General features: G+C 41.8%; 1 protein-coding gene and 1 long non-coding RNA gene across 2 annotated transcripts; one reads left to right on the top strand and one right to left on the bottom strand.

Moving 5' to 3' along the window:
- Positions 1-10,251: 10,251 nt before the first annotated feature.
- On the bottom strand, positions 10,252-65,019 carry DSG2 (desmoglein 2). The gene is made up of 15 exons (XM_056521775.1): positions 64,591-65,019; positions 41,474-41,509; positions 41,130-41,258; positions 36,206-36,367; positions 35,663-35,807; positions 32,637-32,797; positions 31,287-31,424; positions 30,724-30,909; positions 28,263-28,594; positions 19,289-19,431; positions 18,529-18,756; positions 18,056-18,286; positions 17,344-17,465; positions 12,989-13,321; positions 10,252-11,759 (listed from the first exon to the last, which is right to left on the bottom strand). Exons 1-15 carry the CDS (start codon positions 64,639-64,641, stop codon positions 10,815-10,817), a joined length of 3,342 nt encoding a protein of 1,113 aa, XP_056377750.1. The 5' UTR covers positions 64,642-65,019; the 3' UTR covers positions 10,252-10,814.
- Positions 64,569-73,762, top strand: LOC130274029 (uncharacterized). Its single transcript, XR_008844208.1, has 3 exons — positions 64,569-64,687; positions 70,938-71,039; positions 72,944-73,762. It is a non-coding gene; the product is annotated as an uncharacterized LOC130274029 (long non-coding RNA).
- Positions 73,763-102,504: the final 28,742 nt, after the last annotated feature.

Here is a 102,504-nt window from a genome sequence, read left to right as displayed (position 1 = left end):
CTGTCCCTCACAGTAGGTACAGGCAGCATTGTCCTCTACAATAGGTACAGGCAGCATTGTCCCACACAGTAGGTACAGTCAGCAGAGTCCCCCCCCCCCCCCACATTAGTTACAGGCAGCATTGTCCTTCACAGTAGGTATAGTCAGTAGCGTTCCCCCACATTAGGTACAGGCAGCATGGTCCCCCATATTAGGTACAGATGGTATTGTCCTCCACAGTTAGTACAGGCAGCATCCGCGCCTGCACTGCGTGGGGGCAGAGGTCACGTCTCCTCTCTGTGTAGGCTGCAGATGCGGCTCACACAGAGAGGATGCTTTCTGTTGTATGTGTGTGAGCCACGCATACAGAAGAAAGGAGCACTGTCTGCTGGCCGAGCCCTCGGACCGGCCGGTTAGTCTGCCCCTGTGTACCACTGGAAAACATTTTTTTTTTTTTAAATCAACTGGTGTCAGAAAGTTAAAACAGATGTGTATATTACTTCTATTAAAAAATCCCAATCCTTTCAGTACTTTTCAGCTGCTGTATGCTACAGAGGAAGTTATTTTATTTTTGAATTTCCTTTTGGTCAGACAACATGCTCTCTGCTGACACCTCTGTCCATTTTAAGAAATGTCCAGAGTAGGAGAAAATCCCCATAGCAAACCTAGAGGTTTCAGTAGAGATTATGTTGTCAGACAGAAAGGACATTCAAAAAGAAAAGAACTTCCTCTGTAGTATACATCATCTAAAAAGTACTGGAAGGATTTTTTTTTTAACCCCTTAACGACGCAGGACGTATATTTACGTCCTGCGCCGGCTCCCGCGATATGATCGCGGCGATGTGCGGTATTAACCCTTTAGAAGCGGCAGTCAAAGCTGACCGCCGCTTCTAAAGCGAAAGTGAAAGTGACCCGGCTGCTCAGTCGGGCTGTTCGGTGAGGGGGAAAAAACAAAAATGTTAAAATAAAATTGAGTCCTTAAGGCCCAAATGGGATGAGTCCTTAAGGGGTTAAAGGAAATGTGTTATCAGAAAAGTTTGTGTTAAACCTATTTATTTATTTTCTTGGTTTTTTTTCTAATCTTTACATTGTATCAGAGTTTCCTTTCTTCAGTGTTCTCACATGAAAAGATATAACAAAATATTTACAAACATGTGAGGGGTGTAAAACTAAAATATAGTGACACAAGTCCTCCACAAAGACAAAATCATAGAAAAATATGTTATAGCAAAAAATAACAAGCTACATAAGTGGTGACATTCTTCTAAGAACAGGATTTTCTTTGTGGAGAACTTGTGCCACTATATTTTAGATCCTTGCAGTTTTTCTCAAGTGCCAAACCTATCCCCAAAATGTTATAATTAATAAATTATCACCATAGCTATTTATGAGAATTAAGGGAGGGGAGGAAAAAAAACCTGGACACAAGGTAATGCTCCAGTTTTCTGTGGTGGCACTGCAGGGGGAGTTGATCACTTGCTGCGGGGTTCCCCTCCTGATTATCGCTTGGGATTTTTGGGGGCTCCAGTAGTAGAAAACTCTGTGACTAGTAGTAGACGGTTCTAACAAAAAAATGGAATGTCCAAAGCATACATCCTTTTTAACTGCAGAACTTCATAAACCTGGACAGGTATACAAATGTAAAAGGTCACTCATCACAGGACATTGCCATTAAAGTTTATGATCTACATGATAACTTGGCTGTTAATCAAACAAAGGATTATCAGAAGTACACAGTCCTGTTGGTCACTAGAGGCTGATATGGAGAGGGGGAGGCTACATGGACATATATGCCAGACCATGAACTCCCAGACAGGTTCAGAGATCTGTACAGCCTTGTGCAATACTTGGAAAAACTGATGCATTTAAATGGAATATTAATGTTTTTCTTTTTGTCTTACAAATATTATAAATACCTGGACAAAAATCCTATAAAACCATTGAAATAAATCCTATTTACTGAACAGAGTATGAAGTTGGAATATTTTTGTTTTTTTAAATGGTCAGTAAAAGTTCTGCCTGTCTCTCAGGAAGATGTATATATACAACATTAACATCAACACTACTGACTGGGTGAAGTGAATAAAATGTTGTCTTATAGCACCTGCCAATGGGTTGGATATATTATGCAGGAAATGAACAATCTGTATTTAAGATGTGTATTAAAATAGACAAATCTAAGGATCTCATTGACTTTGACAACAACTAAATTGTGATGGACCGACAACTGGGTTAGAGTGTCTCTGGAATGGTAAATTTTATGGGTGTTCCGACCTTCCCAAAGTCATAGAAGAAAGGTCAAATAGTGTACTGGCTATGGTCATGGCTTATTGATGCAGATGAGGTTGCACAGGCCAAGTCCACTTATATTGAGTCTACAGAGTGGTTTTATTCAAGACTTTTCATTCCTATCTAGAACAAGACTTTTTATGTGAATGGGCTGCATTAACTATAGAAGATTACAAAAGGGCGCACTAAAATATTTTTTATTCTCTGTTTCTCATCTTCAATCAATCAGTTTTACCGCAAAACTTTCTGGCGCTATTAGCCTGGTTCGTATGGAGGAAGTGGAAGATGGCTTGATCACCCACAGCAGCCATTCTGAATACCTGATCATGCCTTTTCTACTTAGTAATACAGTACTTTGGGTATCGTCTAACATAAGTAACTACATGAGATATTTCATCATTTACATGATCACAGTGTCTCAGTGTACTTGGATGACCTCCTCATCCTTTCCAAAGATCTTCCTTTCCACCAAACAGCACGTACACATTTCCGGAAAATTGATCAAAACTTGTGCAGAGGAAAAGCTGACCAGTTGCCCAGAGCAACCAATCGCTTTTTTTTTTTTTTTTTTTTTAAAGTCCTCTGAAAATATAATCTAATTGGTCACTGTGGACACCTAGTCAACTTTTCCTCCACCAGTGATGTCCACACTGTGGCCCTCCAGATGTTGCAAAACTGCAACTCCCAGCATGCCAACAGAAAACAGCTGTCTAGGCATGCTGGGAGTTGTAGTTTTGCAACATCTGGAGGGCCACAGTTTGGACATCACTGCTCTACACAGATTTTGCTAAATCTCCCCCATTGTGTTCTAGTGTCTACATAAGAATTTTCTTCATACAAAGTTAGCAAGACTATTTCTAACAATTACAGGCAATTCCATTTACAAAGTTTCTTTTCTTGTCTGGTAGCTCCTTTCACCACTTTCTTGCAAAAAGAGGCCGTTTTAAAAATGTTGGTCTGAAATGGAAGTCAGCATCTTTAGTCCACTGTGATGCTATGCATTTAATGGATGAAAATAGTAGCAAAAATGCCCCTAAATACTGTACGTGAACATAGAGTTAGCCTGCTTTGTGTCTGCACCAGTTCTCGCTCATTTAGGCATACTCAGGAGTCCTCTTGTCTGAAAAATCAGCTAACAAGACACTCCATCCATTTCTCCAAGAAGTCTTCTAAAGCAAAACAGATTAAATTAAAGGGGTACTCTGCCCCGAGACATCTTATCCCCTATCCAAAAGATAGGGGATAAGATGTCTTATATCAGGGGTCCCAGTGGCCACTAGGACCCTCCGTGATCTCCCTGCAGCTCCCGGCGTACGTTTAGAACGCCGGCTGCGGCACCGGAGGTTCATGACGTCACGACCATGCCCCCTCAATGCAAGTCTATGGAAGGGGGCGTAGCCATGATGTCAGCCCCGCATTGCTAATCATCAGGCACAGAGCGTAGTAATCTCTGTGCACCGGATGACTGTAGTGCCGCACTCATTCGGTTTTGACTGGAGTGCCGGGACCCCTGCAATCATACATCTTATCCTCTTTCCTTTGGATAGGGGATAAGATGTCTAGGGGTGGAGTAACCCTTTAATTGTACAACTTTGAACTATTGGCAATAAATTCTGCTCTGGAGGAATGGTAACTTATGCTTGAAGGGGCTTATCACCATCTACACATCATAAAAACCTGGACTGTGTTCTTCATGGGATTCAACTTCTACTTACACATCAGCCGGCAAATACCATAGCACCCGTGTCTTGTTCCACTCCATCTTGCACACATAATGCAGCTGACCTAGTGCTACTTGTACTGGGTTCTTCGTTGGAACCATTCTTAGTTTTCAGGTCACCTGGCAGATTATTTATCATGCATCCCCTTACATGGTAATATTGACCGAGTTAGAGAAAATAATATGTATATTGTATCTGCTGGCCCCACATGTGCCCAAATTAAATCTTCACGTGAGGCTATGTTTAGTCTTCTTCAGCTATTTCCTGTGCCCACACTGCCTTGGAGAGATGGCTCCATACTGATCGATCTGGATATTTCACTAATACACTGTAGGTAGAGATTAACAGGTCTTAGAAGATGGCATATTTAGTTCATCAGCAGGTATTACCACAAACTCTTTAGTTGTCCAAAACATTCTTTAAAAAAATCATTTGTATCCACAACCTTCCTTGCTATCTAGTTGCAGGCTAAGGAGCTCAATGTGTGTTCAGGGGACCTAGTGTTATCTTCTAGATATTTTATTGTATTTCTTCTCTAGCTATCATCTCAAGGTTACAGTAGAAGGGTTTATCGGACTAACCCAATCTCTAGTCTTTTTCCTTTTATTTTTACAAAATCTAAGCTTCATCTGGAAAGAGGTGAATCAGATACTGCAACAGGCTACAATTTCATTTAAAAAAGTCAGCAAATAAGCATTGTGTGCATGATCATTCTATTTCCTCCAGGGACTAAGTTATGTTGACAACCAAAGAGTACCCTTCAGCCGTCATATACCTTACACTTTCAAATTCTAAACATCATCCATTTCGTTGCCATGACATTTGATGTTGCACGTTTTTCCAAATTTCTAAGGGTTTCCAGAACACTCTATACTTTCTCCTGAGTTTCCGGTAATTTACTTTACCTCCAAGATTGTTCAAGGCAAACTCTACTATATAACTGATTGAAAGGGCTACAGTCTTGAGGGGAGAGTGTGGGTACCAGAAAGACATGTCCATGTCCCTTGCTAGATTAAAGAGGTTTTTCAATAATAAAACCAAATTTTCAGCTGTCTAATAAATTACCATATTTTGGTAAATTAAGTAATGTTACCACCTTTTTGTGTTCATGCTTTCCTTCTGTTCCTATTGCTAACTACCTTCATTGTTTTCTTCATTGCCCAACTTCCTGTGTAGTGTACATCATTTAATGGATGCAAAGTAGACCCGAAATTCATAGGTGTAAAAATTTGTGTCTCCCAGAGAAAGTTAAGCAAGTGGCAATGCATACAATGTATTGGCACTCCGTTCTATAGAGGAGCAGGGAGTCCTGTCTGGCAGTGAACAGGTCCCACAGTCCCTGTTCATACATTCTAAGGCACTCTATGCTTCTCTACTTGTTTGAACAGGATATTGTAACCTGCTCCACACACCTGTGCCATGGGTTTAACTGGTTATGGAAACATGTCACAGATATGAGGTGGTGTTTCGTAGTATTTTAAAGCGATGTTGTTTTATATCACAATACACTATGATAAAGCGCATTGAGCATGAAATGCGTTAGAGGTTCATGTATGTTTGCTGTTGGAACTATGATGTCTCTTGAATAAAGCTTCGACATTAAAGATCTTACACCGTGATGCTGGACATTGTTTTACTCTGATTACCTGGTTTGTAGCTGGAGGCAGGACCGGCGGGCCTAGGCGCAGCTTATAGGATCGGGTGGGGGTAAGCTGTTTTCCTGAGTTAAAAAAAAAAAAAATTGGCATTTCAAAACTTTTTTTCATTTTTTATTTTATTATGGATTCAATATTTGCACCATGATCTGTAGTTTTGATAGTATAATTCTGGCAGATGTGGGACTTTGGGATCCCTTTCTATTCCATTTTTTTTGGTAATTGATGTGACAAATAACCCTGCAATTCTGGAATGAGCTACTGTTTTTTGTTAAATGTTGACCTGCGAGATCAACAACATTAAAGTTCAATAGTTCACAGTGGTGCAATTCAGACCCTCTAGACACCTAGGATGTGACAATTGTGCTATTTAAACTGCAGATAGTCACCTTACTCCATCACCTTACCCATGATCTATTAGTATGTCATGGGTGGGAAGGGGATAAGGACCACATCATGAAACATCCTCACTCGTTTCTCAAGTATTGATTTTTATGACCAATTACCTGTTAAGTCCAAATGTCCTTGTGGGGGTCCCTAGAGAAAAACAGGGAAAACTTCACACTGGTTGCAGTGTGAGGTTCCAATATATTAAGGTATGTCATAACATGTAAAAGTGTATGAGGCTCTTCTTTACTTTTTTTTTATACGTCAAATTATATTTTTGAAGACATGGCCTACTTTGATGCCTTTGATGTTGTTGTTGCTAGCTATATTTTGGACAGATTCAAGAATGATCTGTTGCTGTATACAAGAACACATAGGTTTACAACATTCATGTTTTCATATTAAATTCATTACTTCAAATGTAATCTGCTTAACCTTCAAAAAGATTTCAGCACAACAGTCTCAGAGAAGTCAAACATATTGCTTGTTTTTGTCTTTAAATTAACACTATGGCATATATCTTAGAGTATATTGCAAGACACAGATAACATTTTTGACCTAGGCTGTAGTAACAAACAAGATACCAAAGTTCACTACAGATAAGACTTTAATTACAGATAATGTTATTACAAAAGATAAAATAATACACCATACAAGCTAGATTTTCTTCAATGAACAATGATTGTTTCAATTAAATTTGTCCACAAGAGTGGGAAAAAAAAAAGATTAAATAAGATCCATTCTACTATAGTAGAAAACTATAGAAGGAAAATAAACTGACTGCTGATTGTAGATTGAAAAGCTGGTGAAAAATGCCAGCTATGTGTCAAATAATGGTTAGAATTTATTTTTCTCATATGTACACCCTTAAAGCGTTCCTGTCAATAAAAAAAAAAGAAAAGAATTCTAAGTGCTCAGACCCCAACTGATGACGAGAACTAGCAGGGAGAGACGCATGCAAAAGCTTCCAATTCTGTGTCTATGAGACCTGGAAAGGCTCATAGACCCACACTGTAAGTCCATCCAGGTAATGTGACAGAACTGAGGCTTGTTGTCTTGATCGGTCAGGGTCTGAGCACTCAGACCCTAATTGATCAAAATTTTTGATATGTCTCTGACATTTCAAAAGTTTGTTTTTTTATGACAGAAATGCTAAAAATTTTAATTCAAAAGGTCCCTTTTGAATCAAATTTTTTAGCATTTCTGGCATTAAAAGAAACCAAAAAACTTTTGAAATGTAAGAGACATATCAAAAATTTTGATCAATTAGGGACTGAGTGTTCAGACCCTGACCGATCAAGACAACAAGCCTCAGTTATGATAAATGTTATACACTACATATGTTCCAAGGTGAGACGATTTCTCAACCACAAGTCATCTTTAACCAAACAAAAAGTGGTACATAAAAGTTGAACCATAGCTGTTTACAAATAACCACAGAGAACAAAAACATATGCATATTTTTTAAACAAACTTTATTTGTTAACCAAAAAGAGTGGTGCAAAACCAGTGCAAAACATTGTAATTTACATATAAGCATAAAATATAGCCATTTTACAATACTTTGTCATAAAACGCGTAGCTCAAAGCGGTTAAAGGATTACTTCTAAACACTAAGCCTTAAAGTCTAGCAATTTATTTTTTGGTATAACACAAGTACCATTGTATCCATTCTTAATCGTAAGGAAAATAGCTGTGACAGTAATAGTTAACAGTTCCAATATTTGCCATTGTACCAAAGAATAAAGAACCTAGTGTATCAGATAAACATAAAAAGCTCATATAAAAATGCAGGATTTATGCACAGATTCAAGATACTAAAGAAACATACAACTAAAAAGTGCTGTTGAGTACAGAATTATGATATAATGGCTAAGGAGATTTTTACATGACTATTTCCAGATTTTCTTTATTCCTTTATTTAACAACTAAACAGTTTTCAATTCCTTGTTCTATATTACATAACGTGCATATGACTTGTGTTTCTAGGTTACCATGTTGGAATTTTCTCCCAGCCAAATATTTTATTTGGTCAAACAAGCACCAGGGTTGGCTTCTTAGAAAATACTAAGTCAAATGTGCATGCCAGTTGGTTGGATGGTATTTTTAATCTACGCACTTGCAAGTTCCTACTACATGATCCACTAGAACTCTAAGCCAATAAATTGAGTCCATCCTGATATGCCTATAGGAATACGAAAAGCCTTGGGTATTTTGTGAATGGGAGAGACTGATGCTTTTATAGACATTCTGACCCGCAGTTTGTGATTTGATCTGACAGCAAACAGATCATATGCTGTTTATGGTCCGTGCTTTCTATTCCACAAACGACTAAAGTCCTTCCATTGACAGAACTATAAGTTGTCCTCAACACAACCTTTCGAAATAAGAGCTTTACTTTAACTCTGTCAATGCAATATTTACAAAATAAAACACTTCAATGGACATAAACACAAAAGACATATCATAAACATAATTTGTTAAGCCCCCTCCCACTTTTTTTTTTTTTTTTTTTACAAAAATTCTATAAAATTATAGTAGATAGCAAAAAGGAGTTTCCAGTGATTGACAACTCAGGTCATAAATTTACATAATATACATAAAAACATTTCTGTAATTGGTATAGTTACCTTTTACACACAGAAGACTATATTAAAAGAGTACAAAAAAAAAAAAAAAAAACAACTAGTCTTGGAAGAACCGGCTGTAAACATTAAACTAACTTGAGAAATATTTGCTCAATAAGTACTTCACAGAATCTGACTTGAAAATGTTTTAGTATTAGTAAATTCCAGTAAATTTCATCGTAGCTGTGGCAGATTTGGGGCCTTAAACCCCCATTTTCCCTGCCAAAAATTAAAACACCCAAAAACAAGAAAAAATAAAATAACTGGTAACATATAATCTAGTGATTTAAAATGATAAAAATACAGCATGTATACAGCAAAATAAAAAAAAAAACTAGGCAGGAATTACATTGAAACATTCTAAAACTATTTTACAGCAGTATTTTTTGTAAGCAAATCTAAAACATGTTTGCTGTAGTATGCTGTGACAACAGAAAAAATAGAATAAAAGTCAAGGATAAATCACTCTCATGAACACGTTCAACCATGTGTGCAAACAGTCAAAGGTGGACATTTAATGCAACATATCTAAGTAAGCATATAGGTTTTCATTGGATTTAACAGACAGAGAAGACCTCACAATATGTTCTTACCAACTTAAAAGTCTTAAAACATTGTTGAAAAGCAAGTTTTTGTTCCTAAAATTTTTAAAGCTTTTTGGTGATGCTTTTTCCAATTTTCCATTTTGCTATCTATATTTTTTATATTTTAAAATATCCCCAAATCTTGCAGTTTTCATTCTGGCCACTTCCTGTCCTTTACAGATTAATTCCCAGTAGTGCCCTTCTTATTGTCACAAACAGCAGTACAGTGAAATTTGAAACCAGTACAGTATATATAGGTATACACAAAACTGTTGCTTAGAGCTCAGCCTCCTCATTACTGTGGAATGACCTCTGAAAAGGCCACGGGCCACACTGAGGCAAGTGGGACAGCTTCAGTATATTGTTGTTTATGATCAATGGGTCCTGCAGTAAAGCATAGCTCTCCATGCCGTTTAAGGGTAGGGTCACACGGAACGGATCCGCAGCGTTTTAAGTTGCAGATCCGCCGATGATCCGACCCCCTATAGTGTGCCTCCAGCTGTTCCCCCCCCCGTGTCCTGCTCACAGCAGCAATCCACCGCTATGAGTAGCCACATAGTGTACTCAGACATCACCGCCGCATATTAAAGTCAGCAATGGATTTGAAAAGCAGAGAAGCCTCAGTCTTTCCTTTACACATTTAGGCCCCTTTCACACTATAAAAACCTTTCCATTATGAACGACCATTAGGAAATTGGCAGTTATACGGCCGGTACAAAATCACTAACAGCCATTAGAAAATTCCATTATAGTCTGTGGGATTTTTCTAATAGCCATTTTAGCCTGTTATCGCCCGTAATTAATAACGGACGTTATTTTGTGACGGGCGAATGAATGGAAGAAATAGTGCATGCACTAATTCTCCCGTTACTATTGCCCATCACAAAATAATGGCCGTTATTAATAACGGGCGATAAGGGATTAAAATGACTATTAGAAAATCCAATTATAGTCTATGGGATTTTTCTAACGGCTGTTAGTGATTTTGTACCGGCCGTATTACTGCCAATTTCCTAACGGTCGTTAATAATGGAAAGGTTTTTATAGTGTAAAAGGGGCCTTACTCTATTTCTGGCTCTGTATTCAATTATTGCAATTAAAAACCCTGAACATGTGCACACACATCCTCAAACATAGGCCTATTGTGTTGCAATAGAAAATCTAATAACATTGATTTGACTGGATATAATAATTCTGTGACGGAATAGAGGGCAAACAGGAGGGTAAATGCAGCTGCAGTCTCTCTGTCTCCTATTGTGCAGGATTCATGATATGAGGAGAGGAGCAGCAAGGTTGCCATCTGATTGGTTTAAAGTGCATCACACCAAGAAAAACCCAACCAATCAGGGCATGGCAAAACATATTGATAAAGACAAAAAAATGAATGGAAAAAAACTGAAATTATCTAACTTGTGTGTGCGCATGTTTTTCTGCATTAAATTTAATATGCATCCATAGCTGTCTAAGAGGTGGGGGGAAACTGTAATTTTGTATGTCTTTGAATGGTTTAACTAATGTGAAAGCGCTGTAAAAAACAATGTTAACCTAAAACAAAATTATTAATATTTCCCTTTAGGAACGTGTATACTGTACAGTGCTGAATTTTGTCACCCTGCTTGTTGACTTCTCTACATTATTACTTGCTGGGTGTAGATCTTCCACCAAATAACCTCCCTGTTTGAAGTGCGTTTGTCCCTGTACACCACCATCTAAGATGGAAACACTTTCTTTGACTAGGTTTTGTGACCCTGCCACTTCTACTGGAATCACTGTGCTCCCATTCATTGCTGTTATAGGAGTGTAATGCCTCTCGGTCACTACTACATTCTGCCGCATGGACAGATCAGGAATGCTCAAGGATGACTTCAGATTAGAGCCTGGGGCCATAAGCCGCTCTGTTACCAGCATATATTGGGAATCTTGAGGCTCACTCTTGAAGCCAGAAAACCCTCCCTCAGACACCTCAACAATGTTATGAAAACTCCTGGCAGGATGAATAATCCTCTCTGTCACCAATAGATTCTGTTGACGTACTGGCTCAAGAAGTATTCCAGGAGCAGTGGTGTATGATTTTTCAGTCACAAGCATATTACCTCTCATAACCGGTGGTTGTACATATCTAGAAGACATATAAGACTCCTCAGCCACCACATTCTCCCTCTGAACCTGGGTTTCCGATGACTTTTGGAAATGATCCGTTTCCTGGTAATGTTCTTCTACAGTGTTTTCATTCTGGACCACACTGATATCTGCGATGGCTTCAGACTCTAAGGCACCTTGGTTAAGCTCCTCATAGGATTTGTACTGTGAAATCTCAACATTTACACCTTGACAAATATCTGCTAGGGCCTTAAACTTCAGTCCTAAGTCCTCCAGGTAGTCCTCTTCAAATTCACTTTCAATCATACTGCAGCAGCCAACTGAGCCAGCGATGGAGCCTGTACCTTCCTGGGAATAAATAAGAATGCAGTCCTTTGAAGCCTGGGCCAGGTCTTCGTCAGCATATCCGATGACTTTCTATAAATGATAAAGAATGAAGTATAGTTAACTATAATGACAATGTATAAAAAAAAATTTTGACATGTGAAGAGAATTTTTTTTTTCTTCTTACACATTGCTTGTATTCCATAGAACTAAATTAAGTAAAATCCTGGTCACCGTTAGCAACCAAAAGATTGGTAGACATATCAGCTTCTTCACGGTTTTACCTCTGCACAGTGGGCTTCAATCATTAAAAATGTACATGTATTATTAAATGGGCACTGTCATGAAAACAAAAAAATTGATATGTTGTAGTACTTAAGTACTACAACATATCTCTAATATACTTTAATTAAAAAAAGTGATTTTAAAACAGTTTAAAATCACTTTTAAATTCGGCCACTAGGGGTCGCCCTCCTAGAGGCCGAATGCATTGGGCAGTGACGTCACTAATGAATTTCGACTCGTTGAAGCCTGGCAACGAGTCGGAATTCATTCACTGTGGTGCTCGCTCCCGCCCTGTCAATCAGACAGGCGGGAGCGAGCGCTTTGAATGAAGAGGACGCGCGCAGGCCCCGGCGACAGGTAAGATTATCTATGTTGTGTCTGTTACTGAATTTTTTTTTTTGGGGGGGGTAGTGGGTTGTGCGGCGAAGCGGGGCCGCGGGCTGCGCGGCGGGAGCGGGATGGGCCATCACTGTGTGTCTCCTGTTTCCCCACTACAACTCCCAGCATGCCCTGACAGCCAATAGATGTCAGGGCAAGCTGGGAGTTGTAGTGGGGAAACAGCTGGAGGGACACTGAATAGGTGAACTAAGGGGGGGTGGGGCGGGATGTGCGGCCATCACGGTGTGCCTCCAGTTGTTTCCCCACTACAACTCCCAGCATGCCCTGACAGCCAGTATATGTCAGGGCATGCTGGGAGTTGTAGTGGTGAAACAGCTGGAGGCACCCTGTTAGGAGAACTAAGGGAGGAAGTTGGCCTCCAGCAGGCATCAGTGACGTGGTGCCTGTAGGGAAGTCTGCCTGGTAGTGAGCACGCTACCAGGCAGACTAAATGCCATTTTTAAAATAGTAAAAAAAAAAAAAATTAAAGGCAGGGAGGGTGTTAGGGATAGAAGGGCAATAGGCAGGGACAGAAGAAAAAAAAAAAAAAACATGATGGTGGGAGCTACCCTTTAAGTTAACCAGGGAGTCTTTTTGGACAGTTTTCAAGCAGTAAATGTCATAATCCAAGAGACAGAATGTAACCTAACATTACTTACATCATAAAAATATCCTTTGATAAATTCTTCATTCAGAGCTGCCACACTCCCGGCACCACCAGCGATACCGTAAGCTTGTCCAAATCCTGCTCCTGCTTCAGCGCTCATCATTCTCATACCTCCAGCTCCAGCAGCCATTTCTCCTCCACTCATAAAAAGCTGGTGTTCGTCATATTGTCTATCCATTACCAAACTGGAATGGTACATATCCTTGGAGTAACCATAACCTTCCATAGACTGCATACCAAAGCCATCTCTCATGCCAGCACCGGCACCAGCACCAGCAGCAAGTCCTGCAGAACCAACTGCTCCAATGACAGATGGAAGAGCTAACTAGGATGATAAAAGATATTTTCAGAATAGTTTTAACATTAACATTTTGTAACTATACAATTAAAGAGTAACTCATTAAAACAAAGTTTTGCTATTGTACTCATGTTAAATAAAAAATATTTCAAATATACTTTGTTAACAAAAAAAGTTTTCTAAGTTTTATTTGTGTTTAAAAAAAATCTCAAGAGCACATTTTCCCCCATCTTATACACAGACTTTGGACCGAAGTCCAAACACAGAAAGTGCAGTCTGGAGTGCTGAGGGGGGTGTGACCAGCCTCATCCAATCATAGCTCCTCTCACACTTAACTGACATATGCTGTTGGTTGGACACCCCTCCCTCAGCACTCCAGGCTGCATTTCCTGTGTTTGGACTTCGGTCCAAAGTCTGTGTATGAGATGGGGGAAAATGTGCTCTTGAGCTTTTTTTGTTGGCCAACAGTTATCTGAAAAATATAGCCAATTTAACTTATCATTAGAGAGCACCAGCAAACATAGAAGAGATGGTGGCCTACCCTAATGATCCAGATGATCCACCTACATTGAAGTACAGAATTTAGCTACTCAGAAGAGAAGGGTCTTAAAGGGGTAGTCCAGTGGTGAAAAACTTATCACCTATCCTAAGGATAGGGGATAAGTTTGAGATCGCGGGGGGTCCGACCGCTGGAGCCCCATGCGATCTCTCTGTACGGGGCCCAGGCTCTCCGGCCAGATAGCGGGTGTCGACCTCCGCACGAAGCGGCGGCCGACATGCCCCCTAAATGCATCTCTATGGCAGAGCCGGAGATTGCCGAAGGCAGCGCTTCGGCTTTGCCATAGAGTTGTATTGAGGGTGCATGTCGGCCGCCGCTTCGTGCGGAGGTCAACACGCCCCCTTCCCGCGGGCTGTCGGGGCTCCGTACAGGAGATCGCAGGGGGCCCCAGCGGTCGGACCCCCCGCGATCTCAAACTTATCCCCTATCCTCTATAAGTTGTTCCCCACTGGGTCACCACTGGACTACTCCTTTAAGTGTCTCTCTTTGTACTCCTGTTTTAGTACACTGGTCAAATTCTTCATCTCTAGTTTGCAAGTCCAGAGGTGGCTCTATCATTAGGCCATTTAGGCCGCTGTCTAAGGCCTCGCACTGGTCGGGGCCTCGCTCTGGCCCTGACCACCGCAAGTTCAACAGTGCTTCTGCGTCCCACCAGTCCTTCTTGATACGGCTCTGCCATTTTAGGAGAGGTGGCTGTTGGGACTGGTCGCATGCCGTGCGCAGGAACTTCCGATATGTCCCTGCCCATCTCCAGCTGCTCACTGGAGACTCCAAGACAGAGAAGAAAACAGTCGCCACGTCACAGCCTCTGCCTCTCCCCGCCTGCGACCCGCAGGGGCTGTCCGTGCTCTGTTTGGCTTGGTTGCTGGCTGTCTGTTTCAGGTCAGTTGCGGTCGCTGGCTATGTTTAGCACACGGCCCCAGTGCCTCGCTGCCCATGTCTGAGTGAGTGTCCCCACCACTACTCTGCAGGTATCCACCGGCCAGTGAACATAAAGGGACCAGCCGACTATATGAAAACGTGTCTACGTGCTGCCCACTGCCCAGGCTGGCCCATGCTATGTATGTATATAGATATACACCAGTTGTACACTCACGCTCTGTCTATACTGTGACATCACTGTGCATAAACCTGTAATGTGATGTCACTGTGCTTAACTCTGTATTGTGACATCACTGTGTATATTATCCCTGTACTGTGACGTCACTGTGCATATTAACCCTGTATCACAGTACAGGGATAATGCGCACAGTGGTGTTACAGTACAGGGATGTCACTGTATGGTGATAATACAGTGATGTCACAGTACAGGGATAATATACAGTGATATTATAATACAGGGATAATACACACAGTGACATCACAGTACCAAAGGGTAGATTTATCAGAGCTTGTGCAGAGGAAAAGGTGACAGTTGCCCATAGCAACCAATCAGATTGCTTCTTTCGTTTTTGAAAAGGCCTCTGAAAAATAAAATAAGTGATCTGATTAGTTGCTATGGGCAACTGGTCAATTTTTCTCTTGCACAGGTTTTGATAATTCTACCCTAAGTGATTATAGTTTATTTTTATTATCGCTTAAATGTATTATGTTTATAGGGGCCTCATGTCCAAGTTTTGCCTGAGGCCTGAGAAAGTCTAGAGCCGCATCTGTGCAAGTTATTCCATTGCTCTAGAGGGGAAGTTATGCACAAGATGTCACCGCCTAGAAGCCCAGAAGGATTTGGTCTAGTATGTAAACTAGCAGGTTATCAGGGGACCTTATCTTGGCAAGAGTAAGCTAAAGGAATCATAATGGAATTATTCTCACTGAGCATTATTACCACCACAGCAGGAAAGGTTTTAGAGCAGGGCTCAAGTCCTGCAGGAACGCATGGAAACGGAGTTCCTGCACTTTTTTCCACAGCAGTAACATCATTCCCATTAGCAGGAGTATTGCAGTACCAGCCCTTTAGTGGAAATCTTGGGTGAGTTACCACACTTTTTTTTCCTAGGCCTTGACCCCTGTTTTAGAGCAATAGCAATTAGCAGCAATGGCATAACTGGCATTATTTTTCTTTAATTCTACTAAACACATTATAGCCACCTGGGGGGGGGGGGGGGGGGGGAATTTATCATTGTATATAGAGCTGTTTTGTGTCTATTTTTTTGCGCAAGAATTTGTGCAAGTGTTTTTTTGCGCAAATTTTGACAGAATTTTTCTTCCCCTTGTCTACGGTTAAGTTTACCATAGAGCACTTTCTACTGTAGAATCGAATTTACTAATTGCGTTTTTTTTTTTTGCGCAAAGAAATGTGAAAACAGCATTTTCTTGCGCAAATATACACCACCTCGGAGGACACTTACCAAAGTGTCTAGTTTGACACAGTAAGGACTGCTACTCCCATCATGGACAGACTCTGCCAATGATGGGAGTTGTGGTCCAGGGGCTGAGGTGCAGATCGCAGCAGGTCATTATTCAGAGGCCCGCTGCGATCCATATTTATTAACTATACAAGCCGGCGGTACATGCGGCTACACTGCGCTTCCCGCCGCTCCTGTACACACTGTCATAATTCATAATCCCCGCCGCCAGAATACAGGAGCTCTGATTGGTCAATTATAAGAACTGTATACAGGAGCCCGCGGCAGCGCAGTGTAGACACATGTACCGCCGGCTTGTATAGTTAATAAATGCGGATCGCAGGAGAGAGATCTGCCCCTCTGCCCTTGGACTACTACTCCACTCATGGGACTGAGTCTGTCCCATGATGGGAGTAGTTGTAGTACCGCAGTCCTGCTGAGGGATGGCACTTGCACATCCCCCGGCTGCGGGACTTTTAGGACTACTACTCCCATCATGGACAAACTCTGCCTATGATGGAAGTTGTAGTCCAGGGGCTGAGGTGCAGATCGCACCGGGTCATTCTGCAGAGACCCGCCGCGATCCGCATTTATTTAGATAACATACCGGCAGTACATGCGGCTACACTGCGCTGTCATGGCTTCTATATACACTGTCATAATTCATAATCCCCGCTGCCAGGAGAGAGGAGCTCTGATTGGTCAATAGCTATCCACCAATCAGAGCTCCCATGTTCCGGCAGGGATTATGAATTATGACAGTGTATATAGAAGTCGACGGCAGCGCAGTGTAGACACATGTACCGCCGGTTTTTATAGTTAATAAAAGCGGATCGCAACAGATCTCCAGAGAATGATCTGCTGCGATCCACATTTAAGGTAAAAAGCCGGCGGTACATGCAGCTACACTGCGCTGCCGCCGGCTTCTATATACACTGTAATAATTCATAATCGCCGCTGGGAGAGGGAAGCTCTGAATTTCGAAGAAAAAAAAACAACAAAAAGTTTAGTACATTTTTTTGTTGCCACACACCAGCAAAAATGCAAGAAAAACTGCAAGCAGTGTAAAGGGGTAAAACTGTGTCTACAATAGACACATAATGATAAATCTCCCCCCCTGGAGTTTATGCACATGAAATAATACTCACTGTATCCACAGGTTCCGGACCTTCTTTGTTGTGTATGAGCATGGACTGCTCGGGGCCATCGACAGCCAAAAATCCCTTTGATCCTGAGCCACAGGAACATAAAAGCAACAAGAGTGGCACCACTGGTGAAACATACACAAAAAAAATATTTCCTGTTATAAGTTTTTACATAATATGTGATAAAAAAAAAAAAACTCCTTAAAAGAGAATCTGACCACAAAGTCACCCGCACTAACTTGAACATACAGGTAGATAGTGCGGGTGACTATGTGAAATACATCTTGTTGCATATACAGTAATTACTTCTTCCGTGTAATGGAGGTGGACTGCTGCTGTGTGAGCAATACTACCTCCCACCCGGCCGATGTCACCTCCCTGGTCATGAATATTCTTCCCTGCTTCACTCTCACTGCATGAAAGGGGCACTGACATTGTCTGTGAGAAACAGTCACTTATACAGCGGCAGCCCACCTTTATTGTGCACAAGAAGTAAATGCCAAACACAATGAAGTGCCTGGGCATTAGTAAATGTGGGTCAACATACCCTCATTTCCTTGATAGGCGAGGATGCCAGAGGGGGGACCAACACCTATCAAGCCTTTTTGCCATATCTTGTGAATTAACAAATTCAATAATTTAACATGTCACACTATTGACAAAAAACGGAAAAAAAAAAAATAAAATAAAAATCACCATACCCTTGTATACTTACATAGTAATAGCAGACAGGCAAGTATCATAAGAGCAATCGCCCCACCTCCCAGGGCTGCAGAATTGCTAGTCATCCTCTCACTACAGGCATAACCAGCATCATTACAGGTGCAAACGGTCAGTTTCAATACTTGTTTTTCTGGACAACTTAATCCTTGGTTGTCAGTTATCACAACTTTTACTTGATGTGAACCCTCCCAAAGCTCTTTTGGAATCAGTTGGGCACTAGAGGCTTGATAAACAAAAATAAATAGAATATTTGAAGCGAGATTATCACATGTACCCACAGAGCAGATGTCACAAAAACCTGTTAATGTGATGTCAGACAGGTCAGTAAAGTATGATGTCTGCCAGTTCGGGACACTGCCAGTAAAAAAAAAAAAACTGACCTGGCTTCAAATGGTTACTGGTTTCAGCGGAGCCTCAGACAACAAGCACGATAAAGATAACAAAAGCAAAGAAATTGTTTCTTACCATCAGTTTGTCCAATAGACCACATCTTGGCATTCCCAGGAGGTTCATCCGCAACCATAAATTTTAGTGGAGCACCATTGGGAAATCCATCCGTATCCACGGCTGTCAAGTTAATAAACGGTGCATTACTACAGACTGTCTGCATTGGATTCACTAAAAGGGGACAGTTATCATTCTCATCTTCCACCTCTATAGCTATAGTTCCAGTAGCAGTTTTTCCTGGAATATCTAGAGGGAAAAAAATAAAGTATTAGGGATATAATCCTAGAAGCATGCAATATTTATATGCAATAAGGAGGATAATTGCTCTTTACATAGGTGATAGGCTCCATATACATGTACAGAACCATCAATAATGTAGAACTACAATAAAGCTCTGCGCAGATCCCCTTTTCACTGCATTTAGGGTTGATAAACACTATGCCACGTTTTTTTACTGTGTCCCTATGTATACAAAAATGCCAGTCTATACCAACCAGCATATGATGAGTGCATGGGAGTCTACGGATTAATTCTGAAAATTACACCAAAATACTTAGGATCATGTACGTTTTTCAAATTTTTTTTTACAATCATTTTATGAACAAAATATTGGTGTAAAGTCATAAAAAGAAAGATGCGTAGCATATCAAGCAAGTTGTGCCAAATATATCATTTTGTGTGCGCAATTTAGTGCAAACTTACACTATAACTAATAAATCTGCCCCCATATACTTAGAAGAAATTATGTAGAAAGTGTTGTTTGGGAAAAGACACTTACCTTCACTAATAGCCAAGACTTTGGCTATATAAGTTCCATTGACTACATATATGGATTCCCGATCAGGAACTTTAATAAGTTTAATTTCAGCTGTAGTTGAATCAATCATGAACCAGTTATCCGGATCAAATTCTTTTGCATACCTGTTACAAAATAATATCAACATTTAAGTAAACCACATGTATGTATACACAAAGTATTGTTTGCATAATACAAAGCTCATGACATTCTGACTGCAGAATCAGGCAGCAGATCTAGCAGAATATTACATTTGAGCATAAGGCTTGTGTCAGTAGACATTATATTACAAAGAAACAGTAGGAAATCTAGTGGCACTTCCCATAATCTGTTAAAAATTATCATCTTTATTTCCAAAACAGTCCAGAGAAAAGGCAGATTTAGGACATGGCTGGAGGCAGGGGCATAGCTAGAAACCACAGGGCCCGGTGCAAAAATTTGCCCAGGGCCCCCCTACCACCTGACGACCCGCTTCCCCAATCCCGGACGACCCCTTACTCTGCAGCACAAAGATATCAGTGACTACAGCACTGATGGGACAGTCAGGAGAATAAGCAACTATATAAGTGACTAACAGGCAGGGCCAGACAGACAAAACATAGGCCCAGGCATTTAAGAATAAGCAGCCCATTTTTCTAGTGGGGGTCCAACTGCTGAGACCCCCACATATCACCTTGGTTCCAGTTGTTGTAAAGCTATAATTCTCAGGCATTATAGGAGTTGTAGATTTGCAACAGATGGAGAGCCACAGATTAGGGCAGGGGTTGCCATGAGTGGCACACAGGGTGCTTTCGAGCGGCACGCGGGGCTGGCTCCGGGCAGAGAGGTGCTCACTCCTCTAATGACGATCAAGGACACTTGTCCCGGATCTCCAGGTGAGCTAGCGCCACTTTAAGACACGCGCACACAGCTAAAGCCTCCTCACAGTGTGAGCCACAGGACCTGCGGCTTCACTGAGAGGAGACCTGTGAACTCTGCCCCCATTCAGTGTAGGCGCCGATGACGTCACTCATTGGCGCCTGCACTATAGCGGGAGAAGAACGCAGCCAGCCTGTGCTGCTGATGAGATCTCTGCCTGCGTATAGGTGAGTAAAAGTGTTTTTTTTTGTGGAAAAGGTGAGAGGGGGGTGATGATGGAGAGGGGGGATGATAATGAGGAGGAGGTGAGAGGGGGGGGTGATGATGTGGAGGAGGTGAGGGGGGGGTGCAGGTGAGAGGGGGTGATGATGTGGAGGTGAGGGGTGTGCGTGCAGGTGAGAGGGGGGTGATGATGTGAAGGAGGTGAAGGGGGTGTAGATGAGAGGGGGGCGATGATGTGAAGGAGGTGAAGGGGGGTGTAGATGAGAGGGGGGGGTGATGATTTGGAGGAAATGTGGGGTGTGTGCAGGTGAGGGGGGGGGTGTGATGATGTGGAGAAGCACTGGTTACCTCCCTACCTGGCTACCTAGCCAATTACCTGCTTGGCTACTTACCTACCTGGCAACCTACCTAGTTACCTGCCTGGCTATTTCCCTACCTGGTTACCTACCTAGTTACCTGCCAGGCTATTACCCTACCTTAAACCTACCTAATTACCTGCCTAGCTACTTCCCTACCTGGCTTCCAACCTTACCACTTACCTACCTGGCTACCAACTTAGCTACCTTGCTACCTACCTATGAACCTCCATAGCTACCTAACTAGTTGGCTGCCTACCAACCTAGCTAGCTACCTATATCCAAGGAAAATCGCAGCACACCTAAATATAAAGTGCAATTCAGTGGAGTTTATTCCATTCCAAACAGTGTTACAGAGCAGGCTACGATTCGTCGCTTCTAGTGCTTGACAAAGGCGAAGACAGGTCGCTGAAATGCAGCCTGCTCTGTAACAGTGTTCGGAATGTAATAAACTCCACTGAATTCTGCACTTCTGGGGACTTCACTGGAAAAATGCAGAAACTAAGACGTTTGTCTTGCAGATGCTGCAGTGATGGGTTTTCTGCTGTAAGAATGTTCATCTGAGCCAGATTGAGAACAGAAGGAAAGAGGATGACGCCGACCATAAAATATGTGAATTGTGATTCAGTTAACCCCTTCCCGACCTATGACATACCTGTACGTCATGAGTGGGAAGGGGTTCTCGATCCATGACATACAGGTACGTCATGAACATTTTTGCCGCTACTCGTGTCATCCCGCAGCGCCCGGTAAGATGGTGGTTATCACTGATAGCTAGCCATCTTACCATGCGACCACGGGGGGTTTCATCCCCCACCCCCCCCAGCGATCGCTGCTATCAGCTAGTCAAATCTGACTAGCTGATAGCAGCGCGGTGTGTGAGTCCCGATCACGGGGATTCGGGACATACACCGCTCTGCTAAGTGTCCCTGACCCGTCCCCCGGCGTCACTTACCCGGCCATTCGGTGTCCCGAGCGGTCCCGGCACGAGCGGTCCCGGCGGTGGTGCGTCCCGGAGGTGAGTTTCCGGCAGAAGGCGGCATCTTCATTGGCAGCAGTGAGATCGCCGTAAAGCGATCTCACTGCTGCCTCTGGGGGTTTCAAAACTGAAACTCCCAGTATGCCCAGACAGCCTTTGGCTTTCTGGGCATGCTGGGAGTTGTAGTTTTGCAACATCTGGAGGTCCACAGTTTGGGACCACTGTATAATGGTCTCCAATATGTGCTCTTCCAGATGTTGCAAAACTACAAATCTCAGCATGCTCAGTCTGTCCAGGCATGCTGGGAGTTGTAGTTCTCTAACATCTGGAAGAGCACAGATTGGAGACCATTATACAGTGGTCTCCAAACTGTGGACCTCCAGATGTTGCAAAACTACAACTCCCAGCATGCCCAGACTGCCCAAGCATGCTGGAAGTTGTAGTTCGGCAACATCTGATCCTTCGGATATTGCCGAACTACAACTTCCAGCATGCCTGGGCAGTCTGGGCATGCTGGGAGTTGTAGCTTTGCAACAAACTGGAGGCACACTAGTTGGGAAACATTGTCCATTTCCTACCTCAGTGCCTCCAGCTGTTGCAATTGTTGCAAAACTATAACTCCCAGCATGCACTGACAGACCATGCATGCTGGGAGTTGTAGTTTGGCAACAGCTGGAGGCACACTGGTTTGGAAACACTAAGTTTGGTTGCAAAACACTTGAAAGTTTATTACTTAACTTAGTGTTTCCAAACCAGTGTGCCTACAGCTGTTGCAAAACTACAACTCCCAGCATGCACGGACAGCCAAAGGGAATGCTCGGAGTTTGCAACAGCTGGATGTTTGCCCCCTCCCCCCAATGTGAATGTACAGGGTACACTCACATGGGCGGAGGTTTACAGTGAGTGCTGCAAGTTTGAGATGGCGCAAATTTTGCGCTGCAGCTCAAACTTCCAGCGGCAAACTTGCTGTGAACCTCTGCCCATGTGACTGTACCCTAAAAACACTACACTACACTTACACTAACCTAAAATAAAAAGTAAAAAACACTACATATACACATACCCCTACACAGCCCCCCTCCCCCAAAAAAATGAAAAACGTCTGGTACGCTACTGTTTCCAAAATGGAGCCTCCAGCTGTTGCAAAATAACAACTCCCAGTATTGCCGGACAGCCATTGACTGTCCAGGCATGCTGGGAGTTTTGCAACAGCTGGAGGCACCCTGTTTGGGAATCATTGGCATAGAATACCCCTATGCAAATCCCTAATTTAGGCCTCAAATGCGCATGGCGCTCTCTCACTTTGGAGCCCTGTCGGATTTCAGGGCAACAGTTTTGGGACACATATGTGGTATCGCCGTACTCGGGAGAAATTGCCTTACAAATTTTTGCGGGCTTTTTCTTCTTTAACCCCTTATGAAAAGGTGAAGTTGGGGTCTACACCAGCATGTTAGTGTAAAAAAATAAATTTTTTACACTGACATGCTGGTGTTGCCCTATACTTTTCATTTTCACAAGAGGTAAAAGGGAAAAAAGACCCTCTAAATTTGTAATGCAATTTCTCCCGAGTACGGAGATATCCCATACGTGGGCGCAAAGTGCTCTGGGGGCGCACAATAAGGCCCAGAAGGGAGAGTGCACCATGTACATTTGAGGTGATTTGCACAGGGGTGGCTGATTGTTACAGCAGTTCTGACAAACGCAAAACAATAAATATCCATATGTGACCCCATTTTGGAAACTACACCCCTCATGGAATGTAATAAGGGGTGCAGTGAGAATTTACACCCCACTGGCGTATGACAGATTTTTGGAACAGTGGTCTGTGAAAATGAAAAATAAAATTTTTCATTTGCACAGTCCACTGTTTCAAATATCTGTCAAACGCCAGTGGGGTGTAAATGCTCACTGCACCCCTTATTAAATTCCAGGAGGGGTGTAGTTTCCAAAATGGGGTCACATGTGGGGGGGTCCACTGTTCTTGCACCATAGGGGCTTCCTAAATGGGACATGCCCCCCAAAAACCCTTTCAGAAAAACTCACTCTCCAAAATCCCATTGTCGCTCCTTCCCTTCTGAGCCCTCTACTGCGCCCGCCGAACAATTTACATACGCATATGAGGTATTTCTTTACTCGAGGGAAATTGGGTTACAAATTTTAGGGTGATTTCTCTCCTTTTACCCCTTGTAAAAATAAAAAAATTGGGTCTACAAGAACATGCGAGTGTAAAAAATGAAGATTTAGAATTTTCTCCTTCACTTTGCTGCTATTCCTGTGAAACACCTAAAGGGTTAAAACACTTACTGAATGTCATTTTGAATACTTTGGGGGGTGCAGTTTTTATAATGGGGTCATTTATGGGGTATTTCTAATATGAAGACCCTTAAAATCCACTTCGCCTGAACTGGGCCCTGAAAAAGTACGATTTTGAAAATCTGTATTATGGTGGGTAGTGTATTCTGGGGTTTGTATTATGGTGGGGTCTGATTCTGGCGTCTGTATTATGGTGGGTGGTGATTCTGGGGTGTGTATTATGGTGGGTAGTGCTTCTGGGGTGTGTATTATGGTGGGTGGTGATTCTGGGGTCTGTATTATGGTGGGTGGTGATTCTGGGGTCTGTATTATGGTGGGTGGTGATTCTGGGGTGTGTATTATGGTGGGGACCGATTCTGGGGTCTGTATTATGGTGGGGACCGATTCTGGGGTCTGTATTATTATGGGGACAGATTCTGGGGTCTGTATTATGGTGGGGACTGATTCTGGGGTCTGTATTATGATGGGTGGTGATTCTGGAGTCTGTATTATGGTGGGTGGGGATTCTGGGGTCTGTATTATGGTGGGGACCGATTCTGGGGTCTGTATTATGGTGGGGACTGATTCTGGGGTCTGTATTATGGTGGGTGGTGATTCTGGAGTCTGTATTATGGTGGGTGGGGATTCTGGGGTCTGTATTATAGTGGGTAGTGATTCTGGGGTCTGTATTATAGTGGGGTCTGTATTATGGTGGGTGGTGATTCTGGGGTTTGTATTATGGTGACTGGTGATTCTGAGGGTCTGTATTATGGCAGGTGGTGATTTTGGGGTCTGTATTGTGGTGTGGACTGATTCTGGGGTTTGTATTATACAGTTCTGAGTTAAAATCGTTTTTCTCACTGTAAGGTCCTTACAGCGAGAACAATATATAGGGACAATTCTTCAAAAAACCCACCCTGTGACAAGCCACACCCATGTTGCCGGCACACCAAGCGTCTTCGAAAAAAAATTTGGGCACAGCACTACTAAAAGGTTGCCTACCCCTGGATTAGGGTACAGAGCCACCCATCATCACTGTGGAACTGACTGCAGTAACTCCAGCTGATGGGACAGTCAGGAGAATACACAATGATATCAGTAACCTGAGTGACATCTTCCCTGTTGTCTTTTCTTCTCCATCTGGTCCAGATGTCAGGACTTCTTCCAGCTTCATCTACTGTCTGACACCCGGACATCATAGGCTCTCACTTTGTCTTTATACAGAGGATGAGGATCTACTGACAATCATTATTCTGCTAAATACTGTACCCCCTGAATACTGCCACCCACTTTATCCCCTGAATATAAAACTATCATCCACTGTACCCCTTGAATATTATACTGCCACCCACTGCATCCCCTGAATATAATGCCACCTACTGTACCACCTGAATACTGCCTCCTACTGTACCCTCTGAATATTGCCACCTACTGTTCTCCCTGAATACTTCCACACACCGTATCCCCTGAATATAAAACTACCATACACTGTACCTCCTGCATATACTACTGCCACCCACTGTACCCCCTGAATATAATGCTGCCACCTACTGTACCCCCTGAATATAATACTGCCACGCACTGTGCTCTCTGAATATACTGCCTCCTGCTGTACCCCCTGAATATAATATTGCCACCTGCTGTTCCCCCTGAATATAATTCTTCCACACACTGTATCCCCCGAATATAAAACTACCGTTCACTGTACCTTCTGCATATAATACTGCCACCCACTGTACCCCCTGAATACTGCTACCTACTGTAGCCCCTGAATATAATACTGCCACCTACTGTTCCCCCGAATATAATATTACCATTTACTGTTCCCCATGAATATAATCCTGCCACACACTGTATCCCTGAATGTAATACTGCCACACACTGTGCTCTCTGAATATAATACTGCCACATAATGTACTCTATGAATATACTACCACACACCATACCCTCTGAATATAATACTGCCACGCTGTGCCCATGAACGCAATACTGCCACCCACTGTACCCGAATATAATACTTCCAAACACTGTGCCACTGAATATAAACCCTCAAAAATAACCATGCTATACGCTGTACCCTCTGAATATAACCCTGCCACACACTGTACCTTCCAAATATAATAATCCCTCCATAATAATAATACTAATACTGTCACACACTGTTTCTTCTCAGCTTAGCTGAATCACACCTGTCCTCCTCCATACCCCTCTGTCCTCCTCCTGGCTCCTCTGTTCTAACCCCCTTACCCCCCCAGACCCATAAGTCCTCCTATGTGCTCCTCTTCCCCCCCTCCCTAGACCACCAAGTCCTCTCCAGGCTCCTCTGCCCCCTCCCCAGACCCCAGAATTCCGCTCTAGGCTCTCCTTCCCAACTCTCCAGACCCCAAAGTCTGACCCATACCCAATCACCTCCTGTAGTATGTGTATGAGACTGGTGTATGTATGGTAGATGTATGGTTATGATATCTGCGTGTATGATAGATGTATGTATGATACATATGCACATCATACACCCATCTATCATAATACACACACCTATCATTCATACGTACATCATACAAACATCCATCACACATACACGTACATCCACACATCATAGATACATCCATCTAGCTTACACACATCTATCATACATACATAAAATACATAGATCACAAATACACACACACACACACACACACACATCTAGCAAACATACACACATCTAGCAAACACGCCCGGCACCCCCACCCCCCCACCCACACACACACACACACACACACACTACATACATACACCTGCCACCTCCGGATCTCCCTCATCATACATACATACATACATCTTGCTTACACACATCTATCATTCATACACACACCATTCATAAATCCAGTACATACACACACATTCATACATCATACATACAGCACACCATACATACACACGCCGCCTCCACCCCCCACATGCATAATACATACACACACCATACATAACACATCATATACACACCCGCCGCCTGCAGATTCCCTGCATAATACATCTCCACACATCATACATACATCCTTCTAGCTTACACACATCTCAACACATCATACATACATACATGTTGCTTACACACATCATTCATACACATACATCATACATCATACATACAGTACATACACACCATACATACACCCACATCATACATACACACTCTGCCTCTGGACCCCAAATAAAACCTGCCCCTCTGCTCCTCCGGACCCGAAATGAACACCCCCACCCCCCTCCCTCCCCAAAATAAAGCCACAGCAACCCGACTCCCTAACCCTCCCAGGCCACCCCACCGCTCCTCCGGACCCCACGGGCTGGAGTAACATATGTTTTATGCTGCAAGGCACTTCTTCAAGTCCAAATCGGCCTTTTCTATGTAATCTTTCGGAAATAAAGATAAGAATTTTTAACAGATTATGGTGAGTGCCACTATATTTTCTACTGTTTCTTTGATGACATGTTGCCTTGAATAGCAGTGCACCACCTATACACAGTTGCTTCCCAAACCATGTGTCTAATCTTTTTGCTCAGAAATACTTCAGGATTTGCAGTGCCGGCTTTTTTTTGTCTTTTTTTTATTTATTTAAACACAGTATATTTTTTAGGCCTCTATGGAACCTATGAACCTCAGATTTTGCATTATGTGCTTTAGTAAAATAGGATTAACAGTCCTCAGTCTACCAACAGATCAATAGATCTGATGCACAATGGATAATAAAAGATCAATACTATACTAATAGTACAAAAAATATAAATGATTTAATTAAAAAAACAGAACAACAATTCATAAAATACATACAAACCCATAAAAAGTAGTCTTGCTCACAAGGCCTTTGTGGCAAAACTAATCGTATGAATATGAACCCTGGATCACATAAATGTGGCTCCACAAAAACATAACAATATGGCGCAAGTAACTTAATACTCTATATAACTTGCTCCATATATTAAAACGTCCGTTGGAGAAAATATGGACCTGTATACAAATCTGCAACATATAAACCAATCTCATTAATAGAAAAACTAACTAGTCATCCGTAGATATAGATGACAAGTGAATGGCAAATCGTCCTGCAATAAAGATGAATCAATACAGGGGATGTCTGGGCTTGGTTGGGCTGAAAATTTGGAAGCTGAAATTGGCTTCTTGTACCAAAAGTTGAAAAAGCAGGTATTGTATTGCCTGCCTGTTTTAAACAAAGTAGACGTTTATATTTTCAGGTTAAAAACAACAACTTACTTGACTTTATCAGCAACTTTCCCCGTGTCTGCGTCATAGGCTTTATAGGATCCAATGATTTTATTTATTACAGTTTTTCCTTCAGGAACAGTAAGAATCTTCTTCCTAGGCTTGAACACAGGACCCTCTCGCACATTCTTCACCTTCACTTTTATGGGGATAGCTTTTCCGCCACCACCACCTCCTCCTCCTCCTCCTCCACCACCTCCTCCCATTGCTCCTCCTGCCCCTCCTCCACCGCTCATCTGATACTTAATGGAGCTGTGATATTCGGCTCGGTTTGAAACAACAACACTTAGTTCAGCAGACTGCATGAATTCATAATCTGCTTCCTGAAAAAGAAAGCATAACATTGTTTTACAGGGGGTAATTTAGCAAAAAGTCACACAAAACTGACCGACGTTTTCTGCATCAAATTTGGACAGAAAAAAAGAGGGTACAGGATATGATGAATTCCCCTCATAGAGCCAAGCCATAGTGAAATTAAAAGTTTAAGTTTACGTTTTCAAAATGGTGGGGAAGTAAACAAACATTCTTGTTACACTCCAAGGATCTATTTTTTCCTTCACAATTATATTGTTTTAGCTAAAATGTTCGAGAATACAGGGAGTTGCCTAGCCTGGAGATAATTGTAGCAAATTCTCATTTGGGAGAAGTGTATGTCTAGGTTCACCCTGCATTCAGTATCTTATAGAAAAATGTTGGCTTCATTGAGAGAAAAAAAAAAGTGATGCCCATTTAAACCATGCCACACTGCAGCAGGCCCCATTCAGGTTTTTTTATTGGAACATAGTCGACCAGTGACTACGTTTGGACCACTTCCCGCACATACACATTTATTGAGCGTCCACAAATCCTTAAAAGGTTTCATGCAAGAACACAGAAAAACTAATAATTATGTATTAAATTCTCATATATATATTATAATTTTATATATATATATATATATATATATATATATATATATATATATATTTTTTTTTTGTGTGTATATTTGGGAAGACAGTAAATGATTTCCATGGCCTTCTACTATTTTACTAACCATGTAAGAGAATGGCAGATCTGACCTGGTTTGCTTTCTCTGCCCCAATCTGGGAAGTGCAGTTTTAAGGAGTCTAAAGTACTAAGGACACAAAGGCCTCCTCGCTCCCTGTCCTTGTTAGATTGAATGTCAGGGTTTGGCTTCCAGCTGATTGCCAATCAAACAGAGACAGAGAAGGGAGGGGAAGCAAGAAAGAGCGAATGCCTCTTTGACACTTAGTACAGAGAATAAAAGCTTGTTTCTGTAACAAGCACAGACAGATATATGAAGGGTATCATGTGTCTCCTTGTCCTATTCACTAACCGTGTCACCAGTTTTGACCATGAATTGCAGCTGACCGATTCCTTTCAAGCTATCCAGTAAAGCTACATAAAGAGCAGTAGAATAATTCATAAAGAAAAAGGCGTCAAACAGGACATAAATACCACAAAGTATACTTTATTAACATGAAAAAATGACAAGACATTTAAGATAATTTAAAAGACTACATATATAGTAGTAAACATGAATCCAAAAAGTGCTGAGAGAGAAAAACGGGGGCTATGCTTGTCTGCCAGGGGAAGAGTTAAATAAATAGTGCACAATAAGTATTGACTCCCGTGGATTAATGAGGGAGGCTACGGCTCAAAGGTTGTGGATTAGATATTAGAGTCGGATCCAGCAAATATGCTCGGATCGCAAGTAAGTACGGAAAATCAAAGAGCAGATAGGGGAGCCTCAGGGGATCAATAACGCATTATAGGTAGGACAAACCCTGAACTAGACAGAAATAACGAAATACTTTACCAAGTGGAGCAAGGAGTACAGTGCTACAGCCACCCGTCACCCAACGTTTCACCAATGAAGGCTTCTTCCGGGAAGAAGCCTTCATTGGTGAAACGTTGGGTGGCGGGTGGCTGTAGCACTGTACTCCTTGCTCCACTTGGTAAAGTATTTCGTTATTTCTGTCTAGTTCAGGGTTTGTCCTACCTATAATGCGTTATTGATCCCCTGAGGCTCCCCTATCTGCTCTTTGATTTTCCGTACTTACTTGCGACCCGAGCATATTTGCTGGATCCGACTCTAATATCTAATCCACAACCTTTGAGCCGTAGCCTCCCTCATTAATCCACGGGAGTCAATACTTACTGTGCACTATTTATTTAACTCTTCCCCTGGCAGACAAGCATAGCCCCCGTTTTTCTCTCTCAGCACTTTTTGGATTCATGTTTACTACTATATATGTATTCTTTTAAATTATCTTAAATGTCTTGTCATTTTTTCATGTTAATAAAGTATACTTTGTGGTATTTATGTCCTGTTTGACGCCTTTTTCTTTATGAATTATTCTATGTCTTGTGGCGTAGGACCTACTGTGTGGGAATTTTTTCTTTTGGTATCTCATAAAGAGCAGTAGGTTATATACTCAGCTCATATTACCTTCACCAGCATGAGAACTCCTTCATTGGTTTGAGTATCCGTTACAATTTCAAAAAAGTTGCCTTCATTGCCTGACACTATTGTAAAATTAGCAAGCCAGTTATCGGTGAATTCTTCATCATTATCAAACACCTTCATACGTAATATTTCAACATTGGCAACGTTTTCTTCAACATCTCCTTCATACTATAATGGAGATTGGATAGACCGTAAGAGAATATAGATATATTTTTAATTAAAAAAATAAATTAGACACTTAAGAAACTACATTTAACAAGAACAAACAACATTAATTTATGCTTATTAAAGATACTTTGCAGTGCAGATTTGGCATATACTGTACAGTGCCAACTACCCAAAATTATACAAAAAAAGGGGTCTTCTAAGAGAATGGTCTTCTCAAAAAATGAATAATAAACAAAGAACTGAAAACCTCTGTACAGAGGTTTTACTGTACATGGAAACTATAGCCTGCATGTCTATACTATACAGAAGCGTAATCCCTTCTTCATGAACAATCCATAGCAATCATATTAAATCAGCCAATCTTTTTCTTAGCATACCTGTTCCTTTTCCAGCACTGGAATGTGGTCATTCACATCCTTTATTTTAATTTTAACAGTAGCTGTTTGGGCTCTGCCTTGATTTAGATCTCCATCTCGATCTCTCACTTCCACCACCATGGTGTAGCTGCTTTGTTGCTAAAGGGAAAAAATGTATTACAAACTATAAATGAAAATTCCAACCAAAATTCCACTAGCTGCCAATGACGACTGGTATTTATTCGATCCAAAACAAGAATAGTATCACTTTGCATTTCTGTTCAACATTTGGCTGTGTTCACACATTGTGGCAAATTAGCTGTAACACCACTAATTACCTCTTGTCTTTTTGATGCAAATAACCAAAATCGTGGTAAAAATTATGCACAACATCTGATCCCCTATCCACAGTATAGGGGAAAAGTGTCTGATCATGGGGGTCCGAACACTGGAACCCCAGTTCTCCCCATGCACAGAGCAATCTCCGCCCCATGCAAGGAGACTGTCGACCACCGCAAAAAGAGGTGGTCAACATGCCCTCTCCATGTATCTCTACAAGATGTATCTCTGGCCCTCCCATGGAGATAGAGGAGGCGTGTCGACCACAGCCGCTCTGGACACGAGAAGAGACGGTGTTCTGAACAAAAATGTTCAGAACACTGGAGCACCAGGCAGGAAATCGGGGGAAAATAGGGGGATAAAATAAGATGTTGTGTATCAGAGTTACCCTTTAACCCCCTCCAAACCTCTTGAATTTTGATTTTTGGTTTACAATTCTTTCATCTTTACCATCTAAGAACCATAATGTTTTTCTATGTCTACTGGGAGTCATCTGAGGGATTATTTGTTACAGCACAAATTGTACTTTTTACAGGTGGCCTTTACTTTACCCTGTAATGTTTTACAAAGACAGAAAAAAAACATTTCTGTTCAGGAGAGCTGCAGTGGCCAGATGTGAACAATGTGTATAGATCCTGGAAAAACCCATTAAAGGGGTACTCCAGCCCTAAGACATCTTATCCCCTATCCAACGGACTGCGGTAGTCCCGCTGCTGGGGTCCCCCGCAATCTATCCTTTGGATGGGGATAAGATGTCTTAAGGCCAGAGGACCCCTTTAAAAACTCTAGCAGTGGAACATCCCTTTAAGTTATCATAAAACACTACAATAATTTGACCTGTTTTGAGGGAGAGATACTGTACTTCTTGCCTCTTAAGCATAGTCACATGCAGAAAATATTCTGCAGAGATAAATCAGACATTCAGAAATTTCTGCAACAAATTTCACATGTGTGAATATACTCTAAAGCCTTTTTTAGGTACTCATTTATGATTATCAAGTATAAGTGCAATATTACATTAACTTTTATTACCTCTCTATCAAGTGTAGCCACAGTTGTACGAATTTCCCCATTCTTATACACCACAAATTCGGATGACCCTGGTTCCTGAGACAGAATTCTGAAGGCAAGTTTAGAATTTATGGTATCTTGTTCATCTGCGTCAGTTGCATTTAGGACCATAACAAGGCTGTCTGTGAAAAGGTAAAAATATATATATTTGTATCCAGGTATAATTTTTCCACTGAGTTACATATATTTATAAATAAACATTATCGTTGATGTTTTATTTAGTGCCAACAAATCCTGCAGCACTTTACAATTTTCATGGTACAAATAAAGACAATCAGACATCAGACATTTATGCACACCAAATATTCAAACCGGAGGAGTGACGACCCTGTCCGCAAGAGCTTACATACTATAAGGAATGGTGTTGAGACAAATGGCAGAAAGTGTTTTGTTGACACAATGGGCAAGCCATGTTTTAAACATTTGGTAGGTTACATAAAGGAAGGTGAACCAGTCACCAAACAATTTAATGCCCTTAACTTTATACTCATGTGTCTACCTACCAGAAGCTGCATTAGTGACAGTAGTGGTTATATCTTGTATTGGAGCTCATCTCATTGGCTTAAATCAAATGATCTGCAATAACATTTAAGGATTCTTTCACATGTACGCAGATTTGATGCACAGGATTTTCTGCTGCAGATTTCAATGTAAACTAAATGACTGAGCACAGCTTCTAATCGGCAGTTACAAAATCTGTGCATCAAATTTGCGCAGGTCACAGGTACGTGTGAACGCACCCTAAAGGGGTACTCCGGGGGGAAAAACATTTTTTCAAATCAACTGGTAACAGAAAGTTAAAAGGAGAAATGTGGTGCAAAACGTAACTTTCCCTGTGCCCGGGATGCATAAACTAAAAAAAAAAAAAAAAAAAAAACTTTTACTCACCTTCCTAGTTACCCAGTTGTGCCGGTATCGGTGTCCTGTTCCTCCGACGCAGCTCGGCTCCCTACTTATCCTCAGAATTTCACACTGCAGTCAGCGTATCGCTGGCCGCAGCGATGTCCCGCCTCAGCCAGTGATAGGCTCAGCGCACTGTCATGTAAGTGTGGTGCGCCATGGGGTGTGATGTGAGTGATGTGGTTGACCACAGTTTTAGGTCCGGTTGTAAAAGCGCATACGGCGCAAAAATGAGCCGACCGGACCGAACGTTTCACTCCGGTCGGCTCATTGAAATGAATGACATACGGGAGCGCATACGGTAACATACGGGAGCGCGAGCTTTTAGCTCCCCCCTGCCGTATGCGCTCCCGTATGGGACAAAACGTAGTGTGGACCCAGCCTAAAACAGATTTGTAAATGACTTATACTTAAAAATCTTAATCCTTCCAGTATGTATCAGCTGTTGTATGCTCCAAAGGGAAGTGGTATAGCTCTTCCCAATAGGACCATAGTGACCTCTGCTACCATCTTTATCCGTGTCACAAACTGTCCAGAGCAGGAGAGGTTTGCTATGGGGATTTGATCATCCCCTGGACAGTTCCTGACATGGACAGTAATAAACGACACAACTTCCTCTAGAGCATACAGCAGCTGATAAGTACTGGGAGACTTAAAGGGAATGTCTCTAGATTTTTTTTCCTGATTAGAGATAGATACTGAAACCTGTACTTTTTTTCTGAGCCTGAGCTGTTTGTTTAACTGCATTTGGAGATTTGCTTTACAGCAAGACTTATGGACAATACACAGCAATTTTACAGAGGTCATTCTACAGGGGGGAGGGGTGCTGTTCTCTGCAGTGATTGATGGAGATCCAATGTTATCTCTCTACCGGTGTCACATTTTACTGTGCTCATCAGAAGAAATGTATTACTAGGAAATGATTTGTACAGAACAGGAAGTCTCAGTTTAGTTTTAGATCTAGTGGCCAGAATGGAAATGGCACAATTTCAGGATTATTATTAATATATGTGTGTATATATAATATATATATATATATATATATATCACAAAATGAAAACTTATAAAAAAACACCAACATTTCTTAGAATGTTCTTTTTACATAAAAAACGGATTTAAAAAATAGGCCATTTTCTGATGACAACTATCCCTTTAACCCTTTAAAGTTGCTACTAAACATATGAAGTTGTGCCTGCTAAGCAGAGAAGGGGCAGCAGCACTCACATGAGAACTACGGCCCCTTCAATGAGCTGATTAGAGGGGGTGCTGGCCCCCACCAATCTGATACTGATGGCCTTACTTCTTAAAGGGATTTTTCAGGAGTAGAAATACAAAGCTTCTTTCTTACATCAACAGCGTAACTCTTGTCCTCAGTTTTGTGTTTTACTGCAACTCAGTTCCTTTCACTTCAATTGAGCTGAATTGTAATAACACACAACCTGAGGATGTGTGTGTTGCTGTTTTTGAAAGTAAGCAGCTATGGTTTTCTCCTTTAGGCTATGTTCACCTTTTGCACTCAAATTCCCTTCTGCAAAGCTGGCTGCGGAAACGGAATTTATGTGCGCTCAACACACAGATTCTAGCTGGAATTTAGAGTCCAATTTATTTCAATGGGGCTCTGCGTGGAATTCCACAAAAACTATTGTCATGTTCAATGTTTTTTGCAGAATCTAAAATACAGAAATTCTGCAGTGTGAATGGGACAACAGAATCCCCATTCAACACAATGTGCAGTAAATCTTGCCAAATGTCCAAGCTCAATTTGTCCAGCAGATTCTGGTCGGAAATTCCACTGTGTGAACATAGCCTTACTTTAACTTTACTCCTGAAAAAACACTGGCCTTAAACTTGGACTTGTAGCACTCCTTGTTTGCCCGTCTATAAATCAAAACAAAGAATTAGAATTTTTTAACTGAAGGAAAAGATGCTGTATATGCCTTATAGCCAGCTAAGATCAAATTCAAATAAATAAAACTTAAAAAAAAAAAAATATATATATATATAATTCTTTCAGGCTTTTATTGCAAAGTGAATTTTAGCCAAACCGATCAAATGTTAATGATTGGTGTATAAAGTGATAAACTTACTTGAAGCGCTCAACTCTTCCACTGATGTAAAAAAGATATCGTGTGTAAAAACTGGATCATTATCATTGATGTCAATAACTTTCACTCTGATGTCTATTGGCGGCTCTACATCCACATTGTTTTGGTCCAGGGCATAGCCTTTTAACTGAAACAGACATTTTTTTTTCTAATAGATTACATAACCAAATTCGCTGCAATTCTCACATGAAAAAAAAAAAATCTATAACTATGTTCACACAAGCAGGATATACAATGAGTTTCCAACTGCATATTTTCTGCAGCAGATCCCACTGAAATAATCTGCTGTGAAAAATCCACTGTGCAAAATCCAAAGCGGCTGAAACCCGCAGGAGAAAACTTGCTTAGATTCTGCTTGTGTGACATCCCTTAAGGAAGCTACTTACTTTTGAAGTTACCAAGTAACAAGAGAAAATATTTATAAAGTGAGAACTTTAAACTGAAAGTTATTACGATACAATATTACAAAAGACAACCATCAGTTATAATATCAGTATCCTTCCTACTGTGTAGAGTCCAACTTACAACAAACACTGAGATTTCTTCTCGGTCCACAATTCCGGTTATGTTCAGATCGCCAGTATTTTCATTTATAATAAAAATACCCATCGGAGGTTCTGTAACTCCTGGTCCAACGATTTTATAGCGAATTCTACGACTTTTGTCCACCTTAACATCAGATTGTATCTGGAAAGGAGGATTTGGTAAACACATTAGCAGGTAGCATGGCATATTTAGGGAAATGGTAGATTAAAAGGAATCTGTCAGCTGTATTTCCTGCTATAAGCTGCACACATTGTTGGATACCTTTTAAAGAGGTACTCTGACGGAAAACATCTTATCCCCTATCCAAAGAATAGGGGATAACATGTCTGATCATAATCATGGGGTCCCGCCGCTGGGGACCCCCACAATCTACGGGCTGGCAGCAGCTGTTTTAGGAACAGTGCATAGCCATCACGCCTCCTCCCATAGACCTAAATGGAGGGGGTATGGCGGCTGCAGTCACCAGTTATCTGGCACAGAGTGGGGTGCACAGCGGAGAACACGGGGGTCCCCAGTGGCGGGACCCTCACGATTAGACATCTTATCCCCTATCCTTTGGATAGAGGATAAGATGTTTTCTGGCAGAGTACCCCTTTAACCCCTTAAGGACCAAGTCTATTTTCACCTTAAGGACCAGAGCGTATTTTTTGCACATCTGACCACTGTCACTTTAGGCATTAATAAATCTGGGATGCTTTTACTTTTCATTCGGATTCCGAGATTGATTTTTCGTGACATATTCTACTTTATGTTAGTGGTAAATTTTCGATACTTGCATCACTTCTTGGTGAAAAATTCTAAAATTTTATGAAAAAAAAAAAAAAATTTTGCATTTTTCTAACTTTGAAGGGACCAGTTCAGTTTTGAAGTGGATTTGAAGGGCCTTCATATTAGAAATACCCCAAAAATGACCACATTATAAAAACTGCACCCCTCAAAAGTATTCAAAATGACATTCAGAAAGTTTGTTAACCCTTTAGGTGTTTCACAGGAGGAAATCTTCATTTTTTACACTCGTATGTTCTTGTAGACCCAGTTTTTAAATTTCTACAAGGGGTAATAGGAGAAAAAGCCCCCCTAAATTTGTAACCCAATTTCTCTCGAGTAAGGAAATACCTCATGTGTATGTAAAGTGCTCGGCGGGCGCAGTAGAGGGCTCAGAAGGGAAGGAGCGACAATGGGATTTTGGAGAGTGAATTTTGCTGAACTTGTTTTTGGGGGGCATGTCGCATTTAGGAAGCCCCTATTGTGCCAGAACAGCAAAAAAAAAAAAACACACACATGGCATAATATTTGGCAAACTACACCCCTCAAGACACGTAACAAGGGGTCCAGTGAGCCTTAACACCCCACAGGTTTTTGACGACTTTTCGTTAAAGTCGGATGTGTAAATGAAATTTTTTTTTTTTTTCACCAAAGTGCAGTTTTTTCCCAAATTTACCATATTTACAAAAGGGTAATAGGAGAAAATGCCCCCCAAAATTTGTAACCCCATCTCTTCTGAGTATGGAAATACCCCATGTTAGGACGTAATACGCTCTGCGGGCGAACTACAATGCTCAGAAGAGAACGAGTCACATTTGGCTTTTGGAAAGCAAGTTTTGCTGAAATAGTTTTTGGGGGGCATGTCGCATTTAGGAAGCCCCCATGGTGCCAGAGCAGAAAAAAAAACACGTGGCCTACTATTTTGGAAACTACACCCCTCAAGGAACGTACCCAGTGAGCCTTAACACCCCACAGGTGTTTGACGACTTTTTGTTAAAGTCCGATGTGTAAATAAAAACTTTTCACTAAAATGCTGGTTTTTACATGGGGTAATAGAAGAAATTGGGTTACAAATTTGGGGGGGCATTTTCTCCTGAGTATGGAAATACCCCATGTGTAGACGTCAAGTGCTCTGCGGGCGCACTAAAATGCCAAGAAAAGGAGGAGCGCCATTGAGCTTTTGGAGATAGAATTTATTTGGAATAGAAGTCAGGGGCCTTGTGCATTTACAAAGCCCCCCATGGTGCCAGAACAGTGGACCCCCCAAATGTGACCCCATTTTAGAAACTACACCCCTCACAGAATTTGGGATGCAGTGAGTATTTACACACCACTGGCGTTTGACAGATCTTTGGAACAGTGGGCTGTGCAAATGAAAAATAAAAATTTTCATTTTCACGGACCACTGTTCCAAAAATCTGTCAGACACCTGTGGGGTGTAAATGCTCACTGCACCCCTTATTACATTACATGAGAGGTGTAGTTTCCAACATGTGGGGGGGGGGGGGGTTATTGTTCTGGCACTATGGGAGCTTTGTAAACACACGTGGCCTTCAATTCCGGACAAATTTTCTCTCCAAAAGCCTAATGGCGTTCCCTCTCTTCTGAGCATTGTAGTGCGCCAGCAGAGAACTTTACCCCATATGTGAATGTATGTTCTTACTCAGAAGAAATGGGGTTACAAATTTTGGGGGGGCTTTTTTTTCCTATTTTCCCTTGTGAAAATGAAAAATTTAGGGTAACACCAGCATTTTAGTGAAAAATTATAGATTTTTCTTCATTTTCCCATACAAATTTTACGAAAATTTGTCACACGCCTGTGGGGTGTTAAGGCGCACTATACCCCTTGTTAAATACCCACGTGTGACCCCCCCTTTTGGAAACTACACCCCTCACGGAATGTATTTTTTTGCGTTTATGTCAGAACCGCTGTAAAATCAGCCACCCCTGGGCAATTCACCAATTTAGGCCTCAAATGTGCATGGTGCACTCTCACCCTGGCGCAGAGCATTTTACACCCACATATGGGGTATTTCCATACTCAGGAGAAATAGCGTTACAAATTTTGGGGGTCATTATTTCCTTTTACCTCTTGTGAAAAAAAAAAAAAGTATGGGGCAACACCAGCATGTTAGTGTAAAAAATAAATAAATAAAAAAATAAAAAAATTAACAGGCTGGTGTAGACCCCAACTTTTCATAAGGGATAAAAGGAGAAAAAGCCCCCCAAAATTTGTAACGCAATTTCTCCCGAGTACGGAAATACCCCATATGTGGCCCTAAACTGTTTCCTTGAAATACAACAGGGCTCCAAAGTGAGAGAGCGCCATGCGCATTTAAGGACTAAATTAGGGATTGCATAGAGGTGGACATAGGGGTATTCTACGCCAGTGATTCCCAAACAGGGTGCCTCCAGCTGTTGCTAAAGGCTGGAGGCACAGTTTTGGAAACACTATCGTATGATATGTTTTCATTTTTATTTGGGGGGGGGGCAGTGTATGGGGGTTTACATGTAGTGTTTTACCCTTTATTATGTGTTAGTGGAGTGTAGTGTAGTGTCTTCAGGGTACATTGGCACTGGCAGTGGTTTACAGTGAGTTTCCCGCTAGGAAACTCACTGTAAACCCGCCCGTGTGACTGTGGTCTGTAAACTGTGTCCCTCCAGATGATACAAAACTACAACTCCCAGCATGCCCAAACAGCAAACAGCTGTCTCGGCATGCTGGGAGTTGTAGTTGCGTACCTCCAGCTGTTGCATAACTACATCTCCCAGCATGCCCTTCGGCGATCAGTACATGCTGGTAGTTGTAGTTTTGCAACAGCTGGAGGCACACTGGTTGGAAAATACTGAGTTAGGCAAAAGAACCTGACTGAAGGTTTTCCAACCAGTGTGCCTCCAGCTGTTGCAAAACTACAACTCCCAGCATGTACTGATCGCCGAAGGGCATGCTGGTAGATGTAGTTATGCAACAGCTGGAGGTACGCAACTACAACTCCCAGCATGCCGAGACAGCCGTTTGCTGTTTGGGCATGCTGGGAGTTGTAGTTTTGCAACATCTGGAGGGACACAGTTTAGAGACCACAAAACCAACTTCTGTATTGTGCACCAGGGAGACAGCCGCATGTCATCGCCGCCCATTGCCAATCGCCGCCTGCTGCTGCTGCCTCCGTTGGTAAGTGACCTCTGGCACCGCTCACTAACAGTTCTCCTGCTCTGCCCGGACAACAGTCGGTGGGCAGGGCGGAGGAACCGAACCTTAACCCCCCCCCCGCCCCCGATCTGCTATTGGTCGGTCGCTTCTGACCGATCGATAGCAGGGATAGGAGGGGTGGCACCACTGCCACCTAACTCCTATCCCTTAAGGGGGACAGAAGTTATTTTTCGGGTCACCGGAGACCTGTATTCACCTGGATTCACCGCAAATCGCAGAAGTGAATTCACCGGCGATTTGCGGCGACATGGGTAGTTGCGGACATTGGCACGTGATGCCTGCTGATAGATATCCCCCCCCCCCCGGTGGGGACCAAAATTTCCACGGGCACAGGTACACCCTTGGTCCTTAAGTACCAGGGCATCAGGGCATACCTGTACGCCCAAGGTCTCTAAGTGGTTAAAGGAGGTATTCCAGGGAAAAAATTTTTTTATCAACTGGCTCCAGACTTAAATGACTTCTATTAAAAAATCCTAATCCTTCCAATAATTATCAGCTGCTGAAGTTGAGTTGTTCTTTTCTGTCTAGCAACAGTGCTCTCTGCTGACATCTCTGCTTGTCTTGGGAACTGCCCAGAGTAGAAGAGATTTGCTATGGGGATTTGCTTCTACCATGGACAGTTCCCGAGACAGGTGTCATCAGAGAGCACTTAGGCCGAAAAGAACAAATCAACTTCAGCAGCTCATAAGTACTGAAAGGATGAAGATTTTTTTTAATAGAAGTCATTTACAAATCTGTTTAACTTTCTGGAGCCAATTGATATATATGAAAAAAGTTTTTTTTCCTGCATAACCCCTTTAAGGCAAAGTTTCCCAACCAGTATGCCCCCAGTATTGTAAAACAAACTCCTAGCTGGTTGCCAAAATTGCCTTTTTACTTTAAATTTCTAAAACAAATATAGTACATAACTACATAAAAGACAATTACCTTTGCAATAGGATTTTTAAAAGAATTGTCCTGCTCTTCATAAACTGGGATTGGTGGGATGATCCATTCTCGTTTATGCCTCACTAGCTCCACAGCTCTATTACCCGGTTTTCTGCTTCTCTTCCCTATCTTTAATAGGAGAAAAAAAAGGTGTTTTAAGTGCAAGACAGGCTGGTAACATCGCTGTGGCTTTCAAGCTAACAAAATTTTACCCATAAACTACAACTGAAAGACGATTTGGAGATAAAATCTGAATTCAGGTCTCTGCATAGACAGCAGAGGGCGCCAACAGCACTTAAAATATGCACAAGAGTGTTAAAAGAGTGTAAAGGTTGATTTCTTACCTCTAAATGGAGACCATGTCCAAAACCAACAATGACCTGCAGAGAGGGGGGGAGAAAACACACACACATTAGAAGGAAAGAAACAGCAATAGGACTACATTTTAGTCCCCAGTCATTTAAATGGGTTATCTATGCCTTTTAAAAGTGACGGCCTCTGGATTTACATCTCATTTCACAGCAGACTATCGCATTGTGAGGTTGCAGCACCTGTTATTCCTTCCCTATTTGCCCTGTTCAGCACATAGCAGCATACTGTAAACACGCCTATTCACTCATGGCGGTACTATCACATTTTTACCACCATTTTTCTAATAGTGTTGAGAAATTGTGCAATTTTACAGCGATATGCCAATTGCAGAATTTTTCCACAATTTCGATCATTTTCTATAGGAAAATACAGCAAATACGGGAGGGGTGCAGGGAGCAATAGAAGTGCTAAAAAACACCAGGGTGTGCACACAGTCTGAATGTTACAATAAAGGTATATTTGTATAAGGTAGGGGGGTGGTGATAAGTGTTGGTCACAGTTGGTGACATCACTCAGGTGACAGGGCTCGAGCTCAGAGACCAGATCTAGCCAAGCCTCCTGAGACAGCAGAAGAGGATGTGTTGCCTTGGGACTGGTGTTGCTCGCGAATATTCGCAATTCGAATATTATTCGCGAATATCGCATATTCGTGAATTCGCGAATTTCGCGAATATAGCGCTATATATTCGTAATTACGAATATTTGTTTTTTTTTTGTTTTTTTTCTTCACAGTACACATCACAGTGATCATCCCTCTCTGCTTCCAGCTTGTGTGGTGTAAAGAAGGCTGTAATACTATTGTGTGAGACTGGCGTGCAAAAATTCGCATATGCGAAACTTAACATATGCTAATTTTCGCATATGCGAATTTTCGCGTATGTTAATTTTGTATATGCTAATCTTCACATATGTTAATTTTCGCATACGCGAATTTTCGCATATGCGAAAATAAAACGAGAATATAACGAATATGCGACTATTCGCGAATATATGACGAATATTCGTCCATATATTCGCGAATATTCGCGAATTCGAATATGGCCTATGCCGCTCAACACTACTTGGGACTACAAACCTTCCTGTCAGGACTAAACCACACAAAAACATGCTAAAGCCAGCACAGTTTGTAATAACACTTTATTAGTATGCAAGTGTTACTGCCATATTTTAGGACTTTTTGCATAACAGAAATAGAGCACAGGGAAAAGATGGAACCCTGCCCTTTTGTAAAACTAAAAAATGGGGGAACTCATACAGTCATGGCCGTAAATGTTGGCACCCCTGAATTGTTTTCAAGAAAATCAAGTATTTTTCACAGAAAAGGATTGCAGTAACAAATGTTTTGCTATACACATGTTTATTCCCTTTGTGTGTATTGGAACTAAACCAAAAAAGGGAGGGGAAAAAAAAGCAAATTGGACATAATGCCACACCAAACTCCAAAAATGGGCTGGACAAAATGATTGGCACCCTTTCAAAATTGTGGAAAAATAACATTGTTTCAAGCATGTGATGCTCCCTTAAACTAACCTAGGGCAAGTAACAGGTGTGGGAAATATAAAAATCACACCTGAAAGCAGATAAAAAGGAGAGAAGTTCACTTAGTCTTTGCATTGTGTGTGCCACACTAAGCATGTACAACAGGAAGAGGAGAAGAGAACTGTCTGAGGACTTGAGAACCAAAATTGTGGAAAACATAAACAATATTAAGGTTACAAATCCATCTCCAGAGATCTAGATTTGCCTTTGTCCACAGTGCACAACATTATTAAGAAGTTTGCAACCCATGGCACTGTAGCTAATCTCCCTGGGCGTGGATGGAAGATAAAAATTGATGAAAGGTGTCAACGCAGGATAGTCCGGATGGTGGATAAGCAGCCCCAAACAAGTTCCAAAGATATTCAAGCTGTCCTGCAGGCTCAGGGAGCATCAGTGTCAGCGCGAACTATCAGTAGACATTTAAATGAAACGCTATGGCAGGAGACCCAGGAGAACCCCACTGCTGACACAGACATAAAGCAAGACTACATTTTGTCGAAATGAACTTGAGGAAGCCAAAATCCTTCTGGTGAAACGTCTTGTGGACAGATGAGACCAAGATAGAGCTTTTTGGTAAAGCATATCCTTCTACTGTTTACCGAAAACTGAAAGAGGCCTACAAAGAAGAGAACACAGTACCTACAGTGAAATATGTTGGAGGTTCAATGATGTTTTGGGGTTGTTTTGTTGCCTCTTGCACTGGGCGCCTTGAATGTGTGCAAGGCATCATGAAATCTGAGGATTAACAAGCGATTTTGGGTCACACTGTACAGCCCAGTGTCAGAAAGCTGGGTTTGCATCCGAGATCTTGTGTCTTCCAGCAAGACAATTAACACAAACATATGTCAAAAAGCACCCAGAAACGGATGGCAACAAAGCAATGGAGAGTTCTGAAGTGGCCAGCAATGAGTCCAGACCTAAATCCCATTGAACACCTGTGGTTAGATCTTAAAATTGGGAAAAGGTGCCCTTTCAATAAGAGAGACCTGAGCAGTTTGCAAAGGAAGAGTGGTCCAACATTCCTGGCTGAGAGGTGTAAGAAGCTTATTGATGGTTATATGAATGAGGTACAGTCTATATTTATTTTGAATGCTATCTCATTTATTTTACAGCAAAACATTTTTAGTTTTAATGATGTTATTTACTAGAGATGAGCAAACTTACAGTAAATTTGATTCGTCACGAACTTCTCGGCTCGGCAGTTGATGACTTTTCCTGCATAAATTAGTTCAGCTTTTAGGTGCTCCGGTGGGCTGGAAAAGGTGGATACATTCCTAGGAGACTCTTTCCTAGGAATGTATCCACCTTTTCCAGCCCACCGGAGCACCTGAAGGCTGAACTAATTTACGCAGAATAAGTTATCAACTGCCGAGCCGAGAAGTTCGTGACGAATCGAATTTACTGTAAGTTCGCTCATCTCTATTATTTACCAACAGATGCGCGGCTGTGCGATGGGGACTTGATTTTCCCCAAGTTAATAACCGACATGCGGCGTTTGTCGTGGTCGGCTATTAACCCTTTATATCGCAGGTGTCAAACTTGACAGCGGCATCTAAAGGGACATTTAAACCATTCCTGGATGTCCAGTGGGGTGGATGGCCCCCCTCCTTCAGCGATCCACTGTGGAGGTAGGTGGAGGGCTTACCTCATGTCCTGTGGCTGCTGCGGCTCTGACAATGATAAAGCCTGGGAGGGACCAGGCTTTATCAATTGAGTGCAGAGCATACAGATCAATGTGGTTCTATGAAACCACATTGATCTGTATGAGGAATCTAATGATTCCTCCTAAAAGTCTCTTAAGGGGACTAAACGTGTTAAAAAAAAAAAAAGTTGAATAAAAAGTTGAATAAAAAGTTTTTTGTTTTTTTTTTAAATACACCCATTAACCCCTTCCTTATTAAGTTTAAATCACCTCCCTTTTCTGAAATTTCATATAAAAAATATGTAACCATAATAAAAACAAACATGTGGTATCGCCGTGTGCGTAAATGTCCGAACTATAAACTTATATTATAATATAAATAGCATATTTTTGGTCACTTTTTATATCATGAAAAAATTTATAAAAAGCAATCAAAAAGTCCGATCAATACAAAAATGGTACCACTAAACTTCAGATCACGGCGCAAAAAATTTGCCCTAGTACCTAGTATAGGGTATATAGGGTCAGAAGATGACAATTTTAAACAAATTAATTTTCGTGTATGTAGTTATGATTTTTTTTCCAGAAGTATGACAAAATCAAACCTATATAAGTAGGGTATCATTTTAATGGTATGGACCTACAGAAAAAAATTGATTGTGTCATTTTTACCGAAAAATGTACTGTGTAGAAATGGAAGCCCCCATAAGTTACAAAATTGTGTTTTTTCTTCAATTTTGTCACACAATGATTATTTTTTTTGGTTTCCCCATAGATTTTTGGGTAAAATGACTGATGTCAATTCAAAGACAAATTAGTGGCACAAAAAATAAGCTATCATATGGATCTTTAGGTGCAAAATTTAAATGGTTATGATTTTTTAAGGAGGAAAAAACGGAAGTGCAAAAATGGAAAAATGCTCGGTCCTTAAGGGGTTACCAATTATAACAGTTCCACATGAAGAATTCATAATATTTAAAAAAAACATTGGTTGGTTTTATTCCAAGACCTTATTTTAAAACAGCACATTCTGAAAATCCCTGGTATAACGTACCGTAGGTCCATGACACTCCGTAACCATTTGGCTCCTAGTCGGATAAAAAAGATAAAAAATCCTGTTCTAAAATTATCCAATAATGGAACAGTAGTAGTAGGTACTGTCAAATGTGGGTCTACAAAGTGTCTTTGTTGCCGGTGGGTTGCGCAGGATAATTCTGGACATATAAAATCCCATTCAACAGGGGAGATGTTTGTGGTAAAAGAGTTATAGAATTGTGCTTCATCTTACCTGGTCTATTTACTTACCTGGAAATGCAAAATCCAATATGTTGGTCGAACAGTGCAGACCCTTCGTGAATAAGCACCGTCACAATATTTCTATAAATTTTATGCAACACAGTGGCCCTGATTTATCAATCTGTCTGAGACAGAAACTGGAGTGATTTTCCCAAGCAACCAATCACAGTTCATGTTTTATATCTTATGGAGCTCTGGTAAAGCTCTTGAAAGCTTAGCCGTGATTGGTTGCTTGGGAAAATCACTCGTTTCTGTCTCAGACAGATTGATAAATCAGGGCCAGTGTCATGTGTTTTTAATGCATGCCGGGAATGCAGAAGGTATTTCTGTATGTGTTCTGGAATCAATTCCAGAAAATTCATTTCAAAGACTTATAAATAGGAAATCCTTTTGAATTTTTAAACTATTACCTTGTTCCCTGGAGGTCCTAATGATTTGATTGAAAAAACTGAGTGATTTGTCTTTCTTATATTTATATTTTGGTTTATATTTTAAATCGTGTGATTTTAGTATCGATACATCACTTTCGCGTTAATGTAAGTGACGACGCCTATGAATGCGTCTACTTCTCTGTTCTATTGTTGCAATACACGCCTGAGGAAAAGTTCGACATGGCCTTGAAACGCGTTGCATGTCTTTAATAAAATCCTACTTACCATATTGAAGTTGATCTCCTTCATCAAGCTGGCAGCGCGATTGGAAGCTTCCTATTCCTATTTGTCTCTATCCTCTGTTCATTATACGTCGTCATTTGTGGCGCTGGAAGCCGGAGCAGCCGGATTTAATTATTACTACTTAAGCGATTGTAAGTGTTGAGCCTCGAGTCTGCACAACCTGAAAAGGTGAGCGTGTTTCCTAAAATGTATGAAAGCTCTGTTTGGTCTCATAAATCCTACACAAGGGAGCACTCCCGGTTTGTTTTGTTCCTATTGATGGTTATAGGAAGTGACTGATTTCAGTTATTTTTTTCCAAAGGGTGTGCAACCAAATATTAAGTTAAGGGTGCCAATAATTTTGTCCAGACCATTTTTGGAGTTTGGTGTGATATTATATTCAATTTGCTTTTTTTCCCTCCCTTTTCTATTTAGTTCCAATACACACAAAGGGAATAAACATGTGTATTGTAAAACATGTGTTACTGCAATCCTTTTCTGTGAGAAATACTCAATTTTCTTGAAAAATTTCAGGGGTGCCAACATTTACGGCCATGACTGTATATACACTTCACATGTTCTTTAATTGTACAGTTTAGAAATGTAACTACAGCAAACAATGTCATTCAGGATAGCAATAGGAAGTGAATGTGCAGCTATAAACTGCTGGTATGAGTACAAAAGTTTAAGTGACATGATAGCGTTCTCCTCTCTTATCACCATTGTGGCTACACAAACACTCCCTCCCTTCTTTGTTGCAGACTTTGTACAGAACTTTTCCCATGTGATCAGGCTTCTGGAATCCCATCGCACGCTGGGCCCTGTACACTCCCTCGCCTTTATTCCTCACTGAGCTGGTGGGTGTGTATGGTGCTTTGTAAAGTCTTCACTATAGATTACGCTTGCCGGGAATACAAGCTTACTGTAAGATTTTATGTTTCAATAATTTTATTGTCCTGTGCACTTCATACCAGATTTTGGGGGGAGATTTATAAAAATCCGTCCAGAGGAAAAGTTGCTGAGTTGCCCATAGCAACCAATCAGATCGCTTTTTCTTTTTTCAGAGGTCTTTTCAAAAATGAAGAAGCGATCTGATTGGTTGCTATAGGTAACTCAGCAACTTTCCCTCTGGACAGGTTTTTATAAATCTCCCCCTTTGTTCTTCACATGATTAACCTGGAAGCTGATCGGCCTGTTTTCTTCCAAGAGCCTGTAAAAACCTGTCTCTTCACTTGGATCCCGCATGAGGTGTAACCATACCCTTTACACACGTCTAGGGAACAACTTTATATATAATAGAGTTAGGAGGAGCTAGGTAGAGAGTAGGGCAAGAGCTTGCAGGGCACAAAGATGTAGTCAGACAGCAATGATATCTAGGGTATTATTTATAGACTAGAAGGAATTTTTACCCCTGCTATGCGGCAACTGACATCAGCTATGGGATCGTTTCCTTCCTTAGGATCAACACAGAAGGGTTATAGGTTGAACTTGATGGTCTCTTGAAAATGTCTTCATATAAAAAATATGCATCTAATTTTATGTTAGCAGTTATGACCTACTAACAGGAAAGGTGAAAACTAGCTGGTATTGTGGGGGTCCCTGCAGTCAGACCCCAAGAATCATGAGAATGGGGATCCCTTGTCCCCTGAATCAATGGAATGCACAGCTGTCTTCAGAAGTCCCATAAGGAGTGAATGGATCAGAGGCTGAGCATTCGCTAGTTATGCCCTATCCTGCAGACCAGTGCTTTCCAACCAGGGTGCCTCCAGCTGTTGCAAAATTACAACTCCCAGCATGTACAGACAGCCAAAGGCTGCTGTAGACAGTTGAATACTTTTTATTTTTGGGATAACCCCTTTAACATTCATAGAAAAAAGAAAACTAAACTTGAAGATATTGTCATTGTCCTGCCCTGCTATACTCAGCTATGTTTAAAGGGGTATTCCGGGCAAAAACATCTTATCCCCTATCCATAGGGGATAAGATGTCTGATCGCGGGGGGCCCGCTGCTGTGAGGGGGCAATCTCCCTGCAGCACCCGTATTCTATGCAGGGCTGCGTCTCCAGTTTCGGAAACCTCCGGGTTTCCGGGACTGGGGACATTCATGTCCATGGGAGGGGGCATGACTGTCGTCCTTTGGAAAGGGGATAAGATGTTTTTGCCCGGAATACCCCTTTAAGAATCCCACAGAGAGCGAATGGAGAGGTGGCCAAGGATGTACTTTATTGGTTTATTCCCTCAGGGGACAATTTACCTCAGTTCTCAGGATCAGTCGCCAACATTTTGCTAGTTATCCGCAACCTTTAATTTTGGGATAACCCTTTTAACAGAGGTACCTCAGTGGAAAACATTTGTTTAAAAAAAAAAAAAAAATGGTGCCATAAAGTTAAACAGATTTGTAAATTAAAAAAACAAAGCAAACTCGGCACTGCTGAGACTGTACTACGGACTGTAAGGTGGGGAAGGGACCACAGGTAGACTGCTGTATGAACTCGGGTGGTGCTTAGACTAAATAAAGACAGATCAATGAATCTTGATAGAAGAATAAATGAATACCGGTAGTTGGCAACTCACCACACTGGTTCTTGTGAGATCCTTCTTTATTCACGGAATACTCACATGCAACAAACAGGGGAGAGACAGACTGGGGGGGGGGGGGGGGGGGGGGAACAGTTTCACACAGTGAACGTGCTTCTTCGGGCCTCCCACAAGAACCAGCGTGGCGAGTTGCCGACTATTCATTTATTCTTCTATCAAGATTTGTAAATTACTTCTAATTAAACATCTTGGTCCTTCCAGCACTTATCAGCTGCTCTATTGCTGCAGAGGAAGTTCTTTTCTTTTTGAATTTCTTTTCAGTCTGACCACAGTGCTCTCTGCTGACATCTCTGTCCATGTCAGGAACTGTGGAGAGCAGGAACAAATTCCCATAGCAAACCTATCCTGCTCTGGACAGTTCCTGACATGGACAGAGGAGTCAGCAGAGAGCACTGTGGTCAGACTGAAAATAAAACTGTAAGACTGTAAGGTTCAAGGTTTTTAATTAGAAGTAATTTACAAATCTGTTTAACTTTCTGGCACCAGTTGGTTTAAAAAAAAGAGAAATATGTAACATCTTGAATTCTTTAGCTGTTTTTTTGCACAGGTTTTGCATAGGAAACAGTCCTAATTTTTCTCAATAGCTACTATATACCTTTAACTTGAGTTATGCTTCATAAAGTGTAAATTCACTTTTCAGCTCAAAATTAGCAGTGACAAAATTCCTTCTTTCCTACTATCCCTCCCAACCCAGAGGCAAGCTGCTAGTGCATTCCTTTTCAGATCAACGTAATTACAGCAGAACATTTCTCACTGGTCTGAAGGATGTCAATCAATTGCGGCATGAACAAAGGCACTAAGAGAACTCAATGGGAACATATTCAGAAGCCTTACTACAAGGCTAGGTCACTATTAGTAAGTACACAGTGCTGGGTTATGGGATTGGGTTTATAAAAATTACTTTGTAGTAAATACACAGATCACAGATGTGACATAACAAATGTTTAATAACGGAATATCTCACAAACACATGAAGGTATACTTTTTTGATACTCCATTATCAAGCAGAAAGCAAAAAACAAATGAAATGTGGAAAAAAAAAATGTAATCCTACCATGGACATCACAAGTGATAAAAAATATTTAAAAGGGTACTCTGCTGCTCAGCGTTCGGAACAAAATGTTCCGAGCGCTTAGAGCCTGCGCCGGAGGCTCGTGACATCACGGCCCCACCCCTTTGTGACATCACGCCTCGGGGCGTGATGTCACAAGGGGGTGGGGTCGTGATGTCACAAGCTTCTGGCGCAGGCTCTAAGCGCTCGGAATATTTTGTTCCGAACGCTGAACAGCGGAGTACCCCTTTAGGCTGGGTACAACAGATCAACTTTGCAGGATGGAGCCTTGTTTTTTCCTCCACAAGTTCTCAACTATACTGAGATCTGGACTGTTTAATGGCCATATTATTGACCTGATATACCTGTCCTGAAGACATGATTTACAAACTCTTGGCTCTACCACAAGAAGCACCATCATCCTGAAAAATCTTATATAGACTGTAAACTTTTGCGAGAAGGGCCCTTACTCCTCCTGTTTAAATATTTTGTGTAATATTGGGATGTCTGATATTTTACTTTATTTCGTACTCTCAGAGTTATAAAGTGCATGGAATTTATTGGCCCTATTTAAAAATAGTATCATCATCACCGAAGAAAACATGAATGGAATGGGGAAAACTGTGCAAACTGTCTATGTACACTTTAGCATTGGCTGTTGAGGTAATATCTCTCCTGGTCCTTTACCTGACATGTAATCTAATATCATAAATAAGTGAGGAAAGGTAATTGTTTCTTCATCATTGTATGTTCCATTAGAACAGCAGCAGACAAATATCCCAGCGCTATCTCCTTGGTAAATGTAGATTGGGAATTCATCACTGAATATCACTTTTCATCCAATCTTCGACTCTCCATGAACACTTCTCTCTAGCGTAGACTCCTTAAAGGGGTACTCCGGTGGAAAACAATTTTTTCATATCAACTGGCTCCAGAAAGTTAAAACTGATTTGTAAATTACTTCTATTAAAAAAATCTTAATCCTTGCAGTACTTATCAGCTGTTGTATACTACAGAGGAAGTAGAGTTGTTCTTTTCTGTCTGACCACAGTGCTCTCTGCTGACACCTCTTCCATGTCAGGAACTGTCCAGAGCAGGAGAGGTTTTCTATAGGGATTTTGACATGGACAGAGGTGTCAGCAGAGAGCACTGTGGTCAGACTGAAAATAAATTCAAAAACAAAATAACTTCCTCCGGAGCATACAACAGCTAAGTACTGGAAGAATTAAGATTTTTAAATATACGGTAAGTAATTTACAAATTAACTTTCTGGCACCAGTTGATTTAAAAATAAATAAAATTAAAGTTTTTCACCACCCATTTAAGCTGCAAACTGAATGAAAGGCCATGGAAATATGACGTGTACAGAAAGAGCTGAGCAAGTGATTTGTTGACATTCCTGTGTACCTACTAATCATTGTTAGTGTTGGCCTCATCAATAACTGACAGTTCCATATTACCTATATGCTGCTACAGTATTAAATATTAGCAGAGGTACAGATGGAAAAATTATAATTCTGTTGATGGATATGGCAGTCAATTGATGTTTCTCTCCAGGGAATGCATATACCATTTCCCCCTTTATAGATCAGCAGGTGCAACTGGAAACAAACATTGGCCTAAATTGTCTATCTTTACAGGGCAGAAAATCCCCAGGGAGTGGCAGGGATTATTTTATTGGGGAATTAAAATTACATCATGACTTTAATTTAGAGTCCATTTAAACGGACGGACCTTATGCCTGATTAAAGCATTGATCTAGTAGATAGGCGCTTTTTTATTAAGCATTTTACATGACTCAATGGACAGGGCTTTATGGACAGGGCTAGAGATGAGCGAAGTTTCAGAAATTCGATTCGCCAGAACCTCGTGGCTCGCTGACTTGAGCCTGCATAAGGCTAGTATTCCACGCATTTTTTTCTTTTAAAAAAAAGCCATAAAAAACACCAGAAAAAAATGACAGAAAAAATGCCAGTGCAATGTCCTGCATCTGACGTTTTTTCATGATGGGAGTAGTAGTACCTGTACTAATAGACATATTGCCCGGGGTGTCAGTCCTGACACCCGATGTGATCGTCCATAATATAGCAGAGATGTGGAGCGGCTCTACACAGCGCTCGATTCTCTGCACTGTACTCTGGCCGGCCAGTGATGTGAATAGAACATCACTTTCATATTTTCCGCCCAAAGTGGGGATTGGCCGGATGGTTGCAGCCAATCACAGCTTTCAGAGGGAAATATGAATGAATGAATGATGTTCTATTCATATCACTGGCTGGCCAGAGTATAGTGCAGAGATGTGGAGCGCAGAAGAAAGCTGCTCCACATCTCTGCAATAGGCAGGACAATCACAGCGGATGTCAGGCGTGATACCCTCTGTGATCTGTCCTTAATTGCAGGTACTATTACTCCCATCAAGGAGCACGCTTTGCTCCATGTTGGGAGCTGTAGTACCTGCATTAATAGACAGATCGCAGCGAGTGTAACTTCTGACACCTGTTGCGATCTGTCTATTAATGCAGGTACTACAGCTCCCAGCATTGAGCAGAGCGTGTTCCATGTTGGGAGCTGTAGTACCTGCAGTTAAGTAAAGATCACAGCGAATGTCACTCCTGACACCCGCTGTGATCCTTCTGTATAAAGTATAGATGCGGGCGGCTGCTCTTCTATGGTCCCCTGCACTGATGTATATATACCTATTCATATTTCCCACAGAGAGTTGTGATTGGCTGGAACCATCTGGCCAATCACAGCTCTCTGCGGAAAATATGAATATATATATATATATATATATATATATATATATATATATATATATATATATACACGGCAGTGCAGGGGACCATAGAAGAGCAGCCAGCCGCATCTATAAATTATACAGAAGGATCGCAACGGAACTCAGGCAATCTGTCAATTAGTACAGGAACTACTACTCCCATCATGGAACAGTGTGTTCCATGCTGGGAGTAGTAGTTTCAACTAAAAAATAAAGGGGAAAAAAAGTGAAAAAACACACACACACTACATTTTTATTATTGTGCCCTGCCCGCCCACATAAACTGATCCGTGTTTAAAAATTAATAAAAATTTTGTTATAAAAAAAAAAAGATAAATTTCATTAAATACAATTTTTTCCATCATTACTGTATCTTTTCTTATTAGTTTTTTAAATGGTAGCCTACAAAATTTTGTTAAATGTATTTCCATCACTTTTTTGGATTGCTAAAGTCCAAAAGAGAATAAAAACCTCCTGAAAAAACGCCAAAATTTAAACTCACATGGCGTTTTTCTTGGCATTTTTTCACTCCCATAGGACTTCTATGGGAGAAAAACACCACCATTTCAGGGGGAAAAAATGCCATAGGCTCAACATATTGAAAAACGCCACAAAGAGTGAAAAAATGCCAAAAGGATAAAAAAATAAAAATTAAAAAAACGTCAAGTGGAAAAAGAATTGTTTACAGCTAACATCTAGCCGCAGTGTTTTTTTTGCCGAAAAAACGCCATGCGGCAGAATTGTCATTTTTCTTGGTATTTTTTCCCCAAAAAAACAAGTTGAATTCCAGCCTAAATTAGTTCAGCTTTCAGGTGCTCCGGTGGGCTGGAGACTCTCTCCTAGGACTGTATCAACCTTTTCCAGCCCACCGGACCACCTGAAAGCTGAACTAATTTATGCAGGATCAAGTCAGCAACTGCCGAGCCGAGAAGTTCGTGACGAATCGAATTACTGTAAGTTTGCTCATCTCTACCCAGGGCGGCATAAACAATTGCGGGATCTTTAGTGCGGTCTGTCACTTACATCATTGTTGGCCGCACATTTCTTGTTTACACAGGAAGATGTATGACAGACCAACAACCATTTTGAGAGTCACATGATTCCAGAGATCAGCTGAAAAACAAAACATTGCTATTTGGCCAATAATCGCCTCATGGTAACAGACCCTTTCGCCCAGGACTTTTCAAATGTTTTCTACTAGGCCCTCACCAGACAGACCAAGATGATGTCTGAGTCTCACTATCTGTGGTTGAAGTCCATGCAAACATTTTATATATTACCGTACTTAATTTACCTTATATTTGTCTTTTGAACAAAAAAACAGTAAGTTATGTTGCTAAACCAACAACTGCGCCCCAACAACTACTAGGCACCTTACTGAGGAGGCCTACCTCATGGTCTGAAAAGCACTTTTTTAGCCTAAGGGTCTGTGCACAAGAGCAAATAATTGCATGATACAAGGACCAATAGACTATGTAGAAGTTGATCATTACTGGTAAAAAGGACCATGTACACTGCCCAATTATGCCCAATTGTTTGGGGTAAATGACCACATGAACGATTGCTAGATCTCCTGTATGGGGCTCCGGCAGCCCGCGGGAAGAGGGCGTGTTGACCACCGCACGAAGTGGCGGCTAACATGCCCCCTCAGTACAACTCTATGGCAGAGTCAGAACGCTGCCTTCGGCAATCTCCGCCTCTGCTATAGCAATGTATTGAGGGGGCGTGTCGGCCGCTGCTTTGTGCGGTGGTTGACACCCGCTTTCTGGTCAGCCAGCCGGGGCCCCATACAGGAGATCGCGGGGGGCCCCAGCAGTCGGACCCCCCTGCGATCTGAAACTTATCCCTTATCCTTAGAATAGGGGATATGTTTTTCAGCATTGGACTACACCTTTAATGTGACTCAAAATGAAGTAGAAAATAGAGGACACACATGGTTAAAACTCTAAATGTACTGGAGGATCAGAAATATATGTAAAGAGTAGCTGTCACAAGGTGTGGTAACATTCTTCATGGGCCTTCCCTGGAGGCATCACCTAGTAGTGAAAAGCTTTTACAAAACTAGAATCTTCTTGCAATGTTCATGTGGAAAATAGTGTTGAAACAGTCTACTCAATCTTCTTGACATGGATTCTATGTACAAACTGTATGAAAACTTTGTTTTAGCTCTGTATTTGAGATTTTGTTCCCATTTTTCTGCCTTTTTTTTTTGCTTTTGGGCTACCTTTTAGCCATAGATGGTCTAAAAAATGCTCATAGCCTAAATCTTCAACCAAATTGGCAGCATACAAGGTGCAAATCTGCAGCTGAAATCTAAGGATATGCCTTTATTTTCCACTGAGAATCCATAATAGATTTTTTGGAATCTGTCATCTAGGCATCGACTTAGGCCACTTTCACAGAGCAATATTTTGGTCAGTATAAGCCAAAACTTATAGTGGAACCAATAATTAGCAAAATACAATGGAAAAATTTGTCTCGCCTCTGCATTTTGGTTCCACTTCTGGATTTGGCTTAGGGTATGTTCACACTGAGGAATTGGAGAGGAATTTCCACGAGTATTTCTGCTTGCTTTTTCCTCTCCAATTCATTCAGCAGTGAAATCCCCATAGAGTTATACAGAATTTCTGCCCCTCAGTTCACACTGAGGAATTTCCTCAAGCAGAATTCTGACGAGGAAGTCTGTTCCGCTTGAAGAAAGAACATGTTCTTTCTTTCAGGCGGAATCAGCGTCGTTCTCCCATAGAGATCAATGTTATATTTTTTTTCAGTCAGAAGCATTTCCGTGCGGAATTCGCGCGGAATTTCCGCATGAAAAAAAAAATAAAATTTATGAATAGAAATACTTGATACTCCTCTGCATGAAACCTGCATTTCCGCGCGGAATTCCGTGCCAGCTCCGCGCAAAATCTCTGAGTTCTTGTGGAAAAGTAACAATATTTTGAGGCAGAAAATTTCTGCTTGATTTCCACCCCAATTCCTCAGTGTGAACATACCCTTACAAGTATTGATACATAATACTGACAAAAACACAGCTCTGCGATAGGGGGATCCATAACGGACGAAATGTACACAGAAAGAACTTAAAGCGTTAATGTCATTTAAAACAACTTTAAACATGTTACCCAGAAATGCCAAAAGTGGATAAATTATTATTATTTTTATTATCATCCAATAATGTACTGCCCATTCCTTCTAAATCTACTTTTGGCTTAGGGTAAAAATAAATCAATGAAAAACTGCCACAGAATGCTGTGTGTAACACCCACTAAAAGCACTTTCAGGTTACGTTCACGAATACGAATACGTTGAGGTCAATGGGATTCTGCCTTCAATTGCGCAAAATTTAAAGACAGATCTTTAAAAGGGGTTTTTCCATGGAAAAAAACTTTTTTTTTTTATTATATCAACTGACTCCAGAAAGTTAAACAGATTTGTAAATTACTTCTATAAAAAAAATCTTAATCCTTCCAATAATTACCAGCTGCTGAAGTTGAGTTGTTCTTTTCTGTCTGGCAACAGTGCTCTCTGCTGACATCTCTGCTTGTCTCTGGAACTGCACAGAGTAGAAGAGGTTTGCTATGGGGATTTGCTTCTACTCTGGACAGTTCCCGAGACAGGTGTCATCAGAGAGCACTTAGACAGAAAAGAACAACTCAACTTCAGCAGCTCATAAGTGCTGAAAGGATTAAGATTTTTTAATAGAAGTAATTTACAAATCTGTTTAACTTTCTGGAGCCAGTTGATATTAAAAAAAAAAAAAAGTTTTTCCCTGGATAGCCCCTTTAAATTTAGCGGAATGCCAAATTTCCACATTTGAATGTCAGTCACGGAAATTGCGCTGTGTGAATGGGACAGTAGAATCCCATTAAACATAATGGGGAGATTTATCAAAACCTGTCCAGAGGAAAAGTTGCCCATAGCAACCAATCAGGTTGCTTCCTTCATTTTGCAGAGGCCTTGTTAAAAATGAAAGAAGCGATCTGATTGGTTGCTATGGGCAACTGGACAACTTTTCCTCTGGACAGGTTTTAAAAAAAAAATCTCCCCCCAATGGGCTTTTAATTTCGGCAGAATTCTGCAAGGAAATTCTGATGTGTGAATATAGCTTAAGGCTGGAATCACACACGATGTCTTTAATGCAGATTTTTTGAGCCAACTATAGAAGAGAATACACAAGAAGAAAGGTTATACTTTTTTTTATCCACTTCTGGCCTTGGATTCATAAATCCTTTATTTATATAGCACCAACATATTTTATAGTGCTTTACGGAGCTTGTCATCGTGCACATTGCCTTGTCCCCAATGTGGCTCACAATCTGGGAGTTGTGTGTGGGAGGAAGTCCATCCATACACAGGAAGAACATACAAACTCCTTGCAGATGTCCTTGGGGGAATTTCAACCTAGGACCCCAGCAACACCGCACCGCTAACCACTGAGTCACAGTGCCGAATTCACACATGCAATTTTAGTACAGATTTTTTTTTCTTAATAAATAAACGTAAGTGTCTACAAAAGCAAAAAAAACAACCCATCAGTCTGTCCTTTATACTTTTCCATTCTTTTAGATTTATACAACTGCAGGTGTAAATACAGCCTAAGGGTGCGTTCACACGCTAGTAACTGGCAAACCCGCTGCGAGTTACGCTACCATTCATTTGAATGGGTCCGTGGACAGTCCACAAATCGGACACTATTGCGGACTGCCTGTGGACCCATTTAAATCAATGGTAGCGTAACCCGTAGGGCAACCCGCTGCTAGTAATAGCGTGTGAACACACCCTAATGGAGATTTATTTCAAGGATAAATCGTGTTAAGAATAATAAACATCCTAAAATAATTGAAAACAAAAATGTGGATATTACTAGCAATATGCCAGTCTAGGAGCTTGGCAATAATGAGCAAAACCTCGGGACTGCACCCTAAGGCTGTGTTCACACAGCCATATAGACCCGTCCGTTCTTCTCCCGTCAAAAAATAAAAAAATGACAATATCTAATGCAAACGGATGTTATCTGTTTGTATGCATTATTGTTCAGTTAATAAACCGAAAAATAAAATTTTGTTCTAAGCATGCTCAGAAGTAAAAACGGACCAAAAAAATGGATTGAAAAAACGGATGCAAACGGATGACATTAACCCCTTAACGATCAAGGATGTATATTTACGTCCTTGGCCGGCTCCCGCGATATAACGCGGGGTAACGCGGTGACCCCGCGTCATATCGGGTCGGTCTCGGCATGTATCTGAAGCTGGGACCCGGGGCTAATAGCGCGCGGCAGCGATCAAAGTTGAACGCCGCGTCTAAAACGAAAGTGAAAGCTGCCCGGCTGCTCAGTGGGGCTGATCGGGACCACCGCAGTGAAAATGCGGTGTCCCGATCAGCTGGGACACGAGCGGAGGTCCTCTTACCTGCCTCCGGCGTGTCCCTTCGGCGATTGATTGCTCCAAACCTGAGATGCAGGCTTGAGCAATCGACCGCTGATAACGCTGATCACTGCAAACCTATGGCTTTGCAGTGAACAGTGCTGGCAATCAGTGTGTGTAGTGTTATAGGTCCCTATGGGAGCTATAACACTGCAAAAAAAAAAAAAAAAAAAAAGTGTAAAAAAATGAATAAATGTGATTTAACCCTTTCCTTAATAAAAGTTCAAATCACCCCCCTTTTCCCATAAAAAAATAAAAACATGTAAATAAAAATATAAAACATATGTGGTATCGCCGCGTGCGTAAATGTCCGAACTATAAAAAATATATAATTAATTAAACCACACGGTCAATGGCGTACGCACAAAAAAAATTCCAAAGTCCAAAATAACGTATTTTTGGTCGCTTTTTATATCATGAAAAAATGAATAAAAAGCGATCAAAAAGTCTCATCAATACAAAAATGGTACCGCTAAAAACATCAGATCACGGCCCAACAAATGAGCCCTCATACTGCCCCATACGCAGAAAAATAAAAAAGTTATAGGGGTCAGAAGATGACAATTTTAAAAACGTATACATTTCCGTGCATGTAGTTATGATTTTTTCCAGAAGTACGACAAAATCAAACCTATATAAGTAGGGTATCATTTTAATTGTATGGACTTACAGAATAAAGATAAGGTGTCATTTTTACTGAAAAATGTACGGAGTAGAAACGGAAGCCCCCAAAAATTACAAAATGGCATTTTTTCTTCAATTTCGTCGCACAATGATTTTTTTTTCCGGTTTCGCTGTAGATTTTTGGGTAAATGACTGATGTCACTGCAAAATAGAATTGGTGGCGCAAAAAATATGCCATCATATGGATTTTTAGGTGCAAAATTGAAAGGGTTATGATTTTTAAAAGGTAAGGAGGAAAAAACGAAAATGCAAAAATGGAAAAAACCCCGGTCCTTAAGGGGTTAAAGGCTCATCCATTTTCCATAGACTTCAATGTTAAGTTTACGGTATCCGTTTTTTTCTTCAGTTTTTTCCGATGGAAGAAAAAAATACTGTATGTGCCGTTTTTTTCTGCCGTCAAAAAAACGAAATGAGTGCAGACTGGTTCAAACGGATGTAAACGGATTGTAAAAAAAAAAAAATCCCATTGACGAATGGGATTTTTTTTTTTTGACTTTTTTTTTATCAGTTTACAACCTGCAAGAACTGAACCAAAACATGATAAAAAAAATAAAAAAAAATAAAAAATAAAAACGGAGACAGACGGTCGTGTGAACGCACCCTTAGGCACCTGTCACACTACATAATTACTCCGTTTTCGAAGTTCCGTTAGAAAATCGGCAGTAAAACAGCAGTTACAAAATCCTATACGGCCGTTAGAAAATCCCATTATAGTCTGAACTGAGTTATAAACTGGTTACCAGTTCATAGCAAACATGCTGGACTGACATATGGCTAGCTCTATGCACCTTTTTTGTTATTGTTGTACTGGCTATCAGGGGGGTTGGATTGTACAGTGGTCCCTCAAGTTACAATGTTAATTGGATCCCGGTGACCATTGTATGTTGAGACCATAACTCTATGGAAACCTGGTAATTGGTTCTGAAGCCCCAAAATGTCATCCAAAAATAGGAAAAAGTGAGAATTAAACAAAGATAAGTAGATAACTAATATAGATAAAGCAAGTCCTTACATATAAAAGTAAGAAAGATCTGCTGGGAGCTGTAAATCACTGTCTGTGTAAAGGACAGGAGCTTCTTCAGGGTCCTGTACAGTACACAGTGTCCTAAAAAAGTAAAATGGAGTTGCCCTTACCTGGTGTCCGAAGGAGCAGCTAACCATGGCGGTTTAGAGTAGTACAAAACACGTAATACCTCCCTGTACTGTACGGAGGCGCTACCAGACAGCCAGTCGGTGCATACACTTCAGTAATACAGGGGTTTTACCAGTAAAATGTCCATTCTGATTGGTTGGTTTTTCCAGCCATTGATTTTCACAGATCTGGACTGTCCATAGCATTGTATGTTGAGTCTGGTTTCAAGTTACAATGGCCAATAAAAGACCAATGTAAGTTGAAACTGTTGTATGTTGAGGCCATTGTAAATTGAGGGATCACTGTATATCCCATAGACAACTTGCTTATGAGGTGTACATTTATACACTTTATGAGGTGTACATAGTATACACTTTTTTGCATTTGCTCATCTCCCAAGCTTCATCTATTGTTATACTACCGCAATGTTTCCCAACCAGGGTGCCTCCAGCTGTTGCAAACCTACAACTCCCAGCATGCCCGGACAGCTGAAGGCTGTCCAGGCATGCTGGGAGTTGTAGTTTTGCAACAGCTGGAGGCACCCTGGTTGGGAAAAGCTGTACTACTGCACAATAAGCTGTCATCCATAGGGACAACATAAAAACTGGGCACAGCCCGCTGTAGTGATGTCACTATGGACAGATGTGCCTACTACCAGGAACTGTGTTTTTAAAGAATAATTAAAAAAAAAAAAAAAAAAAAAAAAGGAAGCAATATCCAGCAGTTTAATCTGCACCATTTCCATCACCGCCACTCCAGTCCACCCCACCAGCTTTTGCTTGCTTGGCTACAGATATAATGGAAGTTATTGTCTGGAGGTGTAGGAGGTAGGAAACAACACAATGCCATATATAAACTGTTGTGGTGGGGGATGCATAAAGTTAAAGGGGTAATCCACTGGAAAACATTTTCTTTTAAATCAATAAATAAATAAATTTTTAAAGCCAGAAAGTTAAAATAGATGTTCAAATTACTTCTATTAAAAAATCCCAATCCTTCCAGTACTTATTAGCTGCTGTATAATACATTCTTTTCTTTTAGAATTTCCTTTCTGCCTGACCACAAGTGTTCTCTGCTGACACCTCAGTCCACATCAGGAACTGTCCAGAGCAGGATAGGTTTGCTATGGGAATTTGCTCCTGCCCTGGACAGTTCCTGACATGGACAGAGGTGTCAGCAGAGAGCATTGTGGTCAGGCAGAAAGGAAATTCAAAAAGAAGAGAACGCCGTATTATACAGCAGCTGATAAGTAGTGGATGGATTGGGATTTTTTAATAGAAGTAATTTACAAATCTGTTTAATTTTCTGGCACCAGTTGATTTAAAACAAAAATGTTTTCCAGTGGAGTATCCTTTTAAAGCAATGGAACAGTGAAAAAAACAAACATCTCAATAGTCACAAAACAACCATTTAAAAAAAAAAAAAAAAATTATATATATATATATATATATATATATATATATATATATATATATATATAAATAAAAAGCCTTTTGTTTTTCACTTGGCAGCAGACACCAATGCCGCAGGCAGAGTTTTATATTCCTGTGTGAACACTTTTGAGAATATACTGGTTTAAAATAAAGTCTGAATACAGTTTCATCGTAAACGATAAATAAACAAAACAAAAAAACAACAAACAATGATCAGTAAATAAAGACAAAGCTATGGATAACATCAAACAGTACAAAAGTATAGCTAAAAAAGCCACAAAACACTAAGGCTTAGGAAAGAAGTGAAATACAATGTAGCACGGCCTCTCCGTCCCTTTGTTTTCGGGCATTCTTCACATTTTTCACAGGACACAAGACTGATTAATGACAAAACACTCTCCATAGTGAAACAGCACAGACCTACAGGGAGCGAGGGCAAGACCCCTCATTACCTCTACCCATACCCAGCAATAGGATAAGAAGGTCATTGTGACTACAGAAGAGAGTCATACTGAAGATATATGACCATTCATCCATTAGGATGTATCTCCCCAACCTGACAGAAGGAACACAAGGATACATCTTTCCTATTCCATCCTAGACGTCTGCCTCACTGGGGGATGGGATCATAAAACACACAACAGGATGGTATCCATGACATTAAAGGAGTACTCCACTGACAGTTAAACAGATTTGTAATTTACTTCTATTTAAAAAAAAAAAAAAATCTTAATCCTTCCAGTACTTAGCTGCTGTATGCTCCACAGGAAGTTATTTTCTTTTTGAATTTATTTTCTGGCTGACCACAGTGCTCTCTGCTGACACCTCTGTCCACATCAGGAATTGTCCAGAGCAGGAGAGGTTTGCTATGGGGATTTGCTCCTGCTCTGGACAGTAAAAAAAAATGGACAGAGGTGTCAGCAGAGAGCACTGCGGTTAGACAGAAAGGAAATTCAAAAAGAAAAAAAAGAAAAAGAACTTCCTTTGGAGCATACAGCGGCCGATAAGTACTGGAAGGATTAAAAAAAAAATTTTTTATAGAAGTTTTTTTTTTTTTTTTTTTTTTTTTACAAATCTGTTTAACTTTCTGGCCCAAGTTGATTTAAAAAAAAAATGTAATAAAAAGTTTTCCACCATAGTACCCCTCTTTAAATCCTGAAAGTATGTCTGATCTTTGTATGTTTTAGTGCAGATAACAAGCTGAGAAAGAAGAAACATCTTGAATTCTTTTTGCTGTTTTTATAACAGGTTTTGCATTGGAAACAGTCCTCATTTCTCTCAAATATGTTTACAAATCTGTTTAAAAGGGGTACTCTGGTGGAAAACTTTTTTTTTAAATCAACTGGTGCCAGAAAGTTAAACAGATTTGTAAATTACTTCTATTAAAAATTTTTAATCCTTCCAGTACTTATTAGCTGTTGAATACTACAGAGGAAATTCTTTTCTTTTTGGAACCCAGAGCTCTCTGCTGACATCACGAGCATAGTGCTCTCTGCTGACATCTCTGGCCATTTTAAGAACTGTCCAGAGCAGGAAAAGATCCCCATAGAAAACATATGCTGCTCTAGACAGTTCCTAAGATGGACAGAGGTGTCAGCAGAGAGCACTGTGTTCCAAAAAGAAAAGAATTTCCTCTGTAGTATTCAACAGCTAATAAGTACTGGAAGGATAAGGGTACGTTCACACACGCGGATTTTTTAGCAGGTTTTCCGCTGCGTATTTGAAAGCGGGCGGCTGTCCACAGCCTATTTTCCGTGGCGGAATGCACACTGCGGAAAATCCGCCGCAAGCCCCATTGAAGTCAGTAGGGACTGTGATGGATTTTCCGCAGTGTAAATTCCGCCGTGGAAAATCTGCTGCGTACAGCCGAGAGGAGCCTGCCTACTTTCAAATACGCAGCGGAAAACCCGCTAAAAAATCCACGCGTGTGAACGTACCCTTAAAAGGGGTACTCCGTTACCTTGCTTTCGGAGCTCCGCTCTCCAGCATCCGGAAATTATTGTTCCGGACGATGTGTGTGTGGGCTTCCGTGTTCCGGGCCCGCCCCTCGTGATGTAACGCCTGCCCCCTCAACAAAATCTATGGGAAGGGCGTCGCGCCCCCTTCCCATAGGCTTTCGTTGAGGGGGCAGTGGCGTGACGTCACTAGGGACGGCCCTGAACACGGAAACCCGCACGCACATCGTTCAAAACAATAACTTCCGGATGCTGCGGCGCGGAGCTCCGACAGCAAGGTAACGGAGTAGCCCTTTAAGATTTTTTTTTATAGAAGTAATTTACAAATCTGTTTAACTTTTTGGCACCAGTTGATTAAAAAAAAATAATAATTGAAAAAAAGTTTTCCAATGGAGTACCCCTTTAACTTTCTGGCACCAGTTGATAAAAAATAATAAAAAAAAATAATAAAAAGTTTGCCAGTGGAGTTCCCCTTTAACCTTAACAACAACAATAAACCCCCAGCAGAATGTATGTGAGAACTGGAGATAAGGTACAGGACAGCACAGTCATCTCATTGTAGAACAAAGTGTTTCCCAACCAGGGTGCCTCCAGCTGTTGCGAAACTACAACTCCCAGAATGCCCGGACAGCCGGAGGCTGTCCGGGCATTCTGGGAGTTGTAGTTTTGCAACAGCTGGAGGCACGCTGGTTGGGAAACACTGGTATAACACAACCCTCGGCCCCTGAAACAAAGTGTTACAAAGTACAAGCTGAGCCAAGTCCAGAGAACTTCATCTCCACAGAGACCTGCCCCGGCTGTAGGGAGAGGCCCCACATACTGTGACAGTCCCGGGTACCTGGCCTAACAGGGTGTGGTCTGTACAGGGTCCTCAGAGCCCCCAGGTCCGGAGGCCACTCACCAGCAGTAATAACACCAGGCAGATGCCTCCTCCAGCCGGGGTCCGCTTCATTCTCTACTCTCCGGAAAGTCCCAGCAGGGAGAGTCCAGAGCTCCAGGTACAGGTGCAGTGAGGAGCCGGGCACAGAGGCAAATGGAGCCCTATGTGAGAGGGGAGGAAAGGTGTAGTGTCTGGGGGAGGAGGACGAGGAGCACTGAGGGAGGAGGGACAGTGCTGACCAGGAGGCCGGGCCAGGTCCTTCTCAGGTAATTCTCCCGCCCAGAGCCTGATGTCACCCGTGTCGTAGTCTAAGGTGTGACAGAAACTGGAGGGGGCTCCGCACTTTCCATAGCAGCCTGAGAAGATTTACTCTGTGTTTACATGGGACCTTGGTGACTACATTGGTGCCACCTGCCTATCAGGGAGGATTCATGGAGAGGAAACATGGCGGCTTCTGTGTTATTGATGTATTATGATTTATTATTATTATGTATTATGATCTATTAGAAATAGCTGGAAGAGCCAGGCATGGAGTCATACAATGGAGTAACCCTTCCACTCCCAGGTGTGGCTGAACTCTGCATAACACACTGAAAGGAAAAGTACACATGAATAGTAGTAGTAAATAATAATGATAATTAATCATAACAATCCTAAATGATAATAGCAATAATACAAATTATAATAATAGTTAATATTAACAATCCTAAATGATAATAGCAATAATACAAATTATAATAATAGTTAATAATAACAATCCTAAATGTTAATTATACTGTCAATAAGAAAAAAAATTATAAACAACAACAATAATAATAATTAGTATTAAGATAAGAACCATTTGGCCCATCTAGTCTGCCCAAAAATCTGAATCTTATCAATAATCCCTGGTCCTACTTTATATGAAGGATAGCCTTATACCGATCTCTATCTTATATGAAGGATAGCCTTATACCGATCTCTATCTTATATGAAGGATAGCCTTATACCGATCTCTATCTTATATGAAGGATAGCCTTATGCTTATCTCTATCTTATATGAAGGATAGCCTTATGCCTATCCCTATCTTATATGAAGGATAGCCTTATGCCTATCTCTATCTTATATGAAGGATAGCCTTATGCTTATCCCTATCTTATATGAAGGATAGCCTTATGCCTATCCCTATCTTATATGAAGGATAGCCTTATGCCTATCTCTATCTTATATGAAGGATAGCCTTATGCCTATTCCTATCTTATATGAAGGATAGCCTTATGCCTATCTCTGTCTTATATGAAGGATAGCCTTATGCTTATCCCTATCTTATATGAAGGATAGCCTTATACCGATCTCTATCTTATATGAAGGATAGCCTTATACCGATCTCTATCTTATATGAAGGATAGCCTTATGCCTATCCCTATCTTATATGAAGGATAGCCTTATGCCTATCTCTATCTTATATGAAGGATAGCCTTATGCTTATCCCTATCTTATATGAAGGATAGCCTTATGCCTATCCCTATCTTATATGAAGGATAGCCTTATGCCTATCTCTATCTTATATGAAGGATAGCCTTATGCCTATTCCTATCTTATATGAAGGATAGCCTTATGCCTATCTCTGTCTTATATGAAGGATAGCCTTATGCTTATCCCTATCTTATATGAAGGATAGCCTTATGCCTATCCCTATCTTATATGAAGGATAGCCTTATACCGATCTCTATCTTATATGAAGGATAGCCTTATACCGATCTCTATCTTATATGAAGGATAGCCTTATGCCTATCCCTATCTTATATGAAGGATAGCCTTATGCTTATCCCTATCTTATATGAAGGATAGCCTTATGCCTTATGCCTATCCCTATCTTATATGAAGGATAACCTTATGCTTATCCCTATCTTATATGAAGGATAGCCTTATGCCTATCCCTATCTTATATGAAGGATAACCTTATGCTTATCCCTATCTTATATGAAGGATAGCCTTATGCTTATCCCTATCTTATATGAAGGATAACCTTATGCTTATCCTTATCTTATATGAAGTATAGCCTTATGCCTATTCCTATCTTATATGAAGGATAGCCTTATACCTATCTCTATCTTATATGAAGGATAGCCTTATGCCTATTCCTATCTTATATGAAGGATAGCCTTATGCCTATCCCTATCTTATATGAAGGATAGCCTTATGCCTATTCCTATCTTATATGAAGGATAGCCTTATGCCTATCCCTATCTTATATGAAGGATAGCCTTATGCTTATCCCTATCTTATATGAAGGATAGCCTTATGCTTATCCCTATCTTATATGAAGGATAGCCTTATGCGTATCCTATGCATGTTTAACCCCTTAACGACAATGGACGTAAATGTACGCAATGGTGACGTGGTACTTAATGCACCATGACGTACATTTACAGCAGCCAGGGACCCGCCGGTAATGGCAGACATCCACGATCGCGCGGATGTCCGCCATTTACCCCTCAGATGCCGTGATCAATACAGATCACGGCATCTGCAGCAGTGCGGTACTTTGAATGGATGATCGAATCGCCCGCAGCGCTGCCGCAGGGATCCGATCATCCAGCATGGCGGCCGGAGGTCCACTCACCTGGCTCTGGCTGTCTCCCGGGGTCTTCTGCTCTGGTCCGAGATCGAGCAGACCAGAGCAGAAGATCAACGATACTACTGATCAGTGCCATGTCCTATACATAGCACTGAACAGTAATAGCAATCAAATGATTGCTATGAATAGTCCGCTATGGGGACATAAAAAGTGTAAAAAAATAAAAAATAAAATAAAAAAAGTAAAAAAAAATAGAAAAATCCCCTCCCCAATAAAAAAGTAAAACGTCCATTTTACCCCCCAAAAAGCGTAAAAAAATTAATTAATACACATATTTGATATTGTTGCGTGCATAAAAGTCAGAGCTATTAAAATATATTGTTAATGATCCCGTACGGTGAGCGGTGTAAACGTAAAAAAATTAAAAAAAAGTCCAAATTGCTGCTTTTTTGTCACATTTTATTCCCCAAAAAATGTATAAAAATTTATAAAAAGTAAAACCTAAGCAAAAGTTGTACTGATAAAAACTACAGATCATGGCACAAAAAAATGAGCCTTCATATCGCCCCATATACGGAAAAATTAGAAAGTTATAGGTGGTCAAAATAGGGCAATTTCAAACATACAAATTTTGTTAAAATGGTTTGAAATTTTTTTTAAGCGGTACAATTATAGAAAATCATATAACATGGGTATCATTTTATTCGTATTGACCCACAGAATAAAGAAAACATGTAATTTTTACCGGAAAGTGTACAGCGTGAAAACAAAACCTTTCAAAATTTGCTAAATTGCGGTTTTCTTTTCAATTTTCCCACATAAATAATATATTTATATTTGTTTGGTTGCGCCGTATATTTTATGGTAAAATAAGTGATGAAATTACCAAGTACAATTGGTGACGCAAAAAACAAGCCCTCATATCGGTCTGTGGATGGAAATATAAGAGAGTTATGATTTTTAGAAGGCGAGGAGGAAAAAATGTAAATGCAAAAATAAAATTGGTCTTGTCCTTAAGGGGTTAAACTCCTTCACTGTATTTGCAGCGACCACTTCTGCAGGAAGGCTATTCCATGCATCCACTACTCTCTCAAATGATATCCTAAATGATAGTAATAACAGCAATAATTAATCATAACAATCCTAAATGATAATGATATTGTCAATAAGAAAAATAGTAATAAACAATAATAATAATTAGTAATAGTTAATAATGACAATCCTAAATGATAGTAATAAAAAAAATAATTAATCATAATAACCTTAAATGATAATAAACAGTAAGAAAAATAATAGCAATAACAAAATAATAATAATAACAATATTAATTAATAATAATAATCATAGTAAATAATCCTAAATAATAATAACAGTAAAACATTATAATAACAATAATAATTATAGGTAGTAATAACCATCCTAAATAATAATAATAACAGTAAGCAAAATCCTAAATGAACATACCAACAACAATAAGAAAATAATTATAAGTAATAGTAATAATTCATAATAAGAAGAATAAAGTAACAGCAACAATAATACTAAATGGTAGTAACAATAACAGCAGTTATAATAATAAAAACCATAATAGTAACCTAAGGAGGTACTCCAGGGAACTAAAACTTATCCCCTAGCCACAAGGCAGGGGATAAGTGTTTGATCGAAGGGGGTCTGACAGCTGCCAACGCAATCTCCTGGAAGTTTTTGTTCTGGAGCTCCCAAGTGCTGCCAGCACTGTCTGAATCTGTCGGCTCTAGGACTGCGCAGACATTGTTGTCCCCATAAACAGCATTGTCTGTGGAGTGAAAAACTCTGCAGAGTGCAATGTACCGCGGAATCCAATTGTTAGCAATGAGACTCTGCTGCACCGGAATTTTCTAACAGAATTTCAAAACGAAATTCCGCTCGGAAATTCTGTAGTGTGAACCCAGCTTCACAGTCTGATTTTGTTATTGTGGACATTTCTAACTGCCACATATTTCTAACTGCCACAAATAATGAACATGCACTGATGAACGATTTTACACTGTGTGAACATAGCCTCAAAGTAAAAGACGTTTTCTTGTTCAGCATGAAGCTCTGCAGCTTCCTAATACATGAACTCGAATAATCCTATCTCTCAGACCTAGATTGATAAATATTCATTATTTTGGTGGAGACTAGAATCCAGAATTTCTGCAGCAATGTGCACAGAGAAGCAAAATCCTATTAAAAACAATAGGAGGCTGCTGCAAGCGGTGTTCAGTAGTGTGCATAGTTAGGCTATATTTCCAATTTCTGAGTGAAATCCGGCAAAAACATCTGCACAAAATCCACTCAGAAATGCATACCTGTCTTTGGAGACGGCACATTTGTGAACAGTCCTAGAGCTGGTGTAGTGAAGAAAACTGTTCCCTGTAGAGAAATGGGTCCAAGCAGCTCATGATAAATGCAGAGTCAACAAAGCCACACTGATTGGCTGAGACGCGTACGCACGCTTCATACTATTGTTTGTTGGGCTCTCACAGCGGAATATACCAAACTGTATCCTTGCTATGAGAGTGGAGAGATCGGGGTAGAGAACAGAGATGTTGAAAACTGTTTCCCCCTACTGAAGCTCGCTTTCGCCGCTGCTGTAAAACTGTGAACCCGATCCCAGTGGCTCTCATCAGCCTGAGGGATGTAGAAATGCGTGTCCTCGCTGCTGGCTCTCTCCATCCCCGATCCCTGTGGCGGGGATGTAGAAAGGTGTGTCTTGGGGTGCAGAGGCATGGGAGACCAATATCCATCACCGCTCTTCCCTGCCTCTGATTACCACCTCTTCAAATCAGTGTACCCGTGCCTCACTGCTTCCCCATGGACTTTCTACATCCTCAAGGCAGGGGAGAGCAGTGATCACGTTCTCCCCTGCCTCTGCGCGGGGGGGGGGGGGGGGGGGGGGAACCATCACGGGGAAGCAGTGAGGCACGAGTACACTGATTTGAAGAAGCAGTAACCAGAGGCAGGGGAGAGCGGTGATGGATAGCGGTCGCCCCTGCCTCTGCACTAGGACACACATTCCTACATCCTCGCCGTGGGGATCGGGGAAGGAGAGAGCCAGCAGTGGGGACACACATTTCTACATACCCCAGGCTGATGAAAGCCGTGGGGATCGGGTTCACAGTTTTACAGCTACGGCAAGAGTGAACCGCAGCAGCAGGGACACAGTTTTCAACATCTCTGTTCTCCGCTTCTGTCCCGATGACTCTGCTCTCAATAGCGAGCATACAGTTTGCTTTATCCTGCTGTGAAAGAGCGGAGATCGGGGTCTAGTGAAATGTGTCCAGGGAGCTGGTGCAAAATACTGAGATGAGCGAGGCTGCCCCCCCCCTCCCCAACAACCAATAGTATAGGGCGGGTGTGCGCGTCTCAGCCAATCAAGGGTGGCTTTGCTGACTCAGCATTTATCATAAGCTGCTTGGACACATTTCTCTACAGGGAACAGTTTTCTTTACTACACTGGACATTTTGGGGAGGCTAGAGACATTTGGGTGAGACTGGAGGCATTGTTTGTGGGGGGGCTACAGGTATTGTGTGTGGGGGGGAAAGATGGAGGCATTTAGGAGAGTCTGGAGGCATTTTAGAGGGGAGGCTTGAGGCAATTGGGTGAGAGGCTAGATGAATCTGAGGGATAATCTGAGGGAAATCTGAGAGCGTGTGTGTGTGTGTGTGTGGTAGGCTGAAGGTATTGCCTGTGTGGGGAAGGCTGGTGGCATTTGGGAGAGTCTGGAGGCATTTCAAGGGGAAGGCTGGAGACATTTGGATAAGCCTAAGATGTTTGTGTTGCAGGTTTTGTAATAAAAAGTGGCTGGAAGAAGTCGTCATGATGGTGTGGGCCGTATGGAGAAGAAAAGTAAAAGTGAATGATTCCGATCAGAGAAGATGTAATCTGTGAGTCCTGCATACAGCAGTGCTGTAATCTACATAACCAACATATGTAGAGGTATAGGACCAGATTTATCAAAGAATGTCTACGTTTATCCCACGTTTATTTGGGTGGTGGGTTCGACTAGCGTGCATCTTATTTATCAAGAAGATGCAGCAAGATGAGGAATTTTGCGCAGTTCTGCTGTGGTGGAAAAAGTTCTACTACGTAAACATACACTTTCCTGGGTCCTGAATTTGGCAGGTTAGGTGTTTTTACTTACTTTCACAGAGCTGCCGTGACATTTTTACTTGCATTTTAGAAGCTACAATCAAATTTGATTGCGTTGTCTAAGGGGTTAAAGCCAAGCATCAACGTGATCGGTGATGTCTGGCATTAGAGATGGGTTTTGGTGGCAGATAGCCGCCAGGACCACCCAGCTATGACCTGCAGCCAGCTCCTGAGCACGTGTCATAGAAGGGGAGTGGGGCGCTGTCGTCCACAAGAGGTTAAATGTTGAATTGCGGAAGGTAGAAGTGATTCTCACGCCTACTGGTAGGTGGTGTAGCTCTGCGCCTAAAAAAATACCTTTGCGCGCAAAATAGCGGCTTTTGACAAAAGTCACAAATTATATATACATGACCACTGTATGGTCAAAAAGAAAAAGTTCTACGGGTAGGCAAAAAGAGTAAAACTGTCTATATCAAAAGACGCATAAAAGTCGCTAAATATGCTGCTTGCGCCTGAACTGCGCCAAAACAGACAAAAAAATGCTGTAAAAGCAATGATAAATCTCCCCCATAGTGTATTGCTTCTTTTAGCCACTTTTTGTTTTAAGTCAAAAATTATTCAGTAGAGGTGCCCTTAGGATTTTTTTTCCCGAGGGGTCCCCTGAGCTGAAAAAAGTTGGAAAACACTGGTCTCGAGACTGTCACGTGGGTGATAACCTTAGCTTAATTCTTAACTCAGGTTCTCGATCAGGTTCACACCTTGTTGACAACTGAGCAGTGGGGACCACCCCCTTGACAGCCTGTCAAGCTGTACAGCAGGGGCATAGCTATACAGGTAGCAGAGGTAGCAGTCGCACCAGGGCACTTGTGCCTAAGGGGGCCCCAAAGCACATCTTCCCCATAAGAGACCAGTATTATAATTGCCATTTGGGGCCCTGTTGCAGATTTTGCATCGGGGCCCAGAAGCTGCAAGCTACATCTCTGCTGTACAGTATGTGAGCTAATGTTGGGCCAACACAAATGTCCCTGACTTCACATATCTATATGTTTAAAAAAAAAGTGTGCAGTGCTCTAGAGAGGCCGATTTAGCAACGATTTCACACTTCTTTAACATATGTTTAATAAAATCGCAGATATATCAAATGTCCTGTTGTTGTATCTTGTGTATGCTGTACTGGGGGACAGACAGGTACATCATGTGCATGATACATAATTAATAATCATTCTTCCCATTATACACCTGTTCAGAATTTGTATTTCAGAGTAGGGGAAGTAGCAGAAGATATCTCATTATATTGTCTACAATGCTTATTTGTGTAGCAAAACAAGACTTCAAGGACAAATGTGAAGTAACCCAAGGCACTTACCAGACACTATTAGCATGTAGCTCAGCTTATTTTGTAGAAACTAAAGAATTGATCAGAAAGACATGCAACCAGTCCAGTTTCGACAGTTTACCAAATACCTTAGCCCGGGACAGTCAAAGGCTGTCCAGGCATGCTAGAAGTTGTAGTGTTTTTTTTAACAGCTGAAGACTCCCTGTTTGGGAAATAATGCCTTAGCCCATCAGCAAAAATTCAATTTCTAAGGTTAGGACACTATGCTGTGGATGTCCTGTATTTACCCAGCAGGCAGTCACTGCACAGATGCTCAGTACATGTGATCATCATTATCTGTGTTCATCTCCTTTCTTTCCCCAGGACTGTTCTTAGGATGGAGTCTGGGAAAAATGTCTAAGACAAAGGGGTGAAGAGGAGGGCAAGTGAACAAAAAAAGTGTAGAAAACAAAAGAAGACTATACTATACATGTATACAGTATGGAATGAATGTAGGAGGCAAGTTAGATGATTCCAGCAACTAAAGCCAAGTGATTTTTAGTGTTGGCATAAATTGGATTGTTTACATGTATGAAAAAAAAGATTTTGCGAGTATTAATGGGATGATAAGCTGACAATGTTAGGACTCTGTGTTAGAAATGTTACTATATTGCACAATCTCTTTAAAGGGATTATCCACCATAAGGTGATTTTAGTACGTACCTGGCAGGCAGTAATGGACATGCTTAGGAAGGATCTGCTCTTGGGGCTAAATGGCTATGTTGTGAGATTACCATAAAACTGTGGCTAGCTGTTTGTGAACTAGTACGTCCTGTTTGACTTTTCTTTTTTTGACTACAAATCCCATAATGCCATCTTACTCCCTCCCACACATCAGCCACCCCACCCAGTGAAACATAAATTAGCTGCATCCATTCAAATCAGTGTGGTTTTCAATCAGGGTGCCTCCAGCTGTTGCATTAGTTGCAGATTGATCCCTCCACCCATTGAAGCAGACAGGCTCCCTGTCATCAGCTGACTAGTGAGTCAGGTCTCGGCCACATTGCAAACTGGGAAAAATCCGAGACAACAGTCATTTTGTATGCTGGTAAAATAAATATTGGAGTGGAAATCACAGAAGAATTGTGAGAAAACCATCACACACAGGTACAGACTCTATATCATGAACTACACTAACTTTACAGCCCCTGTAGCATAGTCAAATAAAAAAACATTCCTGGAATACCCCTTTAAAGGAGTATTCCCAACTCAAAAGTTAACAAGATAGGAGATAACAGAATAGGGGATTAACTGATTTGTAGAGTGTTCTCCATTCATTCGGAGGACAGTTTTCCTTTGTTCTTATGATTTGTAGGGGTCCAATTGGTCAGACCCCCATTGATCAGATTCTTTTTACCTTTAAATATGTGGCACTGTGAAACTGTTTGTGACTATGGAATGATTTCAAGTTTCTTAATACCAAGAATATGGAGGTGGTGATGGGTAAGGCTTTTGCCATATGCACCGACAAGCATGGTTAGTAGTGGAAAAGAGAAGACAATGAATACAATTTGACAGGATCTGACAGTCTAACCTCTGCCAAGGAATGATGTTGGAAAGACAATGGACAATTAGTAGAGCTTCTCTAGCTGCCATGGTAGATTCTAAATCCTAATGGTCGGTGGAACTGTAGATTATGTTCCTAAGTCGCTAAAGGTCAGTGTCATGGTCAGGGGTTGATTTAAGGGGTATCCCAGTTACAGGTATTGATGGCCTTTCTGTAGGATAGGCCATGAAAATCTTATTGTTGTGGTGTCGATATCAGCTTAATAGTAGCAGAGTAGTAGCTCTTCATCTCAGTCCCTAGAAATCAATAGTTTAGTCATTATCCCTGGTGCTTAGTGGTCAAATTAGCATCCCAGTCTCTGGTGTTCAGTAGTGGATACAGCTTGATTCCTTATCATGTGTTGCTTCAGCATCCTTACCTTTTGGTAAGTAGAAGATACAGCTACTCTTGTTATCAGGAGTCTATGTAGCATTCAAGTGTTCGACATTCATCAATTGCTGGATTGTTTGTGCATCCATTCTCTTCATTTGTTCATTGGTCCCACATTTCCTATTACTTCGGGAGATGTGCTGCTGACAAGCAATGAGAACAAAAAGAAAAACATGGATGAGCGTTGGCTTGTTCATCAGCTGATTGATGGCCCTATAACAGAGGGCATTATTGGTCAGTTTGGCTGATAATGTATATAACAACAACTTTAGGGGAACACCCCCAAAAGGGTACCCTAAACTAGATCCCTCCCAATTAAAATCTAACTTTTATTGGTTGCTATTAAAATGTAAATACCCCAATTTATTTACATTTTAATAGCAACCAATAAAAGTTAGATTTTAATTGGGAGGGATCTAGTTTAGGGTACCCCTATAGTTGTTGTTACATGGTATTGCCCTGGTGCATCCTGGGGATTTTGTTGTTTGTTTGGCTGATAATTGCGCCGTGTAAAAGGGCCCTTAAACATACTAGTGGTTGGTGGTCCATGGAGTATTCATTTAGATACTGCTTAGTGTTCAGTAGTAGATTAAGTATTTCAGTCCACAGTTATCAGTGGTAGATTTAACATGTGAGCGCATGGTTGGGAGGGGTAAATTTGGGATCTAGTTTTCTGGTGGTAAGCAGAAGATTAAAGGCAATCTGTCATCAGTGTCCTGTGCACTAACCTATTGGCACAGGCAGTTAGTGTGGGTGACATTGATCAGTCGGGTCTGGGTGTTGAGACCTCACCTAGAACAACCCGGGAGAAGCGTTTTGCTGAGTGCTTCTCTTTCTGGCTCACTGCTCTCCCTGTCTCATTGTAGGAGACAGGGTCCATAGACTTAATGTAGAATGCTTCTCCTGAAGCTAGATGAGGAGAGCAATGTGCTGGGTAGGGAAAGGTGCTCAGCCTTGTGCTTCTCTCGGGCCCATTCTAACGATCAATGGGGGACTGAACACTCAGATCCTGACCAATCAAAAACTCTTCACATGTCTCTGTTACATGTCAAAAGTTTTGTTAAATGACAAGGACATTTTAATTATCATAGTTCCTTTTGGACAAGATTCAGATGTGATGTTTGGTAGTTGTAGAGCAGGGGTCTCAAACTGGTGACCCTCCAGATGTTGCAAAACTTCAACTCCCAGCGTGCCCAGACAGCCATTGGCTGCATCTAACGGCTCCGAGCATGCTGGGAGTTGAAGTTTTGCAACATCTGGACACCAGTTTGAGACCCGTGCTATAGAGTCTCTGGTCAGTGGAATAGTCACCATCCATGTTGGTCAGTGGTACATTCAGCATCCCAGTTACTGGAGATCATATTCAGCATCCTAGCTTCCAGTTGTCAGTGGTAGCTACAGCTAAATTTGTAAGTGTTAATTCAGCATCCCGGTACCTGGTTGTCATTGAAGATTGCCATCCTAGTAGTTGTCAGTTATGCGTATAGTTATGCTTTAATTCAGGTGTAGATTTAACATTTATGTGCTGGTATATTCAGTATCCTAGCACCTAGTGGTAAGTGTTAGTATGCTTTCTTTAACATGGGATCCTATGTGTAAGAGGTTCCTCTAAACTGGCATCCACCATAGCTATGCTTTGGAGGTATATGTCAGGGAATTTGTTACAAATGGATTTAGGATGATATTTTCAGTTTAAAGATTGGTCATTTTTTTTAAAGATTATTTTGCTGGCTTTGTTCCGTAAACATAGATGGATGACACGGCACACATCTGCCATACTTACATAGGATTTGTCTCTGATTATGAAATTTCAGTACTTTGATTGTTTTCTTTTTTTGTTGCCGCCCTAAAAGATTTGTTTGCTTTCTTGTTGCCGTTATCTTTGCCCCGTCAGCATTTTGTTTTTTGAACAAGTTTCAAGCTGTACGAACCTCTCCTCTTTACTGTCTGCTATGCACTGTGATGTCAGAGGTGACTCAAAAGTGAGAAATGTCTTCTGTCTGACTCATCCCCAAAATCCGATCATCAGTCTATGTGACCAGACACATACACAGGAAGTATATGATGTATACCCCATACTGCTGCCTTCTCAATTCTTTATCTTTAACTTTGTCCAATAGTGTATGGTACACAGATTTTGTACCTTGAGGCATCTCTTCCCTAGATTTGCCACTCTAAGGCTAGACTACCTTAGCTGGAGTAAACATTTAATGTATTGAAAGCATTACAGACAATTTGATAATAGAGCAGGGAATATTTATATTTTCCAGATGGGGAAAGTAGGAAAATCCTTTGGAACAATTTCCCCCTCTGCTCTGAAATTTATTCTGTTTTACCAATATAAAAACAGCTCCAGAACAGTCATATCAGGCATATCTTATACCAAAAATGCAAAACTAAAGAAATGATAAATGAGAGGAGGTGACCTGTAAAGCTTTTTACCAGTGGGAAATGTGGACAGGTCTCCCCACATGACACAATTGCTTATTTCTGACAATGAATGTTCTAAAAAAACATTTCTGTTAGATATATTTAATAAAAAGGGTATTCTGATTTAATAATAACCTGCTCTGCGGAGAACTGCAGTGTGTTCGTAATGTCATCAGCAGAGCATGGAGAGTGCATCTGGGTAAACAAAGGGGCCGTGGCAGAATGGAGCACCAGTGCTGGACCAGGTGAAGTGACTATGGAGTAGTTTGTTGTTTTAGGCTAAGTATCTACCTTTTTTTTATTTTTTTAAACGCCAAGAAAAACGCCAATTCTGCCGCATGGCGTTTTTCAGCCAAAAAACGTTGCGGCCAGATGTTAGCTGTAAATCAATGAGAAATCGCAAAATTCTTATTCCACTTGGCGTTTTTCACTTTGGCATTTTTTTTATCCTTTTGGCGTTTTTTTCACTCTTTTTTTTGGCGTTTTTCAGCTCCTTGGTAGTTTTCCAAAATCGCAGCATGTTGAGCCACTGGCGACTTTTTAGTCAAAATCGTGGCGTTTTTCTTCCATAGAAGTCTATGGGAGTGAAAAAACACCAAGAAAAACGATATGTGGGTTTTAACTTTGGCGTTTTTGCAGGTGGTTTTTATTCTTTTTTGGACTTTAGCGATCCAAAAAAGTGATGAAGATACTTTTTTTTAATAAAATTTCATAGGGTACCATTAAAAAAAAAAAAAGATACAGTAGTGAAGGAAAAAATTGTATCTAACGAAATGTATCTTTTTTATAACAACATTTTTATTCATTTTTAAAACAGTGATCAATTTATGTGGGCGGGTGGGGACCTAAAAATATAGCCGACAATAATAAAAATGTAGTGTGTGTGTGTGTTTCACTTTTTTCTTAATTTTTTACATTGTTCCATGATGGGAGTAGTAGTACCTGTACTAATAGACAGATCGCCCGTTGCGATCTTCCTGTATAATGTATAGATGCGGCCAGCCGCTCTTCTATGGTCCCCTGCACTGCCGTATATATACACCTATTCATATTTCCCGCAGAGAGCTGTGATTGGCCAGATGGTTCCAGCCAATCACAGCTCTCTGTGGGATATAGGAATAAATATACAGGGTGGGCCATTTATATGGATACACCTTAATAAAATGGGAATGGTTGGTGATATTAACTTCCTGTTTATGGCACATTAGTATATGTGAGGGGGGAAACTTTTCAAGATGGGTGGTGACCATGGCTGCCATCTTGAAGTCGGCCATTTTGAATCCAACTTTTGTTTTTTCAATAGGAAGAGGGTCATGTGACACATAAAACTTATTGGGAATTTCACAAGAAAAACAATGATGTGCTTGGTTTTAACGTAACTTTATTCTTTCATAAGTTATTTCTGACCACTAATAAAATGTGTTCAATGTGCTACCCATTGTGTTGAATTGTCAATGCAACCCTCTTCTCCCACTCTTCAAGCACTGATAGTAACACCGCAGTAGAAATGCTAGCACAGGCTTCCATTATCCGTAGTTTCAGGTGCTGCACATCTCGTATCTTCACAGCATAGACAATTGCCTTCAGATGACCCCAAAGATAAAAGTCTAAGGGGGTCAGATCGGGAGACCTTGGGGGCCATTCAACTGGCCCACCACGACCAATCCACTTTCCAGGAAACTGTTCATCTAGTTATGCTCGGACCTGACACCCATAATGTGGTGGTGCACCATCTTGCTGGAAAAACTCAGGGAACGTGCCAGCTTCAGTGCACAAAGAGGGAAACACATCATCATGTAGCAATTTTGCATATCCAGTGGCCTACATGATGATGTGTTTCCCTCTTTATGCACTGAAGCTGGAACGTTCCCTGAGTTTTTCCAGCAAGATGGTGCACCACCACATTTTGGGTGTCAGGTCCGAGTATTCCTAGATGAACAGTTTCCTGGAAAGGGGATTGGTCGTCGTGGGCCAGTTGAATGGCGCCCAAGGTCTCCCGATCAGACCCCCTTAGACTTTTATCTTTGGGGTCATCTGATGGCAATTGTCTATGCTGTGAAGATACGAGATGTGCAGCACCTGAAACAACGGATACTGGAAGCCTGTGCTAGCATTTCTCCTGCGGTGTTGCTATCAGTGTGTGAAGAGTGGGAGAAGAGGGTTGCATTGACAATCCAACACAATGGGCAGCACATTGAACACATTTTATAAGTGATCAGAAACTTGTAAATAACTTATGAAAGAATAAAGTTACGTTAAAACCAAGCACATCATTGTTTTTCTTGTGAAATTCCCAATAAGTTTGATGTGTCACATGACCCTCTTCCTATTGAAAAAACAAAAGTTGGATTCAAAATGGCCGACTTTAAAATGGCTGCCATGGTCACCGCCCATCTTGAAAAGTTTCCCTCCTCACATATACTAATGTGCCACAATCAGGAAGTTAATATCACCAACCATTGCCATTTTATTAAGGTGGCCCACCCTGTATATATACGTCAGTGAAGGGGACAATAGAAGAGCAGCCGGCAGAATCTATACATTATACAGGAGGATCACAGCGAATGTCAGGAGTGACATCCGCTGTGATCTTTCCTTAACTGCAGCTACTACTACTCCCAACATGGAGCACACTCTGCTCCATGCTGGGAGCTGTAGTACCTGCATTAATAGACAGATCGCAGCGGGTGTCAGAAGTTACACTCGCTGCAATCTGTCTATTAATGCAGATACTACAGCTGCCAGCATGAAGCAGAGTGTGCTCCATGTTGGGAGTAGTAGTACCTGCAGGTAAGAACAGATCACAGCGGGTATCACTACTGACACCCAATGTGATCGTCCTGTCTATTGCAGAGATGGAGCGGCTTTCTCCTGCGCTCGCATCTCTGCACTATACTCCGGCCACTCACTCATTCATATTTCCCTCAGAGTGGTGATTGGCTGCGACCATCCGGCCAATCCCCACTCTGGGCAGAAAATATGAATGAGTGATGTTCTGTTCACATTACTGGCCAGAGTATAGTGCAGAGATGCGAGCGCTGTATAGACCCCCCTCTGCATCAATGCTATGTTATGGACAATCGCATCAGGTGTCACAACTGACACCCGGGGCGATATATCTGTTAGTACAGGTACTACTACTCCCATCATGGAACAGTCTGTCCCATGCTGGGAGTAGTAGTACTACCTAAAAAATAGAGAAAAAAAGTGAAACACACACTTTATTAAAAAATAATACAAATTTTGTTATAAAATATATACAATAAAAAAATTTCCATCACTACTGCATACTTTTTATTATTTATTATTTTTTCTTTTGGTACCCAACAAATTTTGGGTACCAAAAAAAACTGCCAAGTTGCAATTACCACACAAATGAAAAAATGGCAGAAAAATAGCCAGACGCAAGAAAATTGCACTGGTGTTTTTTCAGTCGTTTTTTCAAGCGTTTTTTTCAACCCAAAAAACACAGGACAAAAAAACAAGTAGAAACTTAGCCTTACACAAGTAGCTCCCGATAGTCCAGTTATTTGATCGGAATAGTGTTATGTGTCAGACCTTACCTCTTCAAGATGATTTTGCTTTCTTTTACAATAAAATGTTTGTGTTTAGTACCTTCAACAAAGCAGATGAACAAAAGGGAATTAGAGGAGACCTTTGTTCTGCAATATAACGCTAAAGACTGGCAAGTACATAGATTATGGATGTGCTGCACTTACCTGCACATACTGTAAGCACAGGTGTGGCTGTGAGTCATGGTGTCCCCATAGTAACCAGTCTGTTTTCTTTGTATCTCTTGTTTTATAGCTGAGGGGGAAATGAAAAGTACAGAGTTGTCTACTGTAAAGTAAAATCATTTTCTGATATATTATAGTTACACTCTTTACGTCATGGTGTGTTGTAGAATGTATGTACAGTATATGTTTCTACAGTTTGGTATATCAATGACCATTTCCCCTAGAATAAAAAATATACCTGTATGAATACCAGAGATTCCATCTGTAGCGGGTGCTTGCAGAACAAGCCAGAGCAAGGACTGCTAAGAAATGTGCCTTCTCCATAGATGGCAAATGCATTTCCGAGCGGTCTCCACCAAAAGTGTGGGGGTTAAAATTTTCCCTAAAATGAACTAGCGCACTCTGCGTGTACAGCCTGTTCATTGTTCATTTTCTATGAAGCCTAAAAATACTGCTAAGTGCTGAACTCGGCAATGCTCAGTGAGAGAAAGAACGGAGCACTGGCTGCACATATGTGGTGAAATCTGTTCATTTCATGAAAACTTTTGTGCCTGTTCTGGAAATAAGTGGGGAATAAGCTTGTTAAAACAAAACAATAAACATACAGTGGCGAGGGCCCTACTGACTATAATTGACCAAATGAGGTCCACTAGTGACTACATTCTGTCTGTTATTTAATGTATACTAAAGCATATTCTAAAAGCATATGTCTGGGAAATAGATCAGCAATGCTGTGGTATATGTTGGAATACTTTTTTCCAGTATTTCAATGAATATCGGTGAAGTACCCCAAAAACATGACATAAATGTTATCACCCCGTGTAAAAGAGTCAACGATCGGCCACAGAAAGAGCAAACAATTGTTCATCGATTGTCAGCTGCACATCCATCTGTGTAATTGGGAAATAATGGAAACCGAGGCCAGCACTCCTCGAACCTAGCATTCACACAGTTAAAATGAAGTTTACACCCACCTGAATATTCAAGGAACACTTTAGATAGTCAACTGCCTAATAAAATCCATATATCTCAGGTAGAGGTGGGTAATTGGGTGTGTAGCAACAAAATAAAAAAGCTTTGGAATCACAGTAAGGCCTTATGTATCACTACATTTCAGGCTCTAAATACAATTCCAAGCGCAGTTCAGGCTCTAAATACAATAAAATAGTTAAGTACTGCTGCAGACAAGAATATTCTAGCTCCCAGTGTGTTATTGAAAGTCACAAAACCAAAGAAAGTATCTATCTGAGATGTCTGAGTAATATGTTTATCTTGTGAATAAAATGCTTTGTAAAGTGTGTTTTTCATGTCATGTTCGCAGCTCAATGTTAAATGTGGGAGTGTCGGTCAGTAACTGGCCAGCTATTTCACACGGCAGTGGGACAAGCACATGCTCTATGTAATGCAGTCATTGGTATTCATATTTAGAGATGAGTGCACCGAACCCGTAGAGCCTGGCTTTGCTCAGAAATTCATTAGAAATAGGCAATGGGGGTATTGTATGAGAGGAGATGAGGAACACATGGCATTTTGGCAACATTTCAGCATAGGATGAAAGAGTATGAACACAGATAACTTCAGAGTAGCCCAGAATGTTTTGCAGCTAGCAGGAAGATCACATGACTTCAGGCTAGCCAATGATTGCATACAGCTCCTAGGTCAGGAGATAGCATAGGGGTGGGTCTAAGAAACTGATATAACCCTATGCACTGCATTTCGGCCGCCATCTTGAAGAGAAAGCTGAGCATTGAGCAGTGCACAGAAGAACTCACTGTGGAACTACTGATCCCAGAAAGCTTTCACACTACAATACAAAGCAATTTAGCAAATCATTGTGCTGTGAGCTGACCTCAGTGACCTGCATTACTGTGTTTAGTTGCAGCACTACAAATCTCAGCAGTGCGACTGCAGAACAAGCCTGTAGAAAGCTATTACACTACAACACAAAGAAATTTAGGCAAAGCATTGTGCAGTGGGCTGACCTGTGTATTGTTTTTTTGTTAAACCAAATACAGAGCATTTCTAGCTGGACTTTAGCCATAGACATCTTATCCCCTATCCAAAAGATAGGGGATAAGATGTCTGATCGCATGGGGGCCCACCGCTGGGACCCCCCGAGATCTCTGTACAGCACCCACATTCTATGCCGAGCTCCTGCTCCAGACTTGGAAACCTCTGTGTTTCCGGGACTGCAGACATGACGTCACACCATGCCCCCTCCATTCGCGGCCCCCTCACAATCAGACATCTTATACTCTATCTTTTGGATAGGGGATAAGATGTCTATGGCTGGAATACCCCTTTAACAAAAAAATGCATTTGTAGCATTGAGATCATTACCAGTATTTTCTAGGTTTAAACAAATATAGAGCATTTCTACCTGAGTTTAATAAAAACAAACAAAAACAAAACACATTTGTAGTTGTGAGAGTTAAAATTCACTGGCCAGTTACGTCACTTTTCCTGTATTTTCTGAGTTTAAATACATTGGCACAGATTTATCAAACTTTTAAAAAGAAAAAACAGAGAGACTTTCCCACAGCAACCAGACACAGATCAACTTTCACTTTACCAGAGCTCACTCAGTAGCTGAGCTGTGATTGGTTACTGTGGAAAAACTCCACTCCAGTTTTTCTCTCACAAAGTTTTATAAATCTGGGCCATATAGAGCATTTCTGACTGGGTTTAACAAAAAACAGCATTTCTAGTGGTGAGTGTAAAACTTGACTGGCAGTTTCACATTAAATTTTTTTTTAAATAAAAAAACAATGTCTGGTAAAGAAATGGTTAGACAAGGATAGGGTAGAGGAAAGAGCACCCCTACCATGTCTGCTGCCAGTAGGCATGTTGGTGGCAGTACCAGAATTGTGGTCACCACTCATCTGCCCAGGCCCAGTACCGGTAGCAGCAGCCAGGTGCCTGGTATAAGTAGTAGCTGCCACATCAACTAGCAAAAGTTGTCAAATTCTTCCTAGGGTTGTGTTATATCGGAGGATAATACGGCCATTGTGGACTGGTTGATCATTCTTGGCCATCTCAGGAAAAATCTGACGAAATTATGTTGAGCCAAGTGTCAGTGGATTCCTAATCGTTTACAGTTACGTGGTGGAAGTGGTCTTTCTAGACCATTCTATCATCTCTGACTTTCTCCCCCCAGTGCTAAGCAGAAGGATAGCATTAGCCATGAGGAGGAGTTGTGTGAGGACAGTCAGCCTTTGGAGTGTGCTGCAGTGACGATGGAGGTTACTAGTGGGACTGGTAGTGATAGGCTTTGTGGGGATATCGTAAGACTTCATGGTGGATATGCTGAGGGAGAGCAAGAAGCCCATGATCAGACATCAGAAGCTCATGCTGAAAGGTGTAGCGTGGACAATGATGAGGAGTTTGATGATGATGATGTAGTTTTGGACAGGAGGTGGGAACCAGGTGACGAGGAGGTGATGTGCTCAGAGCAGTAGGGTAGTGGTACTGTCTGCAATGAAGAGAGGAGCAGAGAAAGGACCAGAACATCTGTCAAAGTTACAAAACATAGGCTTGCTGGTATAATCAGTTCAGAAGGAGGTAGTGGGCAACATGCTCCATCTGTAGGCTCGAGGATAAGAATCTGTTCATAGGAAGAGCACAGTACGGTGGTGATGTATCTGTATGGTATTCTGCCATGTGGAAATTCTTTTTTTTTTACCTTACCAGATGCAGAAAACGTGGCACTGCCTAGCGCAAAATCAGTGCACAGATTATGAAAAAGTGCACATGATAACTTGTTTTAAACTACATAAAAAGTATCATAAAAAGTATTGTCAGGCCCAAGGCCTGATTATGGAAACATACATGTGTTTTATAATTGCATCTATGTATAAACTAAGACCTTAGGGGTGAGGGGTCATTCAGACGGTGTATCCTGTGTCTTTTGCGTATTGCAGTTTATTGGGGGTCTGGCTGTGTGTTTACATCTTCTTTGAAGTCATGCACTCTGGTCCCATCATATAATCAAACAGATAAGGGGCCAGGAAGAGAGAAGACCCCCTGGTGGGATCAGAGGGGAGGGGGGAATGGAGTCTCCCTCCCAAGAAAGCAGTTATGATATATTTAAACAATGCTAGACTAAAAGGTGGGTGTTCAATGCTGTGGAACAAGCTGACAAGAACATCCTAAGAACAGCTGGAACCTCACTCTCTCTCATGGACTGCTAATATCATCGTGCTGTAAGAACTTCATTTTTGCTTTCTGAACTTGTCTTGCTAAACTCTTATATATATTCTTATACCTGTATGTCATTTGTTAATTTTTATGCATAGCACTGTGATACCTTTTATCAGATTCAATGTTTAACCCCTTAAGGACCAAGGACGTACCGGTACGTCCTTGGTCCTGCTCTTCTGATATAACGCGGGGTTACACAGTAACCCCGCGTCATATCACGGCGGGCCCGGCGTCATAGTGAAGTCGGGACCCGCCTCTAATAGCGTGCAGCGCCGATCGCGGCGCCGCACGCTACCCTTTAGCCGCGCGCTCAGAGCTGAGCCGCGCAGCTAAAACTGAAAGTGAAAGTTCCTGGCTAGCTCAGTCGGGCTGTTCGGGATAGCCGCGGCTAATCGCGGCATCCCGAACAGCTGACAGGACAGCGGGAGGGCCCCTTCCTGCCTCCTCGCTGTCCGATCGCCGAATGACTGCTCAGTGCCTGAGATCCAGGCCTGAGCAGTCATGCGGCAGAATCGTTGATCACTGGTTTCTTATGAGAAACCAGTGATCAGCATAGAAGATGTGTGCAGTGTTATAGGTCCCTATGGGACCTATAACACTGCAAAAAAAAGTGAAAAAAAAAGTGAATAAAGGTCATTTAACTCCTCCCCTATTAAAAGTTTGAATCACCCCCCTTTTCCAATAAAAAAAAAACACAGTGTAAATAAAAATAGACATATATGGTATCGCCGCGTGCGGAAATGTCCGAATTATAAAAATATATCATTAATTAAACCGCTCGGTCAATGGCGTGCGCGCAAAAAAATTCCAAAGTCCAAAATAGTGCATTTTTGGTCACTTTTTATATCATTTAAAAATGAATAAAAAGCGATCAATAAGTCCTATCAATGCAAAAATGGTACCGTTAAAAACTTCAGATCACAGCGCAAAAAATTAGCCCTCATACCCCCCCATACACGGAAAAATAAAAAAGTTATAGGGGTCAGAAGATGACAATTTTAAACGTATTAATTTTCCTGCATGTAGTTATGATTTTTTCCAGAAGTCCGAAAAAATCAAACCTATATAAGTAGGGTATCATTTTAATCGTATGGACCTACAGAATAAATATCAGGTGTCATTTTTACCGAAAAATGTACTACGTAGAAACGGAAGCCCCCAAAAGTTACAAAACAGCGTTTTTTTTTTCAATTTTGTCGCACAATGATTTTTTTGGGCAAAATGACTGACGTCATTACAAAGTAGAATTGGTGGCGCAAAAAATAAGCCATCATATGGATTTTTAGGTGCAAAATTGAAAGAGTTATGATTTTTTAAAGGCAAGGAGCAAAAAACGAAAATGCAAAAACGGAAAACCCCCCGGTCCTTAAGGGGTTAATTAATCAGCTCTGGTCTTTGATCTCTAAATATATGAGCTCACCTATCTGAAGGCAGCTCGGGTGGAAACACGTTTATGTGAGGGTTAATTTGGTGACTTGCTGGGACTAGTAGTGGATACCCAGAGGTCTAGCGGCTTTAACCCTTGCACCATCACACTCTCTAGCGTCTTGGCTGGACCGATAGGGTGTGATCGTGACAAGTATCATAAAAAGAAAATGCTCTATAAAAAAATGTGCACAAAAAAGATGCAAAAAAAAACTGTGCAAAAATGAGCGCAACATAATTTAACTAAAAACCAGTGTACATGCAATGATAAATGTCCCCCTATGTCTTTACGTAGGCACATGGAGCGGCATCACAAGGCCACGGGGGACAGTCTAGACACCCCGCAATGTGAAGAAAACCTTGCCCCTACTGGTGCTACTCTTTCAGACCACTCTCATCTGTCTAGCAGCCAGGCCTTGTTCACAGGCAGCACAGTGTTTGTCTTGTTCTATTATTGTCGTGTCCTCCTCCTCATTACTGTCAGATATTAATTGGGGAATATGTGTCATACAGACAACAGTGTTCACCCAGTCACTCTGTTGTAGTGCTGCTTAATTTACACTTGGCCAAGTTGTTGGTGGTGCAGGCGCTACTGTACCATTTTGTTGACTCCACTAGTATTAGGCAACTAATGGGGTGTGCTCAGCCCAGCTGGCACATACCTAGTCATCGTTATTTTGCCAAAAAAGCTGGTATTATATATATCTGTAACCTGAATACCAAGGGTAGGGGCACATACTGTAACTCCTGCCTTGGGCACCAGGAGATCTTTTGTTGCAGTCTTTAGGCTTTTACTCCTATTACTATGCGAACGTCATCACCTTTATACACTGATAGTTTGCATTTTGTCCGTCCTCCCTCTGCCACACACACAGCCAGCCTGATAGAAAGCTGCCACACCTATGTCTGACAGACATGTAACGCCCTTGAAAAGTGACTTAGCTGGTTTAGTTAGTTGTTCAAGCTCTCCTGCATAATGCATCTATCAAATGTGTTGCCTTCTTTTCTCAAGGAATTTGTATATTCTAACCAGAAAAGAAATTCCGAACATTGATTCATATCAAACAGACACCTGAAATATTTAATCTAATGTCTACAGCAGTGTATCCCAACCAGGGGGCCTTCAGTGTTCTTGTCAAACTACAACTCCCAACATGCCCGGATAGCCAAAGGCTGTCCGGGCATTCTGGGAGTTGTAGTTTTGCAACAGCTGGAGGCACCCTGTTTGGGAAACATTGGTCTACAGGCCTGAATATGCTAAAGGAGTTATCCAGGATTCGAAAAACATACCTGTTTTCTTCCAAAAAACAGCGCCACACCTGGCTTCTGTGTGGTATTACAACCCAGCTCCTTTCACTTCAATGAGTTGCAATACCACACACAAATTGGATGGCAGCAATTTTAGTGAGGGAAAGCAGCTATGTTTTCTTGTTCTTGCCAGAAGTGTCTGGCAGTGTCTTCCATACCTCCCACAGTACATAAACATTAATATGTGTGGGTAAAGTGGGGGAGATAGCTGTCAACCAAACAAGTGTTCATAGCTCACGTGCCGTATTTTGCTGCATATTTTCTGCAGCTGATTTTGCTACTCATTGGCTTTAAAGGGGTACTCCACCCCTAGACATCTTATCCCCTATGCAAAGGATAGGGCATAAGATGTCTGATCGCGGGGGTCCCGCCGCTGGGGACCCCCGCAATATAGCATGCGGCACCCACCTGTTTCTGCTCGTCACACCCCCTCCCTTAGACTTGCATTGAGGGGACGGGGCGTGACGTCACTCGGGGGCGGAGTCGTGACGTCACGAACTTCCGTTCCGTGCTCAGGACCCAGACCCTCCAGCGCTTCCGGAGCAGAAACAGGTGAGTGCCGCATGCTATATTGCAGGGTCCCCAGCGGCGGGACCCCCGCGATCAGACATCTTATTCCATATCCTTTGGATAGGGGATAAGATGTCTAGGGGTGGAGTACCCCTTTAAGGGTAGGTTCCCACGTAGCGTATATGCATCATATTTTCCTAATCATTGAGATCCATGGGTAGCAAAATCAGCTGCAGAAAATATGCAGCAAAATTCGCTGCGTATACGCTAGCTAAAGGGTAGGAAAATACTCAGCAAAATACGGCACGTGTGACCCTACCCTAACTGTTATGAAAATGCAGACCTTTCAAAAAGCATGGGATCTTGTCACTGCATTTCCCCTTTTCCATTGCAAAGTGCTAGTTACCTCAGTCACAGTGGAGTCTCACTGTGACTGAGATCACTACCACTCGTTCTCTCAGCACGGCACTTGGCCAGTTCTCATCTACACGTTAACTCCGCAAGCAGTCTGGTACTGTTCTGATGAAGGTCCGAGTAGGACCGAAACGTTAACTTTTGTTGTTGGACTGCACAATAAAATCACCATTGATGTATGGATGGGGATTCCTACTTGAGCACCTGAACATAAAGGAGTGCCTTCTCTACCTGCTCTTCCTGTACACTATAATACTACTGACTGAGACGACTCTACTCTAACAATAAACAGCAAAGTCAATGCATTTTTTAAATTTGGCTTAAGAAGAAAGGTATGTGCCCAGACAGAAAGTGCCTGCGATCTAGGGTTGTTAGGGTGGAGTCTCAGTTGCTTTTGATGTTAGCATTTCAGAACCTGGGATCCACACAAGAATACATGCATATGTTTTAACATGTCCTAGTACACAGACCTGCCTTCATATTTCTACACTAGCACTGTCTTACAAAGTCTCCATGCATCACATTTTCTATTTGTTCATGTGTCCTCAGTGCTACTTATTTATTCAGGTTTTGCAGTCTTGGAGCTGATCTGCAAACATGTACAGGGTCACTGGTGGTGCAGGTATTATATACTAAAACTACAAAGTGCACAAGTCATTTCACTTTTCCCATAAATCTATGCAGCTCTGTCAAGCTGGGGCCCTGTTCTTAGTCATAAGCAGGCTGATAGCAACACTGGCTTTGCATGCTCATCTCGGCAGGAAACTTTTCATGCAATAGTTTGAATCAAAGATTAAACAGTTTTTCTCACTTTCACTTTCCAGGTACACACCTCTTAGGCTATGTTCACACTTGAGAATGTCCGCATGGAAAATCTCTGTGCAGACATTCAGGAGACTACGGGCGCAGGCATAATATACCAGCGATAAGAACGCACGGGAATGCGCCGTCTCATAGATTGCTATGCATTCCGTGGGGAGTCTACAGAAAGAATGAACAGGTTTATTCTTTCTGTGAACACAGAATTGGGAATTTACACCCAGAAACAGCTGGCATGGAAATTCTGCCGTGTGCACAGTGCAGCAGAATCCCGTTGAATTCAACAGGACTCTGCTGCAGCAGAATCTGTATGCAGAATTCCAATGCGGAATTCCGCACGGAAATTCTGAGATGTGAACATGTAATGCAACAAAATGTTGGCACATTATTTTGATACATGGCACAGCACTTTGGCCATGCTCCCTTCCTACTCATGCAACGTCCCTTTCCCATGTCACCTTGTCACAGTAGGCAACTTTTTCGGTTCTTTTTAAGGGCACACAGCATATTAAACATGTCCCGATTGTTGTGCACAACAACAACAATTTAAGCGCATGTAGAGCCAGCCAGGATTCTGGTGCATCAGACATAGTAAACGAGGGCAACTAATTGTTCTACAACTAAGTGATCAACCTAGCCACCAGGAAAAGGGGGGGGATTTATTGTTGTGTGTCTGTGTACAGTCATTCCTCCTGCATTTTTTATTTATTTATTTTTGCAGTTTTTGGCTTACTTGCATCAAATTTAATGTAACGGCTTCAACAGTGGATCCGCTGTACCACTGAGGACAATGGTGAAAGCCGCACCAGGGAGCGGAGTCTAAGGAGCCGCTGGTTTTCACCAGAGTCCAATGCAAAGCGGGATGGACTTGCTGTGGAAGGCAAACTCCCAGGTCGCTACCCCTTGCGGGACTTGCCCACAGTGACAGCTAAGGTGAAGCAAGGTACATAATAGTACGGAAGGACTCTTGGCAAGTGTCCCAGGCAGGAAGGTCAGGACTGGTGGCAAGATACAGTGGACAAGAACGTAGCAGACAGAACTGGTACACGGTATAGCAAAACACAATTAGGATATGCTTTCTCAATGGCAAGGTAGCGCAAAGATCCGGCAGGGGTCAAAGGAAGTGAGAACACTTTATAGGGTCAGCTCCCAGCAATAGCCAATTACCAGTGTGCTGGCCCTTTAAATTTCAGAGAGCTGGCGCACCCTAGGAAGTGGGTACATGCAGGCTGGCTGTCAGGAGAAACAAAGGAGCCAGGAATGCAGCGGGGTAAGTATCCTCTGGCCGGTTGAGTGCTGGACATGCAAGTTCCGGCGCTGCCAGTCCCTGACACAGTACAGGGAGACAGGCAAGGGAAGCACCGCGGCCAGCATGTCCGGCTGTGGTGCGAGTTGTAACAGTACCCCCCCCCCTCCTTAAGTCTCTCCCTCTTTTTGGGCTGCAGAAATTTAAGCACCAGATTCCTGTCTAAAATGTTCTCCTCTGATTCCCAGGACCTTTCCTCAGGTCTGAACCCCTTCCAGTCTACCAGGAAGAATTGTTTGTTCCTAACAGTCTTGGTGGCCAGAATCTCCTTTACCTCAAATATGTCTGCAGCACTGGTCACAGGAGTAGGAGAGACATCCCCTTGGGAAAAAACTTTGAGTACTAGCGGCTTAAGGAGGGAGACATGAAAGGAGTTTGGGATACGAAGGGATGGAGGCAGGCAGAGTTTATAAGAAACCAGGTTAATACAATGCAAAATCTTGAAAGGGCCTAAAAAACGAGGACCAAGTTTGTAACTGGGGATCCCCAAATTTACAAATTTGTACAGACAGCCAAACCTTGTCCCAATTACAGAAAATCTTGTCGGCCTGAGTCTTCATGAGGATAGAGGTGTAAACTAAAGAGCGCCGGGTTTCCTGCCAAATAGCAGTTAAGTCCTGAACCTGGTGATCCACGGCAGGTACTCCAGAAGAGGGAGGAAGGGGAGGGTGAGGATGATGACCGTAGACAATGAAGAATGGAGATGTTCTTGAAGCCTTGGAGTCCTGATGATTATAGGAAAACTCCGCTCAAGGTAACAGGTTGGCCCAATTGTCCTGCCGAGCAGAAACAAAGTGGCGGAGTAAATCTACAAGAATTTGATTCACCCTCTCTACCTGGTCATTAGTTTGAGGGTAATATGCCGAGGAGAAATCCAACTTGACCTTGAGACGGTCAACATGGACTTCTGGGTCAGAACCTCACTGAGGATGCTTCTGCTTCAAGGAAGAACGGTTTTTCAGGGTCGGGTCTAGACAGAATAGGTGCGGAGGCAAACTCCGATTTCAAGCGGGAGAATGCTTCTTTAGCTTCAGGAGGCCAGGATTTGGGATTACCATTCTTCTTGGTAAGCGCCACAATCGGGGCAACCAACGAGGAGAAATGCAGAAGGAATTGACAATAGTAATTGTCGAATCCAATGAAGCGCTGTATAGACCGCAGACCAGTAGGTCGTGGCCAGTTGAGAACAGAGGATAACTTATCTGGGTCCATCTGGAGGCCTAGGTTGGAGACAATATAACCAAGAAACGGCAGACTCATTTTCTCAAAAAGGCATTTCTCAAGTTATGCGTAGAGTCGATTGCTCCTAAGGCGTGGCAGGACTTGGTGCACATGGGTGCGATGGACCTCCAAGTTTGGTGAAATGATCAGGATGTCATCCAAATATACCACGACACAAGTATAAAGGAGATCCCGGAAGATGTCATTGACAAATTCCTGGAAAATGGCCGGGGCGTTACAGAGACCAAATGGCATCACTAAATACTCGAAATGCCCATCACGGGTATTAAAGGTCATCTTCCATTCGTCTCCTTCCCGTATTCTGATTAGATTGTAAGCTCCTCGCAGATCCAGCTTAGAGAAGACCTTGGCACCCCACAGGTGGTGAAAAAGTTCCAGAATCAGTGGTAGGGGGACCGGTTCTTGATCGTGATTTTATTGAGCCTCCAATAAACAATATATGGGTGGAGTTACCTGTCCTTCTTCTTCACAAAGAAGAATCCAGAACCGGCAGGGGAGGAGGACTTTCGGATTAATCCCTTCTGAAGCTTCTCTTTAATATGCTCAGCCATGGCTAGCGTTTTAGGGGCTGACAAGGGATAGATTCTTTACCGAGGAGGCGTAGTCTCAGGTAGAAGGTCAATAGGGGCAATGCAGAGTAAGGCTCTCAGCCTGTTTTTCGCAGAACAGATCTGCAAAGTCCAGGTAAGGAGAAGGCAGGCCTGGCAAGGAAGGAGATGGTAAGGAAGACTTCGGTTGTGGTGTCGCCAGACAGCAATTCAAGCAGTCTTTCCCCCAGCGAAAGATTTCACCGGAATGCCAGTCAAGTATTGGGGAGGGACTTTGCAGCCAGGGAAGACCGAGGAGAACAGCCGAAATGCATTGAGGAAGCACGAAGAACTTAATCCTCTCCTTATGCAAGAAACCTACTTGCAGAATCAGTTGTTCAGTGCAAAATCGCACCGCATAGTTCAGGCAATCCCCGTTGACGATGAAAAGTATAACAGCTTGACGAGCAGAGTCAACGGAAGACGAAGTTCGTGGACCAGGGAGGCATTAATAAAGTTCCCAGCAGAACCCGAATCCACAAAGGCTGAGGCGTGGAATGGAACCCTGGACGGGGAGAAAAGCAAAATCGGCATGGTCAGTCGGGGAGAGGGGGTTTTCACACCTAGGGATGCCTCTCCCACGAACCCTAGGTAAGTGCGTTTCCCGGACGTTGAGGCCATAATGGGCAATTCCTGCGGAAATGCTCTGGGCTGGCACAAAAAAAGACAAATTTTCTTTGCGTCGACGAGACCATTCCTGTTGGGTCAGGTGGGCTCGATCCACCTGCATAGGTTCTTCTGCAGATGGCAATGTTGATGGTTGAGGCAGCGACTGGAACACCGGGGCAAAACGGGGAAGACAACGCAACCCGGTTGGTTCGCATTCCCTGTGGAATTCATGTTCCCTCAGTGAGCTTATTTTGTTGGCTACCCACATCGATGGCAAGAGGGAGGGTCCTGTACAGCCAAAGCATCCTTGACCCTGCTGGAAAGGCCCTTTTTGAAAGTGGCACATAGGGCCGCATCATTCCAGTCGAGCTCTGAGGCTAGGGTGCTGAACTGGAGCGGGTATTCGCCAACTGAAGAATCCACTTGGCGAAGATTCGGAAGTGCGGCTTCAGCCGAGGAGGCCCGTGCAGGCTCTTCAAAGACCCTGCGGAACTCCGAGAGCAAGGCTTGCAAATTAGTTGTCACCGAGAGGAGTAGCCCAGGCCAGGGAGTTACCAGAAAGAAGTCTGACCACGAATGCCACCTTGGAACGCTCAGTTGGAAACTGGTCTGCCATCAGTTCCACATCCATGGAGCACTGGGTCACGAAACCCCTGCACAATTTAGGGTCCCCTTCGTACTTGGTAGGCAGGGACAAACGAAGAGTAGGACCAGAAGACACAACAGAAGCTGCAGACACACCGCAGGAGTCGGAGGAGCAGGTTGCAGCTGTTGCATCTGCAGCTGCTGCTGGGAGGAGAGGAGCTGCTGCATCATAGCGGATAGCTGATTCAACTGTTACACCTGTTGCGCTAACTGTTGAGAATGTTGAGGTCAGCAACGTTCGGCAGAGGCACCTCAGCGGGATCCATGGCCTGATCTTACTGTAACGGCTGGAATAGTGGATCCGCTGTACCACTGAGGACGAAGGTGAAAGTCGCAACAGGGAGCGGAGTCTAAGGAGCCACTGGTTTTCACCAGAGCCCGCCGCAAAACAGGATGGACTTGCTGCGGCAGGTGAACTCCCACGTAACTACCCCTGGCGTGACTTGCCCACATTGGCGGCTAAGGTGAGGCAAGGTACAGACTAGTAAGGAAGGACTCTTGGCAAGGAACTGCCTCCTCAAATCTTTCAATTTAATGAATTTTACTGGTCCAGAATCGGAATAAGTCCAGCAAGACTAGGCCTTCAAAAACATGACCAGTGTTTATTTTACATCCATTAGCTTATTTTCTTTTCTTTTTTTTCTCTGATGTATATGTTTATTATTATTGTAGTTATAGTGTCATTTTATAGGTTTTAGCCTTTGGCCTTTTAACCTGTTAAGGACATAGGACGTTCTCTAACGTCCCCACTACCTGGGCTTTAATGCCCAAGGACGTTAGAAAACGTCCTGTTGTATTTCCGATCTCTGCCGCTAACCGGGCAGAGATCGGAACTGGATGTCTGCTGAAATCCTTCAGCAGGCATCCAGGGCAAACGCCGAGGGGGGCCATGTAGGCCCCCCATGTCGGCGATTGCCGCAAATCGCAAGGGAAATCGCCCTTGCGATCTGCGGCGATACCGGGCTGATCGGGTCTCTGGGACCCGACCGCCCGGTAATTTCGCATGATCCCATCTGTCACAGACAGCCAGGACCATGCTGAAGACAAGCCTGCCACCTCCTCTGATCCCCTGCGATCCGTCGGTTAACTAACCGACCAATCGCAAGGGGGAGGCGGTTACTTCCTCCCGTCCTGCCCGGCCCCTTGAAGTCCGGAGAGGACGGGAGGAAGACCGGAGGACGCGGTGGGGGACGGGGGAGTGCTGGGGACCGGCCCCGGTACTTACCTCGTCCCTGAAGACCCGGATCCCGGCGAGGAAGATGGCGGCGACAGGTGAGTAGATCTTCAGCCGCGGTCGGGCCCTTTACAGCAATGCACGTCACCGTAAAGCGACATGCATTGCTGTAATGGGACCCTGTAAACTACAACTCCCAGCATGCCCAGACAGCCCTTGGCATCTGGGCATGCTGGGAGTTGCAGTTTTGCAACATCTGGAGGTCCACAGTTTGGAGACCACTGTGCCCTTCCAGATGTTGCAAAACTACACATCCTCAGCATGCCCTTACTGTCCAGGCATGCTGGGAGTTGTAGTTCTGTAACATCTGGCCCTTCAGATGTTGCAGAACTACAACTCCCAGCATGCCTGGACAGTTTTGGCATACTGGGAGTTGTAGTTTTGCAACATCTGGAAGGGCACAGATTGGGAACCACTGTATTAGTGGTCTGCAAACTGTAGTCCTCCAGATGTTGCAAAACTACAACTCCCAGCATGCTGGGAGTTGTAGTTCAGCAACATCTGGCTCTAAAGATGTTGCCGAACTACTACTCCCAGCATGCCTGAGAATGCTGGGAGTTGTGGTTTTGCAACAACTGGAGGCACACTGGTTGGGAAACATTGTCTGTTTCCTATCTCAGTGTTTCCCAACCGTGTGCCTTCAGCTGTTGCAAAACTATAACTACCAGCATGCACTGATAAACTGTGCATGCTGGGAGTTGTAGTTTTGTAACAGCTGGAGGTCCCCCCCCCCCCTGTGAATGTACAGGGTACATTCACATGGGCAGGGGGCTTACAGTGAGTATCAGGCTGCAAGTTTGCGATGCAGCAAATTTTGCGCGGCAGCTCAAACTCGCAGCGGGAAACTCGCTGTAATCCCCCGCCTACACTACATATACACATACCCCTACACAGCCCCCCTCCCCTCCCAATAAAAATGAAAAACGTCCGGTACGCCACTGTTTCCAAAAAGGAGCCTCCAGCTGTTGCAAAACAACAACTCCCAGTATTGCCGGACAGCCGTTGACTGTCCAAGCATGCTGGGAGTTTTGCAACAGCTGGAGGCACCCTGTTTGGGAATCACTGGCTTAGAATACCCCTATGTCCACCCCTATGCAAATCCCTAATTCAGGCCTCAAATGCGCATGGCGCTCTTACTTTGGAGCCCTGTCGTATTTCAAGGCAACAGTTTAGGGTCACATATGGGGTATCGCCGTACTCGGGAGAAATTGCCTTACAAATTTTGGGGGGCTTTTTCTCCTTTAACCCCTTATGAAAAGGTGAAGTTGGGGTCTACAATAGCATGTTAGTGTAAAAAAATTAATTTTTTACACTAACACGCTGGTGTTGCCCTATACTGTTCATTTTGACAAGAGGTAAAAGGGGAAAACGCCCCCCAAAATTTGTAATGCAATTTCACCCGACTACGGAGATACCCCATAAGTGGGCGCAAAGTGCTCTGGGGGCGCACAACAAGGCCCAGAAGGGAGAGTGCACCATGTACATTTGAGGTGATTTGCACAGGGGTGGCTGATTGTTACAGCGGTTTTGACAAACGCAAAAAAAAAAAAACCCACATGTGACCCCATTTAGGAAATTACACCCCTCACGGAATGTAATGAGGGGTGCAGTGAGAATTTACACCCCACTGGTGTCTGACAGATCTTTGGAACAGTGGGCTGTGCAAATTAAAAATGTTGTACAGCCCACTGTTCCAAAGTTCTGAAAGACACCAGTGGGGGGTAAATGCTCACTGTACCCCTTGTTACGTTCCTCAAGGGGTCTAGTTTCCAAAATGGTATGCCAAGTTGGGGTTATTTTGCTGTCCTGGCACCATAGGGGCTTCCTAAATGCAACATGCCCCCCGAGCAAAATTTGCTCTCCAAAAGCCAAATATGACTACTTCTCTTCTGAGCATTGTAGTTCGCCCGTAGTGCACTTCAGGTCCACTTATGGCGTACCTTCATACTCAGAAGAGATGGGGTTACAAATTTTGGGGGGTATTTTCTGCTATTAACCCTTGCAAAAATGTGAAATTTGGGGGGAAACACACATTTTAGTGAAAAAAATATATATTTTTTTTACATATGCAAAAGTCGTGAAACACCTGTGGGGTATTAAGGTTCACTTTACCCCTTGTTACGTTCCCCAAGGGGTCTAGTTTCCAAAATGGTATGCCATGTGGGGATTTTTTGCTGTTCTGGTACCATAGGGGCTTCCTAAATGCAACATGCCCCCCAAAAACCATTTCAGAAAAACGTACTCTCCAAAATCCCCTTGTCGCTCCTTCGCTTCTGAGCCCTCTACTGCGCCCGCCGAACACTTTTCATGGACATATGAGGTATGTGCTTACTCGAGAGAAATTGGGCTAAAAAAATAAGTATAAATTTTCTCCTTTTACCCCTTTTAAAAATTCAAAAAATTGGGTCTACAAGAACATGCGAGTGTAAAAAATGAAGATGGTGAATTTTCTCCTTCACTTTGCTGCTATTCCTGTGAAACACCTAAAGGGTTAAAACGCTGACTGAATGTCATTTTGAATACTTTGGGGGGTGCAGTTTTTATAATGGGGTCATTTGTGGGGTATTTCTAATATGAAGACCCTTCAAATCCACTTCAAACCTGAACTGGTCCCTGAAAAATAGTGAGTTTGAAAATTTTGTGAAAAATTGGAAAATTGCTGCTTTGAAGCCCTCTGATGTCTTCCAAAAGTAAAATCACGTCAATTTTATGATGCAAACATAAAGTAGACATATTGTATTTGTGAATAAATTTTTTTTTTATTTGGAATATCCATTTTCCTTACAAGCAGAGAGCTTCAAAGTTAGAAAAATGCAAAATTTTCTATTTTTTCAGCAAATTTTTGAATTTTTCACTAAGAAACTATGCAAATATCGAAATTTTTTTACCAATAACATAAAGTAGAATATGTCAAGAAAAAACAATCTCGGAATCAGAATGATAGGTAAAAGCATTCCAGAGTTATTAATGTTTAAAGTGACAGTGGTCAGATGTTCAAAAAACGCTCCGGTCCTAAGGTGTAAAATGGCCTGGTCCTTAAGGGGTTAAGCCTTACTGTCATAAAAAAAAACTTTTGACATGTCAAACAGACATCAGTACTGAGCCCCTGACCTATTGCTTCCTGGCTCATTGCTCGATCTGACATATTGCTGGAAATGGCCTGTAATAGACCTGTAATGTTGGACTGAGTGCCGAGCCAGGGAGTAAAGTGTACAGCTGCATATTTCACCTGGCTATATCAAGTGATCGGTGGGGATATCAGCACTGAGACCACGGACAATCGAAACTCTTAACATGTCTGTGGGACATGTCAAAAGTTATTTTTTACTGACGGTAAGGCTGGGTTTACACTATGGAATTTCCGAGTATAATTTCGCTTAGAAATTACACTCGGAAATTTGGGTGCAGCAGAATACCATTAGAATTCCACTGCACACAGAAACTCTGCCCGCAAAAGAGCGATCTTGGTAATTCTTTTAGCGGAATCCACCTGAAATACATTGCCATTTATGGCGATGGTAATCTACGCACTATTCATAATCTCCAGTCTGAATTTCTCCAGAAGGAGATTCCGCAGTGTGCACCCAACCTAACACTTTCAAATAACAGCTTTACAATATGATACAAATATTAAAATGTTATAAGATCACATAATATCTATTAAATGTTTTATATATTATATAAATATGGAAGACAATTTACCAGACAATTGGCATCATTTTTCATTGTTCGCTGTCAATCTGTGAGGAGAGATAAACGCAGTATTAGTCTTATTGTAATGCATTATAAGCCTTTATTTTTTGGAAAAAAAAATGGACCGCGTACCTGTGATGAGCATCTATCCTAATACCACTTTTCCTTATTAGGGTTATCTTCACACAATAAGGCATGCTTTATTTCATGAACTTACCAAGTAGTGTAAAGAATCACATACATATGTCATTAATTCTTTACTTTATATGGGGAAACTAGCAATGTTATATTGAAAAGTAAATTGAGTAGGAATATATTAAAATAGAAACAAGTCAGCTCACCCACTTGTATATAGTGTCCAAATCCAAGGAAAAAGCTGGCCGACCAGGTGCTAGGGCATTGCAGCCTGTTTGCAAGTCAATATAGTGGAGAACATATCCTAAACGGAGGATCCCAGAACTTCCAATCCAAGGCACAGAAAAAATATTTAAAATATATCAGCTTTATTTATGCATAAACACCTCTATAAATAAAGCTGACATGTTTTAAATAATTTTTCTGAGCCTTGGATTGGAAGTTCTAGTATCCTCCCTTTGGGATATCTTCTCTACTAGGAATATATTAAACAATACGAAAATCTGTAATAAATGATCAGTTCAATTTAGTAATAATAATAGTAAATTTAAACAAATTTTTATTGATAACATTTCCAAAAATAAACTTTCCTAATAATCAGATTGTATGATAAATTAAGCTTTGATCACATTAGTATTGTGGATTTTCATTATTATAACTGAGCGATGAGAGCACCAGAAAGCCAGATCTGTGTTTAAATAGATGCAGACAAATCCAGATACATCCTTTTGACTTATATTTGGGTCTGTCAAATATCTATTGTGATCCCAGGGCTACTTCGCTGAGTATTCTATTCATATTACATTTGTTCATATGCAGAATGCTCTTCACACATCTTGTCTGTATATGATTAATTAAGAGTATTAGCCTTTGCCATTCATGTTGTACCATGTTAAATTATTTCAATATCCATTTAATATCATATCTGTATTATTGAGATCTGAAGTTCTTTAACATACCATATTGGGGAGTGTTTGTTGCTTTGCATCTTAAGCCTAATTTATTTAAACTAAAGTATTAAATATAAGTAAAAAATAATACATGCTTAGAATTAGGTGTTGTAAATATCTTTTACCTACAGAATGTGACTGGTAAGTGATTAAATTGAACTTTTAGTCATTAGAAAACAAGGGTTTACATATTACTGGATAACTTTAAGCAGCATGACTTGCTCTAACCCGCCGATACTGACAAATAATGTAGGGGGGACACGATTTACAAGAGTCTTTACCTTTTTTCCTACATTGGGCCATTCCCAAGAAATGCCCAAAATTCCATGTAAATTAGCACATTTTGTGCATTCGGGGTGTTCCCTAGCCCCTTGATGCACTGGTATGTCCACTTCGGCTGGTCTCTTGATAACTCCCCCTTAATAAATGTTCATAACTTTGCTTGAAGCACACAGCCACAAATAGCCGCTACCTGCTTCAGGGCTGAGTTATGAATATTTGTTAAGGGAATGTTTTCCAGGGTATACATAAACTGTAAATAACTGTACATAAACTCTATATAACCAGACTGGCATGGCATACTGGAAGTTGTAGAACATTGCAGAAAATGGCATCACAAACTCCTACAATGTAAAGTGCTAATATAGCATACATTTAAAGTGTCACATAACCACTGCCCTTTGTTTACAGAGGAGAGCAGTAGAGTGTGCACAGGTACTTTACCTCAGCGTTACTGGCTCCTACTCTTCTACCATGGGCCAGCCTCGTGCTACTTTAATGCTTTCCAGCTACAGACACCATAGCTTGGCCAAGTTGAGGAACAAAATGCTTCTCAGCACCGTGCATCTCCATATTGTTGTAGCTCAAATCCAATTCAATTTCCATTAAAATATCCATAACTTTGCTCTGAAGCAAGTAGTGTCTATGTATGTATATATATATATATATATATATATATATATATATATATATATATAGTGCTTATGGGCACAGTTATGAATATTCATTAAGTAGGTGTTGTCCAGGGACCAGATGGGCAGGTATGTCAGTGCACCAAGGATCGTGGGAACGCCTTAAGTCCGCCAAAGGAACCAATTTACAAATTCTGATTTTGGACCTATCTTGAATAGCACCATGTAGGAAAAAAAAGGTATAGATCCCTATAAACAGCGTCACCTGCACTATGAGCATGTAGCCACAAGTTAGAGCTGGTGAAGCTGCTGTCAGTTAGGGTCTATTCACATGGCAGAATTTCTGATTGTGAAATTCCGCCTCAAATTAAAGCTCATAGAACTGTATGGGATTCCGCACCCCCATTCACACTTCTGAATTTCCGCTTGCGGAATTCCGCAAGCAGAAATTTAGAAGTGTGAATGGGAGTGCAGAATCACATAGAAGTCTATGGGCTTTAAAGCGCAACTGTCATGAGATTTTAGCCCTCCAGACTACTACAATGTTGTTACAGATGTCCATAACATGAGCGTAATCATACCTTTATGGGTTTTCCTCCTTCTTTTATAACTTTTATAAAATACATTTATCCAGCAGTCTGGCACAGTCGGATAGGCATGGCTTGGGGTTCGCAAAGCCCCACCGCTGCCATGCCTATCCTTTCAGCGCTGGGATCACTGTGTAGTAAGACACAGCACATCCACAGCGCAGCCGCTCCTCCTGACATGCGCGCGCCACTGCCCTGCAGTGACAGAGCAAGCGCTCGCTCCCGCTGCCTATGCGTTCACTGCTCAGTATTAGAGGAAGGGAGGGGAGCATGCGCTGCGTCTTACTACACAGCGATCCCAGCGCTGAAAGGAGAGGATAGGCGTGGCGGCGGCGGGGCTTTGTGAACCCCAAGCCACGCCTATCTGACTGTGCCAGACTGCTGGATAAATGTATTTTATAAGTTATAACAGAAGGAGGAAAACCCATAAAGGTATGATTACACACATGTTATGGACATCTGTAACAACATAGTAGTAGCCTGGAGGGCTTAAATCTCATGACAGTTGCGCTTTAATTTGATGCAGAGTTCTGCAAGCGGAAATTCTGCCGTGTGAATAGACCCTTACCCTTTAAAGTAGGATAATCCTTGTACAGACAATAATATATACCTACATAGCTATCTGTATATTATAACTTATAAGTATAAAAGTTTAGGATGGTACATAAGAAATTTAAGGTAGCAATTTTTGTATTCCAATATGTAGATGTAGAGGTTATATGCGCGATTACAAAAACAGTCTTTTAGTTAAGTGTAATGTTATTAGGATAATAATCCAAGAGAATCGAGAAATGAAGAGAGTTCACTCTGTTTCACTCAGCTTCAGTTGCTGAAGAAGGTTATGCCGACAGCTGTGTCTACTATATATGTAATGTTATTAAGGGCCAATCACCCTTGTTTTAAAGCAGTTATCAAGTAAAAAAAAAACATTTTTTTAAATATCAACTGGCCCCAGAAGGTTAAACAGATTTGTAAATTACTTCTATAAAAAAATCTTAATCCTTTCAGTACTTATGAGCTTCTGAAGTTGAGTTGTTCTTTTCTGTCTAAGTGCTCTCTGATGACACGTGTTTCGGGAACCGCCAAGTTTAGAAGAGGTTTGCTATGGGGATTTGCTTCTAAACTGGGCGGTTCCCGAGACAGGTGTCATCAGAGAGCACTTAGACAGAAAAGAACAACTCAACTTCAGAAGTTCATGAGTACTGAA

This window comes from Hyla sarda, chromosome 5, assembly GCF_029499605.1.
Source record: "Hyla sarda isolate aHylSar1 chromosome 5, aHylSar1.hap1, whole genome shotgun sequence".
Taxonomy (NCBI): Eukaryota; Metazoa; Chordata; class Amphibia; order Anura; family Hylidae; genus Hyla; species Hyla sarda.
The sequence above is the reverse complement of the archived record's forward strand: the minus strand, read 5'-3'. Positions and strand labels throughout refer to the sequence as shown.

What these genes read in the sequence shown, in the direction of transcription:
- DSG2 (XM_056521775.1), bottom strand. Translation starts at nt 64,641, where the DNA reads ATGAAGCGGACCCCGGCTGGAGGAGGCATCTGCCTGGTGTTATTACTG. An exon ending in TTAAAAATCCTATTGCAAAG is followed by an intron (nt 36,368 to 41,129) that starts GTAATTGTCTTT and finishes CCTCCTTTCCAG; the next exon opens with ATACAATCTGATGTTAAGGT. An exon ending in GTCCGGAACCTGTGGATACA is followed by an intron (nt 13,322 to 17,343) that starts GTGAGTATTATT and finishes TTATCATCCTAG; the next exon opens with TTAGCTCTTCCATCTGTCAT.